This window comes from Chenopodium album, chromosome 17, assembly GCF_948465745.1.
Source record: "Chenopodium album chromosome 17, dcCheAlbu1.1, whole genome shotgun sequence".
Classification (NCBI taxonomy): domain Eukaryota; kingdom Viridiplantae; phylum Streptophyta; class Magnoliopsida; order Caryophyllales; family Amaranthaceae; genus Chenopodium; species Chenopodium album.
In genome coordinates, this window is record NC_137850.1 from 45,002,418 (window position 1) to 45,119,516 (window position 117,099).

Here is a 117,099-nt window from a genome sequence, read left to right on the forward strand (position 1 = left end):
CATCTTTTTAAAAAATGTGTTATGGGTTTTAAAAGATGCCAAATAATAACTATAGTAACTAATACGGAGTATAATCCAACATACATATGTTCATATATATTGATTAAACATAATCGAAATTCTCCTCTTTCAAATGAATACTCTAAATAGGAGAAACGTTTAAAATGGAGGAAGTACATCATAAAAAGTATTATTTTACATAATTGTATGCAAGTAGTATAATTCATGTTTGGTTAAATTGTTAGGTATATGATTGTTGGCCGGCGGTCTTTATCAAAGTTAATATTTATATGTGCTCATTTGGTTGATATAAAAATAAATGTAACAACAAAAAATTTCATGTAAAGAATAAGAAATGGAATCATTTACTTGCAATTGTTGCAAACAAATGAAAATTTGCACAACCAAAAACTTCCTAAATCTCAAAATGACGGTTTCTCAACATTTTCAATTATTGTAATCGCCTAAACAAGCACTAACTTCCTAAATCTCAAAATGACGGATTCCCAACATTACAACTTCAATTCTTGTAGTCGCCTACACAAGCACTATGAACTATTGAACTAGTAAATGAATAAAATGACAATTTAACAAACACTCTAGGAGTAATAGTAGACTTTTAAAAATCTTTATCACACACATGTTCTTCACGAAACACCAACCACATTCAATAATTCCAAACAAGTTACCTCCAAATTATGACATTATGTCATCAATAAAAAGCAAAATAAAGGAAAAGGCCAAGAGATGTCTACATCCACCATTTAGAAACTTATGAAAATGCCAACAACTTGTTACCAATAGTTGAGGAATCCAAAAGTCGTAACCATCATAAACTAAAACCACAAATCCAATATCATCGATATGATCACATAAGCTACTCCATAACGTATAGAATTGAATCTCGCCTACATTACCAATCGTAAAGAACATATGGAATCAAATCCCTCCTACATTACCATCTTATCGTAATTAAATTCAGCCTACACCCGAAAAGAATCAAATAACATAGTACCACAATATCAATTGAACCATCTACTATATTAACATAACATCCAATCATTTTGGAGAAAGATCAATTTATTTACAAGATACTTTGATTACTACATACGAAGTAGACAATTTACTTACAATTTCTTTCCCATGATCATAATCATCCAACTAAAAAGGAAAAGGAAAAGAAAATAACAGAAACATCAACTAAGATTAACACCTAAAATCAATGATAAAATGGTCCAAATTACCATGTTAATCAAGATTATCTTCAGTAAACTTTGAGCCCTAAACCATGCTTACCACGAACACAACCAGGTCGAGTAAAAACACGAGCAGATTTCTTGGATTTCGCCATTTTTCCAAACGAGTTTTTCCCAGATTTTATCATCCTCTGTCTCACGAATCGATCTTTAACTTCCCATGGTACCAATTCATCATCCATGCCATACCCACCATCATCATCATCATGAACATCATCATCATCATCTTGAACATCATCATCAGCAGCATCATGAACATACCCATGAAAATTCAAGTTCGGCCCATCAGAAAACTCAAAGAACACATCAGGTTTCTCATGATAATCATCACCAAACTTACTCAAATCAACATCATGATTTTGCCCCAAATCAGAAACCCTAGAACATTTCATACCATCATCATCGAGATTCTTGATGACATCATTTGTGGGTCCTTCATTTTCTTCATCATCTTCTTCATCTTCTTTCGCACCATCATCATCTACCTCAGATGAAGACGAAACAGAGAGAGAATCAATCGATTCAACAAGATCGTAAATGCTTTCATCATCATCAACATCAAATTTAGCCCCAATTTCAAAATCAAACCGATTGACAAATTCCCAGTTGCAGAGATCTTCTGGGGTTGCGATTGAAACAATTGATTGGTTCGCCATTGATGATTGTTTTAAGTTTTTTGTGGGTAATTTTTGAAGTGGATGTGAGTTTCTCTCTCTAAAATTTGGTTGCTTATCTATCACAGAAATGGTGGTGTTGCTTGTGAAATGTGAAATGTACTTGGCTTTTTTGAATTTAAATAAAAATGGAATAACCGAATCTTTTATGGCATTAATATTTACGTGTTCCTTGGATTTTGATTGGTCCACGTAGGTAAAGTTGCGTTCATTTCTCACATTTTCCCATCTTTTTTTTGGTTTTTTTGACTATAGTACTAGCGTAAGCCAACAGGACAGGAGTGTAATTCAGTAATGAAATATAATATTCTCTCTGTTTTATAATGTTAGTCCTATATAGAATCAATCACATAAAATAAAAAAAGAAATATATTTGGAATCTAACATTAAAGTATAACAAAATTCACAATTAGTTTACCTTATTTAACTTTTTAAATTTTTTATTAGGAAAGCACAAATTATAATTGCATAATTTAAGGTAAAAATTTCCTTACTTGGAGTAATATCATCAATCCACAACTTATTAATTCAAAAAAAAATCAAGTTATAAATGAAATACATTTAATATGAGTATATCTTTTTAAAACGCCCAAAATAGTATATGGGACTGATATTATGAAACGGAGGGAGTAATCTTTTTCATTTTTTTAAAATTTTTTTTTTAAAAAAAATGACGTGCAAACGTCTATGAGAAGTCTGAAGTTGTCAATTTCCTTTTTTTTTTCTTTCTAATTTTATTTTAATCTGTCCATTAGAACTTAGGCATGGGCCGAGTTGGTATCAAGGCCGGTCTGCCTGGCCAACATTCCAAATGTGGCACAAATATGGCATGGACGGATACAAATCCCTCACAAGTCCGATGCTAAAGAATTTGCATGCCGATAGGGTATTGGATCTTGCATGGACATTATTTTCAAAATTTATCATAAACACAATAAGCTAGTTCATGCGTAGACGTATTATATATAGTCTACCAAAAATTACGTCATATTATGTGGGTTTGATGGGCTAAAATAACATGACATGTGAGTCAGGTTGTACAAGTTTTGTTTAAGACTTAAGATAGGCATGGCATAATTTTCTCTTAAGTCATTCTAAGCACAACCCAATAGTACAAGACACGGTGCATGACATGTGGACCTTTTTTTTTTTTTTTTTTACAATGGTAAGAAAAAACCTCCTCGTAAGGGGAATTCCTAATGCGTCGGAAGAAAGGATGGGAAATAAGGAAGAATTATTACAAGGAACTATATCCATACTATGGCTAACTAAATGACCAACATTTGCTATCCAGTCCGCTGCTTGATTTGCCTCCCGAAAGATGTGACGAGTGCTCCAGTTATCGAAATTGCTAAAAAGAGAACAAATATCTGTAAAAATATGATTAATTTGCCATGGTATTGACCAAATGCCATTAACGGAGTTGATTACTAAAAGATTATCACCTTCAATTATAATATTTTTGATCCCACGTTCAAGAGCTAGAAGAATGCCTTTATGAAGAGCTATGACCTCTGTTATGAAAACTTTGGTGGTGCCAAGGTTGAAAGTGCGAGCTCCTAAAACTACCCTACTACTGTCTCTGATGAGAATCCCTGTTGTTGTTGACTCTGACCGTACCTCAACCCTTACGGTTTTTTTGGTCCGATATTTGCGGGTTATAAACTTTGAAAATGAAGGGGGAAGGGTAAAGGATCCCCACGCTCAAAGTGTCTCCAGTGGAGATTGAACTCCCAACCTCAAGGTTGGAAGGTGACAATCTTACCACTAGACCAAACCTAGCTTGGTAATGCATGATATGTGGACTTGTTGGACATGCTTTATTGCTTTTTTTTTTTTTTTTGAAATACTTCCAGCTTGCCAAAAATACTCCATGTTCACCACCTCTTCCATAATAATGTTATTTTTTTTTTTTTGTAAAACAATCGCTGAAGAAAGGATAGAGTGTGAGAATTAGGTAGGAAACCCTTATCATGAATGGAAATCCCTAATGTAACACAGACACTAGAGTAGGTTTATACGAGTAGTTTTTTTTATGTGTATTGAAAGAGTAACAGATACAATAATATAGACAAGATTCGATTTCATGTTTTGCGTATCACCTCAATAATTTAGTGTTGCCTCAATTAAAAAATACAAAGTATAACAAATACTCAATTTACTTGCTAATTATACATAGGAATTTTTACTTGTTCTTTCTAAAAAAATCAACTTATTGATTTTTTTCTTTTTTTCTTTTTTTCTTTTTGTTTTTTTTGGATTTTTTTAACACTTTTACCAAACCTAAATATCATAACAGGAAAAAAGAAATAAAAAAAAAAGGGACTTTCATGTAGAATGCGAAGTTGCCAACAAACCAAAACCCTTGTTAACCCCAGAAATGCTCTTCAATGGAGGAAGAAGCTAACTACTGACTAACAGAGAAATTTAGGGTTTAATCAATCACTATGTTTGTCACCAGAAATCTTCAAAGACAATCTCTCAAAACCCTAACTTCTCTTCTCAACAACAACCCCCCTTGTCTAAGAAATTCAATTTTTTCTTCAAACGCTGAAATTCAGCAAAATGGTTCATCTATCTTCAATACATCTTCATCAAATTTGGATTTGGGGTTCAATGATTTCCGACGATGGATGTCGACGGCGAAAGGGCGGAGTATGAGGAGCAAAGTAGAGCGAAGAATGCAGAGAGAAGCTGGTAAAACTCAAAGGCAGATTCGTCAAGCTAAGAAGATTAAGCTTAAGCTCATGACTGAAGAAGAACGCCTTATTTATAATCTTCGAAGGGTATTTTTCTTTTCCCCAATTTTTTGAATTTCTGAGAATTTATAACTATTATTCTGATATAGTCTTAAGCTCTGAAGTCTTAACTCCTCGTAATTAAGGATATGACATGGTTCGGCTCGAGGACTATTTGTAGTTGTTGAAATAGTAGTGATAGGATTAGGAAATGTGGCTTCTTGAAATAGTATATGTGACTATTATTCCCGGGAGTTGCATACTTGGGTTTTTGTAACATTAGTTGTAGTGGTTGTCATTGCCATTTTTACATTGTTGATTATGTCAATGCTATCAATTTGGGGTAGTTATGGTGGAATTTGCTAGTATGTTGTATGGATTTGGGAATGTGGGGTTAATTAGGATTGCCCCGGGGGGGGGGGGGGGTTAGATAGTAGGGTAATTGGAGAGTGGAATGAGGTTATTCATCTGTCTAATTATGGAAATTTAATGGTATAATTGTAAGTTGTAACCATGATGAAGCTATTGGAGTAAAAGACTGTAGAAATGTAACCATGAGTTTATCGGTCCCTTGGAAATTTGCTGAAGGATGAGTTCCTTTCTTGTCATAAGCCCATGGAAATCCTTCAGCTGATATTAAAAATTAATGGTATTAAATTGGCTTGTCCTATTTTCACTTGAACTAAATACTGAATTTCACTTAGGTGAGGTAGCTGAAGCTTGAACAAAAAGCCAAAGGTTGTGATGATATTAAACATTCAGGCTATAATGCTAAATGCTTTACCATACTCTCCCAAACTGTTGGGTATCACCATATGGTCTGGTGAATCCTTGTTTGGAGCTCTCCTATTTTCATCTGTCAGAAATTCACTTAAAATGTATGATGCAGACATGTAGTGTGTGTTATGTTACTAGAAATTTTTCTGAACTTGCTGGTTATGTAGAATATTTGCTTGCATCTCCTGAATCTAGTGGTTTCTGACTACTGGTTTTGGTTACGATGATCTGTTGTTTCTCTGGATCATGTTTGTTGCAAGGTTACAACTATTGTCATTGCGGCTAACACTTGCTTTGTTCTTTTTACCTTAAAGGTAATGAAAGGATTATGCTCAGATTAAGTTTATACTATAAGTACACATAAGTGCTTCTCCAAGTTCAATTTTATAATCTCAGATATATAAGGTGTAATGAGTTCAAATAAGCTCCATTATGTTCAGATTTAGCATATTCAGGTGAAAAGATCAAAGCCTTGTGCAGTTCATAAATCATTGGTGTTTTCTGAAATTCCTTTATAACCACCACCACAAAAAAAAGCTCCTTCTACAATGGGGCACTGCTCTACGCGGCTCAATCAAATTATGACCTTGTATCAGTTTTGCACAAAATATTAAATTTCACCATATGATTATTTTGCACTGAATACTTAATATCATCATTGATCTTTAAATTATGCTGCAGGCTAAGAAGAAAGTTGCATTGCTTCTGCAAAAGCTCAAGAAGTATGAGCTGCCTGAGTTGCCTCCACCTAGGCATGACCCAGAGCTGCTGACAGCTGAGCAGCTCCAGGCTTTTAAGAAGATTGGCTTTAGAAATAAAAACTATTGCGAGGTTGGTGTTCGTGGAGTCTTTGGTGGAGTTGTCCAGAATATGCATCTTCACTGGAAGTTCCATGAGACTGTGCAAGTTTGTTGTGATAACTTCCCTAAGGAAAGGATCAAGGAGATGGCAACAATTCTTGCAAGGCTAAGTGGTGGTATTGCGGTTAATGTACACAATGTAAAAACTATTATTATGTTTCGTGGTAGGAACTACAGGCAACCAAAAAATTTGATACCTGTCAATACCCTTACGAAGAGAAAGGTATGTGACTCTAGTTTTGTTGTTGTTTTCCAGGTCTGCATGGTTAGTTGCCTATGGCAGGTCATTTTAGAAATTTTGTTGTCTTGATTGATACGTTTGTTACTGGCTAGTGGCATCTACCTCCTTCCCCTGAGCTACCTTGAGTTGATGATGAGAGTCTCAAGTAGGATGGTCCTTATATGTGTGGCCTTGAAAATTGAAGCCACATTCACCCCTTTTGTTGTTTGGTTTGGAATTCATTGAATGATTATTAATATAGCTATCAGTCTATTAATACCAGACTACATTCATTTGGAATTTCTATCCTGAATTTTTTCATGTGCTCATTATGTCCAATGAGGGCAGTCATTTCTTGCATATTGGGTTAGTTGGGGGGGGCATAGCTGCAATTCCATTGATGGAGTTCCTTTTGTAAATTTGAGTGCAATGATACAATTTCCATTGTTTTAGTCCATCTTCAGGTGGTCTAATTCAAATTTCCTAGGCCTGGTCTGGTTTACTTGTAATTATTTTGGCCTGTCTGATTTAGATCTTCTGATTGGACTGAGCTTTGACCGTTTATGTACACTAATATATTGTAAAAATCATAATCAAGCGGGGTCTTTTAAGATGTCTTAATGTGTATATTCCAAATATCTAATTTTCATAATATTCAATAATACGGATTAAGAATTTGGCAGTAATCTAATTATTAAAAAGAAGATCCGCTCTGTGTCTCGTATGATTTTAAAAAATAAGATAAATGTTCCCAAAATAAGGCGAAGTGAACACTGCTAGTTGTCTTCAACTGGAATTTCATGCTAATGATCTACATTTTGGTTGGCAATTGCAGGCTCTTTTCAAGGCAAGATTTGAGCAAGCACTTGAATCTCAGAAACTCAATATAAAGAAGATTGAGCAGCAGCTTCGCAAAAAGGGAATAAGCCCGGATGATCCTGTTGCCATGGCAAGTATTCAGAGGGTAGCATCAACGTTCTTTAACGCAATTGACAAGAAGGAAGGGAGCCCCTATGTCTTCCGTGAGGCTGAAGAATCTGTGAAGCAGCCTCTGAAAAGATCAGAACACTCTGATCCTGCTGAGGATAGTGATCAAGAAGAGCTTGACAAATTTATAGCGGAGATAGAGGATGCTGTTGACAAGGAATGGGCTGAGGAGGAGGCTGCAGAACAGGAAGAGTACGGAAAGATAAGGTACCGGAACAAGGAAGAGTATGGTGGAAGATTCAACAAACCAGAGCGCTTTGTAGATAATTTCTCTGATGATGGAACTAGAGGTCGAGGTAGAGGTATGATGGATACGCATCAAAGGCAAAGAATAGAAGACAGTGAAGATGAAGATAGTATTTCTGCACCTATTGAAGAAGATAGCGCAAGCGAAGATGAAAGGCAGGCTTATGATTCTGATGATGATAAACTTAAACGCCGACCATCCAGAGTTGAAAGATGGAATCCAGAAAGGTCAAGAGGATCACATGGAAACCAAGGCTTCAAGCAGACCAATAATAGAATTACAGGAAAGATGTCTGAAGAGGAATCTGAGCCAGAAAATATGTTTGAGGACCTAGATGATGTAATGCGTGAATCTGATAGTGAAGGGGGGCATACACCAAGACTACCAAGGACTGCAAGAAATGAATACCGTAGTGGCCATAGCTCAGGTAGGAGAGAGAGGAGCAGTAGGGTAGATGGTGCAGGTTATCCTGCAATTGATAGTGATGACTCTGATGAAGGTGACAGAAATTCCAGGTTTAGAGATAGAACCAGAAATCAGGACAAAAGAGGCAGGGCTGATACTGTGGGCAGAAAATGGGGGAGTGATGGTTCTGATATTGATGAAGATTTTATTGAATCTGAAATTGCCATGTATGGATCAGGTGATAATGATGATGATGATGATGATGATGCTCTAGAATCTAGCACTCTGAGAGGAGCTGATGAGGACTACAGCGGCTTGGGTGGGCTGCCACATCATCATGCCAAAGTGGAGGATAACAAAATCCCTAGGAGAAAGCAAGTGTCTCGAAAACGGAATGATGATGAACTTTGGGATAGTGATTGAGCCCGGCAAATTTGAGTCCATCAGTGATAGCATCCATTATCGCTGTCGTGGAGGAAAGTTGCATTACAATTCGAGAAAGCATACAACTTTCAGGATGACTCGACTGTCTCGTGCACTGAAGATGAAAGTACTGCACGTGATATTACACATTGCCTGTATAGGCTCTGACATAATCATGAAGTACAATATACAGCATCTCTTCCAGAATCCATACTGTACTTGGGTAAGTACATTTTATAACTTTGATATTCATATGAGCTCATGGCTTTTCATGGTGTATTCTGTTCATGTTAGAGGTTTTAGTGGTCAGGTATCTGTTTGAAGGTAAACTCATGCATCAGTGAAATTGGGTAGAAATTCACAATTTAGCTTACCTTTTGTGTTGTTTTGAAGGAATTTTCCATGAAGCTTAATTTAAAGTAATAATGATGTCGCGTTTGCCACAAATTGTATTTTGTACATTATCCTCGATGCTGTTCGAAAACTTCTCGAGTTTCAATAACATTTGTTAATGTGAAGTGCTGATTTATTAGCTAATACTGTAAGCTCTCTTTTTTGTTTTGCCTTATTTGTTTCTACTATATAAATATGAGATCTATTTCGTATATTCAATGTCGCGACTCAGTTGAATACAAGTAATTTTAATGTGATTTGGCTGTATGAAATAGGAACAGGATCCTCTTCCGTTATCAGATGGTCCAGTTATTATGGTACATCGAACATGTACATGGAGGCTTTGTTTTGAAGCACATGAAATGTACTTTCTAGTAAAGTAGATCGATGTTCTAATTAAATTGCATCCCTGTTGGTTTTATTTATTTGCGCTGTAAGTCATACAATAGCCTTTATAAAGATGCATGAAATCGGAAATACACTACTCCCTCAATCCACATTTGCTCACATTAATAGTGTAAATTTAACAAGTAACCAACTAATTCGAACAGAGGGCAGTCTCAGAGGAAAGTGGCTTAGCCAACGCGAGGAATTGTCACAACATTTCCTGCGTTATCAGTCCAGATCCAAACTCGACTGCAACGATAGTCATGAGTTACAATATCCCCTTGCTTCTTGATGACCCCCCTTACAAAAGGATTTTGTGTCTCAATTACCCTTTTCGCGACATGAGCGTTTTTCCCTAGTAATTCTGGCCAGGCATTCTTTCCTGCATCATTATAAGCACCTTCATTAAATCATTAGATTTAGTTTTACCCTGTAAAAATCAAAATAAAAACAAAAATAAAATTACAGACCTAAAAAATGAATCAAAAGCTTAAATTTATAGTCACCTAAACAGTGAATTTCCATCTAAAATTTCTGGAAAAAAAGGCCGCAGTTGCTGAAACTCTGAAAGTTTATTTTATAAAATTTAGAGCTAATTATGTGTGTGTTATGTTTTGTAAAAATATGGTACGAAAATGTTTATTTTATAGAGTAAAATGTGCATGAGCAATGCCTATAATAGCAAAACTTATTGAGTGGAAAAGTGTCTAGACTTCCAGAAGTCAGTTTGTTCATGACATACAGCGTTAGCGGGCATTTACTAAACGTTGGACACGGAATAATCGCCGGTTAATTAGAGGATCATTGCGTCATTAGTTGTCGTCGGCTATGTCCAATTCACCATATTTGATACTTACGTCTAAACTTATCTGAATTATATTTATCTAAGTTGAAATAATATGATTAAGTGAGTATTACTTTTGCGAAAAAAATTATCAAATGAGATGTGGTGAATTTCGTATTAATGCTGGCTTTCCAAATATATTATGAAGCTTTCATAATTTTTTGAGGTAGAATTGTCAGAAATTACCTTGTTTTCAAGTCAACTAGTGTTTATCTCGTATCGCCCTGGGTCAATACGTTAAATATTCTTATATTATAGTTTTCATGCATTATATTTTATGTAAATGAATTTGACTTTTATTTTTTTTTTTATTTTTTTTAATGTACGTAATAATCTTAAATACTTTTATTTTAGATTTAGTCTAAGAAAATAATTTGTCAGGATATTTTGACTTTTACCACAAAAAAAAAAAAAAATCAAAAAATTATTTTTTACCACCAAAACTTCTAAAACTTTTATTTTACCACCAAATAAAAAATTAAAAATTGTTTTTCACCACCGGTAGTCAAAAACCTAACGGAATTTTTTTAATTCTTCAATTTTTTGTGTCAAACACATGCTCTATAGGGGTTTTGGGGGGGCATTTTGTCCCTTTGAATCTAATTTGAGGTCAGAATTGAAAAAAAATTATTGAAAATGCCTCGTTTTGCGTGTTTAAAAATACCTCGATTTGCATGAAACGCGCTAAACAAGGCATTTTTGATCATTTTTTGTCAATTCTGACCTCAAATTGGACCTATAGATTCAAAATGCCCCCCTAAACCTACAAAGAACATGTTTTACGCACGAAATTCGAAGAAATTTTTTTTAACCGTTAGATTTAACGGTTTTCTTGACGTTAGGTGGTAAAAAGACAATTTTTAGAATTTTTTTTGGTGGTAAATAAAAGTTTTAGAAGTTTTGGTGGTAAAAAACAATTTTTTGATTTTTTTGTGGTAAAAGTCAAAATTTCCTTACATTAATCATATTTAAGAAGAATAAATAAGCAAAACTATTACAACTAATAAGAAGTAGATAGTAAAGATGGTATAACTTCTATTTATTTTCTAATAGACCCAAATTCAATTCTTAATATAAATATTTTTTAATTGACGTGTTTTGTTCACATTTCTAATTGGATGATGTGGCATCCTCTTGGTGGAAGAGAAGGGTGACACGTGGCGTGTATCTTAAATTATGAACGGTATTTAATACTTTTTCTGTTTTTTTAGTTGACACGTTTCTATTATCACGCTTGCCAACGCATGTTTTTAACATTTAATAACTTCAATTATCAATATTGTAAAATTATAAAAAGTGAATATTAATAAAATATACATATAGACGATTCAAACAAAATCCCACATGATTATATTTTATCGTATCTATAAATCACAAAAGCGAGTCAAAGTGTAGTGTGTGAATAGTGTAAAAGTCAAATGGTGTCAACTAAAAAAACGGAGGAAGTATATAGTAAGGAGTATAGATTTGTGAACTAGTACCTTACCTTTTTTTATTTTATTTTTATTTTTTTTTGTCTACTAATATCTTGACTTAAGTTTTTTCAAAAAAATTAAGAATATTTCTGTTTATTGTATAAGCATGTACGAAGTATATAAGCTATTTCTCCTATTGTAATCATTATTCAGTTCAGTAATAAAATTTATTCCTCTTTCAATTATTTTCTCTCTAAAATTCTTAGCTTTCTTCTTCACATAATTCTGTTTTCATAATCTGTTAGATATACATACGAGCTCATGACTTTTCATGGTGTATTCTGTTCATGTTAGTGGTGTTTGTGGTCACTGGTCAGGTATGTTTTTGAAGGTAAAATCATGCACCAATGAAGTGAAAGTCGGTAGAAGTTCACAATTTAGCTTACCTTTTTGTGTTGGTTTGAAGGAATTTTCCATGTAGCTTAAATCGAAAGTAATAATGATGTTAAGTTTGCCACAATTTATATTTTGTACATTATCCTGGATGCTGTTACTGAATTCGAAACTTAAACTTCTTGAGTACTTTCAATAACATCTGTTGATGCGAAATCTAGAAATATGTTTTATACTCTATCAAGTTCTCTGTTTTATTAGCAAATACAGTGCAAGTAGTCTTTTAATGTGATTTGGCTGTGTGAAAAAGGAACAAGATCCTCTTCGATTGGTCCAGTTATTATGTGTACAATTGTACATGTACATGGAGGCTTTGTTTCGAAGGATATAAATGAAATGTACTTCCTAGTGAAGTAGATCGATGTTATAACTAAATTGAAAACATGTTTGTTTTATTGACATAAAATTGAAATACAATATACTACTCCCTCCATCCACAATTGCTCGCATTAATAGTGTAATTTAAACAAGTAACCAAATAATTCGAACAGAGGGCAGTTGCAGAGGAAGGTAGCTTAACCAACATGAGGAATTGTTGCAACATTTCCTTCATTATCAGTCCAGATCCAAACTCGACTGCAAAGATAGTCACGAGTTACAATAGTACCTTGCTTCTCGATAACCCCCGTTACAAAAGGATTCTGCGTCTCAATTACCCTTTTCGCGACTTGAGCATTTTGCCCTAGTAATTCTGGCCAGGTATTCTTTCCTGCATCATTATAAGAACATTCATTAAAAACTTAAACCGTAAAAATAAGAATTAAAATCAAAATGATAGACCCAAAAAATAAAACAAAAAATTAAAGTAATAATCACCTCTACAGTGAATTGGTGCCATATGAAATGTTTAGAAAAAAAAGGCCGCAGTTGCTGAAACTCTGAAAGTTTATTTTATATAATTTAGAGCTAATTACGTGTATGTTATGTTATGTAAAAATATGGTACAAAAATGTTTATTTTATAGAGGAAATTTGTGCATGAGCAATAATACCTATTAATAGTAACACTTGTTTAGTGAGTGGAAAAGTGTCTAGACTTCCAGAATTCAGTTTGTTCATGACATACAGCATTAGGCGTTTACTAAACTTTGGACACGGAATAATTGCCGGTTAATGTAAGGATTATTTTGTCATTAGTTGTGGTCGGCTATGCCCAATTCACCATATTTGATACTTACATATTCCCTATTAAAATTGTCAGAAAATACCTTGATCTCAAGTCAATTTGTTAACTAGTACCTTTTTTTTTTTTTTTTTTTTTCAATTAATACCTTGAAATTAATATTTTTTTTTCTTAAAAATGGCGTCTTAATGACAAATTCTAGCAAAAAGTCAAGTTTATGGCGTTGGAATTTCATTTTCCCTCCATCATTGTACGCGTGTGATGAGCTCCATTGAATGAAAAGAGGGCAGAATTAAGGTAGAAATGATTTGATCTTCCTATATATTTATACAAGTGGGCGGTTCTCACTGTCTCACAAGCTTCGTTTGTGACCAAAATTGATTTAAAGATGAAAGTCAAAACGCTGAAAACTAGAATTTTTGACCAGAATCTATCATTAAGATGCCATTTTTAAAGCAACATTTAATTCTAGGTATTATTTGACAAATTTTTTTCATGTAAGATCACAAAGTCACAAACTGACTTTAAAACTAGGTATTCTTTGACAATTTTGCCTTTATTTTTATTATTATTATTATTATTATTATTATTATTATTATTATTATTATTTATTTATATTTTTTTATCACGGAATCATTCGAAGTATATATATTTAGTGATCAGATTTATCATTTGTAAAATAAGCAAAACATGGCCTAATTTAAATTCCAAATAAAGTAAATATTTTAAGGTGTACTCCATAATATGTTGTTCAATGGGATCATTAACGTATGGTTTTGTACCTCGAAAAGGAAAATAAGAAATCCTGGACTCGTGTTTCATGTAAGGATTTATTATCACTTACTTACGAGTATTAAACGTAAAAGATGATACGTAAGAAAATGATCATACTCTTACTATATACGAAGTATATATGAAAGACAAATCGGATCATTGTGATGGTTGTGAATTGTGTGATATCTAGTCATTTGATCATGGGTATTTTTACCAAGAACGAAATTGAGAAATATTTTTTTGGCGTTGATCTAAAATTGTAGACTACGTACACAAGTTGTTGACTCATAACTTGATTATTGTTTATATAGCCGTATACTAATGTTAGTGTACCACAGTTATTAGATAACTCTTATGGTAGCACCACATCAACACACGTGTGTTGCTAGTGTACTAAAAAATTATAACGAGAACGATCCATCAAATACTCATTAATTATACAGTAATATTGCTACTAAAGTTTTATTTATTGATGAAGGTAGCATTACATATTATTTTAATCAAGGAGATAATGAACATAATCAGCCAACTTTAGGTACAAGGACAATAGTTCCAGCATCATTCACCCAAATAATAACCCTATCACAACGATAGTCATGAATATAAGGATCTTTAATATTAACAATGACTCCCGTCACAATTATGTTCTCACGCTCTACCACTTTTTTACCTTCTTCACCACTTTTTCCTAGCAATTTTGGCCAGAAGAGTGGCTCATCTGCATCAATATATAAATATAAACATATCGTTAATTAGTCGTTTTAAATTAACTAGTACGTGTACGTCCCTCCCTCCGCTTCTTTTTGTTCTTCGTATTTAGAATTGTTATGCCAAAACAAAAAGAAGCAGAGGGAGTAATTCGGCACAAGTGAAAAATAAAACAACGTAAAGATCACATAAGAATTAAAGAGAAATAAGCAATGAGGTAATTACTTTCACACTTATCCGCAGGCATTTTGAGAAAATTAAAGTTGAAAATGTAAATTTTGTGTTTCTTGAGCATAGAAGATAAAGGGAGGGGGTATTTATAGAAGCATTTTGGATGAAGTTATGCCTAAGATAAAGATTACAAAATGATTTCTTGCTTGATTATTAATTTTGTAGGAAATAACCTCATAATTATGAAATTTCAGTTACAAAGGATTTATTCCTTAATCTGTTTATTTTTTTTTTATAAATGCGGTTGATTTGATTTTATGAACATATTTTTTGTATTGTTCTTGTTTAAATTCACCTGATCTCTTACCTTTGGGACTTTGGATACATTGCTCATACAAGTAATTGTATTATCTCTTTTATGAGCAATGTATCTTAATCTTAATATAGGACACCTAAATACAATTATACATTGCTCATACAAGTAACTGTATTATCTCTATATACAAGGTATCTTAATCTCTTTTATATAGGTGCCCTTCATAACTAGTGCGTAATGATAATATAATTAAAATAGATTCAGTTACTTAATTTTGCTCTAAAACTTAATTTTGCTAGCTTTCTTGAAATGTTACATATGGATGTTTGTCACTATAATTATTAGTGAGACAAAACAATGTCAGATCCAAATAGATAAAATATAAGTGGTTGTTGACTAAGGTTTTATTTTTGAAATAGTCCAAAAAAATTAGTAAAATTTGGTAGATTAATGAAAAAAAAAATGATAATATGGCTCAATTGATTAAAAAGTTAATAAATAGTGAGGAAATTTTGCCTCAAAAAAAAAAAAAATAAAATAAAAAAGTGAGGAAATTTCCCGCCAAAAAAAGAAAAAAAAAAGTGAGGAAGTTTGGTTGTTTAAAGTGAGAAGTAGTAGAAAAACGTGAAATTAAAAAATTAAAAGAAAAAAAAAAAGCAATGTCTTTTTTTAGGAATCTAAACTTTTTTTTTTGTTTTTTTTTTTGCCGAAATAATAATGAAAAACCAGTACAGTACTTCCTTGAATGAATAATAATGAATCCTTCAATTGATTCATTCCACTTATTTTACAATATTAAGAGTTATGTTGCATGACTTGCAATGTTTATCTTACATGTTGGAAAGAAAAAAAAAAATTAGGATAACAAAATTAAACGAAGCAATCCAGCATTCAGTTATGGTACAGATGATTTTTCAGGGAAAAAAAAAAAAAAAAAAAAAAAAAGGCAGATTTGGGTGACTCAAACTCTGCTAAATGCTTGATTGAACAGAAATTTTAAAAAAATTCTTCCAACAATGAGAGTTGGGAGTCTTGGAAAAAGATGCAAATGCTACAATTACTCAGTTTTTACAGGCAGCAAATACTTTAAAATTTATCACAAAATTTAATAGAGGTGTGGGTTAAATAAAATCTCCAAATTTCTGCATAACTAAATGTTCAGACGTTGTCGTACCTATGACCATATCTAGTTTAACACGAGCCCTTTGGCCATTCCTGTCTATCAACATCTAACATGAATGACCAAAAATCAAAATTCCAAAGTTTATTACATCTGAATTCGTAAAATAAACTAAAGGTAGAAAGTGAAAAAAAAAAAAAAAAAAAAAAAAAAAATCGACATCACAAAGCAAGAAACATTCATTCCTGTCCAATATCCTTACATGTGTAGCTGTTGAGGTTGATTCTTCGGGATACAACCTTCCTTGACAGATGCGAAAGCAATGCCATAGAATAGAGCCAGTGCAGAGAGGGTTGAGTTTACAAATGTCTCAATCGCGCCGGGAGGTTGCTCATCTTACCTGAGATGGGGAACAAAGTAAACCAGATGCATCTTCTCCGACCACAGCGAGCTCACAAACATTACAGATTTGCCCCTCTTGGCCTGGAACAAACCGTGCAGTACAGTAAGGACATGAGACGTCTTTTTGACCACGATAAATTGGCACATATGTGGCCCCACAAGTCACAAAAGGATTTCTGAAATCGTAATCCAATTCAACTGCATTATTCATGTTCTTCTCGGCAGCTTGTACAACTTGCCGGGCAAGCTTTTGCTGTTGCTCACTGGGGTTTGTCTCAATGAGCCGTCTGGCAAAGCTAGCAGCTGTGAGGAGATTCTTGGCTCTGAAGCAAACGGTCATAGCATTTTGCAGGGCCAGCTTCAAATGAGTAGGTTGAAGCTTGCAATGAGTGAAGTAAGCAGCAAGCTCCTGCTGGCGCTTTGGATCATCCTTCAGCTCCCTTCTCTTAGTTTCCATCTTAAGACCCAAGACATACTCTTTTACTATGTCAATCAGTTCTTTAACATCATCAACTTCTCTTCTGGACTCCACAACTATCAGAGGAATAATATGAAGCATACTTAAGAAGGTCCGAAGGGCATCCGAAAATTTGCCTTGTGTTGTGAGCTTGTAACCAGTCTTCAGTTTCTCTTCAATTTGGGATAAACTATACACCAAGGCCGGTGGGCTTCTCACATTAGGGCTGGCTGACTCAGTCCAACCCCTTTCCAAGGCCACAGAAATAACAGGAGCAGAAGCAAATGCACGTAAATAACTATGACTACCAGAATGAAGATCTAGGAACATGGGTTTCAAAGGAGTAAAATTTTTAATCCCAAGTTGCCGATTCAGCAATCTCATTGCAGTATCAAAATTCCCAGCAGCTGCATGCTCAGCAGCAAGAGCTGATCTCTGGGTCCAGATTTGACTGACAGGCATGCCAGGAGTTGGAGCAACAAACATTGCTGACCGGGCACTAACAGAAGCTCTTGGAGTATCTATCTCTGGGGGAAGATCCAAATCCTCCAAGATCCACCCTGGTTCCTCATTATCGTCAGCTACTTCTTCGTCAGCCAAATCTTCTGCCATCTCCTCATTCTCAACATCATTCATATTTAAATCATTATCCCACTCACCACCAAACTCTTCCTCTTCCTCTTCAGCATCGACCCTGTTAACAGTATCAAATTCGCTGAAGATCCCCTTCATCACTCTCAACAGGGGCCAATCTCCAGCGCACACAACAGGTGAAGGAGGTATCAAAAGGGAGGGGACCTTACCTTCAGGTAAGGACGGAACATCATCTCCCAACTCAGTAGCTAGCCTCTCAGCAACATCATGCAGCCCATGGACTGAAGCAGTGATGTAAGCCAGAGGTAAATGCCCCGCATTCTCCAAAATCTTAACACGCTCCTCCACATCACCCAAATAAAGGGCATTGTGAAACTGACCCATAACATCATTCTTTACCTCAGCAATTTTCAACATCTTGTTTAACTTTTCCACATTTCCTGTCATTAAATAAAGAAAAGACAGCCTCTCAAAATTCTTTGTCCTCTGGTAAGCATATTCTACAATACCAGCATTACCCTGGCGAAGAGCCTCCAGCCCTAGTCTATACCAGTGATCTTTCTCATCAATTTCCTTTGCTGAAGCAACGGCGATTTGAATATTTCCACTCTCCAGAGCTAAATTAAAACGGGTCCTCTCATCTTTAACAAAATGCAAAGCAACTTCAGGAAATCCTTTCTGCTGCAAATAAGCTATCATTGCTTGCCCTACAAGTTGAGAGCTTCTTATCATGTTCATCACATGGTCATACCTCTTCCTAAGCAGAGATAACTTGAAAAGATACTCTGTTGCATCGATAACTATGGCCTTGTTCTTTCCATCCCGATCCAAGCAAAAAATTGTATTCCCAGAAACCTTGGTGATGTAAATTGGAACGTCAAGCGTTTTAATGATGCCACTATCTCCATTAGGAAGACAATACTTGATGTGATTTAGAGTTGTATAGATGAATACTCCATTATCATCCCAGGCCCCACTCTTGACTCGAATCGTTTCATGAAGAGTGCATTGATGCACAAGCTTTTTACTTGCAATCACAATGGCGTGTTTACTAAGCAAGGCAACACTCTCCATGTCATTGGACCAGACAACATACTTGACAAAAGGGGTTTGAAGTTCACCAAGAATACTCCTTTGTTGAAGGTCAAATATAACAACCTTATCCTCTGCCCTACAGAGCAAGTTACCTGTACCAGCATAGAATATTGCATCAGTGGCAATAGGGAGGACACTCTTTTTCCCAGTTTCATTCTTCAGATTCTTTATCAGCACTTCATTTTTGCTTTTGTCAAGCACTGCAAACCTGTTACGAGCAATAAAAACAGCAGATCCTCCAACACCTCTTTTTGCTTCTTGTGCCGTATCACCCCTGCCAAATGAATCTTTAGGTACAACATAGAGCTCATAAGACCCACCATCAACATCAGAACATACAAGGACAGCATTCTCTGTAGGACTATAAGAAAGAGTCCGAGGACCCTGATTTAAGCTTGCAGTGCCAGGCCGGCGAATAGGAATAACCTGAGTATCTTGTTGAGTTGAAAATTCAAAAAACCTCAAGAAACGGTCTTTAGCATAAAACATGGCATCACCACTGACATAAAATGCAGGACGCTCTCTCTCCAATTTGAAGACAATCATCCCACTATCATGACCAGCAGCCAGGAGATTCATCTCAGGATGAGCTGCAAGAATCCAAAATCTATCTTGCTCCCTACGAAATGTCTGAATGCCGGTCCGCTTTGTTACATCCCAGACACGAATACTTTTGTCTTCTGAATTAGACACAATAATATCCTGTTTGGCATGGAACATAACACAGGAAACATTGTTCATGTGTCCCCTCAACGTGTCCACCTCCCAAGCTTTTGTATCTGATAAAAAAAAAGTGCTAGTAAGAGCAAGTCATGCAGCAGAAAATCATGCAAAAGCAGGCACAAGAAGCCTCAGCCTAAAAAAGAACTGAGAGCCAACTCTAGACCTAACACAATAGTTATTCCATGACATCCATGTGCAACTTTTACATTTTAATAAAGTCAAATCTATGGTACACATAGCTGATGATGACCATCTGGAGATCCAGCTATATAGAAGCCAAGTTTGACACCAATCAAAAGGAAGTTAATTACAGCTTTAATGTACTTCGAGATACAAACTAAGTTTATGGAAAGCACTTCAGCAAAAAAAGTTGAAATTATAAGAACTTAAAATTTTCTAATGGCTAGAAAAAAAAGAAAAGTTTCAAGAGAGAAGGTCAGTCTAGGAGGTTTCAAATACTATGCTACATTTACTTGAATTTTTTAATGTTTAAAAATATATAGTGTACAATATTCTGCACATGAAACCAACAGTTGTTATTAGTATAATATTAATAAATAAAAAAATTCAATGCTGCTTTCCAAAGCAATATCTCAGTCTCAGATAGTTAGTCAATTGGCATCAACCACTTGATTCTTATAATCCACATCAGTTTTAAAATCCTCTTGTTGCAATCCCTCCAACACTTAGCAATGTTGAATGTTTCACTTTTTCAAAAATGATGATGAGAGGAACTCTTACAAGAAGGGCATACTAAAAAAAATACATAACTAAAATTAGGGAATAAAGATGTATCAATTTAACTGGAAAAAGTAACTATGCAAGTTTAATAGCACCCAATGTTAACTGTAATAACACAAGCGCGCAGACACACACATGTACCAATGTCCTAATTTATTATTTAGGTAGATTTTATAGTTACAAAGCTACACAAAGTATTTTATAAGAAGGTAACAGCTCAATTACTCTACATTTTATACCAATGTCCTCTTTTATCTATCAAGTTGATTTTTATTTAAGTCACAAAGCTATATTTTACAAGAGGTTAAGAGCTCGATTACTCTACACAAAACCACATTTGAGGAAAAAAAAAAAAAGAAAGAAAAAAAAAAAAGAGCAATCAGAGAGAGAGAGAGATGTATGTCTACAGATTGTTCAAAATCCAATGCTTCCTTTAAACAAACAGAACATTAAAAAATGCCTCCAGGGACAAGTTACATGAACACGTAAGATATCAAGGACTATTACTGAAGGCATATGGGGTATTGTTTTGGAAAGTAAAAAAAGCACACTAAACTTGGAACAAGGGGCTAAGGACTAAATTAAAGAACTCTTTGCTAAGCCGACAAAGGGTGCAAATTGGGAACATATTAATTCTGATCATTATTGAAAAAATTTGCCTTTGGAGTGAAATCCAAAAACCTACCCTGGAATTTACTCATTGTTAGTCTAGAGACTGGGCAAGCCATGCCGAGGTTCAAAAAGAAATGTATCAAAAAAGTGGTCGCAGAAAACCCATGTATTCTATTTTCTATCTATGAAAGAGACAAAACAGAAGAAATACTGGGCACCAGAAACAAATAACACTCCACTCGTCTAAAAGCAGGGAAGCAACAGATTAATTCCTTATTTAACTCTCTATCAGGCGATGACACATACTCCTCCAGCTAATTTAAGTCCTAATATTATAGGAGAGAGCATCGTGAGATCCATAAAAATGATGGAAAGTCATACGATTAAAATATTTATTTTTAAATCCTGATATTAACATCCATACACAATGGGGTAAAAAACCAGAGGTCACATAATAGACTTACCATTCATACGCCACAATTTCACTTGACGGTCATCAGCTCCAGAAACAATCAAGGGCAGACTAGGATGAAATGAAGCCCAATTAACCCCCCTGTCATGACCTTCCAAGACATACTTGACCACAGCATCAACCCCACCAAAAAGATCTGTATTCATCTGACTCAGTCGCAATAAGTCATCTGCAGGAGATGCACTTTTCTTTTTAAGCGACCCAATATCCCAGACCCGAACAGTCTGGTCAAGAGATGCTGACACAACAAGGTCTTCTTTCGGATGAAATGAGGCACACATAACATAATGGTTGTGTCCTGTCAAGACAGAGATACACGTTCGCGACTGCCAGTTCCAAATGCGAATAGTCTGGTCATCACTGGCACTCACAATCCAAGGGCTTTCATGGTGGAACTGGACCGTACGAATATAATCAAGGTGTCCCAGTAGAGTAAATAGACACCTGTGAAGTTTATAGTTCCAAACTTTAATCTTGTAATCATCACCTGACAAAACAAAGGAAATTGTATATACATCACTTATGAGACACATATTACAGAAAATGTAAACTTTTACCAAAATCATCTACAAAGTATAACATAACCGGACCAAATACACAATCACTGCACTCATGAAACAAAAAACCAAGGTTTAAGATGTTCAACAAGAAGTTAAATGCACTGAGAATCCAACACGTCAAGAAAACATGGGACAACTAAAATATCTCGCATCTTTAATCCTATAATTATAATATAAACCAAATGTCTATAATATCTATATGGTGTCATATGCATTTTGCCCCACATCCATAAAGATTATATAGTATTGTATAAGAATACAGCTAACTTGAAAATACTTTCTTCAGTGCATCCAGAAACTCATATAAACAACCTTGTATCATTTCTCATCTATGAGTTTCTAAACCAACATCCCAACTGGCCTACAAATTATTATGGAACATCAATCTTAGCCCACAAATTACTAGTTCCATCCAATATTATAAATTCAGGAGTCATAATCTGCTTGTTAGCCTGGAGACAATGGGCAATGGATCAGGCATTGGGTTAATTTGGCTACACTGTAGCTCATTAGCCTTGACACATTCACTAATGTGTGAGGAGATCGGGTGAGACTGAGAAAATCCATCCATATATAAGTTGCAAAGAATTAATAGGTAATTAAGGTAAATACCTCAAAGGTCACTACTAATCCATGCTTCAAGACCATAAGGTGGTAAGGGATGTTAGAGAGGGTATAAAGGCAAATTCTCACAGCTTACTATCTTTAAGGAAGGAGACTATTTTCGCCTCACATAAAGAGATGAACATTATTTATGAACAGGGTATACATGTTAAAATCTATGGCATGAAGGTCAAACTATTATTCGATGCTACAATTGACAACCAAAAACTCAATGAACACAATATTAATATAATTTTTTACCTCCTGACACAAACAGTGGCTGAGATTTATGGAAGTGAACACCACGAACAGGGCCATCGTGCTCATCAAATCGGTCAATCAGTGTACCCATTCTGTAATCCCATAGCTGGATCACACCACTGTGAAGACTCGCCAAGATCCATGGTCTCTTAGTGTGGAAACTGAGTCCCTTAACCCTGTTACTCTTTGTCTCGAACTTTGTCAACATCACTCAAATCTTTCTCGCTGCAAACAATCATAACCCAATCAGAAAAGATACTGCACAACTAAGCTCTAAGCATCCTGATTATGTTTTTACCAATCAAAACAATGTAATTTCAACAAAATGGCCACTCAATTAATCATTTAAGTTCGTCGAAACATCAAACATATCCCAGTATCCCTAATTCAGTATCAAATTTATAAAATAATTTACGACTTCAAGCTCAATCACATACAAATGTACAGATAATCAAATCACACACTCAACGGTCATTCCAAACAACACTCATATCAAGTCCACTAAATTCTCCCCCAATTTCTCAATCCGCTACTATTTAAAGCAATCTAAGCTCATTATTTCAGCATAATAACTAATTAAACCAAAAAATCTGATCGAATTCAGAAAGGCCTAATTACACATAATGCTCAAACTAAATCAAACCGAAATCAATTAGAAACTTACCAAATCAATTACAACCCTAACTAATAACAAATCAAAACGTAAAACAAACTAATTAAATGCAGATCGAAAGACAACAATAAGTCGAATTCGAAAAAGAAAAAAAAGATCGGTGAAATTAAAATTGAAATTGTAACTAAAATTACCTTCAGATCTGAAAAGTGAAATAGTAGTGGTAGATCAAGTGAAGCGCAGAATTTGCATCCAAAATCGACAGATGAACAAGAGAGAGAAAATGTAAAAATTGAGAGGATTTTAGGAGAGAGAAAATGGGGGAGTGGAGAGAAGAAGGGTTTTTTGTACTGTATTTATTTTTTCCCCTTTATTATGAGTAGTATCGTAGATCTGGATTCACTGCTGCGTTTAATTAGAGAGTAAGGAAGGGTGTAATTTGTTAATCATAGTCATGGGAAGGAGGGAGGTGTAATTCGTGGTTTCATTTTTTTTTTTTTTTTTGACACAGTAATTCGTGGTTTCATTGGATGACTGATGTCACTAATTAAAATTTATTAGAGTATTATGTATAAATGACCAATACGAGTATACAATTAAGTTAATAACAGCATGTTCCTGTCAAAAATAAATAAATAAATAAAAAAATAACAGTATATTTTGTGTATGGCTGGTTATATCACGTGACCGCTTAAAAAAAAAAAAAAAAACCTTTATACTATTGGCCGAGTAATCCCTACAACACATAGATAGCGAGCAAAACATCCACATCACGATATTTCTTAACACGTCCGTTGCAAGTTAGCTTTGTCAATTTTTAAAAATCGAAGTGTATTTACATGTTATAGTATTACACTATTACATGCCCTTTAATATAGTTTTAGAAATAAAAAAAAAATAAAAAAAAAATAAAACATAGACTATATTTCCTAATGTCATCTAATACCAAAATGTCCAAATGTATAGGAGAAACCTACGTATTCTTTGTGTATTGCTGCTTGAACAACATTTACAACATCACTTTCAAAGTTTCAACCATTATACGTGTAGTTTCAAACATTTGAGATTGAGGGATAGCTCAACTGGTTAGAACTTCCTTTCCGATTCCAAAATATCATGCAATCAATTCTCACTCCCGCCCCTGTGGCTCTAAAAAAAGTTAGTTAATATTAATTAGAGTTGGACCGTTCAAAAAATAAATAAATACTGAGTAATATTTTGGGGTTAATATTAAGAGTTGGCCATACATGGATGCATTGGGTAATTGTACATTTGTACGTAAATTTTAATCACTATAAATCGTTGTCATCACTCATTGACTCATCATCCTTGCATATAAAGCAAGATAGACTTAACATTGGAAGAAACAAAGTCAATATTTGGCTTTTTACCACTTGCGGATTAAATAGGGAAAAATTGCTTTAGAGAAGATATTTTCCAAAGTTCAAATTATTTTGGTTGAATTTATTTCCTGTTCTCTATTTTTTTATTTTTATTTATTTATTTATTTTTTATTTTTTTTTTGAGAAATATTTCCTGATCAATAAAAGGAGGAGAATGATTAAAATCATAGTAGTTGGTTTCTGTAATTTGTTTTTAAACTAATAATAGATGACATATTATGAAATTAATTTCAAACTCAAACTACTTGTAAAACATTAAATCATGCCTTAGGCTTCTCTAAAAATCTCAAGATTATGTGGTCAAGATTTATCTAGTTTGTACGAAAGGACAAATACATTTACCATCAAAAAATTTCATTGTCATGCTTAAATCGTTTAAATGAATCGATATTGCATGCAATCAATAATGTTCTTTGGTACCAAATGTTGTGCATATACTTTGTACTTAACTCCCTTTGAGCCTTTTAGGTGCTTCATACATAACACCACATACTACTCAGTACTAGTTTCGGACTTACTGGGAAGTGGGAAGGTATGTAGAAGCCTGCCATATGACATGAAACATGATCTTTACCCAAGCCTGAACATCTACGTTATCTCAAGATTTGGACCTTTTCGTCTAATCTCAGAAGCAAATTTTGATATTTTGGGTACATGTAACGTATTCAAGCATTTTCATGTCAACCGGGAGTGGCTCGGAGGGGAATAACATGAAAATCTAATCGAAGAACTTCCAAAGAAAGCAACAACAACCAAAAATGGGGAATCTAGTATCTATGAACAGGAAGGGGAAGTTCTGCAGCAAACTTTATGTTGAGTTGTTCCTGAATTTTCAACAAGAGTCAAGGTAGTTTCTCATCAAAAGATGATTTCTGCAGTAAGGAGAACTATATTGGAGAAAGGCTGAAGCCTGCAGAATTTGTAAGCGTGCCTTGAAAATTCTTCATTTTCTGTAATGTCCTGTAGTAAGCCGGTCACTACCTTAACTGTCTCAACTCTCAAATGATCTTCAAGACCTCATTGTTGGTTTCCTTGTAAGGCCTGAACAATTTCCTCGGCTCTTGACTGTATGCCTTTAAGGTACTCGGTAAGAATACGCTGCTGGTAAGATCCTCCTTCCTGAACATAGGAAAAATGACTGATACATCTAACAGTACTGGTTACAAACTTAAAATGAGGAACTAATATATCTACTACCACAAAAATATATGACAGAGCCAAAAGGGGAAAAGGAGATAGTAGGTGGTTTTTACTTACTGTTCGAATCAAAACTCGTTCTCTTCGTTTATTAAGCACAGCATAAAATTCCTCTGGCGAAATATCTCCTTTTGCAATTGTTAAACCATTAAGCAGCAGCATGTTCCATTCACTTTCAGGAGCTGCACAAATTCAAAAGTGTTTACGAATTGCTGAAAGGAAGTACAAGCAATAGAGAACTATAATACACATAACACATCCCATGTAAGCTGGCTTTAGCTAAATGCACAGGTCAAGCTAAAGATGAACTTCATATCAAGCAATGTGGTTCACCACACAATATCTAGATGAAATCTGACGGGCTGAAGAAAGTAATTTCATGAAATAGGATTGCGAGCAGTAAAAGTGAACTTAAGAAGGGAGATTATGCACTCAGTAATCAGAAATTTTATCATGTCTTCCAAGAAAGGTTAATGGCAGAGAGGGACATAAGATGTTGCAGATTTCCTCCACATGGAAATGAAGATAATTCAAAGCTAAGAGAGGAAAGTTGAGCAAAAATTAACCAGGAACCAACATTGATAAAAGATAAGTTACCTTTAATAATAGTCTCAAGGAATTGCTCTGTCTTCAAGATTTCATTACCTGTACAGAAACACATAAAGACTCCAATACTCATTATTGTAACAAATAAGCATGAATTTTCGTTTACTGCCTCCTTCAGTGCCCCTAAGACAGGAATACAGGATCAATCTACAAAGTACTGGGATGCTGAATTTAATACTAAAGTAACACTCAAAGAGATAATTAAGCAATCCTTTGAAGCTAAGGTTACTTTTAACTTCGCAAGCAACTCTTTGCACAAGATTAGATTTTCCATATCTAAGCTACTGACACAAGAAATTTGTTAGCAACGACATTGGGTATTAGTAAGTAGTAACACTAAGTTCTGAGTAAACCAAAACTTTCACTGGAGATAGGGTCCATATAAGAGTCTGACATTAATCCTTTGGTATATATGTATATAAAACAAATTAATTGACGCCTAGTATCTGGAAGTACAAAAGTTTGGTTCTGCCAAATAGCTAATAACAACAGATCAGAAGTATGGGTGGGGGTATATACCTTTTTTAGCATAACTACGTTTTGAAAGAATTCTGGAGGCATAAAGTTGTAAAACTTTTTGCAGCATAGCCACAAGTCCTGGCTTGTCCCCGTCTTCTTTTGCCTGCAAGAAAAGATGAAAGACTACAGACTACAGCTTCCTCCATGATCTTGGCAAAGTATAAACATCTGACTATTTGAAAGTTTGAGACCTCAAACCACAGAGGACTAAAGGGTTCTCTTATCCATATTTGAATATTTCAGTTTGTCACTTTTTGATACATCTTATTGAGTTTCAAAGGTCACACCACTTCGGCACTTCATGTGATAAGCTGGCCTCAATGACCATGATGAAGAGAAACAGAAGAAATGTATACAAGTCTTTTCAACGTATTATATCAGATATGGTTGGTTAAAATTGATTAGGCCAGTTCTTTACCACCATATACAAGAAAATCTAAATATATCACATAATGAAAGGAATACTCACTTGCCGCAGTTGTGCATTGACTTCTGAAAGGAATCCTTCATCAAGATATCCTTCTTGTTCTCTTTGATTTAACTCCTGGTGAACACATATAAAGGGCACAATGAATTTTATTTTATTTTTTTTAAAAAAAAAACTTAAAATCGTCAAGAAACAAGAAATTTTCAATTTACTTATAATCTCAAAAGCTAGATGAATCTGTTAAACAATATACTGTAGACACTACACTTAATATGATAAAGCAACTAAGTTTCGAAATACATGCAATGGACACAATATATCAATATTCAATAAGCAGTGTGTCAAAATAACAAAAAATAATCAGTATACAAGAAGATGGACGTGCCTGTTCCATCAGACTGAGAGCTTCAGGGTCTCTTGGTGGCCAAGTAAGCTCTTGATCTTCATCCACCACATGTTTGAGAATTGATTTTAAAACATCAGTAGCCGACTCAATTTTTTCCTTCAAAAAAGAATAAAGAACATAAGATCAATCACTGAACAATGTGACTGGATTGTACGGAAGGGAATACCAATTAAAACAAGAAAGTACATTGGTTTTGTGAACAAGACGGTCTACTGTACTCATTAACGTTGCTGCCAATTCTTCATAATCTTTCTGCATGCAAACAAAGGCAGGTCATTTTTCATGAAAATAAGAATCCACAACTTAGTATTCCACAGAAAAATAATGACAATAGTGAAGAAACCATGCTTTATCATCCTCTGATTTGCAGGTATCAGTTCTGGCAGCAAGCCGAATCCAGAAACCCTCATTGAAAGCCAGAACATTTTCAGCAACGAGCTGTGGTAGCTGTTACAAATAAAACCAATTTCAGCTAATGAGAAACTGTCAACAGAAACAGAAGTCCTGAACTGGTTGGATTTAAACAATCACTTAAGGCAAATTGGCTAATACAACTTTTTTTGTTCAAACAATGATTTCTGAAGTAAAAAATAAAGCAACCCAACACTAAGAAGCTTGTAATCCACAAAAAGGGCAAGCAAATTATGCATAAGAAATTCTCACCTCCTTTGGATTAGCTTCCCTTAACGTATCGATAAGCCTATCGACTTCAACAGTCTTCTTGAAAGCTTCCTCGGCACCACCTTGACTGACTGCACAGACCAAATTTCTCCTGTTTTAAATATACCCAAAACAAGGCCTTTTACCATGAAAATGATCACCCATTCAACAATTATAATGCTCAATATCTCAACATACAGAATATTGCACCTAGAAAATAAATTAATTATAAACCCCCAAAACATTTGATTTTTTTTTTTAGTGATTCTATTAAATTGAACACAAATTATCAGTATTGTTCAAACATAAGATAATCAACAAATTGATTTTTTAAAAATTTTAATCAAAATTGAAATGAAATTTACATTAATTTCTAACTAAATCCACCCAATTACATAATATATACTCCGTAAATAAATTGAATTGAACTAAAAATAAGGTGAAGAAATAAAAAAAAGGAAGTACCTTCGATTGAACAATGGAGAGGGGAGTTGCTTCACTAGTTTATAAAATCTGATTGTTCCATGCTTCCGTGATTGACTCAAAGCATACTGTAATTCCCACAATTTTCCGCCACAAAAAAAAAAAGCAAGAATTTAGCTAGAGTAAGTTAAGAATTATGCTACATTCATAAGTGAGATAGAGACCTGGGAATGAGAAGAGTAATGCGAAGAAGAGATGGCAGAAGAACAGGAGGGCGAGGTGGTCACTGCAATGGATGAAGCCATGGAATGAGAGAGAGCAACAAGAGGAGAAAATGACCAGAAATTTTTGAGTGGTGTACAATTTGTGTTTTGAGGTGGAACTTGGGTTGTTTTTTCGGGTATGAAGAAGGATCCTACACAAATACGAAGTATGCAATACAAGATTAGGATTATTCACGGACAACTTTAGTTACTCGGATTAGGGTAATATCGGAAATGGGGGAAATACGAAAGGCAAAGGAATTCTCACTTTTGAGAAATGTCATTGGTCGAGATTGAATCTTTTATAAATAATTGTTTAGTACCTGGTTAAAAATTAAAAATAATAGTTTCGAGAATTAATTTAAGTGTAATTTTACATGAAAAGGTAATATTCTAATGAACATAATTATTGAATTTCATTCCAAAATTTGTGTTTTTCTTCCTAAAGGTACATTGCTCAATAACACCCTTAATTATAGAAATGAACAATAATATTTCATTTCAATTTTGGGGGGAATAAGCATAATTATAGAAATGAACAATAATATTTCATCCATTATGGATAACTTATCATGCTCTCTAATTAAAAAACAAAAAAACTTATTTATATATAGAGTTGTGCACGAACTTAGTCGTGTAATGTGATTAAGCAAGTTGTGTCTAATGGGTCAAGCAAAGTCGCGTAGATATTTCATAAACAAGCTTATGTGCCAAGTTATGTCATATTAGCAAACTCCTTTTTCTCTATTTTGTTTTTATGCTTATGCACAACTCATGACCTACCGTCGTGCCTCTCATGTTGTGTTGAAGTCATAGCTACCTCATACCAAACTGTGTCTTCTGTCTCGTCTAAGTGGCTTTCGTAATGATAACCCGACCCAATCCATACCCTGCTCTATTATAAAAATAAATAAATAATAATCAAATGGTGTTTTATGATAAAAATAAAATAAAAATAAAAATAAAAAATTGAATGGAAGGAGTAAAAAAAACATTCCACCATGGATTAAAAAATTTCTTTAGCTGAGACGGAACTCAACCGTCAAAAAACTCAACACTCAATTGTGAAGTAGAAAACGGAGGGAAATTCACTACCCGAAAAAACAGACGAAAATGGCGGTAATAATATGTAGCAACTTCTACACCATTACCAATCATCCACACCTCCATAACCATATCCAAGGAAGCTTCCAAACTACCACCAAAAACTCTAATCTCTCTCCTCTCCATCATCATCTTCGTCGTTGCAGATTACGCGCATCATCAAAACCAAACGATTACGAAGCAGAAGAACAACGATGGCTTCGAGAAGAACAGAGATGGTTACGAGAAGAACAACGATGGCTTCGCGAAGAAGCTCGCTGGAACTCCGAACGACAATCTTTGTTACGCCAGATTTCCGAATTATCGCTTCAAATTCAACATTTGCAGTCGGAATTGGATGATTTTCGTAATAATCGTTCCAATTCTGCCGATTTTGAGGTCACTACTTTGACAAAAATGGCGGCTCTTTTGGAAGCTAAGAATTCTAATCAGATTAATCAGGTTCTCGATTTTTCTGGTCGTGAGTCGAATTCTGAGGTAGAATCTGTGAATTTGGATTCTGGTTCTGATGTTTCGACTGTGAATTCGCCGGAAAGTGAGGAGACGAAGCCATTAGAGAAGGCGAAATCGAGTTCGAGTTCGAGTTGGAGTACGAGTTTGAGAATTGGATGCGAAGGTGAAGAAGTTCGTGCTATGCAGGTTTGATTGATTTCTCTTTCTAAAACCTAATTTTGATTTTAATTCCTTCATTTTTATATTGAAGCATGATTTGTTAGTTGTTAATTTTATCATTGTATAATTTATGGAATTGTATGAATATGGCAGGATGCATTGATGAAATTAGGGTTTTATTCTGGAGAGGAGGACATGGAATTTAGTTATTTCTCTACTGATACTGAGAGAGCTGTTAAGACTTGGCAAGTATGTTGTTTTTTTTGTGTACATTTTCAACTTTTTTTGCTCGAATATCGTAAATTTCCATTATAATCAAGAAAGATTTGATGACCTAGTGCTCTTATATTTGGATAACAGCATTGTTTTGTTATGCTAAATTTTGCATTGGTTGTGATGAACACAATTTACAGGCATCAATTGGCATTCGCGAGGATGGGATTATGACTCTTGAGCTGCTTGATCAATTGTATGCGCCTCAACAGAGTTCGAGTCCTAAAACACAGGTGAAGGCTGATATCCCAAAAGTGAGTGCTATGGATGAAACAGGAATGGTTTGCTTTCTATTATGTGCTGTAGCTGTGAGCTGTTTCTTCTTTCGTGCTGTATTTTTTAGGAATGAAGCATCAATGTGTAATCGTGTTACATTATTGGGAGATTGATTCTTTGTATATGTATACAAAGAAAATAAAGCACAGTACCAGCTTAGTAGTGTTATAGGGAATATACATTGTGTTTGGTGTTTGAGTGCAGTGTTGAGTATCTGAGTATTGATTTATAATTCGATTCAAACTACTTAATTCATTTGTTGTTATGGTGAAAGGACAAAGCAAATGGGGCTCCTATCAAAGTCAAAGAAGTTCAGCAGACAGTTGCAAAGAAAGTGCCAACTGATGTGGGTATTCCTGAACACCGAGTATTTCTTCTAGGTGAGAATCGGTGGGAGGAGCCTTCCAGGCTAAATAAAGGAAATGATAAGTTGGGTGGAGGAAAATCATCTGCACCAAAATGCCTCAGTTGTCGAGGGGAGGGTCGTCTATTGTGCATGGGTATGTAGATTATTCTATTTCACTTGCAAAAAGGTATCTCTTTGGTTAATAGGTCCCTAGAGTTTGAGTGTCTAGAAAACGCATAAGTATGATGCACAATTTTTCTTTCAATCATTTGAGAATTAGTCGTGACATAAGCTGGAACTTCTTTCCATACGTGCTATTACTTGGCCTCAATCAATACTTGTGAGCTTTGGCTTGTTCCCAACAAATCATACTAGAAGCAATACAATGCTAGTAATTCTTAAGCTTCCAAAGGAAATAGCTTGCAGCAAAAACTCTTGCTTAGGTTTACATGTTATCAATCTTTCTAGCTAAACCCTAGATCCCTTTTCACTGCAGAGTGTGATGGAACGGGAGATTCACAAGTCGAAGAACAGGTTGGTTGAAATTTCATATCTGTTATTTATCTTTTTATTTGCATGTTTTCTTTGCATCTTATATTCAGACATATGAAGCAGTTTTTGGATTGGGTGGACGGAGGAGCAAAATGCCCATATTGTGAAGGCCTTGGATACACTGACTGTGATATTTGTGAAGGGAAAGGTACTGCTTAGTTGCAGTATGGAATATTTGGACCGTTTGCAGTTTTGCTCAACCAGGTACCATTCTTTAGCTACTGGAGATGTCTGATGAGAGAGTTTGAGTTTAGATTGTCCTTCATACGCTTGATGCTGTTAGAAGCTGCCTTATAACTGCCCCACCCCCTACCCACTTGCAAACACCACCACCGCTGTTTTATAGTTATGTTGATGACACTATTTAATACAAAGTTAGGAGCTTTACATAAATTATTGTGCTTGGCTTGCCCAATCTCTCAAGAATAGTAAACAGTATTTGCCTTACTGGAATGCTATTCAATGATGTTACTAATTACAGTAATAAGAAAACTCATCCTATCAGTATAATATTATACCAAATACCAATTACACTTTTGTACATCTCAGATTCTCAATGATCTAGCTTGATCACCTTTACAATTCCTGTATTAGCTGCATTCTTCAGATCCTTAAAGTCCACCCCTCTTTCCTCCCTCCCTCTTTCCCAGCAATAATGCTGTTGGTTATAATACTCTCTAGGTTCATTTGAGTGTGAAAGGATATTTCTCACCTCCTTCAGGCATTTGGTCTTTCTTGGGCAATTAAGAAATTAAAAGAGTAACATTGCTGAAATATTGAATAATTAGCTTTAAAATGCCATGGCTGATTGCCCTTCCCATTACAATAGCAGAAGAATCCACATTTATAGCTAGGAACAAAGTGATTAGACTCAAGACTAATCCTGATTCCTGAGTCATGACAATCAAACTTATTCAGATGTCTTTGCTCTTCTTAATGTAAGATATATTCATCATTCAAATTCATAAAACTGAAGCTAATTATATGTACATGTAGTCACATTATTATCCTGTTTTCCTTATCATCACAACCTGGGTGGTTATTTAGTGCTGTTTTATGTTTATCTTGGTTCGGTGATGGAGCTGAGCTAGGCTTATTAACAAGGCACAAATATAAGTGCTGATTGCGTGACAGCCTGAGGAGACCAGGAGCTGTCCCTGGTCCTCCATACAGAAGACGCATCAAAAAGATAGGAACAAATGGTAAAAGAGTAATGAATGAATTGAAGGGGGAGAAACATTTTGGGTTGGAAATAGTACATTACCTACGAAGTCCACATGTATATAAATTTTTTTTGTTACATCTATTTATGAGTATTATGACTGTACCCAATAGAATGTCAGACTAATGAAGATGTCAAGGTCCACTGAAATCAATAGTTATAGAGACCATGTTAATACTCCGTAGTCCGTACTCCGTACTCCATAGTAGAGCTACTACAGCAGCTAACATGTTGACCATACACTGTTGAAACAGACCCGCCAAAGTTGATAAGATTATCTTGAACATTTCATGCATTATGAATTTTACGATGATACATTTCATGATATGAAATGTGTTTTGTGTACATTGTATATTGTCTTATCCAGGTTTGGCTAAAAGGTTTTTTCTTTTAACAAAGGGAGCTAGAAGTTTATGACACGACCATTTTGTGAATTCTTACATGATTTTGGTCCAAAAGTAAAGTATCTAACTGTCATACCAACACCTGAGTCCTGAGTGTTGAATACGGGGTATCACACATGGGTAATTGAGGTAAAATGAAAGTCAAAGTGACGTAGCTGTAAACTAAACATAACTAAGTGGGCGCTGTAACTGGTCAGTCTTCAAATTAACTTTTTTTCTTTGGATGTCTATGCTACAAGAGCTTATCACAAGTACCAGTAGAATTTTGTCGTAAAGTTTGTGCTACCTATGCTTGTTAAATGTGCTGATTTTGTTCTCTAAATTTTCTTTTTCACAAAATAATCTTCATTGCGGGTATGCATAATTCTCGCAAAATGTGCTGTTTTTACTACTTCCAGAGACTCAGTCCTGTATACTTGTATCATTTTATGGGATAACTAGAATAAGGATTTTCTTCTATGGTCTGTCAACTCCTAAGGTTTTTCCTGGTCCCTTTTTATTACTTTTTGGCTGTCTGCGCTAGTAAAACTGAAAAAAAAAATTGTCATAAAACTGTTATATCCCTAAGGAGGCAGGAAAAAATGGAGTATATTGTGCTACCTGTGATTTGGATGCTCCTCTGGTTTATACTGCTATAACTCTGTACTGATGTACCAAACTTTATTAACTCATCAGCAGAAACTTTATATTACAGATTTACAGGTACGTTGTTGGTGATCATTTTTCAAGACCGTCTCTATCATGGAAATCCACAATGTCCTACAGGCTTCTTACTCGGGCTTATATCAGTTATACGAACTGCCTGCTTCTCTCAGAGTCTGATTCAGCCATTAAAGTGTTAAATTATACTCCATATGCCGTAGCCTGATTTGACGCATCCCATGATTACCATTAGTGTTGTGATTGGTGGAGCTAGGAGAAGAAAAAGATACTCCTGCAGGAAAGATGAGCTAGAAAGCTGAACTGTTTGTGGGCGATTTCCTTTTCTATGCTCCGAGTTCTGATGTTTAAATTTAATAAATCTTTAAAACCAAACTTTGATGCCTTTTACATGATAATGATCTTAAGATAGGTATTTGACGTAAAGGATTGTATGTGACATAATTAGTGTTGAAGGTTAAGAATCTCAGTCTTGATATTGTTCTTTTCACCATAAAATTGTGTGTAGGTTTGATAAGTTCACTCTATAGCTATTAAGATTGGAACACCAACGATCGGATTAGATCTTTCATATGATGCTAGAGCAATGGCAACTAGTAAAATGTCAAGGGTAAATCCATTTCTAATTTAGAATGCAGTTAAAAAAAAAAAAAAAAAAGGTGTGTGAAGCACATGGTGTAGATAACCACATATCCAACCAACATTAGGTGATATAACTCATATAAGGCTTGAGATTTTGTGTTACACATTTGAGCCCTATTTGGGCTATGCGCTAAACACCTTATGTGAGCATGGCACACCATTAGTTGATGGTATCACTTACTTTTAATTTCTGATCAAAGCATGCTTAAAGAAAACTTATAAGAGTTTTAAGCTTTTGATATGGTCTTTTTGTATTACGTATACAATAATACAAGTATATCACTCAATCACCTAATGTAAACTATTTTTTTAAGGAGTGAAGATAAATAAGGTCAAATTTGTTTTTAAAGAAGGACCTATTACAGTATCTCGCTTTAAAATTCTCTCAAATAACATTGTTTGAACACCAACTTGGACATCGTAGGTTCTACCAAGGATTGCCATACGAAGTTACAAAAACATCAAGGTATCCATCCATAAACGACCAAAAGCGAAGAGGTAGGCCCTTTTGCATAAATGAAACTTGTAATTAATTTGCGATCCAGGACATATCTTGAAACCTCACCCCATCAAGATCGTTTATGAATTATGAGGAGTTGCTAATAAGCTACGCGACGACAATCATTTAAAGGACAGCCAAAAGTGCATCAATTACACATGGAAACTGAGCAATGGAAATTTCAAGAACAAAGTGCTTAAACTAGAGTAATATATTATGAGTACTTTTATTAATAATGCATTATTATTTTATTAGTCCAACAAAAGCCAATGAATTTGATTGCTTCAATTTCTCACCTTTTTTGGATATCTAAATTATTTTATCTAAATTTTATAAAGGGTTGAAGATTCCTCTAGATTTCCTCGGTCAAATAATTCTTACAAAAAGGTGTTGTTTGTCTTAGAGTACCAACTATTAATAATTAATCTACTTTCTTCCTCTTTTAGATGTAGCAATTTCACCAATATTCTCATGGGTTTCCATATAAAGGGTACATGCAAATTTTTTTTTTTTCTTGTAAGAATTTAAGGGGGATTTGTTCAAGCAATTAATAAATGATTTGTTTGAAATATTTGGTGAAACTTAATTACGTCACAATGGTAGTAATTTCGGAAGTGTTTAAAGTTAATTCAATAAATTTGAGTAAAAAGTGTACCAAAATATTGAAACTTTTATAAATGAAATATCCAAAATGATTGTTGTATACTCGAATATTACTTAATATAATTTTAAATTAGAGTAGAAAGAGTAGAATTATTGTAGATAGAATTTGTTAAACTCGAACATTACTCAATAGTTCACATGGCATAAGTGACTACATGTCCATGTTACAAGGTTTATCATTATCTTGTTATAACTTTCTTTTTTATCTTTGTGGAAAAAATTAGTACTATCAACTATGTACATACTTAGTTTATGGTATAGATTGTGGTCAAAAGGCAAAAGTTTGTCCTTTAGCCAAACCCACAATCACTCATTAGTATGAACTTGCATTATTCACACATCCATATTTTAATTACGTTAATATACTCCGTACATCGAAAGCATTAGTAAAACCTTGGTTCATGCATTCATTCATATATATAATTCTCCCTCCTTCCCAAAATTACATTCCTATTTCTAAATTTATACGGAAATTAAGGAACTTGGAATAACCTTAAAACCCATGATTAGAAAGTACAATGTGAACAACAAGATAATTATTGTTGTCTTTGAATAAAACAAAACAGAATGATATTAAATGCATATACATATCATCAATTCTTTAAAAAGAAAAAGGATCAATTATATTTGTTTATGAAAAATAAAAGGACCAACCAAATTCATTTATTGTGCTACACGTGGATTGCAATTGTTCACATAGACCAGTCAAATTATGGTTTCTGTGCAGCCATTAATTGCCAAACGGAAAAGAAATTAAAGTAATGTCACATCACACTGATTTAGGGATAATTTAGGAACATTTTGGGAATAAATTTGGAGAATAAGAATAATTTGATAAAAAATTCAGTTACTAAAATAGAAAAGTAGAAATCTAATTTTAAAACCCAAAAAAGAAAAGTAAAAATATAATTTAGAAACAAAAGGAGTACTTTGCATTTGTGGACGTCCAAAAATGCATGCATTCATATAATCCAACTCGTTTTCAATAATTCCTACAAATAAAAATCATGCGTAAGATCGAGTAGTTATTATTGTTCCAAGAAAGCGGCAACCTAAAAATATTCAAAGATAAGGATTTCACATGATAATGCTTGCTCCCAATGAAGAATTTCGTTGATTGAAAGTCCAAATCTTGTTGTGTCACTTACAAAAGTGAAGTTTTGATTATATATTTGACGTAGTCATGTAGGTAAGCAGCTATTAATTCCAAAAGTGAAAGGGCAATTCTATGTTACTGTCTCTTCAATAATGCGGAATAATTACGTATTGGTATTTCCTTCGCCCTAAAAGTTATTTATATCGTCGTATAAATATGTAACATAATTTTAAAAAAAAAAATTATAAGTTTTAATTATAGAATATGTAATAAATTAAAGAGAAATAATAAGATACTCGTAATATATAGACAATTTTCTATAGACAAAAACAAATAAATTAAAAGTACAGTGTGCTGTTTACATGGATCATGGACGGAAGCAGTAATCAGAACTTTACAAGCAAAGTGGGAGAAGAAATTGAAAGGCAAAAACTACAAAAATACCCATAAAATGGTACGGATAATACAGCATATATGGGTCCAATTTCAAAATTTATTTTGTTCTTTATTTCTAAATTTAATTGCTCATCAAAAATCAAAAAATAATATTCAAATGAAAAAATCAAATAAAAATAGAGAGTAATACAATATGTATTTATGTGCAGTGGTCCATGTATTATGTAGCTATACTATTATTAATTATAGAGTTTGTTAATCCACAAGTTACAGCTAACAAGTTTACAACCAATATATCGCTTTTCTGTCTATATGTCTAATTGTCTATTGAAAACTCCATATATTATATACAACTATACAAGTATATGGTCTAATAACTAAAAACAAAAAAATATTAGAAAACTCTAAGACCAACCTCACTATCACATACACTCATTGGAAATTAATAGGTATTATATCTCATATAAGAAGAATATAAACCAACTGGGGTTGGCGTGAGTGGTTTAAGGGCCTCTTGCTCCTTAACCAAGATCTCGGGTTCGAGCCTTGAGTATGGAAAAAATTCCAACTGGGAGGGATGTTGCCCATCGAGTTACCTATGCAAACTCTCGGAGAAGATTAGTCCACTCGCCAAAGGCAGTGGGAACTCCTCGTAGTAGTACCAAAAAAATATAAGAAGAATAGAAGATTGTAAAAGGTAGAGTTGTGATCAAATTAAATTTGTTTTTAATTATCTAAACTAATTTTTATGAACTACGAGTATTGGTTTTTATTTATATTGTAAGGAAATAAATCATTAAAACTCAGTTAAACACTTGAGAAACCTTACTAATTAAGCTACTTGAACTTCTTCAATTCCAACAGCAAATCCAATACTAGCAACCAAATGAGCTGGCACATTTGATTATCTAATGCCTATCTCCTCACTCCAAATAATTATGTCAAAATATGATGGGCTCTACCCAATTGGGATCAATACATTAAATGAAATTGCAACATAAATTCCGTCTATTATATATAAGGACAATTTGCAAATTGCAGCCATTTAAACTTCGTATTTTGCAAACTGCAACCATTTAAAAAAAAATTGCAAATTACAGCCCAAAAGTTCGTATAAATTGTAAATTGCAGTGTGATTCAACTTTTTCATCGGTTTACATGTCGAAAAATCTTCGTTTAGGGTTTTAGGGGTCATTTTAGCTCTTAGGGGCCCGAATTGAGCTCTGAATTAGCAAAAAAATAACGTAAGTGTCTCATTTTTACAGTTTCCCACAAATCGATACATTTTTGTTACGCAAAACGAGGCACTTGCGTTATTTTTTTGCTAATTTCGAGCTCAATTCAGTTCCCTAAGGCCTAAAATGGCCCCTAAAACCTTAAAAGAAGATTTTTCGACTTGTAAACCGATGAAAAAGTTGAATCGGGCTGCAATTTACAATTTATACGAACTTTTGAGCTGCAATTTACAATTTTTTTTTTAAATGGTTGCAATTTGCAAAATACGAACTTTAAATGACTGCAATTTACAAATTTTATACAAGAACACATATTTATGATTTATTAATTCGCTTATGCAAAGTTCATAAGAGTTATGAGTTTGATCCACCTATCTCAGGTTTTAAATCAATTTCTTGCTAGCGATTCAAACTTTAAAAATGTTGAGAAATGAAGAAAAGGTAAATTTTTCTCGGACGTTATCAATAAAATTCAAATTTAATTATTCTTTTAACCCACCTAATAAAACATCAATCGTTCAATCATACCATCCACTGGACAAAACCTTTTTAGATATACAAGGAAACTCATATCAATAAATACAAACATATAAAAGAACTTCACCATAACTTCATCCCCACAATGCCAAAGAGAACTCTGATATAGATCATCATAACTATCTTTTAGGCTTTTAGATTTTTGATAGATATCAAAATCTTCCCATTGGTCCACTTGCTCTTTTTCCCCTTGTCTTTTTCCAATATTTTCTCCTCACATTAGTATATAAAAGGAAGAGGAAAACAAAGCAAAAAGAGCAACAAAAAAAAGGGAAACCCATGTTATGTTATCTCACTTTCTTTGTCTAGAAATTTCCTTGCCCATACCCTTTTTCTACAAAAAAAAAAAATTAATAAAAAAAAAAAAAGTCCTAAATTTAATTGGTCTAACTTAAATATTTGTTCTTTGTTGGGTATCTTTACTCAAAAATAAATTGGAAGTTCATACTTTATTTAGCTCATAATATTACACTTTCTAAGATTTTTCATACTCAAAAAGATATTTTTCTTTTGTAAAAATTGAAAAGAGAGAAAGAAAAAAATGAAGATTCAATGTGATGTGTGTGAGAAACAAGAGGCTTTAGTGTTTTGTACAGCAGATGAAGCAGCACTTTGTGGAGGGTGTGATTATAAGGTGCACCATGCCAACAAGCTTGCTAGCAAACATGCTCGTTTTTCTCTTCTTCTTCCTTCTTTCAAAGATGCTCCTCTTTGTGATATTTGCCAAGTAATTTTCTTATCCTTTTATTTAAGTTTATTTTTCCTAGGAGCAATACCGACAAGTCATTGAGACCTTATCCTTAACAACTTAAAGCTTGTTAAAATGATGTTTTTATTTGGATGCTAATATGGATAACATTTTTCAAAACTCGAGTTTCGACGACAACCCACTATTTTTTTTCTTTGTCGTGTTATGTTACTGAAAGTCATGTTTTCCACTATTATGTTTCTATAATCGATATACAGAGTAGAAAACTTTGAATTAGCATCTTATCATAAAACTTAATCTTTTTTTTCTTTGTTTAATTAATTATAATTAATATTTGTACCTTTGTTTGAAAAAGATTAAATTTAATAATGTATAGTTTATTTTTATTTTTGCAGGAAAAAAGGGCATTCTTGTTTTGCAAAGAAGACAGGGCAATATTATGCAGAGAATGTGACATACCAATACATAAAACAAATGAACACACACAAAGTCACAATAGATTTCTTCTAACTGGGGTTAAACTCTCAGCTTCATCAGCTACATACCCTACTACTTCTCCTCGTTCATCTACCTCGCCCGGGCCGAATTCCATGTCACAAACTAGATCATCAGTTACAATCTCTAGCTATGATCATGACATGTTTAACCAACACAACACAACCCCATCAACAACGAAGACGACGACGATAAATTATGATCAAATTAATGAAGAGGGTATATCAGAATACCTAATGGAGACTTTACCTGGTTGGAGAGTAGAAGATTTGCTTGACTCTTCTTCAGCTTCTCATAATTTTTGTAAGGTTTGCATTATCCTTCTTTATTTAGTCATTTTTTTTAAAAAAAAAAATGCGTTACTTTATTCTTTTTCTTTTATGTATAATATAGTATTGGTAGATAAAACTAACTTTCAAAAATTTAAAAATAAAATATCAACAATTATAAGCTACAATTATGAGCACATAGTACTTTAGGTCAATCAACTTGTACATTGGTATTGAATTAGAATTAGCTGTCTGCCTTTCTCCATTGACAATAAATTGGTGTTTTTATTTTCTGATTATGATTGAATATATCTTGATGACTGAAACTTTTAGACGTGGGTCGTTTACTATAAGCTCAAGTAGTAAATTTTCCTATATGTGTAGGTATGCTATAATTAAATTAGGATATTTTTTGTTACATTGTTACAATTTTATCATAGTTCCATTGACTATGTCTTTAAAAAGCGGATTTTAACATTTATTATGTGCAATTCCTATAAAAATGAGGGTAATGTTATATCTAACCTTTACGGCTATGAATAATCATTTAAAATCTTTCACTAATTAAAGAATAAATTACAAAATCATGCACAAATTAGTGTAGTTAATATATTTTTATTTGATTTTTTCGTTTTTAACTCTTTATATGTAACTTTTAATATTAACGTTTTGCACTAAAATAATTCATTCTTGGACGGTCTACCATACATTCTTACGTATGAATATGATATGTCCTACAAGGTTACAACAACCAATTGTCCAATTTCTTTCGAAATGTTCAAACATACAGCATGTTTTGCAGTCAATTATAGCACATTATTAGGTGAAGTCAACTTTGGGTCCAAATAAATTTAGGGCATGGGCCTTCATAGCCCAAGACTAGAAAGTATAATTTGTCGTACAAACAATCCTAGTTAACTTTGTAGTGACGGTTGAGATAAATTATGCATGCAATAGAATTATAGGTTAGAATTGAATTTAATAGCTAGTACTTTCTCCGTTAATGGTTATTTGCAACAAAGGAATATTTTATATCTCACAAATAATACCCCTTTATTGCAAATAACCATTAACGGAGGAAGTATACAGAATTTTGTTAAGCTATTGACTGTTGACTCCTAGTTGCAACTTGGTACTATTATTCCAAATTTCCAACATTATGTAGCTGTTATATGACCCCAAATCATTAATTTTTCTTATGACTTTGCACTTGCACCATGAGAAGGGAGGAAAGGGTAAGGGGTCCGCAACACAAGTGGTGAGATGCAGAGTGAATTCCATCTTAGGGTTGTGGAAAGTTCGATTGCACGAAAACAGATACGGACATAGATATAGGTATAGGTATGATATATAATATCAAGTGTTGAACATAGATATTGGACGTTGGAATAGGTATGAAACAAGTGTGTCTATGTGAAAGGCCTTGGTATAATTCAACACTAGGTAATACTCGTACATATAATAAAGGCTTTTTATTGTTGCGCGTTTAGTGGTATACTACTATAAGACATTAGAAATTCCAAATAAATACAGAGTATAATTCATAGCTTCATCTTTTACACTCCGTATTATGTACTCCGTAGCTCCTTACACATACTGTAAAATATATATCTCAAAAAAAAAAAAAAAAAAAAAAAAAAAAAATGATTTATACTATCTTTTAGTGCTATCTAAATCTTACACCCAAAAAAAATAGATTGATAATAATATTCAGATTCTTGTGTTGTTTTTGCAGATTTCTGACTACACAAATATAAATCCAGTAAATACAAAGCAACAAGTTGAGGAAAGTATGGGTGGATTTGGTTCAGAAAGTAACTCAGTAATGTGGGAACTTCATCAACAAGCTCATAATGTTGGACCACTTGTTTCTTCCCATATTCCTACTAACTTTCATCAGAGATAATTTTTCACATTTTATGGGAGCCCATCAACATGATTTAAAGGTGTCTCCTACTGTCAAGAAAATGCTGCAATTTTGATTCTTCAAGAAAAACTAGAAAAAAAAAAAAAAAAAAAAAAAAAAAAAAAAAAAAAAAAAATCATGCAATTGTACATTATCTCAATTTCCCATTATATATCACATATTTAAAAATTTTTATAAGTGTTAGTTGAGCAAGTTAAATCGATAACCATAGACAATGCAACGTTACATCCAATGCATGTTACATATTTATAGCGCTTTCCCATTGTTATCATTTATTACCCGCCTACCAAATGGATCATTAGAGTTAGTGAACTAGTGATGAGTAGTAACAAATCGAAATTCGAAAACTATATTGGTAACCGAATTTAATACTACAAAAAATATATTGGTAATGGAAATTTATACAACACAATTGGATTGACTCGTAAGATAACTTATTTATGCATTAACGGCGCGGTTGACTGGAGAAGATTTGTTTACTACGCAATGCAGAAAGCGTAAAAATGCAGGAAGCTTATTTCATCGAAAATTGAGTGAAACTTTATTAAAAATGCAGGAAACGTAAAAATTCAACTTGCTTAAAGACATAAAACTTTAGATTTAGAAGAAAGCAATCTTGTTCATTATGAAAGCGAAATAGTAGTATTCATCTTCATTCTTAACTTGTTGGAGTATATTACACGAGATTGAACGTGATGCCATATCATTGTAACCTCTAATCTTCATTCAGGTATGACAAGAAACGGCCTCGTTTTTCTTTCTGTTCCTCACATTAAAGTAGGGTTATGGCTAAGATCATTTACCACAAAACTGGGCATAGGAGTTTCTTCTCATCTTGCTCCTTCGAGTTGCAAATGATAATAACTAAACTGATTAACTTAACTGCGATTAACTGCACGCATAATTGCATATACAGTCTCACATCAAAACTATTATATCAAGAGATTAACAGACAGTTCGTCAATTTAGACATCGGTTCATGGCATAGTTTACATGGGGGTTGGGGGAAATTAAAGAAGTTCTTGATGCAAGAAATGTGATTATAGAGATCATATTTTCCTTTTCGAAGCTTACGCTGTTTCTTCTATACAATAACAATAAACAGGGTATACATCACAACACTGCTGCACACTTGAAAACAATCAACATGCGGCAATATGCAACCTTTTGATGTAGGTTTCCTCTGTCCTCTCACCCCCACCATTCTTCACCTTTTCTATTTTGAGTTCTTATTTTTACAACCCTTAGCGGGAAAAAGGAAAAGCCGAGGGACTAAAAAAAGAAATAAGAAAAATAATATACCTGGGGGGAATAGATACAGGCTAACTAATAAAAGAATTTGCACCGGCCATGGAACTGAAACTCAGCAAATACGGCAAAAAAAATTTAAATACCCCCTGAAAAATGAAGGCAAAAAAGACCTATCGTTAAGAACATAAAATTTGTAAAAGACTAGATTATCGTAGTAAATTATGACATACCAGTTAATTACCTTCATAATCACGGGTGTAACAAACATTGTCATGAAGTGAATGCGAAAATTCTATCTGCTATATTTGTGCGGCATATAGGACATTCTGAACAAGCCAGTGAACAAGGTTTACATACTGCAAAGAGACCAAGCGTAACTAATTTTGAAAAACTTGCATAAATGTTGAACAAAGGTAAAAACAAAGAGTATGGATAACTTACAACAAAAATGTCGGCAAGGAAGAAGGATTGCAGCTGTAGGTGATTCATAACAAACTTTGCACAGATGGGAATTTGTCTCTCCATTGCCCATATGTTTTTCTTTGTCCTTCATCTCTTGCATCCTTGCCTAATATTTACAACACATCAGTTACTAATGGACAAAAGTTGAATCACCAATATTTCTGCTCACAAAGTTCTATGTTAATGTACATGCTGAAAGATTAATCCTGTCCATCACGAGTCATGAGACTCGCTCGTTACCATGAAGTACAATTATAACAAAAATTGAGCATAAAATAATCACCTTTAACCGAGCAACTAATGGCTCTTCACTGGGAGCATCTTGAGCTGTTTTGTTGACCTCCAAAGACTGAGTTTCCTTGATGAAGCCATTTTTCTCGACCTCCACAGCTTTCTGTCCATTCGAAATATCCCCTTTATCAAGCCTCTCATCAGACATAGACTCGTGAGCAGCTCCGACTTCTTTCTTCAACTTGGCGACCAGCACCCACATATTTGCCAAATCATTTTCAAGAGCTACCTCCCTTCTCTTAGCCTCTTCAACCTTTTTCCGGCATTCCTCTTCCACATATTCTTTGTCAGCCAAAGCAGCTTCAAGAGCAGCCTCCCTCTGTTTCCGTGCAAGTAGTTCCATTTTAAGGTCTTCCAGATCCAAATTATACGAGTCAAATTCATCATAAAATCCTCCTGATACATCATTACCACGACCAGGATATCGACCTTTTCTTCCAGCTTTCATGCCGTCCCCGTGTTTCCGATTACCACCATTGGAAATTTGGGAGCCTCTGGAGTGACTAAATTCACGAGCAGCCTGCAATTCCTTTTCTAGTTTTGCATTCTGCAATGAAATTTTTGTTACTTCAGCAGCCAAGTTTTTCAGCTCAACAGCAGCAGCAGAAGCTAGTTCCTTTGCATAGGAAGCCTCTTCGGATAATTTTTGATTCTGCACACACAATCCACTATTTTCTTCCACTAACTGAACATGTTCCAGCTTCAATTTCTCATTTTCCATTTCCTGCACAAACAGAAACTATTTTATTTAGGTTGAAAACTTTTCCAGAGTCAACATTCTTAAATGAATAAGATAAAGATGAATTATTGCTATACAAAAAACAAAATGAATACAATCATACAGTTTTATCAATGGTTTGAAATAGTAAGGAAAAAAAAAAAAATACCATATATATAACTAAATATAATATAATAGATTGCACAGATAGAGTTTAGCTAAGCAAAGGGCTATAATTCCAATCTTCGAGCACACCTAATTTTCATGATATCAACATGACAAACTCACATTATCATTATGAAAACTATTAAGAGTCCATGAAACAGTGAACTATATCTTAAGAAAAGTATTCACCTGTGACTGAACTTTCTTTCTCAATTCCTCAGTATACTCATCAGTCGTGGCCTGTTCAGAAGGCAAAGGAAAATCACCGCCAGTTGAAGCCACATGCTTTTCCAGGGCATTCAATTGATCCAGTAGTTCCATATTTTCTGCACACTGTAAGAAACAGGAAATACCAAAGTAAGACTAACAGTGCATATAATTTTATTCTCCAAGCACACAGGAAACACTAAATCAAGACAAAAACTAAGATACCTTATTTTGAAGCTGTTCCTGAAGAATCCGGTTGTCGGCTGTTTTTAACTGCAAGAGAAGATTAATGATGAATCCACTTGATAAAAATGCTTTTGTTACAATTAGTCATTTCAACTCATCACAGTTTAAACCAATCAAAAAGGTTTCATTAGTCATTTGTATAACAAAATCAACCATCAAAATGCACCTGTAGCAGACACAGAGGACGCTAGTTCAAATTGCTTAAACATACTCTTTTGACTAGTCAAACACAAATATCCACGTCATAAACCATCAATCAGGATTCAGAGTTGCTCTCCAATGGCTAGTTGCCAAAGGGAAAAATAAATGATTACAATGCCAAATAACCAATAAACAAGTACCAACAAATTCTTGATGAGCTGATTAATGGAAAGGAGAATAGCCAGAAGCATAGAAAATTATCATGCATATAGATATTCCGAAATGGTAAGTAACATTCACAGCAACAACATTTGATAATGAAAAAAAGCAAAGTTTACGTGAACATGCAGTGCTAAATGGTAAACAGGTGCATGTACTATGTTAGATACAGTACAGTATCAGTATCACTTCAAGAGTACTGCAACAGTAAAAAAGAAAACCATTGTCATTCAGACTTATAAGCAAAGAGAAATATACCTCTAACTCAAATTCCTTTTGGCTACACTCGGTCTTCAATCTTGTAACAGTCTGCCACAGAGGAAGATGAGATGTTAAAAGACGACATCATCGCACATGGCCCACTCAAACAAAACCATGGAGTTGAGAGGGGGAAAAAAAAGGGATGTAGGCTAGAGAGAACAGGAATTCAGATTGTTCTAGAAGACAACCTGCTGCATATCAAGCAATGACGCACTAGCCACTGAAGCCTCACCACTCTGGATAATGCGCTGTTCTAGAAGCCTCATCTGCTTCCTCTTATCTTGGATTTCACATTCCAAATTATGGATCTGCACTTCAGAGAATTATAAGAACAGTAGAAATCAACATTAAATATGGGTACTCGCATTAATGGATATATATACATTTATCAGCTATTCTAGAAATCTACAAAAATTTCTCACTTAGAAACAAGAGGCCATGACTTCATAAGTTCATATAGGAGCACATGTATAGATAGAGTGGGTATCAATACTTTAAAAATATAAATGGACCCTTATAGGAAATTTATGTCCTAGGGCAATCCGAGAATATCAATTAGAGCAATCTAACAAAGTGTATTAATAATGGTATTATGAGTAACTTAACACCGAAATTCTCCATCTAGTCTAAGCACAAGCACATACTAAGACTGATTTCCAAAATGGTAAAACCTGTATGAAAAAGGGCAACAAGAAAAACATACTTGGCTTTGGGCGGCATCGGGATCATTTGCAGATTGCTCAACCAAGCGTTTCAGTGTGCTTGTACTGAAAGCAATTTCACCAGCAAGCATCTTCACTTGCTCTACAAGGAGGTCCATCTCATCAGATGCAGTTATATCGTCCTGATACCCAACAAATACATGAATGCATCAGAAATTATAAGCAAACAACAATGAAGATAATTAACAGAGAATTTTAGCATTCGTCTCACATGTAAAAGAGCACATATAATAAGTAAAAGCACACTTGTGCAAGAATTTCACAATAAATTGCATCATATTATTCAACAACAGTGTAAAAAAACAAAAAGTAACATTCAAAAAAAGCAGAACAAAAACAATGTTCAGATCAAAGAAGTATGGTCATTTATTTGGCTAATGAATTCAGAAATAAAGCACTATCTAATAGCTTAATTTCAGATTAATTTAAAACAAGCTGGTGGTACTTTGAGCAGGAAAATTAGAAGCCTTCATAGTTTGATATTTGCAGCAACAATCATTGTCATTACGCCTTCAATTAAATTACAAACATAAATCATTCACATTTATGAAAAGGGAAAACAAACATAACTAGACATATGTACCAGGACTGAATAAAACAAAATACATACAGTTGTAAGGTTAGAACCACTGATGAATTCGCCAGCTTCGTTAGATTCTGCGAGTATGCTGCCAGCAGCAGAAAGTTCGTCATTCCATTTGCTAGACGAGCGTTTCTGTTGGAAATCAACCGTAGGATCTGACAGTGCTGACAGGGAATCCTTATTGTTTTCACAGTCCCCAAGCTCTAATTTCTGAGACCAGATAAATACAAAAATCAAATGACAAGTTAGCTTTTATTGGTTCACATGCCACTCTAGGCCTCCTCAATAAGTTGACAATTTTCATGTTTTCCTATCTCTTGTTTCTTTCCTTGTGTCAAAAGGCCTAGAAGCAAAGATCATAGGTAGATGGAAATAATGGACTGTATGGTGGATTGGTGGCAAGTGGCAAGGGAGTATAAACGCCAAAAAGGAAGAAAAAAATAAAAAGGCATGTCATGAGAAAGAGACGATGTAGTAGGTAACCTATTTAATATTGGAGGCAAGCTTGTCAAAAAAAATAAACTTATGATCATGCAGAACTTACATCATCAGAGTGACTTCTCTGGTAACCAGCAGCATCACCCAGATATGAAGGAATACTGTTTTTTGAGGAAACAAGTATCAATTTAGTCAGCCTCTGTATTCTACTCATCAGAGCTGCCTTTGCTTCTTCTTCCTCCTCTAGCCTTGATTGCATTTTAAATTGACCTTCTTCCAACTACAACAAATACTAGAATAAGCATAACAATGCATACAAAACAGCAAATATAATTACTATTAGTACTAGTTAAAACAGCAAGGAACCTTTTGCTTTAAGGTCAAAATCTCCTCATGACTAACTCCAACAAGCATTCCTCTCCTTAACTGATCAAGTTCTTCCTTAAGAGTTGTAATTTCTCGCTGGTACTTTTTAATTAAGGACTTCTCATCAATAATCTGCACAATAATAAATTTCATACATCATTAGTTAATTTTCAACATACTGGAGTCCAATGGTCAAAAAAACGTTGGATTACGTCTCCACATGGATAAGGCATACCTTATTACGTGAAGCAAATATCTCCACACGCTTAGCCCTGCTAGCAAATTTCAGAGTATTATGAGTCTCCTCCATACTACTAGATGCAGGGGTAACTGTGCATATAAGCTGCAAAATTACCAACAAAAGGCCTGTGATAAGAAAGTTGCTAAATCATAATAAACAAAAATAGAGTATTGTGCGATTGTGCCATCAAATATGAACTCGAATACAAACAGCGGTGTTTGCTAGTTCACAACACGCCAGCAACAGACAGTTATTAAAACAAGAATGCGATCAAAAATTGTCCAGAACTTTTTGCATTTCAGATGTTTCAATAATGAGTGATCTTAAAAGTATGATTCAATTCCTTCATGGAACCCTAGTGTTAATCTCCAACTTACTGAAACATGTCCACGACCACTAAGAGAGGATTGCAGAAGGCGAGTAAGCTTCGAATCTCGATAAGGAATGTGAGATGCCTTCCCCTCACTGAGCTTCCCAATGACCTTCACATCAAAAAAACGCACATTATATGGCATGAAAAACAGTAGTGCAACCGAAGAAAAATTCTAGCTAGATGATCCTGTGGGGACAAGTCAGCTACTTGCAAAACGCCTACACCATAAATTCGATGCAAAATATATTTATTTGGGAGAAAACAGATATAAATAAGGAGCACTTACGGTTCCAAGAGTCAAAAGACTCTTATTGATATATGAACCTTCCTTTCTTCTCAATCCTGTTGTTTCGGTTTTGGAGCTTTCGGATCCAGCTAAATCAATCAAATTCTACCAAAAAATAAAATAACATATTGTCATACAACAAAATCTTCAAAATTGCACATTTCATAGTTTCATACACTAAATCATAGATCAGAAATGTACCAGCTGTGAGAATACCACCCCATCATATTCATCACCATGGGAACCACTCTCTATCATCTACAAAGTGAATTACAGGTCAGTAAATATGGCATATAAACAGAAATTCAGAATTGCCCAAACTGTAAAAATCGGTAAATTATGCATAAAGCCACATTGGCAACTATACTAAATTTTCAGTAAATATACAAATTTAAGGTCCTGTTTGGAACATATACATGTGGGTAATCTCAGAAACTGCAAATGACAATACATCTTCTAACATGTCAACCCTTTTTAGGCTGCTATAAAACCCCTTGCAAATGGAAAAATTAGATACATATGGACAACAAAGTTAAAGAAAAAAGTATGCATCCTAATCTTGTCAAACTTCTAGATACAGTTCCACAATGAAGCCTACAATAAGATTCTTCAGAAACTAACAATCTATGCAGCCATCAAGCAGTACAAATAACATGCCAACCGACAAGAGTAACTTTCACATATCCGAGGGTGGTCCTTACAATGCTTGAAGGCTGCATACTACAATTAATTTCTGGAAACCCAAATAACCCATGCATATGGAAACAGAATAATAATTAAACTACAGAGAATCTTGGTCTTACTTAGAGAGATTTTTATAAGCCACTTTAGATTACTGAGATTGTCTCAAATGGACGACGAACCAGCTAATGATTCCAATAAATGTAGTAAAATAATGGAGCAGCAGCAAAGACATAACACAAAGAACCAAAAACAGACATAATTAGAGAGAAGTTAGCATAAAGTACACAAAGTACAGAAGTCAACTTTACCAGTGAGAATATGGTGTGGCTTCTACTACTGAAAAGGTTAAAATTGTTAGAACCAACGTGGCGATGCTCTGCAGGCATAAAAACTGATTTAATAACAGGAACTTAAAGACGGTAAGATAAGAAATCATAAGACATCAAACTCTTAAATGTACCTTCCCCAGCAGCAATAAAAGATAATGCATGCCCAGGAGACAAAACAACCTCTTCTTTAATGCCTTCAACATAAGTTCCCTGAAAAATCTTGCACGATCATTTTTATGTACTGTCACAAATGAATATGGAAAGATTATGTTCCAGCCAATAACTGAAATCAACACAAACCTGGGCATCTTCTCTTACACGTAGATTCTGACCAGTTGGATCAAGCAAATCATTTATAACCTGAAATCACAAGATTCAGATTAAATACAATTCTACTCATAAGTAAACCCTGAAATAAATACTTGAAACAAAAAACTTTAATTAAAGAGAATAGCATGACAGGAAGATCAATAAAAAAGCCTTCATCGTGAATATTAAATGTCAATATGCTGTGTTATAAGTCAGTACAAACTTCTCAGTTATCAGATCTGTATTAATGTAAAAGTTAGCTTTACCTCATTATAGATCTCGAGATAGGAAACACGAAGCAGGAACTCTCTCCCAGGAGTCTGAACCAAATGCGAAGTAAATCAGCCATAGTTCATAAATATAAGGACATAAAGAATGATAATTCTAGTTGAGCCCCACGTATAATCAAACATGGTTCGTAGTAAAAGATATTAAAAACGTAATAGCAAACGGTGAAAGAGCAGCTTCAAATGGAATGCTCGAATGCTCAATAGTCCAATGGCTATAGTGTGCTTACTTCCTGTATAATACTGAAGACATCTTTGATTGCCAGTGGTATGATACCAGGACAGTCTTGGTCCCCCTGTAAAAACAACATCAGATTAGTAAATGACAATGGATCATTATTTTCCAAGCTATGAACAGGAAACATGAGCCATTAGTCAATGACATTGCTGATATATTCAAACACTTTAAACATCTCATGAATAGAAGTTAAGAATAATTTAGTCAAACAAGGAGTTGTAGTTGAGGCCTTGTAGCCAAAGCAGCAATAGGAAAGGTGTCATAACAAGTGTCTCAAAGAGTAACCTTCCCATCATTTCATAATTCATGCTGTCAATTCAAGAGACTATGGCTTAAATGGTGGTTAAAGAGCAAGTTTGAGGGAATTGTATTTGTGACAATGTCTGTCAAGAAAACCATGCATTCTACTCCATAACAGTTCAATTAGATATTTAAGAGTATGACAAAATGCACGATTGCTTCCCACAAAATGAGATGTATATTTCCTACCATAGCTCCTCTCATTCATCACAATGACCATAGCTTTTGGTGGTGATAAAAGAACGAGATTGGTGGAATTGTGACAATGGCATTCTACTCGGATATCTATTCAAATTGGGAATCAGAAAATAATGTTTATAATTTGTTAAAACGATTAGTTGTCTACAAATTATAGGTAAAGATCCATCCTACTGCAGCTTCCATCAACATTGTCACTGTAAATAACCCAAATCTAACATAATGACTTTATTTGCCAAAAGAGTTAACATACGGGGAGAAACTGTTAATCTCGGTAGATAAGTTCATTAATTGATCACAAGATTCCCAACTTGTTATTTGGATTACGATAAATCTAATGCAGCCAATAATAAACACGAACATAATGTAAACAATCAAAGGCAGCTACTTAACCACTTACATGCATTGTGTGTGTCTTCCCACTACTGGTAACACCATAAGCAAACACTGTACCTGCATTATCAAAAGTGCACTGTCACATCATTTGATCCATAATAGCCGTCGGAAAAAAACAATTCCTTCAGTACAAGCAACTACGAGATCACCACTAGCCGTTGCATTTACACTCAAAATCTAAAACACTACAAATCAATTACCATTTGATCATCACTGGTAACAGTATTATACCTCAATACCAAAAATCAAAACAATAAATCCAATTTCATACGACATACTCCAGTCCGATCAACCCTTACACAATACATACCATTAACACCATCCATTGCAGCTTTAACAACAGGCCGAGCCGCAACATCATAAACCTCCTCCGTATTCGCATTCGGCCCGAAAACCTTATCTGCCAACACAAATTCAATCAAACATCAACCGATTGCTACGATCACCATAATCAAAATCAAACTCAACAGCATTGAATCAACAATTCATCAACCACATTACATTAATTCTTTATTTACTTAATCCAACTTCAATTAAATTAAAACCTAAAAATAGAAAAATTGATTACCAAATGCATAAGCACATGTAGCTGGACTATACTCGCTTCTTACAGTCTTATCACCATCTGGATACCATGATACCTCATCTCCTCTCTGATATTCTCTATCACTGCAAAAAAAAAAAAAAAAATTCAAAAATAAATTCAAAATTAAGATCCATCAATAAATAAATAAAATTTCAGATCTAATTTTGAATTTTAAAAAATGAAATTAAATAGAATTAAGTAACCTCATGGGACGAAATCGGACGGTGACGGAGATACTATCAGCGGTGGATCTAGGAGCATCGAACGGTTCAGGAAGCAAGTCATCGGAAGGAGAGAATGCGACGGGAGAGCGACCGCCATAAGTCCGGTTCGGAGTCATGGATCTTGAACCGTAAGTGTTGTTACCGGTTGAACCGTGGAAAGAGGAAGAAGAAGAGCTGTTAGACCGGGGAATGAACCGGCCACTAGCGTTCATAAACGACGACGTAGAGGAAGAAGAAGAGAAGGGACTAGAAGTTCTCCGATTATGGCTGAACGGTGAACTACTTCTTGCCCTTGACGACATCTACTTACGACGCCGTTTTTGGGTCAAATGCAACAATTTGAAGAATGAATTTGGAAGAAAAATGGAGGAGAGAGAAAGTGGTGGGAAGAAGAATTTGTCAGAAATTCCACATGGTGTCAATGACAAAAAAGGAAGTGCATTTTTGTTTATGTTTTTATTTATTTTGAAGGTTTGAAAATGAATTCAAATAATTTAAATTAATAAAGTAAGAGAAAAATGGAAGGTTTGAGAGTTGCAGAAGAGAGAGAAAATGGAGGAGAGAGAAAGAGAGAAGGAGAGAGGAAGAAGATGACCAATAACTGGTGACTGGGGAGAGAGGTAGGAAGTAATGAGGACGACGGTGTAATTGTCAAAATAGTTTTATTTATTTTTTAATTGAGTTTGTAATTTAGTGGGTTATTTTTTCTATAGAGTGAAATTCAAATTTTCAAATTCAGGGTGACGTGGAGGGGAGAGAAGAGAGCTGAGGTGGCGGGAGTGGAGGGAGAGTACTCTATAGATTAACTAGTCTTTAGGCCCGTACAATGTACGGGCTTGTTATTAGTTGGTTTTTTTGGGGGTATGGATTTAATAATTATTATGAAAGTAATCCACTCTTGAGCATGAACATGTCAAATTATTTTTAACAAACCCCTTGGTTTATTAGGGAAGAAAAGATGAGTGCATCATCTAATTTAAGGAAAATTTGTCCATGATTACATATGAAAACACATTTGTAGGTAATCTAATTAGATTTAAATTAATTCTAGTGTAAGCTAATAATCTAACTGAAATTGGGAAATAAAATTAACACTCTGTATTACATTAAATTGTAGATCAAATTATTATTTAATATATGTCTGAAGTGACTATGGTTACATGGGATAGATGAGAATGAGATATCATTCTTTGTCGTGTAGCATCAGTATTTCTATTTTCTTTTTGCTATTTTTGCTGTTGACTCTCTTCTATTTCTTGGCTGCTGTCGTCTTTCCTGTGAATTAGTAATATTGATATGAGTAAGGGGCTTTTTTTAACCAAGAAACTTTAATAATTCAAAAATATCATTTCCATGATTATGCATCACACACCAACAATTATTGAGTAGGGTACAATATTGCTAAATTGAAGATGTCTTAATAAGAGTATCACATACTTATTTCACAGAGAAGAAAGTGAAAAATAAATAGCAAAAGCAATAAAATCTCAAAAGTTCAATAATATAATGATTCAGAAAAGATAATTCATAGTATCATGGACTAACTTTTTCAATTCCTTAATCTAATCTCCCTCTTTCATCAAGGTACTCCTTTTAAAGTTCTTGACTTTCGTCTAATAATTTTTTCACATGTTTTCAATTCAATAATTAGTCCCTTTCCTTTAATTTGTAGGGTTTTTCGTTTTTCAATCTTATATTACATCAACTAATTGTGGGTGTTAAGCCGTAATTTTGCAACTATACACTTAGACTGAAAGGATACTTCGGTTGGTCATTGTTGGACAACTCATGATAAACTATAACCTGAATCGTATTAATTATGACTCACTATCAATCAAATTATGCCGAAACCGACATCTATTGGGAATATAGATTATGAAAGTAACATACAGAGAAGGAAAAACAAACCAAATTCAGATAAGCTAATGCAACAACACAATGTTGATTCCCCAAAAATGTTGAAGCTTATACCAAATAGTAGATTAAAGTAGCCGAAGAGATTTACCTCTTGCAACAACCTTCAATTTGCATCTAGCTCTCTACAAAATCAAACAACAATTTATAAATCTTGTTAATTGCGGGTTGTCATATATAAATTCAACAAATCAACAAAATCAGAATAATAAGAATAATTATGTTTAAAAAAAAACCACAAGATGATAGAAATTCACCAAATGTGAAGGTATTTCTGCATATAGATTTGATGATGGAGGTACTATGTTGTAGAGAGTTAATATTGCATTGAGAGATGAGTGAATAAATACCCAAAAATCATCATTACCATTATTATAATTGTGGGCAAAATTTGTAACCGAAAACATGATTTAAGAAATTTAATTTGTGGGAATTGAAGAGGGGAGATGAAGAGGAAGAGTTATGGGTACAATTTGCCGATGAACATTGATCAACAGCTAGGGGATTATGAAGAGGAAGAGTTGTGGGTTTGCAAATACTCCATATTAGAAATCATTAATGTGTAATAAAAAGGTAATAAAGGTAGAAGATGATTAATTGATTATGTGTCTCAAACCAAAATAAAAAATTTTAAAAATAAAAAAGGGAAATGATTCTAACTTCAACAGGTGGAAGCCTTGAAGGTCATATTATTATTGCTTGTAATATGGAATATGGAAGGTGCTTTAGTGCGACAAGATTAATATTTTTATGTATTGTTATTATTATTATTATTGGTTTTTAAAAAAATGTAGTATCAAAAAATAATAATATTAATATTATTATGTATTGTTATTATTATTAGTTTTTAAAAAAATGTAGTATTAATATTATTTATTTTTAACTTTTAATTCTTAACCCTTTTAATACTAATATGAATATATACAAATAAATGAATATAAATGAATATATGAATTGAAAAGAGAATATTGAACATGTGGTACATTTGATTGGAATAGTGAACATGTGGCACATTGAATTAGAATAGTGAACACTTGGCACATTGGATTGGAGAAGTGAACATAGGATGAAAACATGTGTGTATCATGATTAGAGTTTTTAAATACTAATAAGTATAGATTCAGTTTGAAATTTTTTTTACTCTAATTAAGAAATGCTTGACTCTTATTAAATTAGTTGAGGCAATAGACAATAGTTGGGAGTATTTTTCTTATGATGATAAAATCAAGAGGTGATCGGTGTAAATGTATCAATTAATGTTTTTTTTTTTTTTTTTTTTTTGGTATTTTTCTTATTTCTACCTAATAATTGTAAGTAAAATGTCATTAACTTATCCTAATATGTATACTTTTTTTTATACTTCGTATTTTATTTCTTATAGGATCAAGTTATTGTATTTTGTATAAATAGATAATTAAATATATATGTGGTTAAGTTCTTTATTGATGCTTGGCAAATGGGATATTTTGTAACGTAGCTTCCATACAGCTTCCATACAACATACGAAGTATTAAGCATAAATATTTTTAATATAGTAATTAAAATATTGATTTTGTGAAATCAAACTAGACATTGAATCAAAATATATAATAAAAAAAGTTTGACTACGAAGTACCTTGCAAGTAGAATATATGAAAAAAAATAATAAATAAATAAATAAAGTAAGCGTCACAACTTTTGTTTTAAATGTAACAACCTCAAATATACGGAGTAGCTTTTATACAAAGTATTGTATTAGAGTTTTTCATTTCAAGTACTCATAATGTATATATGAATACCAATTACCAACGATAAAGTAAAATATATTTGTATTTAACAACCACAAATCCAGGCATTTATAAATTAACTCTTAATGTATCCTCTTATTTAATTAAACGGCTAAAATTTCAAGAAAAATCAATTCATCCACAAACTCGTGATATATAATTATATACTATTTCGGAGCTTCTTGACACCAATTATTAAACTTTGATAACCAAAAAGTCAATAGGAACATAGCAAGAAAGAACAAATAAAAGAACAAAATTTTTAAATTTTTTTTGTTGTTTAAACGAGGACAATAGGATAGGAATAGCTATCAGTTATTTGGATTATTTTGACAAATTCAAAATTCCAATTGTGGGTGATGTGGAAGGGAGTGATGACGTGGAGGAGAGCGAAAACGAGAGTTGATGAGTTGTTTTTTTAAAAAAAATTAAAAAATAAATGGGAAAAGGTAGAGTTTAAAGAGAAGGAAATGGGCGGGAAGTTTTACATTACTTACTGGAGTGTGTCATAGTTGCAGTCGAGGGGGGTCAGATAAGGTAAGTTGTAAACTGTAAAAAGGTGAAGGCTGGAGCAAGTAAAACACAAATTTCGTCAAAACTTTCAACTAATCAAGGTATTTTGGTCTTTTAATGTTTGGCTTTGCTTTCATACTACTCCTCGGTAAATTAGTAATTACGGAGTAAGATAATTACCGCATAATAATTACAATTAGACTACTCCCTTTATATGCCTTTATGGTGCGTTGTATACTTGTATTTACCTATGTACAGTACCTATATTCACTAATTTGAACTTAGTTTAATTGTAAATTAAATTTGGTTCAAAATTTATGTTTGTTTTTGATAAATCTACACTATTTACAAACAATATACGTTGAATCTGATAAATGAAAATTAGATAAGTTGAACTACATACCTTGAAAATATGTGAATTTATGAAATTATAAATGGTTCAATTAGAGAAGATTCAGAAGAACACCTTGCGGAGAATGATCTTACTTAATAAATTGCTCTGCTATCTTTTCCTCGAAAAAAAAAAAAGAGATTCAGAAGAACATAGAAAATTAATACATTGAAATACATAAAATATCAAACATAAAACAAATGAATATCAAACATAAAATAACAAATGAAATACATGCTCTCTCTGTTTCTGAAAATCCACTCACTTTGCATTGGCGCGGTTTTTAATGTACATCTTTGACCATGAATATCTTCAGATATTATGTAGATTAAAATTATAAAAAAAAAATTAATATTAGAAAAAGAATCTAATAAGATTCACATGTTAATTTATGGATTATTTATTGCATAAAAAAGGCGATAAAAGGCATTAGTTTGACCACACAATTAGCAAGTGAGTCAAACTTTTGAAAACAAAAGTAGTATCTAAACGACTAAGGGGGTGTTTGGAAACCAGCTTTTCAGCTGGCTTTTGGCTTTTGGCTTCTTCAAGTTGGTCAAACAGCCAAAAAACATGTTTGGTTAGTGGCTTTTTTAACTAGCTGAAAAGCTGGCTTTTAAACCAAAAGCCAAATGCTAGTTGGAGCAGCTTTTGGCTTATGGCTTTTGGCTTGTTGACATAATTAACTTCTGATTAATAATAATTAATAATTAATAATTTATTAATTATTGATAATTGATAATTAATAATTAATAATTGATAATTAATATTAGTAATAGTAATTAATAATTAATAATTAATAATTGATAATTAATAATTAATAATTGATAATTAATAATTAATAATTAATAATTAATAATTAATAATTAATAATTAATAATTAATAATTAATAATTAATAATTAATAATTAATAATTAATAATTAATAATTAATAATTAATAATTAATAATTAATAATTAATAATTAATAATTAATAATTAATAATTAATAATTAATAATTAATAATTAATAATTAATAATTAATAATTAATAATTAATAATTAATAATTAATAATTAATAATTAATAATTAATAATTAATAATTAATAATTAATAATTAATAATTAATAATTAATAATTAATAATTAATAATTAATAATTAATAATTAATAATTAATAATTAATAATTAATAATTAATAATTAATAATTAATAATTAATAATTAATAATTAATAATTAATAATTAATAATTAATAATTAATAATTAATAATTAATAATTAATAATTAATAATTAATAATTAATAATTAATAATTAATAATTAATAATTAATAATTAATAATTAATAATTAATAATTAATAATTAATAATTAATAATTAATAATTAATAATTAATAATTAATAATTAATAATTAATAATTAATAATTAATAATTAATAATTAATAATTAATAATTAATAATTAATAATTAATAATTAATAATTAATAATTAATAATTAATAATTAATAATTAATAATTAATAATTAATAATTAATAATTAATAATTAATAATTAATAATTAATAATTAATAATTAATAATTAATAATTAATAATTAATAATTAATAATTAATAATTAATAATTAATAATTAATAATTAATAATTAATAATTAATAATTAATAATTAATAATTAATAATTAATAATTAATAATTAATAATTAATAATTAATAATTAATAATTAATAATTAATAATTAATAATTAATAATTAATAATTAATAATTAATAATTAATAATTAATAATTAATAATTAATAATTAATAATTAATAATTAATAATTAATAATTAATAATTAATAATTAATAATTAATAATTAATAATTAATAATTAATAATTAATAATTAATAATTAATAATTAATAATTAATAATTAATAATTAATAATTAATAATTAATAATTAATAATTAATAATTAATAATTAATAATTAATAATTAATAATTAATAATTAATAATTAATAATTAATAATTAATAATTAATAATTAATAATTAATAATTAATAATTAATAATTAATAATTAATAGTTAATAGTTAATAATTAATAATTAATAATTAATAATTAATAATTAATAGTTAATACTTAATAATTAATAATTAATAATTAATAATTAATAGTTAATAATTAATAATTAATAGTTAATAATTAATAATTAATAGTTAATAGTTAATAATTAATAATTAATAATTAATAATTAATAATTAATAATTAATAATTAATAATTAATAATTAATAATTAATAATTAATAATTAATAATTAATAATTAATAATTAATAATTAATAATTAATAATTAATAATTAATAATTAATAATTAATAATTAATATTTTTTTGAAACATAAATTATTATTATTTAATAATTAGTTTTTAATAATTACTATTTAATAATTAATAATTAATTATTATCATTGAATAATTAGTTTTTAATAATTAGTATTAAAATGGAGTAATATACAATTATTAGTAATTTCTAACCAATAATTAATTAATTTAAATTATAATTAATTATTATTAAATTATTGTAACCTTATTGTAAATAATTAATAATTAATTTACAATTATAATTACCAATAATTTATTATTTTAATTAATATTAAAGTACTATATTAGTTCATTAGTGTTAATATAGTTTAACAACAGCTAGCACCCAACAGCCAATTTACCAAACACTACAACTCTAGTCAAACAGCCAACTCAAAAGCCAATCTAAACAGCCAGTCAAACCAGCCAACTAAAACAGCCGACAGCCAACAGCCAACAGCCAATTGCCAAACAGGGCCTAAACCTATTTACGGAGTACTTTGGTAATGAAGTCTCACCACGTCAACCGTTCAATCATTTACCTTTATCTTCCGTTTTCTTATAATTTTCAATGGTTGTGTTTACAATTTAGGGTTTGTTTTGTTTAATTTCAGTTCAGTTTAGTTCACAATCAGTTCATTTCAGTTGTTTTCAGTAAATCAGACCCTTAATACTTTAGTATATTAATTTTGTCAAATTTGTGTGTTGATAAACGCTGAAGTCTACCTCATTTCAATTCAATAACGAACATATTTTCTCTGAGACATAATTTTTAATATAAACTTTTTATAATTATATGAGTACAAAAATAAAGATATTTAGGGCTTTAGACGCGCCTTAGAGATTATAACACCGAACAATCTATAAAAGGACATGCTCTTACAAGATAAGGTAAATAGAATAAATCTTTAATAGCAAGAGTAGAATGTACTCCGTATTAAAGATAAAGGATTTTGGGTTTAACAAGTGTGATTTTGTGAAGGGCAAAGTAATTAATTAGAAAGGCAAAGAGGACCCGAAAGAGATCCAAATCCACGTGAGAGTTGGTTGGCTTTTGGAACATTGAACCTTTTTGCACATGATACCACTTCCTTAAGTTAGAATCACTATGGGCCCCCTTTTCTAATTAACTACACCCATACATACTCTCTAGTCTCAACTCATTGTGTATTTAGTCCAACAAATTCTTAGTTGCATCATTATACAGCTAACCGAGGAGGCGATGATTGAGGAGATGGAGGGATGGTTATCTCCATCTCCCCCCAAGTGATGAGATAGATCATGAGAGTTCGATTTCTCAAAACCCCCATTTTTGTGATAGGGTTGAGGCTCTTTTTTTTTCCGTAATATACCGTTAAAAATAAAATAAAATAAAATAAAAATTACTATCCAGCTAAACTAACTTAGACCTATTGATTTAGTTCTTTTTATAATTTATTAATTTTTATACTCCTTTCGTTTTAAAATAACGGACATATGTCTTATACTCTTATTTTTATCCATCTCTAAATAATTAACACATTATTAAATATAGCATGAGACTACTAATTAAAAACTAGTATTTTCCTTACTCTTTCACGTCCCATTAATTTTTGCGATACAATTTTAGCCACATTTATTTTAAAAAAAGAAAGGAATTTTTTTTATACTACCTCCGTTTCATATTATTTGCAACGATTTGACATAAAGTAGAGAGGAAAAATGTATAACCGTTGCAAATAATATGAAACGGAGATAGTAATAAACAAAAGTATTAAATGATCTCACTCAAATTTTTCTTAAGCTACATGCCCATCCTAACGTCCTAGATATTCTGAAATGAAAGGAGTAATTTTTAGCAAAAGTGATTCTTAGTTTATTGTTATAAAAAAAAAAAAAAAAAGTACTTAGCATGTTTTTTTTTTTTTTTTTTTTTTTTTTTTTTTTTTTTGATGACGGGAGTTCTTAACTATACAATTAAATCAAAAGCCAAGCTATAAATATCCATGAAAAATCAATTAAATGTCCCACATTGACAATTCAATCAATTTATCTATAGCTTCCTCATTAAACACACCTCAATAAAAAAGAATGAAAAAGATCTTAAACAATACATTATTAGAAGAAAAAAAAACATAAAGGTACAAGAACCATAAAGTACTTTGTACTCTCATAACCGAATTTAACAAGAGTGTTTAAAAATAACAAGTCGTATACTTTTTTCTAAACATTAAACCCTCATACAACCTAATGCAATAGTTTCGATTGTTCGTATATCAGCCCCGTCTAATTAGAGACATCTAATTAAATTGAAACGACATTGATAACCTTATTAGCGAGACTTAAATTTTCCATGCTAATTAAACACATCCTAATAAGACCATGCTTTGTCTCTTTGTCCACACTTTAAACGAACCTTAACAATAAAAAGTAATGATTTTTCTGCTTCCTTGCCTCTTGTATGTTCAAAATATCTTAAACAAAATAATTAAATTAAATTAGCTAGGTGATTGATTACACTCCACCTCTCTTTATAGTGGCCCGCAATTTAGGAATTGAAGGTGAGACATAATTTTCTTGCACCCATATTAATTAACATAAATTTATTATAACCTTTTGATAATATTTAGATAGATTTGTCTTAAATCAACCATGCCACCTACTATGAGGATGATATCTAATTGGGGCCAAAAATGATGTGATAGCTTAATTAGTTTATATTATTTTTTACCTTGTTTTGGTTATTAGTTAATCATTCTCCACTCAAATCTTAAGCACACTAATAATTTCAATAGTTTGTTAGGTAATTTATCAGATAGCTATTGGTTTAAAATAATATGCATATTTAACCTCTTCTAACTAATTATTGAACTCAATAAGTGTAAAGTTGTACAAAGGGCCCAAGGTTAAATATTGACATAAAGGTAAAGTAACTAGAGCTTATGACAAGGAGAATTATCTATTTAATTAATTAACTCAAAATTATTGAGAGAAATCCAAATTCAATTCAATACAAACTTGAACAATATAAATCGATGACATAGAACACAATTATCATACTCCGTATTTTGTAATTATTGTATTTCATGCAATTCAATGTGTATCTAAATTTGATATTATTCGAAATTACAGATAAAGCCAAATCTAATAATTATGCAAATCATCAAAAGTTTTAGGCTACAATTAAGAGCAAGTGAGTGATAGTAAATAACCTCGAGATATATAGCACACTGACATAATATAAAGACAATTGCTCATAGTGTATTAAGAAAATGTATAAAGTGGAACGAATGAAAGAGCCTCAACCCTCCGGTGTGTAGAATTGTAATACACTAAATCTATTACGAATCATTAAAAAACGCAAATTAAAAGTAACTAATCATTATTACGATCAATAGAATCAATATGATGATAGTTAATCCAATCTCACATAATAAGATTATACAAAATCCGTCTGGTGACGTACCATATACAAGAATACAAACAATGGATATCGAAGTGCTACCATGAAGGTGCAAGACCCACTCATCATGTAACAAATATTCTTGCCAAAGAAGAGTACAAGCAAAGAATGCTCAATTATCCATGATTAGTAATATAGAGAGACCATCTTTTTTCTCCTATGCCACCCTTTTCTGATGCCTAAAATTACAAGCTACTTCCTCTGTTTTTTTTTACTTGACCTGTTTCCTTTATCACGCTTGCCAATGCAAAACTTAAGCGATCAATAACTTTAGTTCACCATAAGTAAAAATTATAAAAGTTGTATATTATGATAGTACTTATTGTGACAAATTCAAAAAGATCCCACATGAATATATTTTTCCTTATATATCATTCACAAAAGACGGTCAAAGGAAGGATGGTGAATAGTGTAAAAGTCAAAGCGGGTCAAGTAAAAAAGAACGGAGGAAGTATATATATTGTGGTCCTTCTTAGATCTTTATACTACTACTACGGAGTAACTACATACACACACTTGGTCACTTGTATAATTGTATTATACTGAGAGCGAGTGCTATTCTTAGCTGTCACTTCCCATTACTACCACGTGATATTGTGTTACGCATATTATACACTACTTGCGCACGTGCCAGGGGGCTTCTATTTATTTGCCACGTGTGTTCCACACATTTTTTTTTATTTTTTTTTTGTAGAAGCTTCATCATCTTTTTGCATATTGTATAGTCTGGCAGATCTCATCTTTCATTATTTTGTTACTCTATATATTATTCGATCTCCTTTTTATTGTTCGTGTTATATTTATTAGCCTTGGAGGCTTGTACCATAAAGCTTTTAGATTTCGTTTACACGCATGCATATTCGACCAATTTCTTGAGCTAACCACCTACTGAATACCTCTTTACAGTAGATAGGTACAATACCCTTGTCAGAAAATTAATAACTCGACACTTGAACGATTTACCACCTCAGTAGTCCTTGACCAACTTCTTTTTGGACGAGGATCCTAATGATAAAATATATACTCCCTCTGTTATTTTTTTATTTGCATCACTTTTTTTTTGAGGTGTTTTTTTTTTAAACGTATCATTTCTATATTTTTGGTAACTTTATACTATATTTTATCACTATTCTCTCTCATTTTAAACCCCACTTAACTTATTTTATCATTTCTCTCTCTTTCATGGTCCCCACTTAAATAATAAAAATATTTATCCTCTCTCACATACTTTTTCTTTCATGGTCCCCATCTTACTTTTAATATAATAATTTATTCACCCACTCACAATATTATATTACTTTCTTAAAACTTTGTGCAATTCAAAGTGATACAAATAAAAAAAAACGGAGGGAGTACTTGGTATTGTAATATAGGAATTAGATACATAAGATTGCAAAATTTTGATACTAGATAGCATTGTGGAGTAATGGAATACTATGAACAATTTACAATAATGTTTGTGTCTTTATGATGATTGATCAAATTGGTCCTACTAGGGAACTGAAAAGCTATTATCTGACCAACAATTAAAATCTCATACGTGTACATAATTAGCAACAAAATGAACGTTGGATATTCATTGACAACTTTGGATTTTGTTGATAATATAATTCAATAATTGTCCTTCACATAAATTAATAAATAGGGTCAATAATACTCATTAGGGGTGGTCCTTAACGTCTATTTCAACTTCTCTGGTTAGAGGCCCAAAGGAAAAATGGGCCTTACTTTTTCTTTAATCTACATTTAAATCTGAACAAGCTAATTTGAGGATCCTAAGACTTTCCTCTTACTGGTGTTTAGGTTATTTTAGTTTAGTAGTCCGTCTATTTTTTTTTTTTTTTTTTACGAGAAATCTAATTTTTAATTTTAATTTGGCTCCTATTTGGGAATTGCCTTTAAACCAAAAAGAAAGGATTGGCTCTTGGTTAAGTTTGCCACATTGCCTTATCCAAGAGGAATAGTGAGCAGAAAATCAGGAAGAGAATGCAAGCATCAGTCCACCCTATAACATGCTATGTCTCCTTTTCTCCCATTCATCAAGGTAATTTTAATTCTTAATTTTCTCCCCTTTTTCTTTATTTTAATTTGTTAATGTACATGTTTGATAGATTAATATTTTCTTAAAAAAAATTGGACTCTATATTTCAGGAAATGGTAATATAAATGTACATAAAGCATTTAGAAGAACAAAGGTTTATTGCTCAAAGATATCATCATCAATGGAGAGCCCTGAAAAGGGCAAAAATGGTAATTCAGAAGGATTGTACCTTGGAATGGACTTTGGTACATCAGGGGCTAGATATGCTGTAATTGATAAACAAGCCCAAATTATTGCTGAGGGCAAGAAAGAATACCCTCTTTATTTGGTATGCTCAAATTTTAGTACTTTGTTCAAAAAATTATGTTATTTTATCATGTTGCTTGAAATTTGATTTGTGGAATGGAAAAATAAGTTTAGCTAAGTTCGATAAGTGTTATGCAGTACAAATATTGATTCGTTACTAAAGCTAGATTGTACCCGTACTAATGCATGTGATATTATAACATCGGAGAGTAGATAAATACTCGTACTAGCTAAGATTGCATTTGTCAGGCTAGGCAAATTTCTATGGCTTTAGTTGATGATTATTTGAGCATCAATTGGGCTAGCTAGTTTATTGGCAAAGATTGCATTTGTTTAATTTGACTTTATACTTCGTATTTGATTGGCATTTATATGGAACATAATTTGTACTAAATTGATGTATGTATTGTGTAATGTTTTGTGGCAAATTAGCTAGTAGGTGAATTGGTATAAAATAGGCAGAAATTTAGAGAAGTTCTTGATTATTAGTATTTAGTAGTAGGACCTAGTGATGAAGTTTGTTGGGATTAACATTTATGTTAAATGTCTAGAAAGGATGGAGAATCTGTTGACTGGGCGCGCTCATGGAAAGAAACACTATTTTCATTGCTTGAAGACGTTCCAGTACAGCTTCGGCCTCTTGTTGCTTCCATTTCCATAGATGGTACATCTGCTACAACTATGATTGTTAACAGGTAAACTCCTTTACCTTCCATTTTGCCTAATGTTGTTGTGGACTTACTGCCTTACGAATAATGATACTGTACTCAATTTCATGTGGCTTGTTATTATTTAGGGACGGAGGAAGTAGTTGTTTTTTTTATCCCTTGTTATAGTGGTATATGAATTTGTAGCATTTAGACTTGTGGATGCAGCTCTACAGGGGAGCCATTATGTAGGCCTCTTTTGTATAACGAGAGTTGCCCGGATGCTTTACCAGCAGTTAAGTTCATAGCTCCCCCAAATCACACAGTCTGTACTGGCTCCTCTACGCTGTGCAAGCTGGTTTCTTGGTGGAATTCTGACAGCCAGAACAAGGATTCTGCTGCACTATTGCATCAAGCAGATTGGTTACTTTGGCTGCTTCATGGAAAATTAGGCATCTCGGACTACAACAATGCTCTGAAGGTACTTTGCTTCTTGGCTCCATTGCTTCTCATTCCGCTCAAACTTGGATTTTCTAGGGACTGCGTGCTTTACTGATGGGGTTTGTGTGTATGTACTATGTAGGTTGGTTTTGACCCTGAGATGGATTCTTATCCACCTTGGCTGCTGTCACAACCTTACTCGAGCGTTTTGCCTTCTATTTTAGCTCCAGGATCTGCAATAGCAAATGTCAAAGAGGATGTCAGAAAAAGATTGGGTATCTATTTTTATTCTGTTCTGAAAATTCTCTATATAGTCAAATAACGTATGCTGTAAGATGCATGTTTTGAGTTTGATTTGAGTTTGCAATCCCTAATTGATTTTTATAGGGGCTCTTATCTCTAAGTTGTAGCCTTGCTAGCTGTATGCAGGGAGGTAACAAGGTGACAGTAGCTCATATCATTCATCATTCAATACGAGGACAGAAATCAATGATAATTTTGTCAAATTTTGTGTAAGATTTGACTTATATTGGCGTTAATCATTGAAATGCTTGACAGGTTTCTCTGAGGATTGCGTTGTTTGTGCTGGAACAACTGATAGCATTGCCGCGTTTCTTGCAGCTCGTGCCACAGAACCAGGAAAGGCGGTGAGACTTAAATTTACGACATAACAGTCATCACCCTTGTTTCCCTTGTAACAATTTTGTTAATCTTGTCTTTAAAAAATCATCACTCAGCTGCAGGTTGTTTACTGCAAAGCTTTGGGGTTGAAGTTCCTCTGCCTTGAGTCAATATGTACTCCTACTTTACAATTGAGACTTATGCAAATAACTTTTGTTAACTAACTGTTTCTAGGTAACATCTTTGGGTTCAACCCTTGCAATAAAACTATTAAGTAAAAGCAGGGTTGAGGATGCGCGATTTGGAGTATACAGCCATCGGCTTGATGATATGTGGCTTGTTGGAGGAGCTTCGAACACAGGAGGGGCTGTCTTGAGACAACTTTTTACTGATGAGCAGCTGGATAAGTTGAGTGAGCAAATAAATCCTGCACTACCCTCTTCTCTGGATTACTACCCTTTACCAGCTGTTGGAGAGAGATTTCCTGTAGCAGATCCTGACATGCAACCCAGGTAAGAGTCTACACTTATGTTAACTGCATACTTTGTGAAAATCAAGTAATATGGTTGGCAACACTATTTGTCTAATGTGTGCATCTTTATTGTCAGAGAACTGAGATGGAACTCAATTCTATACTTATGTAGTGACCTTTATCTATACTAGTTTGATTATTATTACATACGAAGTATAAAGACTCAATAGATGTTGGTTTGCTAAGTTTGGCTTCTATTCGCTTAAAAGGATTGGTAAGCTACAAGAAAAAGGAGTAGGATTAAGGCATACTGTCATAGAATTTGGGATTTGGGAGGGACTAATTAGCACACAGGTGCCGTGGTTCTTGCTGCTTTTTTCTGTTTTATAAATTCTGTACACTAGCTTCAAGATATCAAGTAATTTCAAAATAATTAAATTTTGGCATACAAAAGTCTTTAGTTTTCAGCAAATTTGTCTGAGCAAAACTTTTTTGAGTCTTGAGAAAACTATCTGATGATTTTGATGACTACTTTAGTGTTTGGTCATCGTCTCTTAGGGAGTTAAGGATTAACGTGCTTATGATTTGCACATTTCCAGTTATTAAAATGTATGTTTAGTGGCTTGCACAGCTGAATTATGTGTTACTCTCTGACCACGCAGATTACATCCGCGTCCTGATAGTGATTCTGATTACTTGCATGGTGTTCTAGAATCCATTGCACGCATAGAGGTATACTAAAATCTCCCTTAAACTTCAGCTATATACTTATAACTTGCAATTATTTCCCATCTCTGTAACCTTACCTATTTAAGGCTGTTTAGGCAAAAGGTTATGGCCTACTTAAAGATCTTGGGGCAACTGGAGCAGATGAAGTTTTCACAGCCGGAGGTGGTTCAAAGAATGATAAATGGACTAAAATTCGAGAGAGAGTGCTTGGCTTGCCAGTCAGTCGCGCTGTTCAAACAGAAGCTGCTTATGGTGCTGCTCTATTGGCATTGAAGGGTGCTAGATAATAAGGAAATAATCTAGCTTATGCTTTACTACCATTGCTAATATAACTTGGAAGTCCCAAATTAGGACTTTGTCCTTATCCTTTCTTGAATTTGTGACTTGTGAATGCGTGCTCTATTTTTTATGGCCCCATTTTTTTTTTATTATTATTTTTTTAATAGCATACAAGTTCATTTTGTTAAATTTTCATCTCTGTTGCTTTTAAATTGTACTCCGTAATTAAATCTTCAATAAAACTTGCAATTTATTTGTGCAAAGAATGATAAATGGTTGTTTGATTTGATAAGAATAATAAAAAATGAAAAGTTATTTGTTTGACAAAAACATTCGTTTTCTAAGCAGTTTTACTTCATACTTCGTACTTTTTTTTTGATAACATCATACTATGTACTTTGTATAGATAAAGTTGTTTACCTATATCACACATAAGTGGAATTTTATATGATCAACCAAATAACTGTGGTCGAAAATTCTAATAGCACATAGTCAAACCCAATTTCCCACATTTGTATGCCATAACTTGGTCCAACCCAAAAAGCCTTTACATACTGACCCGAATGTAGCTCAAGATCAAAATTTAATTCATTGAGCAAAAAAAACATATAGGGGATTATATGTATTCTTTTGATTTATTGAAGAAGTGTAGATTTTTCGGCATATAAAGAATTAAAGAGTAGTGCCAAAAACAGACACAAAAAATACTGCAAAAAACGTATATGCTCATGTCAGGCTAATGTCAGCCATATCTATTTGTTGATTTTGGGCATTTTTCCTTGATTTAAGCCGGTTATCCCAATTGTTCTTTACCAAAATCTTAGGGAACATTTATTCTTGATGGGTTAGGGTTTTGTACTCCTTATTTTCTGTCTGATGAAACATAGCTTTCTACTATCACAGTCTCACTATGAAGGTTTAATAAAAGCAGATAAATACAGTACTCGTATATTATTTGGATTAATAAAAGCAGATAAATACAGTACTCGTATATCATTTGAATTAATAAAAGCAGATAAATACAGTACTAGTATATTATATGGCACAAATAAATGTCACTACATAGTACTCCCTTTATTTTTTTTATTTGCATCATTTTGACCGGCACATGTGCCGAGACACATCTTTGACCAATATTATCTTTAATTGTGTATTAGTAAAAATTATAATAAAATTATATTATGAAACTAGACATTAGGACTAATCTAATGATATATTATATAATAACATTTATTTTTTTTATATAGACGAAAAAATTAAGTGAATCATGGTATGTGAATAGTGCAAAAATCAAAGTGATGCATTTTAAAAAAAAAACGGAGGGAGTATGAAAGTTAAACACGGGTCGGATGATCGGATCATACAAGTTTGGGGTTGGGATGTGATTAAAAAGTTACAAAAATCAAAGTTATAAAGATTAGCCCTTTCTTATTTTAAAAATTTCTTTGTATTCAACTCACAAATTGAGTCATAGTTTAAGTCTTGATATTTCAAGACTCTACTAAGACCTATCTACTTTAATGCTACATAGTACAAGTTATATAGTTAGGTCTTAAAACTTGGTACGACTCTTACGAGTACATTATGATATATGTTGTGTCATTCTATATTAGCAAAAACTAAGTTTTAAGACTAGCGTTAGCGGTAATCTTGCTAAATGAAGTCTGATCTTAAGTATTGAATATTACCTCGTTATAAGATTTTTCGGACTAAGATAACTAATAGCACCCACATATGTTGAAGTTCTCTATTTGCAACCTTCATTGTTGTATGAATGAAATGAGGTAATTTTATTATCTTGTTTGTTAAAATGAATTTGTTGGATTAAGATGAACTTTTTTCCCACTAACCTAAAGACAAAATATAAAGTAATTGTACATAAATTGATTGATATGAGTTTCTCTTGTCTTATAAAAAAAAATACTACTCCGTAAAATGGTTTTTTTTTTTTTTGAGGAACCGTAAAATAGATTATACAATATATTGTAATAAGTTATACTCCATGTATCAAAATAATGAGTACGGAGCAAAAATTAAATAAATATACACTTATTATTAACTTTATCTCTACAATTTAACACCTCTCCTCCCCCTTAATAATTTTAAAAATGTTAGAAATGGATTAGCAATTACTCAACCATTTCAATTGCAAAAGGAGTAGAATTTATTTTTTTTTAAAAAAAAGAAAGGAAAACCCTTCATTTTTAATAAAAGAAAAAAAGGTATAAAAAGATCTGACAGTAGATTTTTAGATGGTCATAGAGCCATAGCATAGAGAGATTACTAATGATATGACTACTGACACTCTTCTTTTCTTTGCCTCTTCTCCTTCTTCAAGAATTGCAAATTTTCTTTTAATTTTGGAAAACCCAAATACCTAAAATAACCTTTTTATAATTAAATAAAATAAAATAAAGTTACACCACCAATATTATTTCCTCTTTTGTTTAAAAAAATACCCCTGAAAAACATTCTCCACTTTCTCTATTTCTCTTAAGTGGGATAAACCCTAAAACTCACAAAAAAATGAGGGGAAGAATTAGAAGAAGAAGCTACTTAAATCCTGGTGCTCCTGAATTTCATCCCTCTTTTTATTCTACTAATAATAATAATAATAATAATAATAACAATAATACTAGATTCACTAGTATTAATTGTTATTACAACTATAATAATTACTATCCTCCTAATTATAATCATCTTAATTTCCCTTACTATCCAACTCTTCCTCCACTACCACCACCATCTTCAGTTGTACTTCCTCAAAATTACCAAAACTACCCTTATTATCATCATCAACCTTCCATCAACCAACCTAACCCCATGCAACTCCCACCACCTTCGCAAATGGGCCAGCTAACTGCAGCACCTCCCTCAGCCCATTTCAGGTCAGGCCCATCTCCGGCATGGCCCAAAAGCCCAGCTATCAATGGTAGTGGTGGTGGTGGTGGTGGTGTACGCGAAAGATCAAGAAGTAGAAGAAGGGATGTTATTAATAAAAATGAGAGGAAACAAGGGTTTGATTTTGATACTAGTAATAATTTAGGAGGAGAGAGAAAGAAAGAGGAAAGGGTGGTAATGACGGTGAAGCCTAATGGAAGTGAGACTACTGCTATGATCAGGAACATTCCTAATCAATATACGTATGTTTTTTTCTTACTCTTTTCTCTCTTTTTACTACTTCCGTTACATATTATTTACAACGATTTGACATAAAGTAGGAAAAAATATAAGTATTTATTTTTCTCATTTTTATTTACCTTTATTATTTCATGATAATTTTTATTTTTTATTTTTTTATAATTAGAAAATCACACTCAATTACTCACTAGTTAGAGGTTATAAAAGTTTATGTATAAATAATTTTGACAATGCTATGCGTTAAATCCATAAATTGTTGAGGAGTTTGATTAATTGAATTTATGCATATTTTTGTTAATTTTATAATGTGCTCAACCCAAGTAACAATTGGTAAATTGTTTGGTTTTACGGAGTATTTGGTTTTTTGGTCAAATCTCTTAATGTTGTTCTTACTTAAACGATGATTGTCTCACGTGTAGTACGAGTTAAAAAAATTCTAAGTTGGAACAACAGTTAAAGACAATACATCATGCAAGCTAGATGAAATTTAATTCCACTTAAAGTTTATTTATTTTTTATTATTGTACTTGTTTTTTCTTTTATTTAATTTCACTTTGCTAGTTTTTTTTTTTTTGTTTTTAAAGTTCAATTTGCTAGTTTTTGGCATTAATTGCCTTTATTTATTGTTCTATAATACTCCCTCCGTCCCCAAGTGATAGTCCCTTATGGGCAAAAATCACGGGAATTAAGAAACTTAAATAAAAGTAGTAAAATTACATTGGAAATATAAATTTACATTGGGTATGTAAAATAGTAGAGAGAGAAAGTAATAAAAGTACATTGAAAAACAAAATTTACATTGAAAAGTTAAATTTGCACAAATATTGTTGCAATTGGAGAGAATTTTGATAAAAAAATCAATATTAATGGTACTTGAAAAAAGCAAATGGGACTATCAATTTGGGACTAAAAATATGCCATAAGGGACAATCATTTGGGGACGGAGGGAGTATTTTTTTTTTCCAATTTATATACTCAGTAGTTTAATTAATCCTAAGGAATATTCATATTGTTTGCTCATTTTGGGAAAATGTTATGTTAGTCTAGGGAGTAATTTTTCTTTTTTTTTCTTTGGATATTAGATGTAATTATTGCCGTGAAAAACACAAATAAATTTGCTTTTTGTGTAAAAAAATAATGACACATGCATGAATAATATATTTTCTAAGACACGTTGATGGATTGATTTACTGTTTTAGCCCATTTCAGAAAGGTCTATGACGTATACTGGAGTCTAGAAGTAGTAGTACTACTAAATACAGTATAGGTGTAATAATTAGCTTTATCAAATTTATAATAATGATTATATTTCTAAGCATATACTCAACGTTTAACTTATTTCAGGCGTGAAATGTTGATCAAGTTTTTGGATGAATTCTGCCGCATTGAGAACCAAAGATTGCGCCCTACTGATAATCGTCAACCTCTTGCATATGATTTCCTCTACTTGCCTATTGATTTCGTGTAACGATTTTTTATTTCTTTTGATCGATTTATTTCATTTGATTTCTTTGAGTAAATTTGAACAAAGTCCTCTTTTTTCGGGTTTTTTTATTTATTTGATGCATGTTGATGATATATATAATTCCATTGGTTTATTAATAGGAGAGGTGCTAACAAAGGTTATGCCTTTGTCAATTTCACCCATGCGATCGCGGTGTGGAAGCTTCACCTTGGTTGTAGTAATCAACCCTGGAGTCATTGCAACTCTCCTAAGATTTGTAAAATCAATTATGCCTCCATTCAGGTATATTTTATTATAATTAAAATACTTAAATATCTTAATACAAAGGTCTCGTAATATCAATTAGATACATGTCATACATACATGGTTACATGATCAGATCAGTGCAATAATCCATCTCTCACAAGTTGCAACCCCTACGATATAGTGAAATTTTAGATAATTTTATAGAGTGAGGGATAGCTCAAATGGTTAGACTATCTTTCTCGATTTCAGAAGACCTTGGGATTGATTTTCACCCCGTCCTTGTGGCTCTATAAACACCAAAAAAAAAAAAAAACAATGTAGTGAAATTTTATGGCAAATGCTAGAAAAAATCATATGAATTTTAAATTTTTACAAGTATAAATTTTCTAACTTTAAATCATGTATAGCAATAATAGTACCATAGTGACTATAGTTAAGGATTATATTATACTTTGTTGTATGCCTACCCTAACTCGAATCCTTAAAGAGGAGTTTGTACTATTGGTGTATGTTGTACTATGTGATATGGCTTGTTTCCCCCTCGAGTTGCTTCTATTATTTGACTATATGTAGGATTTTAGGTTTTGTAGTCGACTTTCCCTAATCTAATCTCCATTGGATACAATAATGTATCATTTGAATTCTAGTTAGCTTGATTGAGATTTGAGGCAAAATCATGCATTTATATGGTGACATTGTATCTTTGAAGTTGGGAGTTTGATTTTAAATTACCAACCCTACCTCTACTTTAATGCATGACGACTGTACATGTCTTTTAGGTCATATTTTACTCCTTAGGTTCTCTTTACCCTCATAATTAATTAATTAATTACTCCAGAAGTGTTTGTAATTAGGGTTCATTAGGTATCATATCAAGACGATTTAGTAATTTTATTGAATTTAATTAGCTTGAAATTGTTACGTACTATCACTACTACAAAAATAGCCTAGGAGACCGGTCATAATATGTCTAAGAAACCGGAAAAGGTGCGGTGCCTAGGTAGTAGGTCTCTTAGCCTAAGAGACCGGATTTTTTTCAGGTTTCTTAAATTAAGCAAAGAGACCAGTTGTACATTACAACCGGTTTCTTATGCTGTTACAGGAAACATAAAAAAGCCAAGGGAAAGGCACCGGTACTTTTGAATCACTGGTTTCTTAGATACGATTTAAGAAACCTGCTATTAGAGATGTGTGGTATCTTTGATTAATTATTTAAAAAAAAAAATAAAAAATAAAATATTGCAAGGTTGTTGCATTGCCCATGATTAATGCTCAACATATATAAAAAAATTCAAAACATACGAAATTTTATTGATTTATCTGACTAAAAAGATATGAAATACAGTAGTGAAGTAATTCTTAAATATAGCAATCAAAGTACAAAAAACTCTAATATGAAGTATAATACAAGTTTATATACTATAAATTTGGAAAATACTCTGTCAAAGTATACAAATGAACCTCAAATGTATTACAACTTTACAACAATCCCAAATGTATACGAGGGAACTTTATATTAACATTAAACTTGACCAGATTCATGCAATTAAGCACCTTCTCTCCCCACTTCCTTGTTTCTTCAACTGCATATAATATTTGTTGAAGTGACTTGGTCAGATTCAATGTATTTACTACAAAAAAAATTAAAAAATAAAAGGTAGGATTACAGAAATTGAATTTCAACAAACTAAATTAATGCAGTAAATGAAAATTATGAATTCAAAGGTATCAAAATTTGATAATAGAATGTGTTCAAAAATAATAATAATAATAATAATAATAATAATTTGATAATAGAATTCGAATATTTGTATCATCATATGTGTTTCATAAAACTATTGGGCAAAATTCTCATAACTGAAATTTTCAGTTCTATTTTTATGGATCTTGAATTATACGAACAATTTTTAAAAAAAAACCTAAGAACAATTAAATTAAATACTTGAACATTTTCAAATCCTTGGTTTTATGAATCTAATTTAAAAAGGTTAGCCGGTTAATACGAGGTTTTTTTTTTTTTTGTGTGTGTGTGTGTGTGTGTGTGTGTGTGTGTTAATGTTTAAATATTTAATGAATTTGGTTTCTTATTTTTACCTAAGAAACCGGACACCTTACATATAAGGTTTCTTTATCTAAGAAACCAGATTTTAGTTATATTTGGTGTCTTATTTTTTACCTAAGAAACTGGATATCTCATATATATGGTTTCTTTATCTATGAAACCGGATTATTGATATCTATGGTGCCTTTGGAGTGGTTCCTTAGGCCTTTTTTGTAGTAGTGTATATATATACCTTTACAATACCTTAGAAAGTTGTTTGACTCTTTAAGTGGAGCTGTTCAAGCTTCATCTCTTTGCTCTATTTATATTGTACTTACAATTTTATGTACCTATCCGATCCATCAATTCTTAATGAAAATATATGTAAGAAAATGCTAGCTTGGATCACTAGTTCACTACTACTCAATTTGATCACATACATACTCTTATTATGTTCTAATTGCGCGATTTGGCTAGTTTGCTTGCTTGTAGTGGTAAACTGACATTTATAACTTGTTTGATTACATAGCGACCTTGAAAAATCTTGTGTGACTGTATGTTAATTTTTTGTGCTACTTTTGCAGGGCAAGGAAAGCCTAGAGGAACATTTTGGCAGAAGTAGGTTCATTTGTAACCATGACGAGTATTTACCAGTTTGCTTTAGCCCTCCTAGAGATGGCTCTGGTGCTTCAGTGGCCGAAACTACAATTGGCACCCGTATCTCCTCCTCATCCCATCCCAAAAACTAATCGTTCGTTGTACTGAATTAACTAGTTATTTTGAGTGATGATAGTCCAATCTCTAGATTATCATTATGGACGACTTTTGAAGCTTATATATGTAGGTTTTGGAGGGTGGAACTCAGGCGCCTAATCTATGTCAAATCTTCAAAAGAAGGATATGTTGGATATAACTCCGAAAATACACTCGAATATACGAAGTTTATTTTCAGTCTTATGTCCAGCAATTGGCATAGGCAGGTGGTTGGTTCCACCCTTGATAAAGGATATCTATGTTGTACGTTTTTTTTTTTCTACTTCTTGGTAATGTTTAATTGTTATTCCACTCGATCTTTCTGCAATGTATAGTGCATGTAACATATTTGACTCCTTGAATTTTAATTAAAGCTTTCTTATCGTAGGATAAAGGTGCGCTGAATTTGTTTTTATTGATTTGACATGATAATCTTAGGGTAAGCATCACAAATGTTCCTTAATACGAAGTACTACCTCCATTTTTTATTATTTAGTTGCAACTTTAAAATACTTTATATTTTTCAAATAATACAACAAAGTTATATATATATATATATATATATATATATATATATATATATATATATATATATATATGAAATAAACAGATATAGTATTGTATTTGCTTAGGATGCTAAAATATATATTGCCTTGACAAAATCTTCATCTTTACGAATTTAATTTTATTTATTGTGCATCATCATTAAATCTTATCCTAGGTACATGAATTTGTAGCCCAACTATGGAAATGCTGTGTTCTATTACTTGATTTTCATGCATTAGATTTAATCTTATGTAATAACGCGAAATGCAAAATGTAAAGAAACTTTTAGAAGATAGAAAAGGATGGGGGAGAACCTAATAACATACTATGGGCCTGTTCTCTTCAGATTATTTTCAGTTCAGTTTAATTCCAATAAGTTAAATTAAGTTCAGTTTAGTTCTCTCATAAAATATTCAGTTTAGTTCAGTTCAGTTCAGCTTTAATAAGTCCAGTTTAGCTCAGTTCAGTCGATCAGAACAGGCCCTATGTTTCCTTGTTCAATTCACGAATGCACAAATTTCATGATTCTTTAATTATAGTTAAAAAGTTGGTCTTATTATACCATTAGACCTAGCATACTATGTTTTCTTATTTAATTCACGAATGTCATAAATTTAACGATTAATATCTTTAATAATAGTTGAGCATAAATTGTAGTATAGGAAGTTAGATTAATATCTTTACTAATAGTTGAGCATAAATTGTAGTATAGAAAGTTGATCTTATTATGTTTTTCGTATTAATCACAAAACAGCCGTCACACTTTTTCCTGCTAAAGCTATGCTGTTGGAGAGGTTTTTTTTTGGTCAAAATAAAATGTATAAATAGTGGCAAAGTCAAAATGTGTCAACTTAAAACAAACAGAGAAAAATACTTTATTACGGAGTAGAAAATATAAAAAAAATGGGGCGTTCCGGGAATCGAACTCGGGACCTCTCACACCCGAAGCGAGAATCATACCACTAGACCAAACGCCCTTTTTAACAATTTTACACAACCTTTTTAATATAAATAAGAAAAGGATAAATGAGTTAATTCTTAATTATATATCCTCCAATTTTCTGCCATTTTCGGATAAATAAAAAATGGCAACCACCGCAACACTAACTCAATTCCTCCTCCACCGCCACATCTTCCGCCCTCTCCACCTCTCAACCACCGTCCCTTTCTCTCTCCTCCACACCCCTGAACTCTCTTTCTCTCTCTTAAAATCTCAATTTCAGCCACTTTCTTCTTCATTTCCCCTGTTTTGTTCCCTTGAAGAAAACATAAACCTTAGTAATTCCGAAGATTTTAAGGAAAATGAAGCAACCCCAGAATCTAAAATTGCTAAAATTAAGGTTGGAGATTTGCCCAATTTGACTGTTAAAGAAAAGAAGGATCTTTGTTCTTATGCTAATAGTCTTGGTGATAAGCTTAAGTCTCAACAAGTGGGTAAATCTTGTGTTACTGATAATGTTGTTTTTGCTTTGTCTGAAACTCTTGAGGCCAATGAACTTCTCAAGGTTTGATTTTTGTACCTTTTTCTTGTTTTATTGTGTTAATTGTTGTTTGTTTTGGATTTTTTTGAGTGAAAGTGTTGAATTTGTGGTTTTACATTTAAGGGCGAATTTTTAGTACTGTTTATGTTTGATTGAATATGGGAATTTGTGGAATTTGAATTTGCTTAAATTGATTGTTTATGGAATTCTTGATTTGGAAATTAGGAATTAAGTTTCAGGGGTTTAGGGTTTATCATGTGGTGATGGTGGTGGTAGTTTTGTTTTGGATTTGTGATTGGTGATATTTTGTTGATGGAAATGGGGTTTTGGTTTAGTGCAATGATATTGGAAAGTTGGGACTTGGTTTTGTAGCACCAAAAGAAAAGGATTTTGTTGTAGGAACTATGGAATTGACAATTTTGATTATGCTTAGAGTAAGAGAAAAGGAATGATTTAAGGGGGTAGTAAAATTTTTTACTTAGTTGCGAACAAAAAGGAACGGAGGGAGTAGAATTTAACATAATGTGGGTGGAGGTGGTTTTGGTTGTGGTTCATACAACCTATGACATTTTATGTGATTACCTTGACTTCTTCATAAATGGATTTTGGAGAAGTGTGAATAAGGTGGCTTTGGGCGGATGTGAGTTTCACTTTTCATAAATCTTGGGGATTAGCTAGTATATTTGAATTTTCGAAGAACCTGACATCCTTATTTAGGACTTCGGAATTGGGAGTTATAGATAATTCTCTTTGGTGAGTGATCATTCTCCCCAACTATTCTACAGAATAGTGAATCCCAAAATAGCTTTTACCCAACTGTTTGATTCCCTTGTCCCAAGCATATCTTTATGGTGTTTTTGTTCCATTTTGGGATGGAATCTTTTATTTGGGCATTTGATGCTTCGTTTGGATAATATGGTCCATTGCCTACGTGACCTGTGTAGAAGTATAACGAATGTATACCCTGGTTCGTTGGTTATAGTATCTGGTTTATTGGATAGTGGAATTCAGGAGTTGCAAAGCTTCAAGGCTTGCTGATTTCATGAGATGATTCATTCATGCTGGTTAATCTAATTTCTTTTGCAGTCTGTAAATTACTGTTTTGGCGTTGCTTGAATGATTGTGGTTCTAAAAGATATCCTTATCTTGCTATGTTCTCACTTCTCAGACAGTTTACATATATGTAAAAGCAGCAACCTAGACAGTGCAAGAATCTTATAACATGTGCAAGTAGTCAAGTAGTTATATTGGAATAACACAACTCTTCTCCAAATACCAATAAAGATATGAAGTCACTGTAAATGTTTGAAGACGCTTGCAGTTGCTGTGGCAACTTCATACTTGTATGTTTTAGTTAGACGCTATCATTGCTTTTGTTTGGATAGTTAGTGGATTTAGCTTGCCATCCTGGATAGCCGGCATACCCCTCCATGGTTTGATTTCCAAAGCTAGTGATTTGGCTTTAATTTCATTCTGCAAGATCCTTTTTCTGTCAACCTGGTAAATGTCGTGACCAACGCAACTCCCCCCCCCCCCCCCCCCCCCCCTCTCCCCCCTTTTCTTTAATGGCAGGATGAATGCAACTGTTTTATCATACTCTTCTTCCTATACTTGTATAAAAAAAATAACATTTTTTTTAAAAAAAATTTCGTTGAGCTTTGTTTCGTTGTATGTTAAAACAGCTTAAGATACATAGAACTTGCCCAGGCGAGATGGATGATGTTGTTAAGCAACTAGAACTTGCTACTGGATCTGTTGTTGTAGGCCAGATTGGTCGAACAGTCATATTCTATCGGCCAAGCCTTACAAAATTAGAGGCTGAGAAGAAGAAAGAGCGTTCTCGTAAGCTTTTTGCTCAGAAGAGGGAGAGGGCTCAGGCCGCTTTCATGGTAAATTTTTTTACACCCAACAGGCCAACATGTGATAAATCAATTTCTTTTTCTGATTAAAGTTTTCTATGTGAAAAATTGCAGAAAAGAGAACAATTTCCAAAACGTCCAGGAGGCCCAGGTCGAGGTCAGTTTGGATATCGCAGATCTGAGAAGGTTGCCTCATAGATTAGCTGTTTGGTATTGTTGCTACAATTATTAGCATCACTTGTCATAGTGTAGATCATTTTTCCCTAATTCATGTCACTTCTTTTGTAAAATTTGAGTATCTAGTATCTTAAAATGCTTATGTGCTTCTTGAAGCTGTTCCCTTTTGTATTTATAACAAGATAAATCAGTTTAAGGCTGAGCAAGTGCAAGCCAATATAAATCCTCTTTCTTCATCTATTGCAAACAAGATAATTCGTTCGTATCATTGCGGCTAGCTTAGTATCATTGCCAAACAAGATATAGGCATGTTGCTGCTAGCTTAGTATCATTGCTGCTAGTATCATATCATAAACAAGATGATTCTATTAATGTCAATGCTTCCCAAACACCTTTAAAGAGAGATTCTCCTCAAATGGGGTAAGAGATACCACAATAAAAACGTCTACTCCTATAAGTTGTGCATGTCGACTCATTCAGCTTCAATTACCACCTTCACCTGACCACCAATCTGAACTGCACCCAATCATCATATATGAGAATAATGGAATTAGTCTCTCTTTGCACGAGTGCATACATAGAATTCAGGATGTTCATTATACACTCGAGTGTACAACATGATACATTCTGAAAATTGACTAGGATCCGAACCCTTTTTGACCTAATGAGACTCATAAAAAAAACATGGCCCACAAATCCGAAGTACACAAAAAATCGGCCCAGAAAAGCTGATACATCCAAACTAAGGGCTCCACTAAAAACCTTTTAATTCTGATTACCTGATAAAGTATAATCAGATTCTGGTTCAGACTTCAGACAGACAGAAGTCAGATGCAAACAAACAGAGGAGAGAGAAAACAGAAACAGAAAGAGCTGACAAATGGATTCTCGTCAATTAGCAGCTCTACTCTCTTCTCTAATCTCTCAACTCACCCTCTTAATCCTTCTCCTTTACCCTTCTTCTCCCATTCCCTCTTTTCCCGATTCCAATTCCGATTCCCATTCCTCTGATTTCCAAACAATTTTCTCTCTCCTCCACCACTTCCTCTCCTCCTCCGAAATCGCCGCTTCCCTTTCCCTCCGCCGCAAACGGAGCCGAACCCATTTCTCAGATCCCGATTCCGACCCGGAATCCCTTTCCGGGTCATCCAAACTCGCCCGACTCGCCCGAGTCGACTCATCCCCTGACTCGTTCCGGGTTTTCTTCAAAATGGCGCCATCAACCTTCGAGTGGCTTTCTGGGTTGCTCGAGCCACTCCTCGAATGCCGAGATCCAATTGGATTGACTATAAACCTCTCAGCCGAACTACGGCTCGGTATCGGGTTATACCGATTGTCAACCGGGTCGGACTATTCGGAGATTGCGACCCGGTTTCGGGTCACTGACCAAGTTGCCAAATTCTGCTCTAAACAACTTTGCAGGGTATTATGTACAAACTTCAGATTTTGGGTTGGGTTTCCTAACTCGGCCGAGTTGAACTCAGTGTCCCAAAAATTTAAGGACATTACAGGGTTACCCAATTGTTGTGGTGTGATCAGTTGTACAAGGTTTAATCTCAGTACACAAGAGAGTATAGCTGCTCAAATCGTTGTCGATTCGTCGAGTCGAATTCTGAGCATTGTAGCTGGATTTCATGGTGATAAGAGCAACACAAAGGTGCTAAAATCAACCACATTATACAAGGATATACAAGAAGGGAAAATATTGAACTCAACCCCTGTTTATTTAGGTGGGGTGGAAATACCTCAATATTTGGTTGCAACTAATAATGAATACCCTTTACTACCTTGGCTTATAATCCCATATGATGACCCTGTACCTGGATCAAATGAGGAGAGGTTCAATGCTGCTCTTCGAGTATCGCAAATTTCGATGCTTAAAACAGTTGCTAGTTTGAGGAATTGGGGTATATTGAGCAAGCCAATTGAGGAGGATTTTAGGAGTGCTGTTGCATATATTGGTGCTTGTGCTATTCTTCATAATGCTTTGATAATAAGGGAGGATTATTCAGGATTATGTGATGATTTAGAGGATTATACTGTTAATGATCATGGGTTAGTACAAAGGAATGGCTCTAAATTGGAGGAGATTTCTGTTGATGGATGTCTAATCAGAAGTGCATTGGCAACAAAACAGTGAGAAATGATTCAATATGGACAGATTTTTTCATAGGATTTTTTTTGATTGATTTTTTCATTACTTGATAATACAAATTTTTCATGGAGTGAAATTGTCTATTATTTTCCTTTTTCTTGAATTTTAGTTTAATTTGATGATGATTTTTGCCGTTTAATTAATCTGTATGCGATACGGAAAGATTGTACCATCTAACCTTGAGGTTGGGTGTTCAATCCCCATTAGAGACACTTTGAGGGTGCGGATCCTTTACCCTTTCCCCCTCACTCTCAAAGTGTCTAACCCATAAATATCGGATAAAAAAAACCACGAGGGTTAAAGTTCGATAGGGTTCTTCTCCTTACCGTAAATATATATATATATATGCGATACGTAATTTAGTACTCCGTAGCTTTTAGGTCAGATGATCTAACTATACGGCTTTTGAGTGCTTAGTCATGGAATAATGATATTTTAATATTTCTACTATAGGAAGATACTTAAATTAATGGACATATGAATCACCCCTTTGAAGGGTTCCTCATCTTATTTCAATGGACCATCTTACCTTAAAAAAAAAAAAAAAAAAGAAAAGGTTTAAAGATATGATATGATACGAAACTTTATTGTATGGATTTTAATCATAATGCTGGGTATCTGAAATCAATTCCTCCCTAAGCAGCTACTTGATTGGGCTGTTGGAAAAAGTTAAGATAAAGATATCTTAAATATACCTTTCCAAAGCTATAGTCTAGCACTGAGTTAATATTTTAATTATGGTGTGTTTTAGTCAAAGGAATGAAATCACTATTTGTAATATTTAATTAGTGAAAAAATGAATGTAGGAAAGCACAAAGCACCCTATGACCCTTCAGAACAGAGAGGACCAGAATTAGGAGGAAAGGTGTAATCACTTTTGGGATTAGGTTGTACTATAGTTAATTAGTAATGTACATTAAACATTAAATAAGGCCCTCTTGCCCCCACGCCCCGTATTAGGTATTTCAAAGGGCCAAACACTTTGGTAGAAGGCGGAGGGGAAGGAAGGACCTCAATTGGGTTTTTTCTTGTAAGGCCAATTTCTGTATCGTTCCAATTTTATTAGATTATCCTGAAGGGGTGAACCAACAAAACACTGAGTGGGTCTTTACTAAAATTTGCCACCTTTTGATCTGAAAGTTGTTCTCTGTCCTTATTGACACTTCTTTTTACAATAATCAGTTAGCTTCAACTCTTTAAGCAGGCCTATAATTGTTCAATGAACTGTATAATTTCAAGGGCTTCTATTTGTTTTCAATAACTGATTTAGTATGGATAATATCATTAATATGCATCTGGCTTGGTTCCGGTCTTTGAAGCATTAATACGAGCAACAAACTTACACAGAACAGTAGAATTACACCAACTAGTATACAAATCAACTATTATTTGCAGTATAGATGCACCGCGTCACCAAGTAGGTAATCTTCTAAGCCTCATTTGGGCTTCAGAGAATGATGAACGCGACTTCTGGACCATATGCTGTGGTTTTAAAAACACCCAGAGCACCAAATTTTATCGTTAAAAAATGTGGCTGGTACAGCATCTAAGCTGTTTTTAGCTCAGACAAATTAAAACGGAGAAGATCCTCTGAAAACAGCATCCCACTCGGAGAAAGAAGGCGTTGTAGAGCAATAAAAAATCGTGCCTATAAATTGAAGGTGGAGGGGGAATGCAGTCAGGCAATGTTAAATGATGTATTAAAAGAACTGCTGAAAATTTGATGGAGAAAAAATTACCCATTGAAATCCAATTAGAGCAGTCCAGCAGCCTACCAAACCTAAACCTTGACTTCTCACAAGCTGTCACAGAACAAATTGTAAATGTGTTAAATTCGCTTGAGGGAAGCTAAGTGTTTGGGAATTTAGATGGAAAAGAGGAAGACAAGAATAATTGTACTGAATATCAGCAAGAGGCCGATAAATAAATATCAGAAAGTTCAGCATCGCAATACCAGCAATACAAGAGAGCCCAAGACAAAACATCCACCCATTGATGTACTAATGAATTTAAGGTCCCTTCCAGCCTGCATGTCAAAGGCGATAAACCAATCCAATAAATGTCAACAACTCTGCGATGATTGAGACTATGACAGTATGACTTTTAAAATTGATTCAAAAGTGCAGTTGTTCATATGGTGAAGCTATGACTAATTACTTGACAATTTACAGTTCGACAAGGAAGTGATCGAAATGAAAGCTCCAACTCTTACCAGCAATGTTCCCTCACAGCTGAGTATACAAGGAGTCACACATAGAGAGAGAAAGAATGGAACCCATACTTTGTGCATCTGTAGTCATATCCCAAAATTTGACTTGTGTTAATCTACATGTGTTTGCAAGTCCAACAAGCATTACCATTTACGTATTTTTATAAAGGAAAACAAAACTAACCTCTGCTATAACTGCGGGATCAGGGGTGAAAACATAGGGAGCCAAGAAAGGAATGGATGTTGCAACAATGGCTAAAAAAAGTCCGACAGAAGCCCCTATGATCAAAAGAGATTTCAGCAGATCTCGGGCCTGTATAAGTTCAACATTCACATCATCAGTAATATAAGTAAACTCCTAAATAAACTTGTACACTGAAGTGTCATTCCAAATGTCCTCAAATTATGACTTAATGATGAATAATGACTATGATTACTATAAGAGGCACCTACTCGGAGCTAAAACAATTCAGACCACTAGGATTTGGTGGCAGTCTTATATATAAAAAGGACTGGAAACTGACTGCTAGAATACCTTTACTAAACTTCGGTTTACTCCATACAGCAGCTCTGGCATGAATGATTGTGCTGTCTGAGAAAGGGGTTCACCCCATACTGCACACATGTGGAATATTTGAGACAGGACCTACAAGGTTTTCAGTTGGCACTATGTTAGCCACCTAAATTCAGCTGCAGTACAGAGCCAAATATTATTGAAAAGCCTTATACAAATTAGGCTCACCTGATGAGCAGCAATTGTATGCGTTCCCATGGAGGTAGCAAAGTATATTATCAAAGAGTAAAAGGACACCTAAAACAAAATTTACATATCTTGAATGTCAGCTGATTTTTGCTTCAAATAGCTATAATTTAAACTTGATGCTACTTAAATTCGCAACAAACCTTTGAAACTATAGTTATAAATACTGGGGCAGCAATTGAAAATATTTCTTGAAGTTCAGGGAGCGTTGGAACTGCAATAGAATACCCATTGTATCCTTTCTTATTCAAAGCATCAATCATTGTGTAGGCTGCAACAATCTGAACAAGGAATATTCCAGCAATTGAGATCAGAGACACAAAAGCAAAATAACAATAGTAAAAACTAAGTTATAGTAGAAAAGAGCGGGATAGCAATAGTAAGAGAACAAAGAAGATAAACGGACTGAGCTCACCTGTGATATTGCAGTTGCCCATGCTGCACCAGCAATCCCATAGCCAAGGAACATGCAGAGTACTATATCACCAACACCATTTAAGACACTTGCGATTACCAAGGCCTTCAAAGGTCCCATTGAATCTTTCATGCCAAGACTAATAACAAATGAGAAAATATATGTCTTAACATAGAGGTAAAATAGAAAATAACTTTTACACGGGAACATCAAGTACCTTGCACTCTGAGCAACCCATCCTACAAGAATAGCAGGCCATGCTAAAGCTCGAATCTAGCAGGCAAAAGAAAAAGTCTTTGACAATCAAAGGAAGAAGAAGATGTGCGCACAAATAAGACTCAACAAATCAGAATCAAGCAAACCAAAATACCATAATTTGGAGGTAGAAAGTGTAGAGTTAGCTAATACCATGTAACAAACAAGTGCATTGAAGCAAGGAAACATGAAAGCACCTTGTTTTAGATACACCACTATCCAAGGGATGAACATTTGAAGATTTTTAGAAATATCAAGGATACATGTATTCAATTGTGTTACCTTAGTCATAATACAAATTTACAAAGTCATGTCCTTGAAATGGACACATGTATCAGTCCTTTCATGAACTCGATATGTTTAACATCTCTAATTTCAGTACATATTGAAACATCATATTCCTGTGTGATCAAAACCATTTGAAAACAGTGCCAAAATTTGTCACAGGTACTCCTAAATCACAACTGTTACCTCAATTACAGACCAGATCAATACCTCTTCAGCAGCGGGGCAGTGATTGCCCCAAATAGCGACCAAACCAACTAGAAAAAAAGACACAAGACACAGAAGTGATCACAATATAGTAACAAACCTGAATATAAGAATTCGCAGCAGGCAAAAGGTGCACATTCTGTGCTCCAGCAAAAGCTGCAATTACAGCAAGCAAAGGCTTTATTCTAGGAATTAGAACAAAACTTTCACAAGGAAGCAACAAATGATCAAGTATTTCACCGAAGATCAACATGTATAAACAAAATATGTTCGTATACCACTTTTACTTACCAGTTAAAGCCCATGAACCAAAAATTTTCGTAAATATAAGCATTGACACTCCACAAGCCAAACCCACAAATAGCAAAATTGATATTTGATGCTGCACTTGCTTCTCATCCTGCATTAATCACACAAATTATAATTCATATTGATATACATATACAAAGTCATTCAAAAAATACTATATACTCGCTTCTAGCTAAATAATAGGCCACATTTCTATTTTGAATCGCCGATTACCCTAAACTAGCTAACCATTTTAAGAAATTACAACCTTTTGGCATCGTGGATACAGTTTAGACGTAACAATAGTTGTGTAATGATACTTCAACTCGATTTCTTGAAAAATAAACATATGTGTGATCAAATGCAGCCTATTATTTAGAAATAAAAATAATAGTGTAACACTACGATAACTAATTAGGGAACAGAGTAATGCACCTGTCTAGCAAGTGAAGTTGCAACCATATTAGATGTTGCAATTGAAAGAAACATAAACACATAGCTCATATAATCACAAAGGACAGTTCCAGGACCTGCAGATTAAACATTACATTAACCCCACTTCATTAAATCATAACACACAATACAATTATTTTATAAAATTTAAGACCCCCAAATTTTTTTTAAAAAAAATCAGATAATATTACCCAAAGCAGCAAGTTCAATGGAGCTGCCTTGACCAATAACAGCAGTATCAATGAGACTCATCAAAGGCCCACAAATCCAAAGCCCAGTAGCAGGCCCAGAAAACTTGATGATCTCAATCATTTGATTCCATAAGCTTGGACTAGTGGATTTCTCAGTTGTGGGGTCCACCAAATCAGGGTTTTCTTCTTCATCCCTAAAATCAGATTCACTGGAAAGTTCTTGAGCAGGGGTGATGCAGTGAAGTTTTTGGGAAATGTGAAGAGTTGGGTGACTGAAAGTTGGTAACTTTAGTGGATTTGAAGAGGGTTTAGAGCGGAAATGTGAGGAAAGGGAAGAGGTAAAAGAGGGGAAAGGGAAATAGGTTGGGTTTAGTGTTAAGGGTTTGAGTTGAATAAGAGGGGGAATGGGTGTTATGGCTTTGAATTGCATTGTTTGGTTGTTTGTTTAGTACAAGGAAAATGAAGAAGATGATGAAGAAAAGGAAAGAAAATAACTTAGGAAATGTTTGATTTTGGAAAGAGAGGAGAAAGGGTAGTTGGAACTTGTAGTCTTGTGGAAGTTGATATCCTTTGAAAGATCCAAGAATGATTTTAATGATATGAAAGTGAAATTGGAGTATAATGTACTATGTAAGTTTGTAACAAGGTTAAATTTTGTCAAGGCACAAATGCTCGAGGAGTCGAGGAATATGGTTTTGATGTACATGCTTTCCGTAATAGGCTCAATGTGAATACAAAATAAGTATCTATATTTTTGACATTTTTCTCAAATGATTAAATGAGAAAAAATAAAATGACAATAGTAAACTTAAAGTCACCAATCCATAAATTGAAGGGAGTTCTAGTCACTCATTTTACTTGCATCACTTTCTAACTTTCCATTATCATGCACAAGCTATTGTATCACACTTAGAGTTAAACAAGCAACATAGTCTCTCCTAATCAGACCGTATTTTCAACCCAACTTTCTGTTGACGAATAACCACCACGACACCACCATTATCACCTAACCACTACACGTCCACACCCAGGCGAACACCAATACCTTCCCCACCCCCACCCCCATTCCCTCCCATAATTGGTAAAAGTTTAAGGGAATCACTCATTTGGGTGTGCATTGTACATTTGTACCTTAATACAAATTGATATAGTGGGCACTCTAAAGTTAATAGATGAAACAACGATGACTTATAGACTTACAGAGTAATGATAAATCTCGTAATTCTATAATTTGTATGTCTTTATATGTTGAAATCAACCGGAACAATCAATAAAAAATTATTTTATACTGAAATATTACGAACTTACGGAGTAAAGATAAATCCCGTGATTCTTTAATTTGTATGTCTTTGCATGATTGAAAATTTGAAACCTACCGCTACAATAAGTAAAAGTTTATTTCATACGGCATATATTACTTTATAGTCTTTTTTCCAAAAACATTACATGATGGTGGAATACTACAAGTCTATAAGCATACTTCCCTACAGCAACACTGGTGGAAGCAGAGCAACGACATATCTTGCGCTTCCCATGACTCTCCAACTATTTTGGGCCCTTTTTCTTCTTCCACCACAACAGCTAATTCCGTAATTGGGTCAAATGAAATAATGCATAGCCTACTGGGCTCCACTCCGTTCTTGCCATTCAATCAATTTGACTGCTAGTGTTATTGTAAATTTGTAATCCCAATTGTGGGTGTCTCACAATATGATAGAGACGAGAGATGTTTTCACTCGATCTTACTATTCACTAATTAGTTTTATATAGAATCTCATTGGGTCTTATTTGTGAACTAAATTCTCCTCCGTCTCATTTGGGTTACTTACACCATTTTATATTATTTTAAAATTTAACATCGCATTAGAGCTTAAGGTACGGGTCTCTATTAGAATTTCAAGTTAGCTCTAAATTTTTAAGGAAGGGTAACTCCTAGTCTCCTACCATCACCATTAATTTTTGTATGGAAATTTCTTGAGTCTTGTTTTTGAATCAAACTCTCTTCCTCCTTATTTTAGGTTGTCTTGACCCCTTTCATATTATCCTAATATTTACAGTAACAACTAGGAATAAAAACAGAATTTCAATGTAACACGATACAATCAATCAATCAATCAATAACTTAATACTAAAACAGACACCGGGAGTGACACGTGTCACATCATGGTGCTATTTTTTCCCTCCAAGACTCCCCTCCCTTTTTAACCTTTTTTTTTTTTTTTTGTTAATATTTGATTCTATAATAATATCATTTCAAATCTTTTATATTATCTTTATGACAACTATATATTCCTTTTTATTTGGTGTTCATAATTATTCTATATATATACATTTACCTAAATAATTATTTCAACTTCTTTCAAAATAAAAAAAATCTCAACTCCTTTTTAACTATATTTTAAATGGAGTATTATTATATTTTGCCAAAAAATTTATAATAAATTGATTCATATAATAGATGTTAAAGAAATTACTTTAAAACATCACTTAAAATTTATTTATTTATTTATTTTTTTCAAATACCTCTAGCTAATATTTTATATCAATTTCAATTCAATATAACTATATATTCGAGTTAATTACAATTTTATTTATGAAATTTTACTACTAAACGTACATATTATCACAAACTGATATACTGCTATAAAATAAATGTTGTGTTTAACAAATGATTTTTAGATATAAAGGCAATATATTATTTGTAATTTTGTGTATGTTTGCACTTTTGCTAATAATTTAATGGAGATTTTAGTTTGTTGTTCGATTGATTTTTGATGTTTATTAAAAATGCATTTATGAATAAGTATTCACTAAAATGGCCACTAGATCTGACCAAGCCCCGCCTGAAAAATTCTCGAGTTCGGACAAACTAAAAAAATTCATTTTTTAGATATTTGTTGCTTTGCCTATTTATATATATTATGACATTATAATTTCTATATATTTGATTTGTATGTTTTATCAAGTTTTATTAGTTTTATTTGTTGGATATAATTAATTTCCTTAAGCTAGTTTACATTATTATAGAGAAAATCAAATGAATTGAAATTATTTGAATATCTAATCCCCTATTGAAGTTATAATTTGTTGATGTTAAGTTTTAAATCCCTCATTTAAATAGAAACTTTTTGTGTATATAGATATACTTCGAAGAAAAAAAAAAAAAAAAAAACCAAACAAACAAACAATTTTAAGATGACTTTTAATTAAAATTGGGTAACTTTTGACCTAAGGGTTAATTTAAGATTGATATGATTTTAATATAATTAGATCACAAGATAAGATTTATAAAAATAAAATGATTAGCTTCACACGGTGTGACTTAACTTCAACTCAACTTTGATACTCCGTAATAAAAGAACTTTTAGATATTGAATTGGGGTAACTATCGATCATTCTTGTATAATTTTATAATCGACGTATATCTATTGTATGACCAATTTATTTAAAACTATGCTATAACTACTTTAAATTTTAAGACTTATTATGAGGCTTGTGGGCCTATTGGGCTTTTAAAATTTTAATTTATCTTTAGCCCATTATTAGGAAATAAAAGTTTATGGGCCATCATCCAGGCCTTAAATAAAAATTTGTTTCATTAATTTGGGTTCTCTTAATAGACCAAACAATATGATCTCCATGAAATTGGAAATACTATGAAAAGCCTTAAATGCAATTGATGTTTTAAAGACTTACAGAATATCATCAGTTAGTTCACTAAAATAACACAAGGGAGTAGAGTTTTCCATTGTGTGTTACCTTTAGCACTCCTAGAAATTTTCACAAGGGCTTCGCGATTGAAGATCAGAGTACCATGGTGGTAACTTGGTAAGGCATCAGAGCCCGGAGATGTCATGGCAGTCTGAAGATGGCATCACAGCCCAACGATGTCATTACATTACTGACCATTAGCTAACTTAAGCAACGGAGGGAGTTTCCTTGAGTTACCCTCGAGGGCAGTTAACATGTTATTCCTTGCAGCTACTAAGTATGCTACTCGTAGCCTGCAAGATAGGCATACCTGTTCAAACCATCCCATCCCTATACTTCGGATACTAAAAGAACAAGCCAAGTATTGAAAGACATTTGAATCAAAAGAAGGATGAAAAGCTAAAGAAATTTTTCCTTAATCATGTATAACTTTAGAAATGTACAAGTCTATTAGTCTATCAATAAACTACCTATCTCAGCTCTCGTAGAACTATCATCTTTCATAAGGCTGATCTAAACCATACTAGAAGTATTACCCCCACCAAGAAATGCTAGGATAAAACCATTCAAAATCCAATCAAACTGGCTGCATCCCGACTTCAATTCCTAGACAACCCGAGCTCATATGAGTCATACCGACATGTTAAGATCAATCTTAGGCTTCTTATTCATCGTAGGCAAATGAACAACTGAATTGCACTTAGGACATTTAGGATCATTCTTCGATATCAACACATATAGCAAGCAAGCAGGGCAAGCTGCAGCAACCAATAACCCTTCATTTTGATTATCAGAAGGTAAGGAATTCGACAACCTTGATGACTCCCGTTCCTCCTCACCAATCGACAATGACAAGGAATTCGAGGGTGATGGAGACGACTTTGATGATGATCTGACAGTCGTAGGCATCATCATCCAACGCTTCTTAGATGAAGACGACGAGGATGTTGATGATGAGGATGTAGGTGAGGCTCTCTCAGCTCTATCAAGAGCTGATTTCACCTTGTCTAAAGTACATACACTTGAATAATTTGAGGGTTGATTATTAGGGATTAACTTAAGGTCTAAACTTGGTTGTTCAAGCAGTCCAAGTGTTGGCTTTGTATTGGATGATGATGATGATGATTGTTGAAACACATTTAAATCTTGGGGTTTGGTGGAAATCTCTTTTGCCATTTTCTTATGTTCAGATGCTAAGTTTGCAGGATTGCTTCTCTGTATGTAGACTTTTCCTGACTGCAAAACGATACAGATACAACGCGTTAATAAACCCGAACATTAATTACACCAATCAATACGTGACACTAATACGTACCGTCATGATATAGTACTATGTTCAATTTGCCCTTGGGGTTATGAATTTGCAAACTCCTTTTTTTTTTTTTATATATATATATATATATATATTTTTGGGTACTGGACATGGTACTTGAACATAATATTTTTAGTTTTTTTCTACTATCAGAAAACAGAACATAGTACTCATAATTAGTCTCGAACACAATTAAAAACAGGTTTAGCTAGGTTTTTCCTTTCTTTGAAAAATTATCAATATTATACAAAGTACTATAGTTACGTTTGAGGTATTAATTAATTCTTCATATTTCTTCTGTTCTTCTATAATTGCATCGTTTGAACTTTCACGTTTGTCAATCAAAACTTTTGACTATATTAATATCTCTAATTATCTTTTATTTAAAAAAATTTAATATTTTGAAAGTATATATTAAGATGTATCTAACCAGGTTACGCGTGATTGGTAAATACTCCGTAGTATAAAAGTCCAATAACGGAGGAAGTAACTTGCATCAACATGTATTAAAGATAAATCAACTCCAACATTATCAACCCTATTTACCAGGAGAATTAACTTTAACATATGCCAAAAAAATTAATTGTCCAGACCTTCAAATTTAAGGTAAGATACTAGGATTATGAAATAATAATTAAAAAATTAATCAAGATTTGAACTTTGTAACATCTTAACATTTACAGGTATAATCAGTGGAAATATATAAAAAGAGAAATAATAGAAAAAAGAATGAACGTGAGCAATCACTATGCTTAAAAGTCACACATTGATCATCGTAGCATTTATTATATCACTTAAATGATGCAATAAATTTCTGAATTCATAAATAAATACATTTTTTCAATATTAAAAACGAAATAAATTTAAAAAAACAAAAATATAAAGCGCAAAAATTTTAATGAACTACTCGTATAACTATAAGTCCATTCCCTCAAAAAAAAAAAACCTATAAGCCCATAACCCATACATGATCACCGATCATCTATTGACAAGAAGGTCACGAGTTCAAACATTGATTACACCTTTTAAACACGAGCCTGGGTATTAAAAACCCGGGCACAATCAAAACATACGAACGGAAAAGAAAAATAAAATAAGATAAGATAAAATAAAATAAAATAAAAGTATGGTACCTTAAGATCAAGACGTTTTTCCCAACCATTAGGAACATGCAAATCAAGGTCTAATTCTTTAGAATCAATACCAAAACACCCACCAAGAAAATCACGAGTAATTAACCCAGATTTCGTATTATTATCTTTAATCAACATACTAACATCAGCAGCCATAATTTTATTCAAAATATGTATATTTTGAAACAGAGAAGAGAGAAAATGATGAAAAAAAGAGAGAGAAAATTGGAAGAAAAAAGTGGAGATATGAAAAGAATGAAGAAAGAAAAATGAATAAATAAAAAAAAAAAAAAGGGGAAGTTCGAATTTATTACGGGGTGGGAAGAAAATGATGAAAATTAAATGAGGGTTTGGAATTGGGTGTGAGAAAAAAATTAAATAACCATTAATTAGTTTTGGTTTTATTGGTGTTGGAATTTAATGTTATAGCCAAGAATGAAAGGAGGGTAGTAGTAATAAAGAAGGGATATTGAAGAGTTGTGGGGTAAACTAATTAATTAATAATTTCCAAGGAGAGAGAAAACATTTATTTATTTATATTTATAAATGTAAAAGGAGGCGTGTGAGTAATTGGGGGGTGTATTTAATGTTGTTTGATGCATGATAATTAATTAATGTACAAATGGATGTCTTTTATTGTGATTGTTTTGGTATTCTTTTTATGGTCTATATTGGATAATTAATTAGGTAACCTACTATGACAAATCTTAAGTACTTATGATGAATGACTAGTACGTCCTTGGCATCTTAAGTACTTAAATGTACATGTACATACGAAGTTATTGTGAATTTATAATCAATGAATATTTCGTGGATGGATGGATGGACCTACTTGTTATTGTTATTGTTATTATTATTATTATTATTATTATTATTATTATTAGGGTTGTGTTATTGGGCATCGGGGTTGGAGAATTCTAATATGGAAATTTTGGGTCGTGGTTTGTGTTTGAGGTATCGCGCTGGGGATTTGATTGACCTGATTGTCAGACCCATGTTTTTATCGTGTCAGATCGTGTCATGTTTTTATAATTTTTATTTCATGTCAAAATTTTAGAGTTTTGAGTTTTGATATGCCCATATGTAGTAATTGTGCCTTTTGTATCTTGATTCAGCTTGTCAGGGTAGGCCGGTGCCATCTTTAAAAATTCCAATCCGACCAATTTTAAATCACGTCATGCTCATTATGAATAAATAGGGGAGGTGGGGTGGGGCGAAGTGGGCACTTAAGTAGTCATACTATGTAAAAGTACACCCAAACAATATAACCCGATTTGCTGACTTAAATGGTTAATTCAGCAAAATTGTACCTAAAATTAGATGACTCAAATTGCAATTGATTTGAACCAAAATAAATAAATACGCAGTATAATCGAAACTTATCTACTTTTCATAGTAAATTGATTTCCATTAAATCTGAAAATGACCCGATCCAGACAAAAATGACTGCTCCGTTACTCTCTAAAATTGAATACTGTATTTCCTTTGTCACTTCTATAGATTTTTAAAAGCTCACGGGCCTTTCCCACACAAAAAGGCCAAAAAAAAGTACTTATATTACCAAGCATAACTTCACACCTCTCGTCCATTACGCCGTTTCGCACGCTTTCTATGGGACCATATATGATGATATACCACAATTGTAACACCAAATACCAAGTAATCCAATTTCAGATTTGACCCAACATAATTAATTAATAATGCAAAACAAAACAATACACTAAGTCCCAATCCTCCCAAATATTAACCACTGATATTTCGAAAGAAAGAACTTACAAACTTTGGAAGCATGCCTCTTTTCTTCTTGCAAAGGTTGAACACGAGTTTTTTAAGACTGAATTCAGCTTCTTTAGTTGCCCCCTTTTTTTTTTTTTTTTTCCCTACAATCACCCCTAAACTTGTGTCGGTTCGCTTCACTAGTTTGTACTGAATTACTCCGTTTATGTATCAGTTTGATGTTTATAATGAGTTTTTGATTGTGAGTTTCCGTATGCATTAATCAAGGTTGTGAGATCGAACATAACACAAGAAGTCATGGGGTAAAAGGGGGTGGATTTTCTGCAAATAATCCCAAAAAAATGAATTATGATAGTTGATTACAGTTCAGTTTAAGCTATATGTATACTCCTATCTCTGAGACTCTAATGTTAGAGTATCAGAGGATACAGTTGCAATTCTTGCAAACAGTATGGAATAAAGAAAAAAATGTACGTAATAGTTTTATGATTGTACAAACCCTGAAGCACCAAATCCATCTTACTCGAATTTGCTGAAGGTAGTTTAAGTGTTTAACCAATGAAAAGAATTTGCTGAAGGTGTTTGTTGAATCTTTACCTAAGCAACTTTAAGCTCGGCCAATCTCAAACAATCAAGATCCTCTGAGAATAGTACGCCATTAGGAGAAAGAAGGCGCCTAAGAGAAATCAAGAAGCGTGCCTGTGTATTGTATGAGAGAAAATTGATCAGAAGATGCCTAATGACTTGCTCTGAACAGATATCAGTTACAACAAACTTGAGAAAAGAAAGGTACCCATTGAAATCCAACAAGGGCACTCCAACAGCCTAATAAGCCTAATCCTTGACTTCTCACGAGCTGTCAGATTTTGAACAAAGGCAGGGATATGCATCAATTTCACCCGAGGAGGAGAGGATAACATTTATGATTGTAAGATATTTTTAATACTAAGGAAGATCAGCAGAATACCAGTAATACAATTCCGCCTAAAGCGAAACATCCACTCATTGATACACTAATAAATTTGAGATCCCTGCCAGCCTTCACATGAAAAAAAGCGAAACATCTCAAATTTTTAATCTGTTACTTGATCATCATATCAATAGCTACAGAAATTAAACACAAGACGACAATGAAGCAGCATGTGTCAAACGGGTCAGCAGAGTTGGGTTTGGGTCTATCATCATAGATTTCTGGATTTGAATGCTTATTTGCACCATATTTTATTGGGTTTTTGAAATGATATTCACATTTGGTCCTTTTTCTCAGTCAGGTTGAGGTCTGTAAAGCTCAATTTGTGGGAAAGAATTATAGGCTAACTTTACAGGGACTTTTATATATCAAGATTACAAATTTACAAGTTAGATTTAGTCAGATTTAACCCAGTTGGGTAAACAATTGACAGGATGCCAGCCAACAAATTGAGTGTGATACTTTTATATACAGCTCCACAAGTGGAAAACTATATTCATCGCAATGAAAAAGATAATATTCAATGAAACAAGGAAGCAAGTTAGATTTTACCAGCAATGTACCCTCACAGGGGAGTATACAAGGTGTCACACTCAAAGCCAGGAAGAAACAAATCCAAACATTGCGCATCTGCATACAGAGACAATGCCGTTATTCCAAAGGATGTGGACATGGTTCAAAACCTTAAGACACCAAGATACAGAATGGGCGAAGATTGTAACAAATTCAACCAACCTCTCCTATCACTATTGTATCAGATGTGAAGAGATTTGGAACAACAAAAGGGACCGCAGTTGCGGCAGTTCCTAGAAGAAGTCCAAGAAATGCTCCTATTATCAGAAGAGACTTCAATAGAGATCTCGCCTGTTTGTAAAAATAAACTACATGAAAGTTAGGATATCTTTAAAACCTTAAATGGAAATAAGGAATGACTTCAAGATTTTGGCTGTACCTACTGCATATAATGTATTGATGTTAAAGTTATACCAACAAATAAGGCACATTCTGTATATTTCCAATATCTCACACTTTCCATTTCAGTCAAAAAATTAAAGAAGGTTCACATTCCTTCTATTCTCATCACATGGGTGAACATTCTCATCCCTCTCTTCAACACATGAGTTAATAAGTGTTTCATTAAAGCTATTGAAAAACAACAGGAGGATTTGTAATGACAATGTCATGGATAACAATTACCTTTACTAAACTTCGGTTGGCTCCATACAATAGCTCGGGCATAAATGATTGTGCAGTTTGAGAAAGGGGCTCACCCCATACTGAACATATGCCAAATATATTAAGCAACACCTACACAGCAGTCCGTCAGTTGAGAGCATATAACCTGTTTGATAGGAGTCTGCAATTAAAATAGAATTGGAGATCCCTGAACATTAGGCAGGTTTAGCTCACCTGATGAGCAGCCACTACATGCGAACCCATAGACGTAGCAAAATATATAAGTAGACCGTAGAAGCCCACCTGACACGAAATGGGATAGCTTACATAAATTAATTAGGAGTAAAAAAAAATGCTAGGATCAGATGTGAAGTTACTATAATGGTCAAACCTTAGAAACCATGGTTACAAAGACAGGGGCAGCAATCCCAGCTATCACTTGCAGTTCAGCAAGTGATGGAACTGAAAAGGAATACCCATTGTAACCTTTTCTATTCAAACCATCAATCATCACATAAGCTGCAGCAATCTGAAAGATCATTCCCACGATTTAAAAAATGGTGAATACAAACATGTAGACAATGGAATGATGAAACGACTAAATTGGCTAAACATTGATACATAAACAAAGATTTTATTCAGTTAACACACTTGTGATGCTGCAGTAGCCCACGCTGCACCAGCTATCCCATAATTTAAGAAGGTACAGAGTATTATATCACCAAGGCCATTGAGAGCACTGGCAATGAGCAGGGCCTTCAATGGTCCCAGCGAATCTTTCATGCCTAGACTGGAAATTAGAGGCAGGACATCAATACATTAGGCATATAATTAGGCTTTTTGTTGATAAACAAGAAAAATAACATGCTTAATACAACAAATGGCAATTGCGTGTTTTTGTAGGCCAGGTGCTAAAAGCAACCGATTATATAAAGGTAAATAATATGCAGTGTGTTTTACCTGGCACTCTGAGCAACATAGCCAACAAGAATGGCAGGCCATGCTAAGGCACGAATCTATCAACCCATGCAAAAAAAAAAAAAAAATAAATAAATAAATAAAAAATACAATGATTAAGCTGAAGGAAACTTACGTGCCAGATAACTTTGGTATTAAAAAAAATATAAGATGTGAGTGTACAGTTACTTGAAAGACATAAAGAAAAATTTGAAAAACATTTAATAGGGCATGAGTTCACTTGTATCCTTGTTGAACATTTATGAGTCAGAAAAACAAGCTACTACAATGGTAGTGAAGTTTATTCAAATGTTGATTTTGCAAAGCATGATTGTCAGCAACTTATTGAAAGAACATAAATAATCTTTTAGTGCAAAGAAAAGACATTGTTACTCATTATAAAGGGTCTCCAGTTTTTCCCATTCACAGTCTAAAATATACTTAATACGTAGTAGATGTTAGTTGAGAAAGAAGACCACACATTCAAATTAGGAATGCACAAATTTTCTACAAACTACTCAAGATATGTCATATATATACCATATCTTATTTGGGAGTATTTGAGCACTAAAAGCATAGTGAAATTTATTAGCATTTCTGAGTGTTCTGACAATGCTCCTATTCAGATGAACATTGCACATTATCAAATGCACAACATCCTCTAATTCCTAAGCAGAGTAAACAGATAGAACACATATCAAAAGTAACAAACCTGTATATACGAATTCGCAGCAGATACAAGATTCACATTCTTAACTCCCACAAAAGCTGAACGAAAACACGGAGATATGAAAAATGAGATGGTGGCAGTCTGGTGATGGTGAAACAACACAATCTACTCAACAGCGGAAATCAAAATCAAGACAGAAAATAAGGTGTTTTCATTAGAAGTTGGCACGTGGACGTGGTAGCAACAAAGTTCCTGTTCCAGTTTCAATTACCAGTTAAAGCCCATTCACCGAAGCCTTTTGTCAGCAAAAACAACAGCAATCCACTTGCCAGACTGATGAATAGTAACATGGATATCTGATGCTGCACTTGATCCTCATCCTGTTTCAATTACATGCAAGTGAATCGTGACTTTGTGTGCAATATTAAACAGCAATTGCGAATCACACTATATGCATATTAGTAGATTACACAGGCTGATTTGATAGTCATTGTTGTTCACAGATAGTTCCAATTCCCACCAACATTGGTATAAAGTATGGCATGTGTATGTTGTCTATGTTTGATGTAGTTAACATTAACAATCATTATGCCTGATGAAAAAATATCCAAAAATATCAAATAGATACATTTCATTCTCGAGTAAGTAAAACTCAATTGGACATTAATAATAATAATAATAATAATAATAATAATAATAATAATAATAATAATAATAATAATAATAATAATAATAATAATAATAATAATAATAATAATAATAATAATAATAATAATAATAATAATAATAATAATAATAATAATAATAATAATAATAATAATAATAATAATAATAATAATAATAATAATAATAATAATAATAATAATAATAATAATACCAATTCTGCAACAGTTCATCTTTCAAAGCCTTACAAAACTTACAGCACATTTGATCACTGGTAATAAATGGACGTAATAAGAATAAATTTGTACATAAATTTGTCAGAAAAATCAATGTTCATTCTCGTGGTAATGCTAGATCACCTAAAATTATCTCTCTCTCTTTCGTCACATATTTCATTACCGTCCATTACCACTTGGGGGAGGTATTAGATGGTACTCAACATTTCCTTATTTAAAAACACAATGTTGGGAATGAGATTGCATTATTAAGATGTTACTTAGCTTGTCATATTACACATAAATTCATTCTCATTAAGATAAACATCTCGTTCCTTAATAACACAACATCACAAATCACAGTTACTAAACCTGCCCTTTCAACAATTGACATATAATTAATCAATGAAAAACTATTACAATTTGGTAAGCACATAAAAGTAAGAATTATAAGATGGTAAAGCAAATGACCTTTTGAGCTAGTGAAGTAGCAACCATATTGGAAGTTGCAACTGAAATAAACATAAACACAAATCCAACATAATCACATAGTACAGTTGCTGGACCTGCCCATTTATTAACATATAAAATCAATCACCATTATATTAAATCAACCTTATAATCATAATCATTATTTAAAAAAAAAAATCAGACTCAAAATTACCTAAAGCAGCTAGCTCAAGAGAGCTGCCTTGGCCAATAACAGCAGTATCAATGAGACTCATCAAAGGCCCACAAATCCAAAGCCCAGTAGCAGGCCCAGAAAACTTAATAATCTCAATCATTTGATCCCATGTACCTTGATTAGCAAATTCTTCAGCTTCATTAGTGGGTTCTGAAAATTCAAGGTTTTGAATTTCTGGGTTAGTCTCAAAACTACTAATTTCGGGCTCTGGTTCATGGGTTTGAAGATTATCACCCAGAAATTCTTGGCTAGGGCTAATGCAGCCATTTTTTTGCAAATTTCTGGGAATTGGATGGAATTCAGGAAAGCATAAATTGAAGGGTTGGAGGAAGGATTTAGGGCGCTGCAAATTGGATGAGAAAGATAAATGTTTAATAGTGGGAATACTGATTTGAATGTTAAGAGTAGGGGAAAGTATGGCTTTGAATTGCATTTTGGCTGGTGTATTATTGTCAAAAGAATTGGAGAAAGATTTGGTGATAACGGAATAAACTGATGTAATGCAAGTATGCAAGTGAAGTACGATAGAAATCGAATTATGTGGAGCTAAGCAAGTGAGGATGTACCATTTGGAATTTGCTATGTTTGGACTTTGGAGTATTGAAGTTAGTTGGTTCAATACTCCAAAATGATTAAAAAATCAAATCATTTATGATTAAGTTTTTTTTTTTTTTTTTTTAAATAGATGGTTAAGTTGTATCTCTTTGGGTAGAGGCGATCATGAGTCGAGTTCGGGTCGTGCCAAATTGCCAAAAAAAAAAAGCCGTTATATCGGACCGGGTCAAGTTGAAAATGCTTGTCCAAAACCTGTAAATTTTAATTAGGCCATTTTGGGCAAAAAAAAAAAACTAATAATTTAAAATGTTTGTCCATGGCCCACCTAAAAAGGGTTGAGTCCATCTTAATCACCTCTATTATTGGGTCACGATCTACTTTGAGAGTAAATAGTGTATGTTTATCTTTTCAGTATATTTGATTTTTTCGGTTTTAGTATGTAGATAGAGAAGTAATCTATCATAAGCATGATTTTATCAATTAACAGAGTTTCTCAATCAAAGCTTTTAATGGAAAATTCGAAATTGACCCCTCAATGGAGAAAGTGAAACATACAAATAGTTTCAATGGAGAAATCAAAACACTTGAACATCTTCAATGGTGGAGGATGAGAAACCCTGCCCTTTGGCCTTTTTGGGTTAACCACTAATCTTCACTATTGCATTCACTCCAACCCCTCTTGGCGTTAGTCTCTCTCCGTCATTGTATGTTTATTAAGGGCTTGGTCGTTATCGTTTTTTTGTTTTGGGTTTTAAAACAAAACTGTGGTAACCATAGTTTATATGTTATTTTACTCATGATTTTGCAACTATTTACCTGCTTTCTCTTCTTGCAAAGGTTGAACACTTGAGTTTTTAAGGATTGAATTGAGCTTCTTTTGTTGCCATTTTTGCTAAAATCACCCCTGAACTTGTGTTGGTTTGTTTCATTAGTTTGTACCGAATTACTCCGTTTTTGTATCAGTATGATGTTTCAAGGTTGTGTTTACAAGTCGACTAGAGATCCAACATAACACAATGAATCATGGGGTAGAGGGGGATTTTCTGCAAAGTTTATCAAATACATAGATTATGATATTCAATTACATTTCACCTTAAGCTACATATATACTTCTATCTCTGAAACTCTAATGTTAGAAATATCAGAGAATACAGTTGCAATTCTTGCAAAGAACTACTATGGAATAATTTTTATGATTGTACATACCCTGATTCCCTGCAACATAAAATTTATCCTTACTCAAATTTGCTGAAGGTAGTTTAACCAATGAAAAGAATTTTTTGAAGGTGTTTGTTGAATCTTTACCTAAGCTACCTCAAGCTCAGCCAATCTGAAACGGTCAAGATCCTCGGAGAATAATACACCCCTAGGAGAAAGAAGGCGTCTTAGAGAAATCAAGAAGCGTGCCTGTGTATTGTATCAGAAAAAATTGATCAAAAGATGTCAAATGAACTGCTCTGCACAAATATGAGTTACTCCATTACAAACTTGAGAAGAGAAAGGTACCCATTGAAATCCAACAAGGGCACTCCAACAGCCTACTAAACCTACTCCTTGACTTCTCACGAGCTGTCAAATTATAAACAAAGGCAGGAATATGCATCAATTTCACTCGAGAAGAGGGTAACAAATTTTGTGATTGTATGATATTTGCAATGCTAAGGAAGATCAGCAAGTACCAGTAATACAAGGGCGCCCAAAGCGAAACATCCGCTCATTGAAATACTAATGAATTTGAGATCCCTGCCAGCCTGCACATGAAAAAAAAAATGTATCTCAAATTCCTAATGTGTTACTTGATCATCATCATATCTATAGTTACAAAAATTAAATACAAAGCGCCAATGAAGCAGCATGTGTCAAATGGGTCAGCAGAGTTGGGTTTGGGTCAATCATTATAAATTTCCGGAGTTGAAGTGCATATATGCACCAATATTTATTGGGCTTTTGAAATGACATTCACATTTGGTTTTTTTTTTTTTCCCCAGTCAGGTTTAGGTCTTCGATGCTCAACTTTAGGTATTTTGGGCTAATTTTACAGGGACTTGCAAGTTTAAAGATTACAAATTTACAAGTCAGATTTAGTCGGGTTTTACCCAGTTGGATCAATAATTTGACAGGTTGCCAGTCAACAAATTGAGTGTGATACTTCTAGATATAGCTCCACAAGTGGAAAACTATATTCATAGCAATGAATTAGATAAATATACAATAAAACAAGGAAGCAAGTTGGATTTTATTACCAGCAATGTACCCTCACAGGGGAGTATACATGGAGTCACACTCACAGCAAGGAAGAAGCAAATCCAAACATAGCGCATCTGCATACATAAACAACTTTCGTTATTGCAATGGAAGTAGGCATAGCTCAAAACCTTAAGATACCTAGATACAGAATGGGCAAAGATTGTAACAAATTCAACCAACCTCTCCTATCACTACTGTATCAGATGTGAAGAAATTAGGAACAACAAAAGGGACAGAAGTTGCGGCAGTTCCTAGAAGAAGTCCAATGGACGCTCCTATTATCAAAAGAGACTTCAATAGAGATCTCGCCTGTTTGTAAAAACAAACTACATGAAGTTAAGATATCATTAAAACCTTAAATGGAAATAAGGAATATGTCTTCGTGATTTTGACAGTACCTACTGCATATAATGTATTGATGTTAAAGGTATACCGACAAATAAGGCACTCTGTACATTTTCCCGTATCTCACACTTTCCTTTTCAGTCAAAATTTTTACTACGTAATAAGGTTAACATTCCTTCTGTTCTCCTCATCACATGGGTGGACATTCTCATCCCTCTTCAACACATGAGTTGACAAGTGTTTCATTAAAGCCATTGACAAACAACAGAAGGATTTCTAATTACAATGTCATGGATAACAATTACCTTTACTAAACTTCGGTTGGCTCCATACAGTAGCTCGGGCATAAATGATTGTGCAGTTTGAGAAAGGGGCTCACCCCATACAGAACACATGCCAAATATATTAAGCAATACCTACACAGCAGTCAGTCGAATACATATAACCTGATTGATAGGAGTCTGCAATCAAAATTAGAATTGAAAATCACTGGACATTAGGCAGGTTTAACTTACCTGATGAGCAGCCACTACATGCGTACCCATAGACGTAGCAAAATAAATAAGTAGACCATAGAAGGCCACCTGTTAAGAAATAGGATAGCTTCTACATAAATTAATTTGGAATTAAAAAAAAAAAATGATGAGATCAAATGTGAAATTACTGTAATGGTAAACCTTTGAAAACATGGTTACAAAGATGGGGGAAGCTATCCCAAATATCTCTTGCAATTCAGCAAGTGATGGAACTGAAAAGGAATACCCATTGTATCCTTTTCTATTCAAAGCATCAATCATCACATAAGCTGCAACAATCTGAAAAAAGTAATAAATAAATAAATAAAAATGGGTGAATACAAACATGTAGACAATGGAATGATGAAACGATTGAATTGGCTGAACATTGATATATAAACAAATATAATATCCAGTTAACACACTTGTGATACTGCAGTTGCCCACGCTGCACCAGCTATTCCATAATTTAAGAATATACAGAGTACTATATCACCAATTCCACTGAGAGCGGTGGCAATGAGCAATGCCTTCAAGGGTCCCAGGGAATCTTTCATGCCTAGACTGGAAATTAGAGGCAGGACATCAATACATTAGCAATTTTTTAAGGTAAGAAAAATAATCATTAGGAAGCCCTCCTCACAAAATTTGAGGCTTTTTGTAGATAAACAAGAAAATACTGGCGTACTTAATACAACAAATTTCAATTGCATATTTTTGAAGGCCAGGTGCTAAAAGCAACTGATTATAAATGGTAAATAATATGCAGTGCGTTTTACTTGGCACTCTGAGCGACATAGCCAACAAGAATGGCAGGCCATGCTAAAGCACGAATCTATCAACCCATGCAAAAACAAAATTAGCTATACAACAAATAAGCTGAAGGAAACTTATGCACCAGAAAACTATGGGGGAAGGAAAAAAAAGTGAGTGTATGATAACTTCAAAGAACAATATATTGAAAACATTTAATAGAGCAAGAGTTCACTTGCCTCCTTATTGAACATTTATGAATCAGAAGAACAAGCTACTACAATGGTAGTGAAATTTATTCAAATTTTAATTTTGCAAAGCACAATTTTCAGCAACTTATCGAAAGAACAGATAATCATTGGTGCAAAAAGAAGACATTATAACTCATCATAAAGGGTCTCCAGTTTTTCCCATTCCCAGTCTATTAAATACTTGATAAATGTAAGGTGAGAAAGAAGGGCTTATATTCAAATTAGGAATGCACAAATTTTATACAACCTACTTAAGATATGTCATATACTTCGTACCATAACTTATTTGGGAGTATTATAGCACTAAAAGCATAGTGAAATTCATTAGTACTTCTGCCTGTTCTGACAAAATTCCTATTAAGACGAACATTGCACATCATCACATGCATAAATCCTCTCATTCCTCAGCAGAGCAAAACAGAAAGAAAACATATCAAAAGCAGACAAACCTGTAAATAAGAGTTCGCAGCAGATACAAGATTTATATTCTTTGCTCCCACAAAAGCTGAAAGAAAACACCGAAATATGACAAATGAAATGGTGGCAGTCAGGGGACAATTAACTAGCACAATCTTCCCAGCAGTGAAAATCAAAATCAAGACAGAAAAATAAGGTACTTTCATGAGAAGTTGATACATGGTAGCAACGAAGTGCCTGTACCAGTTTCAATTACCAGTTAAAGCCCATTTACCAAAGCCTTTTGTCAGTAAAAACAACAGCACTCCACTTGCCAAACTTATGAATAGTAACATGGATATCTGATGCTGCACTTGATCCTTGTTCTGTTTCAGTTACATGCAAGTGGATCATGATCTTGTGTGTTTACACTATAAGCAGATTACACAGTCAGAACAGATAGTCATTGTTGTTCACAGATAGTTCAAATTCTCGCCAACATTGATATAAAGTATGGCATGTGTATGTTTATGTTTGAGTAGTTGACATTTAACAATCATCAACATGACAAATGAAAATTTATCCAAAAATATCAAATAGATAAATTTCATTCTCGAGTAATTAAAACTTAAGTGGACATTGATATTAATAAGAATCACAATACTGCAACAGTTTTGATCTTTCAAAATCTTAAAATACTAAAAGCCCGTTTGGCCATTTGATCACTAGTAATAGATGGACGTGATAAGACTGAATTTGTACATAAATTTGTCAGTAAAATCAATTTTCATTCCCGCGGTAATGCTAGATCACCCCAAATTATCTCTTATTCTTCACATATTTCATTACCAAAACAAAACAGAAAAACATTTCCTTACAGAAAACTAAAAGGCTGGGGATGAGATTGCATTACTATGGACATTAAGATGATACCTAACTTGTCATATTACACTAAAATTCATTCGCATTACTACGTAGTACTATTTATGATCGGCTACCAAACAGGACGTTAAGATAAACAATATCTCATTCCTTGATAACACAACATAATCACATATCACAGTTGCTAAATTTGCCTATTCAACACTTGATAAATTATTACTCGTAATCAAGACAAACTATAACAATTTGGTAAGAACAAAAACAGAAAGAATTATAAGATGGTAAAGCAATTACCTTTTGAACTAGTGAAGTAGCAACCATATTGGAAGTTGCAACTGAAAGAAACATAAACACATATCCAACATAGTCACATAGTACAGTTGCTGGACCTGTCCATTTAACCTATATAATCAATCACCACTATATATATAATCAATTAATCACCATTATAATCATAATCATAATTAAATAGAACCCCAAAAAAAAAAAAAAAAAAAAAAAAAACAAAATTACCTAAAGCAGCAAGTTCAAGAGAGCTGCCTTGGCCAATAACAGCAGTATCAATGAGACTCATCAAAGGCCCACAAATCCAAAGCCCAGTAGCAGGCCCAGAAAACTTAATAATCTCAATCATTTGATCCCATGTACTTTGATTAGCAAATTCTTCAGCTACATTTGTGGGTTTTGAAGGTTGAAGGTTATGAATTTCTGGGTCAATGTCGGATTCTGGTTCATGGGTTTGAAGATTTTCACCCAGAAATTCTTGGCTAGGACTAATGCAACCATTTTTTTGCAAATTTCTGGGAATTTGATGGGATTTAGGAAAGCATAAATTGAAGGGCTTAAGGGAGGTTTTTGGGTGCCGCAAACTGGAGGAGAAAGAAAATTGTTTGATTATGGGAATTTTGATTTGAATGTTAGGAGAAGGGGAAATTATGGCATTGAATTGCATTTTGGCTGGTAATTTGCTGATACTATAGAATTGGAGGAAATTTTGAAAAATAAATAAATAAATGGTGAATTGGTGATTACTGAAATAATAAAAGTATGCAACTTTAAGTACGGAAAAAAAAAAGTACGATAGAAGAAAGTTGTGGATCTAAGCAAATGAGGATGTAGAAGTTGCATGTACGTAGAGCTGTCAAAAGTTGACCCGACCCGAAATACCGACCCTAACCCTAACCCGTCTGAACCCGAAAAAAATAGTGACCCGAACCCGACCTAACCCGACCTGAAACCAACCCTAGACCCGAGTTGACCCGAGTTGACCCGAGTATTTGAGACCCGAACCCGACCATGAACCGACCTAAAGAGGACCCGACCCGAATGTGACCCGAAAATTATTGACCTGAACCGAACCCGACTCGAACCCGAGAATGACCCAAACCCGATTTAACCCGTCAAAACCCGAATTCAACCCGACCTGTTACTAACCCGACCCGAGTTCAACCCGACCCGTTCCTTACCCGACTCGAATTTAAACCCGACCTGTTACAAACCCAACCCGAAATCAACTCGACTTGTTATTGACCCGACCCAAATTCAACCCGACTTGTTATTGACCCGACCCGAATTTAAACTCGACCTATTACTAACCCGAATTTTAGGATTTAGGAATTTTTAGGATAAAAAGAGTACTCCGTATTGACTATTGAGTTTCAGGCTTTTTTTCAATTTATTAACATGGATTCCAATTATAAAACAAAAGTGGCCTTTCTCATCTTACTTGACTTATCTCTTACATAATCCTCGTCAAAGAAAAACTGAACTGGACAGCAGCAAAAAAAAAAAAAAAATTAAACAAAAAAATAAAAAATAAAAAAAAAACAAAAGTGGCCTTTTTTATTATTATTATTTTTTTAAAGGGAATTCAAATTTTATTATTCACATGTCTATTTAATTTATTTTTTTTTGGAAATTTTTTAAATTACGTAATTTAATTTGGAGTTTTAAATAAATTAAAAAAAATTAAAAAAATGTAACTGGACCCAATATGACCGACCTGATATCAAACTTAAACCCTATTAATCCAATATTTGATACCTGAATACGAACATGACCCGACTTGATTATTATAATACGAGAATAAAAAGACTTGAAAAGGACCAATCTAATTATAACTCGAAAATTTTTTACTTGAACCACACCCGAGACCGACTTGGAAATGACCCGACATGATTATAACCCGCAATTATTGACTTACCAATTTGAACTCGAGAATGACCAGACAAGTTTAAATGACCCAACTTGATTGTAACCCGCAAATTATTAACTAAACCCGACTTGAACCCAAGAATGACCCGACTTGGAAATGACCAGATTATATCCCGCAAGTTTTTGACCTGAACCGAACCCGACCCGAACCCGAGAATGACCCGACTTAATTATAAACCACAAATTATTGACTTGAATAGAGCCCGACTCAAACCCGATAATGACCCGACTTGATTATGACCCGCAAATTATTGACTTGAACCGAACCCGACTCAAACCCGATAATGACCCGACCTGATTATAACCCGAAAATAATTGACTTGAACCGAACCCGACTCGAACCCGAACACGACCCTAACTCATTTAAACCCGTAAAAACCCGAATTTAACCCGACTTGTTTTTCACCCGACCCGAATGTAACCCGACCTTTTATTGACCCGACCTAAACCCGACCCGAACCCGAAAAGATGTATGACCCCACGTGACCCGACTCAAGCATGACCCAACCCGAACCCGACCCACATAGGTCCTGACATTAACCCGTATTGACCCAACCCGAGATGACCCGACCCACACAAACCCGACTCAAACCCGACCCATTTACCCGAATTGACAGCTCTACATGTACGGAGTAGGGTGTCAATTCGGATGATCGAATCGAATCTGATATGATTTGGTCAAGTCGGGTCGGGTTATTTATAATTTGGAATTTGCTATGTTTGGACTTTGGAGTGTTGAAGTTTGTTGGTTCAGTACTCCAAAATGATTAAATGCCTTTTAATAAAAATCAATCATGATTAAGTTGTTTCTTTTGGCCAGTAGAGGTGAGCATGGTCTGGGTTTGGGTCGTATTGAAGGCAAGAAGCAACCCGTTAAGCCGAGCTGAGATAGGACCAGGCCAAGGTTTAGGTTGAAAATGCTTGTCCAAAATCTGTAAATTTTGATTTTTACGGGATGGACTTAGCAGGCTTTTTAGGCCGGGTTAAAAAAACAACTAAAATTGTTTGTCCATGATCCGCCCTAATAATTATATATTCCTAGACTCTAGTGTATGTAGCTCTACCTACACTCCCTCTAAAACGATGCGTTTAGCCTCCTATTAACCCAGCATCTAAACCCATCAAAATGACACGCTTTAATTCATAAAACCATCGAGATCGCTCGTCGACAATGAGATTTCTAGCAACTAATGATCTAACAATTAAACACTCCCCAAACTACCTCCATGGTTCTGCATTCCAAAACCTCCAACGCTAAAGTCGCTGTCGGCGACGATGGCGGAGATGGATAATTGATTAATCGTGTATGTGACTTAAAAGTGTGTGATTTGTTCTTCTACTGATCATTTCCATGGAAAATTCAATCAACAAAAATTTCATTGATTGAATTTCCCATCAATTTTTGTCCCTCTTAAATTTTTTAGTCTCTAATTCTACTGTCTCTTTCTAATTGACGGTTATTATAAGCATAGCTGCTTTCTTTTTTTTTTCCCAAATCATGAAAGAAAAATTATTAAAGTAGTTTTATTTTTATTTTATTTTTATTTTTAAATTTATTAATGTTCATTTTCATATTGATAAATGATCACTTTATTTAATATATATTTATTGCGATATTGATATATACATGGTGTATGTTCGTTTTCATATTAATAAATGTTCATTTTCGTATTGATAAATGTTCATTTTTATTTTGATAAGTTTATTATTTCAATTTTGATAGACATTCATTCACGTTTTGTAAATAATGTGTATTGATTGTTACAAATACGTACTCTTTTTTATGTATAGTATGGAGTAGTAAGTAATTAAGTATATGTAGTACTTGTTACTTAGCTTGCTTGTATCGTTTGTATGTCACACCTAACATAGAAGTATATTTTATGCAAGCAGTAAGATACTAAAAACATTGAGTAGAGCTTTATATGTTTAGCCACATATATTTTTTAATGCTCATTAATTTTATGCCATGTTCATTATCATTCCAATATATGCTCATTTATATATGAGTAGATGCTCATTTACATATTATGTTGATCATGTCAGTTTTTATACTCTTTTAGGTTCATTTTTATGTATATATTGTTTTTTTTTAAAATACTTTTTCATGTGTTATTTTTCCTATTATATATATATAGCGTCTAATAATATTCATATTTACTATATTTAAATTACTTATAAATAAATTTGATGTTCTTATCAAAGTCTTTTGCTCATTCTCATGTAGATACATATCCAGGATATTAATAGATGTATATTTCGAATTTTTAGTAGATGTTTATACATATATTATTGCAATTGTTCAATCCCATAATTTAAATGCACGGTCAAGATATTTGTTAATTTTCGTTTGAATTTCATACTGATATTTTAATAAATTTTCATTCTTGTATTGAAATATGTTCATCTAGAAATGGAAACATGTTAATTGTCATATTTATACATGTACATCAAGTTATTGAGTTATGGATATATTGACTATACAGGTAAATCAATAGCTACAAGAGAATAAACTCATATTGCACAACCTATAGTGTTTATTTGATGAACTACGAAAAACTCTTTTTGTTGAATGTTCATTTTCATTTTGATAAATGTTCATTTATATATTAGTATATGATCATTATTCGCATATTAATAGACGATCATTAGATATCTGATAAATGTCCACACCTTTGCCATCTTCGATCTTTATATATTTTCTACAGATTTAATAAGGAATTTCAAAAAAAATTTGTTATTTTCTATAGTTTTACATGAAAATGAAAAAAAAAATCATGTATATATTATTTGATGTTCATTTTCATATGTATAAATATTCATATACTTTATATACTCCACTAATTTTTAATATATGTTTATTTTTCACATAAACCTCTACAATTATCCTCAAATTCCTTTAATAATACAAAAAATATAACTTTTATAAATTTTTTTATCATCTATGAAAATAATTTAAAAGATGTTCAATTACAAAATATGATATGCTCATTTATGTTTGTCTTTCATTCATGAACAAATTCATTATACAGTACGGTGTTTCTGCTATCTTTTCTTGAGCTTTAATCTTCATAATTTTCTCTCTCCTTCTTAATACTCTACAATCCTCTAAGCTTCATTCTTCATCCTTTTCTCTCTCCTTCTCTATTACTTTCATATTTGTAAATTAAAAATTGGAACAATAAGTAATTGACAACTTTAGTTGCCTAGTCATCGCCTCCACCACAACAGTGAACCGGCATATATAATTCCAAATCTTCATCCCACAAAAAAATTAGGAAAGATTGGATCAAATTATTTTTATAATTCTTGTGTTAGTTTCTTGATATGGCTTGGCTGTTTGATTAAGCTCGTTATTTGCTTGTTGAACTAATTGATCGTAAGTTACGACAATCAATTTTTGATCAAATCAATACACAAAAATCTCTGCAATTCATAAATATATTTAAAGCATGCAAATGTATCGAGTCTACCGAAAACTATTTTGTGATCGACGGAGAAGTAGAAAATGGTAGTGAGATCAACAGAGATATAAGATGGAGATCAAGTTAGGTTCTCCTGTAGTTTGAAGGTGAAAGAAATTAAAAACAGCAGAGATACGACGTCGTTTACAAGGGGGTGCAGGGATTTCATCCTAGATTAGAGTCTAGGTAAAAATTTGTACCGCCCTAAAAAATATAATTTCAGGTTGGGTTGGGTTTTGGGCTGAATTTTTATGTCCATAGCATGTCCAAAATTCGGATTAAGCTCATCTTGATCACCTTTACTTTTGAATCACAATCTATTTCTCCAAGAGGGAAGGGATGTATCCTTCTCCATTGAAGAGTTTCGCTGTTGAAACCCATTGTAGCCTATCACTTGTGAGTGTCTCACATTGGAGAAATAGGAGAGATGGTTTCAATTTATAAGGTAGAGCCCGTAGAGGGGTAACTCATTATTGCCAATTGGTTTTCATATGGAAGCTTCCAAGCCATTGTTTGTGGATCAAACTCTCCTCTTCCTTGTTTGGATTACCCAGATCCATTTCATATTGTCTCAAAATTTAACATTTGCCTTGTTCGATTGCCCATTGAAGCTTTTTAAATTCTCCATTAATATTTTTTTAGTTCTTCATTGAAAACTTTCTGATTTTGCTTAAAAATAGAGGATTTTAAGGCAAAATTACGACATTAACCCACCATTACCATGCAGAAAGACTTACTCACCCTCTTGAGATGGTTTAATGTATCTCTAGTTAAGATACATGAATCGTTAAACACCAAATGTATCCCGATTGACATTTTCAATATTTACACACGTTTTGTTGATTTCACGTGATTTTTATAGTCACTTTTCCCCTTTTGATGACCCCCTTTTTTATTTTATTTATTTTAAAAAAAAAAAGAAAACATTAATCTCGTCTATCCTCATGTTGCACACAAGCCGGATACAACGATACATCTAAAGTAGATGAGTTGTATACTGTTATCAAAAAAAAAAGATGAGTTGTATACTTGCATTTTAGAGTTAAGACTATGCTTGATGGGTTGACCTAAATAAAATAGCTTGGAATTTGCCAAGTTAGGGCCATGATGGTAAAATACAAAAAGCTAAATTTGGTTTGAAAAAAAAAATGATTTTCAAGGGAATACATAATTTAATATGGAATAATTGATAGTTCAATCTACCTTTATGATAAAAATATATTACTCTATAGTTTTTTTTTTTTTTTTTAATGTAACTACTCAACAATTACTTATCGAATGAGTGCTATAATTGTCTAACTAGCATAGCACATGTGCGATGCACAGCTTACAAATCTTATTACTTATATTCATTTCACAAAATTTTAAGATTAAACAATTTAATGAGTAATAATGAATTTGCTTACATAAATGTCTTAATCATGCATTTTTAACCTCTTAAAATAATTAAATCTACTTTAAAGACAACTTTTTTATTCTTAAATTGAATGTAAAGTTTTTAAATATAATTCAACTCAATCAATGAACTACTGATAATCAATCCCTACATTAAGTCAATTTTTTTTTTTCTCATTTCTACTTGAGTCACTGGCCACCTCATTTTAAAAATGATTAAACTCTGTCCACTAACTCAATATATACAACACTTTTTTTGTGTACTGGCAGTGACACACGCTAAAACACGAGTAACCCCTGACCGAGTAGCCCCAGACTGACTGAGTGACCCTTGACCGATCGAATAACTCTTAACCAAGTAACCCCGGACCGACCGAGTAACCCCTGATCAAGTAATCTAGGCCACACAGTGTAGCCAATGCAACCAGATATGAAACTTTGTGAACTCAATATATGCTTGGAAAAATAATTTCTATTATAAAACAACGTGATCATTGTATTAATATTATATTTCGTATATCACAAATAATGTCATATCCTTTTTTTCTATGGCCTCTAAAACACTTGAAATTTAACATGTAACTTCTAAAAAAGGGAATTTTTGTATTTACATATAGCATGAATATAGTCACATCTTTTTATAGACATTTGATATGTTTATCACAATTTTTTGTATGCGGCCTGCTGTCGTGCGACAGGGGTTACTTGAGTTACTCGGTTAGGGGTTACTCGAGTTACTCGGTCAAGGGTTACTCGAGTTGTCGGGGTTACTCAAGTGACTCGGTCAGGGGTTACTCGAGGAGTTACTCGATCGGGTTACTTGAGTTACTCCTCACTGAGTAACCCCTGACCGAGTAACTCCTCAAGTAACCTCAATCCATGACCGAACCCCTCAAGTAACCCTTAACTGAGTAACCCCTCAAGTTACCCCTAACTCCTTAAATAACCCTTAACCAAATTACTCGAAGATGTAACCCCTGACCAAACTCCTTAAATAATCCTGACGTAGTAACTCGAATAACCCCTGACCGAGTAACTCGAGTAACTCATGACCGAGTAACCCCTGACTGAATAACTCGGGTAACCTCTAAAAAAATAACTCGGGTTACCCCTGCCACACGATGTGGCCTGTTGCACCAAAAAGTTGTTGTAGTTTTATTATGTATGTAAATATTAGTTCTCATATTTTTCTTTCCCTCATGGAGAATAAAAAATACGAAATTATCTTGTCTCGTCACCTACTAAATTTTATCACATGATGAACCAACCTCATCACCACACACATATTGCATCTTCCACATCCAAAAATTTGCACGTCTAAAAATCTGAAAAGCCACTGCTTAGTATAATTTTTTTTTTTTCAAAAATTGTAACCTTTAGCTATATATGAACTTAGAAGGATGCGTAGGCTTACCCTTAATTGTTTGATTAATTATCTTTTTTTTTCAATTATTATTATTATTATTATTATATGTAATCATTTGATATTTTTATTGCACATACAAGTGTATAATAGTGAAAAAAAAAATTATATGTACACAAGTATAAGAGAAGTAAAAAAAAAATGCATATTACACTTACATATCACTCGTGTCAACATATACAACACATTTTCTATGCGACTGGCACACCGTGTGGCCGCTTGTAAAAAGGAATAGTAACGCCTATGATACTGACAAGTTAACCCCTATTTTACTAACAGATTAGAGTAGTCCCTTATTATACTTATTGAGTAACTCTTAAATAATTAACAAATAAAGTATCCCCTACAACACTCACAGTGTAACCATCATAACATTTACTAATAAGTAAGCCCTATATATTCCTCAAGGAAAAAAAAAAAACCCTATATCACTAATTGAGTGACCCCTATAACACTAATTGAGTAACTCTATGGTGGCTGCCCACATTGATGAATAACTAACACAATCAAATTTGCATACATGTCGATGCAATAGAATGACTTAGTTTTTATGTAATTAAATATCAATAAAAATTATATTCTTGCTTAATTATAAAACCTTACATCAATATCTATGTACAATTTAAAATGATAAAATATGAATTTATTACATTTTTTTTTTAAAAAAAAAAGTAAAATAGATAAACTACAATCAATGTTAATATTATAGATAGTGAAAAAAAGTCTAACGTGTCAGTTATAATAGAAAGAATGGAGTAAAAATTAGTGTCGAACTATGTATTTAAAAATGAGAATTATAGTTTATAGAGAATTATATATCAATCAACTTTTTTACAATTTGTAGATGTTATGCATGAAT

General features: G+C 33.1%; 13 protein-coding genes and 1 non-coding gene across 21 annotated transcripts; 6 read left to right on the forward strand and 8 right to left on the reverse strand.

Moving 5' to 3' along the window:
- The first annotated feature begins 4,357 nt into the window (after positions 1-4,357).
- LOC145588167 (CRM-domain containing factor CFM9, mitochondrial-like) lies at positions 4,358-9,103 on the forward strand. Its single transcript, XM_081644811.1, has 3 exons — positions 4,358-4,716; positions 6,127-6,528; positions 7,361-9,103. Exons 1-3 carry the CDS (start codon positions 4,378-4,380, stop codon positions 8,585-8,587), a joined length of 1,968 nt encoding a protein of 655 aa, XP_081500937.1. The 5' UTR covers positions 4,358-4,377; the 3' UTR covers positions 8,588-9,103.
- Positions 9,104-16,210: 7,107 nt separating this feature from the next.
- Positions 16,211-23,835, reverse strand: LOC145589873 (coatomer subunit alpha-1-like). Its single transcript, XM_081646567.1, has 4 exons — positions 23,618-23,835; positions 22,811-23,035; positions 21,379-21,873; positions 16,211-19,617 (listed from the first exon to the last, which is right to left on the reverse strand). Exons 2-4 carry the CDS (start codon positions 23,016-23,018, stop codon positions 16,682-16,684), a joined length of 3,639 nt encoding a protein of 1,212 aa, XP_081502693.1. The 5' UTR covers positions 23,019-23,035; positions 23,618-23,835; the 3' UTR covers positions 16,211-16,681.
- A 1,580-nt stretch (positions 23,836-25,415) lies between these two features.
- LOC145588168 (uncharacterized) lies at positions 25,416-29,482 on the reverse strand. Its single transcript, XM_081644812.1, has 11 exons — positions 29,289-29,482; positions 29,107-29,192; positions 28,645-28,753; positions 28,330-28,428; positions 28,168-28,233; positions 27,961-28,077; positions 27,618-27,692; positions 27,149-27,251; positions 26,621-26,668; positions 26,084-26,205; positions 25,416-25,945 (listed from the first exon to the last, which is right to left on the reverse strand). Exons 1-11 carry the CDS (start codon positions 29,367-29,369, stop codon positions 25,844-25,846), a joined length of 1,008 nt encoding a protein of 335 aa, XP_081500938.1. The 5' UTR covers positions 29,370-29,482; the 3' UTR covers positions 25,416-25,843.
- A 908-nt stretch (positions 29,483-30,390) lies between these two features.
- Positions 30,391-35,274, forward strand: LOC145589874 (uncharacterized). Of its 7 annotated transcripts, none has more exons than XR_014101828.1 (8): positions 30,391-31,070; positions 31,197-31,292; positions 31,457-31,570; positions 31,867-32,092; positions 32,435-32,472; positions 32,551-32,693; positions 34,470-34,594; positions 34,795-35,274. XR_014101828.1 is itself a non-coding variant. In XM_081646569.1 (7 exons), the coding sequence occupies exons 1-6, from the start codon at positions 30,441-30,443 to the stop codon at positions 32,647-32,649; spliced, it is 1,203 nt and encodes a 400-aa protein (XP_081502695.1). In that variant the 5' UTR covers positions 30,391-30,440; the 3' UTR covers positions 32,650-32,694; positions 34,795-35,274. The 7 variants fall into 7 exon arrangements, 4 of the variants coding, with proteins under 4 accessions (XP_081502695.1, XP_081502694.1, XP_081502696.1 ...); XR_014101827.1 differs by having other exon boundaries at positions 34,811-35,274; XR_014101829.1 differs by having other exon boundaries at positions 34,819-35,274.
- A 4,899-nt stretch (positions 35,275-40,173) lies between these two features.
- LOC145589875 (B-box zinc finger protein 20-like) lies at positions 40,174-43,372 on the forward strand. The gene is made up of 3 exons (XM_081646572.1): positions 40,174-40,571; positions 40,949-41,356; positions 43,053-43,372. The coding sequence occupies exons 1-3, from the start codon at positions 40,386-40,388 to the stop codon at positions 43,221-43,223; spliced, it is 765 nt and encodes a 254-aa protein (XP_081502698.1). The 5' UTR covers positions 40,174-40,385; the 3' UTR covers positions 43,224-43,372.
- Positions 43,373-44,281: 909 nt separating this feature from the next.
- Positions 44,282-54,401, reverse strand: LOC145589876 (kinesin-like protein KIN-7D, mitochondrial). The gene is made up of 25 exons (XM_081646573.1): positions 53,745-54,401; positions 53,524-53,624; positions 53,266-53,355; positions 52,960-53,012; positions 52,054-52,119; positions 51,803-51,856; positions 51,528-51,587; positions 51,359-51,437; positions 51,207-51,274; positions 50,416-50,472; positions 50,215-50,319; positions 49,933-50,037; positions 49,550-49,657; positions 49,315-49,446; positions 49,055-49,228; positions 48,538-48,720; positions 47,909-48,049; positions 47,394-47,513; positions 47,203-47,253; positions 46,564-46,611; positions 46,321-46,464; positions 45,241-45,972; positions 44,937-45,063; positions 44,737-44,851; positions 44,282-44,641 (listed from the first exon to the last, which is right to left on the reverse strand). The coding sequence occupies exons 1-24, from the start codon at positions 54,065-54,067 to the stop codon at positions 44,766-44,768; spliced, it is 3,207 nt and encodes a 1,068-aa protein (XP_081502699.1). The 5' UTR covers positions 54,068-54,401; the 3' UTR covers positions 44,282-44,641; positions 44,737-44,765.
- Positions 54,402-65,922: 11,521 nt separating this feature from the next.
- Positions 65,923-69,774, forward strand: LOC145589878 (D-ribulose kinase-like). Of its 2 annotated transcripts, none has more exons than XM_081646574.1 (9): positions 65,923-66,152; positions 66,260-66,477; positions 67,011-67,150; positions 67,331-67,583; positions 67,686-67,818; positions 68,102-68,190; positions 68,399-68,676; positions 69,299-69,368; positions 69,461-69,774. In XM_081646574.1, exons 1-9 carry the CDS (start codon positions 66,095-66,097, stop codon positions 69,650-69,652), a joined length of 1,431 nt encoding a protein of 476 aa, XP_081502700.1. In that variant the 5' UTR covers positions 65,923-66,094; the 3' UTR covers positions 69,653-69,774. The 2 variants fall into 2 exon arrangements, with proteins under 2 accessions (XP_081502700.1, XP_081502701.1); XM_081646575.1 differs by having other exon boundaries at positions 69,452-69,588.
- Positions 69,775-78,741: 8,967 nt separating this feature from the next.
- On the reverse strand, positions 78,742-78,813 carry TRNAP-CGG (transfer RNA proline (anticodon CGG)). The gene has a single exon. It is a non-coding gene; the product is annotated as a tRNA-Pro (tRNA).
- Positions 78,814-78,883: 70 nt separating this feature from the next.
- Positions 78,884-81,621, forward strand: LOC145588169 (uncharacterized). The gene is made up of 3 exons (XM_081644813.1): positions 78,884-79,341; positions 81,000-81,206; positions 81,291-81,621. The coding sequence occupies exons 1-3, from the start codon at positions 78,922-78,924 to the stop codon at positions 81,372-81,374; spliced, it is 711 nt and encodes a 236-aa protein (XP_081500939.1). The 5' UTR covers positions 78,884-78,921; the 3' UTR covers positions 81,375-81,621.
- Positions 81,622-82,233: 612 nt separating this feature from the next.
- LOC145589126 (protein ANTAGONIST OF LIKE HETEROCHROMATIN PROTEIN 1-like) lies at positions 82,234-83,493 on the forward strand. Its single transcript, XM_081645685.1, has one exon. The coding sequence runs from the start codon at positions 82,234-82,236 to the stop codon at positions 83,491-83,493; it is 1,260 nt and encodes a 419-aa protein (XP_081501811.1).
- A 1,242-nt stretch (positions 83,494-84,735) lies between these two features.
- On the reverse strand, positions 84,736-89,141 carry LOC145588171 (protein DETOXIFICATION 46, chloroplastic-like). Its single transcript, XM_081644814.1, has 14 exons — positions 88,572-89,141; positions 88,363-88,457; positions 87,931-88,039; positions 87,740-87,795; positions 87,110-87,165; positions 86,893-87,031; positions 86,621-86,758; positions 86,460-86,528; positions 86,253-86,363; positions 85,902-86,030; positions 85,721-85,798; positions 85,463-85,534; positions 85,248-85,310; positions 84,736-85,156 (listed from the first exon to the last, which is right to left on the reverse strand). The coding sequence occupies exons 1-14, from the start codon at positions 88,999-89,001 to the stop codon at positions 85,055-85,057; spliced, it is 1,647 nt and encodes a 548-aa protein (XP_081500940.1). The 5' UTR covers positions 89,002-89,141; the 3' UTR covers positions 84,736-85,054.
- Positions 89,142-92,674: 3,533 nt separating this feature from the next.
- On the reverse strand, positions 92,675-94,998 carry LOC145589880 (uncharacterized). Its single transcript, XM_081646577.1, has 2 exons — positions 94,728-94,998; positions 92,675-93,518 (listed from the first exon to the last, which is right to left on the reverse strand). Exons 1-2 carry the CDS (start codon positions 94,881-94,883, stop codon positions 92,913-92,915), a joined length of 762 nt encoding a protein of 253 aa, XP_081502703.1. The 5' UTR covers positions 94,884-94,998; the 3' UTR covers positions 92,675-92,912.
- A 1,783-nt stretch (positions 94,999-96,781) lies between these two features.
- LOC145589879 (protein DETOXIFICATION 46, chloroplastic-like) lies at positions 96,782-102,287 on the reverse strand. Its single transcript, XM_081646576.1, has 14 exons — positions 101,780-102,287; positions 101,587-101,681; positions 100,509-100,617; positions 100,280-100,335; positions 99,571-99,626; positions 99,262-99,400; positions 99,002-99,139; positions 98,845-98,913; positions 98,632-98,742; positions 98,170-98,298; positions 97,987-98,064; positions 97,432-97,503; positions 97,258-97,320; positions 96,782-97,163 (listed from the first exon to the last, which is right to left on the reverse strand). Exons 1-14 carry the CDS (start codon positions 102,231-102,233, stop codon positions 97,062-97,064), a joined length of 1,671 nt encoding a protein of 556 aa, XP_081502702.1. The 5' UTR covers positions 102,234-102,287; the 3' UTR covers positions 96,782-97,061.
- Positions 102,288-103,394: 1,107 nt separating this feature from the next.
- LOC145588172 (protein DETOXIFICATION 46, chloroplastic-like) lies at positions 103,395-108,774 on the reverse strand. Its single transcript, XM_081644815.1, has 15 exons — positions 108,258-108,774; positions 108,039-108,133; positions 107,140-107,248; positions 106,916-106,971; positions 106,242-106,297; positions 105,888-106,026; positions 105,625-105,762; positions 105,463-105,531; positions 105,253-105,363; positions 104,783-104,911; positions 104,599-104,676; positions 104,035-104,106; positions 103,862-103,924; positions 103,661-103,762; positions 103,395-103,570 (listed from the first exon to the last, which is right to left on the reverse strand). Exons 1-14 carry the CDS (start codon positions 108,694-108,696, stop codon positions 103,661-103,663), a joined length of 1,656 nt encoding a protein of 551 aa, XP_081500941.1. The 5' UTR covers positions 108,697-108,774; the 3' UTR covers positions 103,395-103,570.
- Positions 108,775-117,099: the final 8,325 nt, after the last annotated feature.

Excerpts from the sequence above, each read along its gene's own strand:
- LOC145588169 (XM_081644813.1), top strand. The coding sequence starts at position 78,922 with ATGGCAACCACCGCAACACTAACTCAATTCCTCCTCCACCGCCACATC. Across the intron at positions 79,342-80,999 it reads AGGCCAATGAACTTCTCAAG|CTTAAGATACATAGAACTTG; the intron begins GTTTGATTTTTG and ends ATGTTAAAACAG. Across the intron at positions 81,207-81,290 it reads GGGCTCAGGCCGCTTTCATG|AAAAGAGAACAATTTCCAAA; the intron begins GTAAATTTTTTT and ends GAAAAATTGCAG.
- LOC145589879 (XM_081646576.1), bottom strand. The coding sequence starts at position 102,233 with ATGCAATTCAAAGCCATACTTTCCCCTACTCTTAACATTCAAATCAGT. Across the intron at positions 100,618-101,586 it reads CTACTTCACTAGCTCAAAAG|GATGAGGATCAAGTGCAGCA; the intron begins GTCATTTGCTTT and ends TAATTGAAACAG. Across the intron at positions 97,321-97,431 it reads TAGGCGGAATTGTATTACTG|CTCGTGAGAAGTCAAGGATT; the intron begins GTATTCTGCTGA and ends AAAATCTGACAG.
- LOC145589873 (XM_081646567.1), bottom strand. The coding sequence starts at position 23,018 with ATGTTGACAAAGTTCGAGACAAAGAGTAACAGGGTTAAGGGACTCAGT. Across the intron at positions 21,874-22,810 it reads GCCACTGTTTGTGTCAGGAG|GTGATGATTACAAGATTAAA; the intron begins GTAAAAAATTAT and ends TTGTTTTGTCAG. Across the intron at positions 19,618-21,378 it reads GAAATTGTGGCGTATGAATG|ATACAAAAGCTTGGGAGGTG; the intron begins GTAAGTCTATTA and ends TTTTTTTATCAG.
- LOC145588168 (XM_081644812.1), bottom strand. The coding sequence starts at position 29,369 with ATGGCTTCATCCATTGCAGTGACCACCTCGCCCTCCTGTTCTTCTGCC. Across the intron at positions 28,429-28,644 it reads GGGAAGCTAATCCAAAGGAG|CTACCACAGCTCGTTGCTGA; the intron begins GTGAGAATTTCT and ends TATTTGTAACAG. Across the intron at positions 25,946-26,083 it reads AACGAGTTTTGATTCGAACA|GAAGGAGGATCTTACCAGCA; the intron begins GTAAGTAAAAAC and ends TCCTATGTTCAG.
- LOC145589878 (XM_081646574.1), top strand. The coding sequence starts at position 66,095 with ATGCAAGCATCAGTCCACCCTATAACATGCTATGTCTCCTTTTCTCCC. Across the intron at positions 68,191-68,398 it reads CCACAGAACCAGGAAAGGCG|GTAACATCTTTGGGTTCAAC; the intron begins GTGAGACTTAAA and ends AACTGTTTCTAG. Across the intron at positions 69,369-69,460 it reads AATCCATTGCACGCATAGAG|GCAAAAGGTTATGGCCTACT; the intron begins GTATACTAAAAT and ends AAGGCTGTTTAG.
- LOC145589874 (XM_081646569.1), top strand. The coding sequence starts at position 30,441 with ATGGCGGTAATAATATGTAGCAACTTCTACACCATTACCAATCATCCA. Across the intron at positions 31,293-31,456 it reads GAGCTGTTAAGACTTGGCAA|GCATCAATTGGCATTCGCGA; the intron begins GTATGTTGTTTT and ends CACAATTTACAG. Across the intron at positions 31,571-31,866 it reads TGAAGGCTGATATCCCAAAA|GACAAAGCAAATGGGGCTCC; the intron begins GTGAGTGCTATG and ends TTATGGTGAAAG.
- LOC145589126 (XM_081645685.1), top strand. The coding sequence starts at position 82,234 with ATGGATTCTCGTCAATTAGCAGCTCTACTCTCTTCTCTAATCTCTCAA.
- LOC145588171 (XM_081644814.1), bottom strand. The coding sequence starts at position 89,001 with ATGCAATTCAAAGCCATAACACCCATTCCCCCTCTTATTCAACTCAAA. Across the intron at positions 85,535-85,720 it reads GCTGTGAGGGAACATTGCTG|GCTGGAAGGGACCTTAAATT; the intron begins GTAAGAGTTGGA and ends TTTGACATGCAG. Across the intron at positions 85,157-85,247 it reads CTCTAATTGGATTTCAATGG|GCACGATTTTTTATTGCTCT; the intron begins GTAATTTTTTCT and ends TTCAATTTATAG.
- LOC145589875 (XM_081646572.1), top strand. The coding sequence starts at position 40,386 with ATGAAGATTCAATGTGATGTGTGTGAGAAACAAGAGGCTTTAGTGTTT. Across the intron at positions 40,572-40,948 it reads CTCTTTGTGATATTTGCCAA|GAAAAAAGGGCATTCTTGTT; the intron begins GTAATTTTCTTA and ends TTATTTTTGCAG. Across the intron at positions 41,357-43,052 it reads CTTCTCATAATTTTTGTAAG|ATTTCTGACTACACAAATAT; the intron begins GTTTGCATTATC and ends TTGTTTTTGCAG.
- LOC145589876 (XM_081646573.1), bottom strand. The coding sequence starts at position 54,067 with ATGTCGTCAAGGGCAAGAAGTAGTTCACCGTTCAGCCATAATCGGAGA. Across the intron at positions 50,038-50,214 it reads GTCTTTTGACTCTTGGAACC|GTCATTGGGAAGCTCAGTGA; the intron begins GTAAGTGCTCCT and ends TTTGATGTGAAG. Across the intron at positions 44,852-44,936 it reads TCCTTGCCGACATTTTTGTT|TATGTAAACCTTGTTCACTG; the intron begins GTAAGTTATCCA and ends GTCTCTTTGCAG.
- LOC145589880 (XM_081646577.1), bottom strand. The coding sequence starts at position 94,883 with ATGGCTGCTGATGTTAGTATGTTGATTAAAGATAATAATACGAAATCT. Across the intron at positions 93,519-94,727 it reads AAAAACGTCTTGATCTTAAG|TCAGGAAAAGTCTACATACA; the intron begins GTACCATACTTT and ends ATCGTTTTGCAG.
- LOC145588167 (XM_081644811.1), top strand. The coding sequence starts at position 4,378 with ATGTTTGTCACCAGAAATCTTCAAAGACAATCTCTCAAAACCCTAACT. Across the intron at positions 4,717-6,126 it reads TTATTTATAATCTTCGAAGG|GCTAAGAAGAAAGTTGCATT; the intron begins GTATTTTTCTTT and ends ATTATGCTGCAG. Across the intron at positions 6,529-7,360 it reads ATACCCTTACGAAGAGAAAG|GCTCTTTTCAAGGCAAGATT; the intron begins GTATGTGACTCT and ends TGGCAATTGCAG.
- LOC145588172 (XM_081644815.1), bottom strand. The coding sequence starts at position 108,696 with ATGCAATTCAATGCCATAATTTCCCCTTCTCCTAACATTCAAATCAAA. Across the intron at positions 107,249-108,038 it reads CTACTTCACTAGTTCAAAAG|AACAAGGATCAAGTGCAGCA; the intron begins GTAATTGCTTTA and ends TAACTGAAACAG. Across the intron at positions 104,677-104,782 it reads ATACAGTAGTGATAGGAGAG|ATGCGCTATGTTTGGATTTG; the intron begins GTTGGTTGAATT and ends TTATGTATGCAG.